General features: G+C 38.6%; 2 protein-coding genes across 3 annotated transcripts; both read right to left on the bottom strand.

The window, feature by feature from the left end:
* Window positions 1-3,032: 3,032 nt before the first annotated feature.
* ZDHHC20 (zinc finger DHHC-type containing 20) lies at window positions 3,033-46,556 on the bottom strand. 2 transcript variants are annotated; one of them, XM_017831645.1, is made up of 13 exons: window positions 46,395-46,556; window positions 30,744-30,770; window positions 25,771-25,865; window positions 21,727-21,847; window positions 20,295-20,364; window positions 19,082-19,114; window positions 18,140-18,260; window positions 11,829-11,961; window positions 10,115-10,241; window positions 8,769-8,858; window positions 7,791-7,906; window positions 7,257-7,334; window positions 3,033-5,125 (listed from the first exon to the last, which is right to left on the bottom strand). In XM_017831645.1, exons 1-12 carry the CDS (start codon window positions 46,510-46,512, stop codon window positions 7,297-7,299), a joined length of 1,089 nt encoding a protein of 362 aa, XP_017687134.1. In that variant the 5' UTR covers window positions 46,513-46,556; the 3' UTR covers window positions 3,033-5,125; window positions 7,257-7,296. The 2 variants fall into 2 exon arrangements, with proteins under 2 accessions (XP_017687134.1, XP_017687135.1); XM_017831646.1 differs by lacking the exon at window positions 7,257-7,334.
* A 4,723-nt stretch (window positions 46,557-51,279) lies between these two features.
* On the bottom strand, window positions 51,280-118,383 carry MICU2 (mitochondrial calcium uptake 2). Its single transcript, XM_017831647.1, has 11 exons — window positions 118,227-118,383; window positions 93,564-93,595; window positions 93,376-93,451; window positions 88,748-88,795; window positions 84,447-84,529; window positions 78,296-78,358; window positions 68,443-68,540; window positions 60,338-60,509; window positions 59,946-60,054; window positions 57,395-57,552; window positions 51,280-57,107 (listed from the first exon to the last, which is right to left on the bottom strand). The coding sequence occupies exons 1-11, from the start codon at window positions 118,348-118,350 to the stop codon at window positions 57,003-57,005; spliced, it is 1,068 nt and encodes a 355-aa protein (XP_017687136.1). The 5' UTR covers window positions 118,351-118,383; the 3' UTR covers window positions 51,280-57,002.
* Window positions 118,384-136,737: the final 18,354 nt, after the last annotated feature.

Here is a 136,737-nt window from a genome sequence, read left to right as displayed (position 1 = left end):
CTTCTACACATCACCCCAAACTTAAATACAACTCATTACAAGTTTAGGCAGCACAATTAAAAATAACCATGTGGAAGCAGAACAGCTGGAACGTTGTGCTTAGTGCAAATGTTGATGACCCTTGCTGGCAAATACAAAAGCAATAGCGGAGATAACCCAGGGATGTTTCATTCATCTTAAGTTCAAAAGGGGGCAGACTTAACAGCAGGAATGCTGCCTCTTTCTGGGATAGCTTTATGATTGTAAATTGTCATTCAGAAAGATTTAGGTTTCCCAAGACAAAGCTGATAACAACGGGCTCAGGGACAGGAGAAATCAGAGGATTACACTAAGCGTGTAGTGGTCAGCTAAGCAATGTAAACGTAAGGGACTCTGCATGTCACCATAACTGCTTTGGTAACAATAAGTGTGATCCAAATACTTCATCCCTGACACATCTGCTTGACTGCTCAGCATGAGCTCTCTGTTTCTTGGGGCAGGGGCTGGGAATAAAGATGGGGAAGCCCCCCCAAACCAAAGAAAGCCATCCTGTAAACATTATCAGACTTCACTACCTAATGGAAACAAGATTCAAGTAATTGCTGCAGAAAACAAACAGCCAAACACCAGTTTTAATCAGCATTAAAACAAACTACAACTTCATAATGTTTTATGACAGTTACGTAATTAAGAAAAATGTGTATAAAAAGCTATATATACAAAATAAATTGATAGAAATGAGTGTAGTAAATGTGTTCAGTATTAAATCACTTCATGTGCAGCTGCTCTCTTTGGTGCCATTTAGGGATAGAAGAGCCTCTAGCATTGCTTACCTTGCTATTTTTTAGGTACTGGGAAAGACACATCCTTGATGTGCTCTGCATTCAAGTAGTTGCTGTTTGCAGCCTCTCTAAATGCAGATCCAAATCCCCCTGCTAGATTCCATTTTAGAGGGTGTCCTCAGAGAACATACATTACGAAGCTCAAAGCTGTCATTGTTTTGTATTATTTCTTTTATTTTTATATTTTTAATAAACCTGGTCAGTCAGTGCTCCAGATCCAGGCAGCTCTGGTCAATCCACATCAGAGTCAATACATCTCTTGGTAAATCTGCCAGACACAAACGCTGCTTGCAAACGCTGCTGTTTCCCTCCTCTTGGGGCTCTGGTTAGCTACAACTGGACCACACTTCAGAGGGATCATGAAGGCCTTTGCGTGCATACCGAATGGTACTGAAATTAATCAAAACCTCCCAACCCAAAAGATGATTTATAATTAATACTGAAGAGTCACACAAAGGAAAAAAAACAGTACCTGAAAACTGACTGGTTTATAAGAATAGCACACCAAAAGTAGCTTGGTACCTGCAAATTCCACTCTCAAAGGGCAGCTTTAACAAAAACGTTACTGTAATTTCTATTCAAATCACTAAAAAGAGTAGTGCCCAAACTCCCTCTAAATAACCATCTGAATATTTAAAATGGAGGTTTTTAATCAAAGCTTGTCACACATCTGAGTTATGTCACTGCAGTCTGAGAATAACACTGAAGGAAGTCAGGTATGACACATGCTGACTCCTTTCCCTGCCCTCCTCCCATAAATACGGCTTTGGTAGGTGCAGCAATGATTTGTATGTTGTAGATGCTGTGAATAAATAAGAGTAAGAAAAAAACCAGTATTAGTTGTGCAGTTTTAAGTCATTTCTATTTATGGATTTCCCCTCATCTTCACAGGGACAAGTTTATTTCAAGACATTTCAGAATTCTGGAGGGGAAATCACACTGAAATCTTGCCCTACATTAGACTTTTGTCCTCACACTGAGGATTTAATGCCATTTTTTGGCTCTTTGAGTGTGTGGATTTTCTTAAAAGAGAAAGCAGTAAGAAATACAAAAGCAGTTTCTAATTGCAGGTAATATCAACTATCCTACAGTAACTACTATGTATGGCTTGCAATAGTAAATATTTTGATGGATCTAAAAGCTTAAGGGCTGCTGTTTTTAGTGACAATCTAGGTATTTTCAAGACTCCATGATACAGAGTAGGTTAAAGCACAAAACAGCATATGCCACATGGCCCAACACCCTGAACAATTGTTTTCTAAGGATCCATCTCCCTTCCAATCTCCTGAACATGTAAAGTTGTCCTCACTGCACTCACTGGAAGCTCTTCAGTGCACAGGCCAAAAGTACCTACTTGCTGTTGCTGCAGTGCCCTGGCTGCTTGCAACCCCACAGCCAAACAGCCATCCTGCTCCCTCATTCTGCCTGTCTGGCACAGCACAAGCTAGGGAGCTGTCAGGACACAACTCTAAGACAGAAGATGTCATCCTGCTGCTTCGGACAGGATATCTCCTCCAAAGCCCATGCCTGCCAGGAAAACCTAACCTCCCCTCCTACTCACTGGCACGCCCTTAGAGTTCATCAATACAATTACCTTAGAGAACTTAAATCCTTTATATCAGCCTGGGGTTTCTTAGTCACCAGTTCCCCAAGGGGAAAAGAAGGGGGGGGCTTGGGGATGGTGAATTTGAAAGAATCATATTTGAATTATTTTGCTGTGTTTCATATTTGTCAAAGTGACTTTTAGTAATGCCTACTTTTACACCAACAGTAACTCCAGCCTCAGGAGTATCCTAAAGCCCACTGCTCTCCTCCTTTTCTCACCTCAAATATGAAAAAAATCTAGGACAAAATATTCCTGTGATCTGCATAAAGATGTCAGAAGCATCAGTTCTTCATGAAAAGCCACAAAAATGTCCCTCAGATATACAAAAAACTGGTTTCACAAGACCAGTGTTTGCTAGAGAACGCACATAGAATTAAGCTCACTCTGTTTACTTACAGTTTTTCCTGTAGATTCATGGTCCTGACTTAAGAAATCAACCAAGTTATACTGATATTAGCCTACAGTATATATGCATTCATACGGGGGTATATCAAGGTCTTTGGGGAGTGGCTGGGGGAGCAGAGACCATATTGCTGAATCAGTGATACTTAAGAGACACACATTTTGCTTATAGTCCTGCTAGATGATGTCTGTGCATGGATGTGTTATTTCACCTATAATACACTGATGCAGTAAAAGCCAGATGATATCCCAGGCCCTCCATTACAGTTCCACCAGTTTTTGGGGCTGCAAATTTTGGTATTCAGAATAAGCCATTTGAAATTGCAGTCTTCTCTCTCTGTTATCTATCCCATGAAATTTTGCTGATGCAGTATTGCTGAGAGCTTATATTCAGATGAGCACATCTCACTTGACATTTTGAGAAGAAAAAAGGTAAACCTTTCAGTTTAATGTGTAGTAAATGTTTTGTAAGTTCTGAAATAAGCAAATGCAAAATTTCTTGTACAAATTTGAAGAAACATTATGCAACTTTTATAAAACATGCAAGTTTGGACCATTACTTCTGTCTCAAGAACATCCAACAGTGACCAAATCATGTTCATAGATTCTCAAAGAGTTCTTGTTCCAGAAGATGAATATTTAAGAAAAGTTTATTATTTCCAAAGACAAAAAATACTTATTTTAAACCTCAGAGTATACTCCATACCTTAGTATTTCCATCATAAACATATTTAATGGAAGTAGCAATCAGTCTGGGAGACAAAAAAAACAGGTTATTTTGGACTAGATCATCAACTCGACTACTATCTGCAGTCTGTATCAAAAGGGCTCATGTATATTTGTAATCAGCATCAGCTGAACATCAGAAAAGTTACAGACAGAAAAATAGTATTTGTCACTTTTTCCAGGTGCAAAATTCCAATACCACTCAAAGATGAGTTAGCAGTTTTCTCTACAGAGGAGTGAGGAAATAAAAAACCCCATGTTGTTTGCTGTAGGTCTTGAGCTATGGATGGACTTGATTCCATACAGAGGAAATACATTTTGCCTTTTGTGAACATGTACATCACTGCACAAAACACTCAGTCTTCAGCAATTCCAGTATCACTTAAACTGGACTTGAAAGTGGGACACTACAGTATGCAATTTTTCAGTGTGCTAACACAGACATATGATTCGAGACTGATTTTCTTGTAAGTACCTGATATTTGTTTAAATGGTACTTTAGAACCAATAAAACCTTGTGCCTTTATTAAAAAGATAAAACAAAAGTATAAAACAGTATTTATAAACCATCAAGAAACCCATGGAAAAAGCAGCACTCTTCTGGTTCCATTTTCTAACATCACACAACTGCAATAAGGTTTTTCTCAGGGGTACTTTACCATTTTGTTGCTGCCTCACAGGAAACACTGCAAACAGTAACACCAAATGTAACAATTAATTCCTTTTTGGATTGGCTTCTCTTTGTATGCTGACAGACAGACGTTTGAAAGTAATAATCGATGTTTTTTTCAACTAAACCCCAAGTTTTCTTCTTTGAGCTCTGTTCTTGACATGGTTAAATAAATCAAGTTAAAATGATGAGGAGGCTCAATGCTATAGCAAAAAAGCAACACCCAAGTTAAAAGGCTTTTACACTGTTGGCATTGCCTTACTCCAAAGCACAGCTAGTAGAAGGAACTCTCAGTCCTGAAAGACTTGGAGAGCTATGATCATGGGGTAGACTGGTTAACAAGAGGAGGGAAGAAGACATCATCCAGTCCCTTCCCCATCACCTGGCATCTGAACGATGTATACTCGCACTTCAGATTCACCAGCTAATGCTTTATGCTAATTCTTCTTCTCTTGTTTTGTTTTGGTTTTTTTTTCCTTCCTTCTCCTTTTATGTTTCCTTCTGTACTCTGGAGACCTGCTATGGAAGTGACTTCTGCAGTGCCTAAGGTATGAAGTTTGCCCGTGAGGAGGTAGGAGTCTCTGCAATCTACCCCCACCACTGCAGCATAATAAAAATGCATAGTTCCCACTCTGGACCTTGTGCATCCAAGCAGGGCACTTCAGGATCTGGCCCTTTGGTAGCAGTATATAATTCAGTGTTGCATAAATGCACATTTAGAATCTTAAGGCATCTGTCTTAACTTCCCTGCTCTGCAATAGTGCTTACAAGAATCCATTGTACTGTGCAGAAACTTGAATTTCTTGTCTCTTCCTAAAATGTTCATGTTCCATTTTTTCCAGCTCAACTTCTTCAAAACAAAATTAAGTAATATTCAAGTTCAAAATGTGTTGCAGAAACCTAGTGAAACAAAAAAGGTAATAAATAGAATTATTCCATTAGTTTTGAAAAAAACTAGATCATAGCGTATTACATGAATGTAGCTGGGTAATGTGATTTACAGACTTCTGTTTGAGTACAGCAGTTAAAGTAATCAGCATTCTGAGAGGTGTGGGTTTGTTTTGTTTCTGTTTTAAACCTCTTATGTTTTAGAAGATTATCTGTGCTAAGAACATCAATCCATCACCACTGACCTGTGGCTAAAGTCCCTCGGAACCCTGATCAACAATTTAATTTTTGAATTAAATTGACAGATATGAGGACACAAATGGTATTTGCCTAGGCAAGACTGGGAAATTGGCCTTCTGCAAATCAAGCTCTTTTCACTAGAATAGTCTGGGCATTTTACTTGTCAGCCATGACTTTGCTTCTGCTGCATGTTATAGGCCTAAAATTGAAAAATACAACTCTTAGTTTGTTACAGGGTATACAAAAGTGCACTGAACAGATGTTGGATCTCGCAGCTACTGCACAGTTGCCTACAACAGCAGGGACTGGAATTAACCACCTCAGCCTACAGAAACTGTGCTCAAATCCAACTGAATTCTGAACATTGTGCTACTGAGTTAGTTTGAGGTAAGATATACCCAAAATGCTTTGCATTGGGTGCAGTTATGCACTATTTATTTCTACAACTTTTAAAACTACTGCAGTTTAGGCAAGTGTGACACAACGTACAAATTCTTCCTTCATTAAATCTGGAAGGAAGAGAGGGAGGATAGAAAGGAAATTCATCTCAAACTATTACCAGTTAATTGTCTAGCTTAAGCCAGTCATTTATGCTCCCTCTCTAGGTCAGTGGAAAGAAAGATTAAGACTTCTCTATAATACCCTATATCAAAGGCTACTGGGATGAGCTGCTCTCAGAAGACATCCATTCCTTTCTATGAAGAACAGAAAAGCCTTAGTAACCTATTTAGATCAGATTAAGTTTTATATAGCTAGAGGCTGAAAGGAATCCCTTGCTTGGGACATTTGCAGATTTATATAGTATTAAGAAAAGGTGCAAAGGGGAAACTTACCACTAGTGAGTTCTCATGGTTGAATAGATTTTCAGAAGTACCACTAACTAGTCTGATTTTGGTTTTGTATGAGTTTACACTGAGCAGTCTGACCAATATTGGTGCAAATATCACACCATCACCCATAAAGACTTTCAGAGAGATTTTTTTCCTTGAAAACAAACCAAACCTCTCCCAAAAATAATTCTAGGTCAGAAGGCTCACTAAAAAATAAAAAAAGGAAAGGAAAAAAAGTGATCCTAAAATTACTGAGCTCACCAAACTTAAATTTTTTTCCAATGAAAATGGAAATTACTTGCAAGAATATCCCCCAACCTCCCTCCAAAAATAATTTAAAAAAAAAGGCAGGGAGTAAGGACTCAGCTCTCAGCATCGACAGTTGTTAGTTGACCAAATATGATTTCTCTTCCAGAGAGCAAAAATTAATTGGAGCTTATAAGCTCACCACAGTACAAAGTCAACATAAAACAAGTCTAATTTAGTCACTGGAAATACACCAAGGGAAGTTTCCACATGCACCAGCACTCACTGTATTTCCTAAATGCAAAGTGGGCGCACTTTATTGTAAAAACAGAAGATCACTGTCAATTCCAAACGTGATGAAGCAGTCTCTATGCAGATACCTGTATTCACTTGTTCCTTCCCTGCGCACATACAACTTCCTAAAGTGTAAGAGCAGAGCGTGGCCCACCAATATATGATTAAGAAAAAAAAGACAGTTAAGGAGCTGTTCCCTAAGAATAGCTCTTCCTCAAGTAGCACTTCATCTTGAAATTGCATTAACATCGGATTCTTTTCCCTGGTCAGGTAACAAATCCAGCACTACACAATCTAAATTAAAGGATTAGTCTGACTCATCCCAGACCTAGCCAGCCCATGTTTCCTGCACTATAGCATTACTCCCATTCTTGTCTTCTGGACAGCCATTCTGAGTTTTATTTAGACTTTTCTATTACTCATCCAACATCAGAGGACTCCTCTGCATTCCATGACTAGCTGATTTTGGACTTCAAGATGTCTGTTGTTATTTATATGTATACAGAAACAGCAATCAATTATGTTAGTCTTACCTGTTTCTCATTGAGATGGTTGGTTAGTAATAAGCTGAGATCAGCTTTCCAATGAAACTATAATATGCTTTTTTGCACCTAGAATGTGAGAGAATCTCAATTATGTGTTTTCGCAGATTTGCATAACAAATAGCAAAGATTTCAAACCAGAAAGCACATTAACCATGTTGTGCCTATTTTACAAAAATATTTTCCTCCCCCTAATTAAACATAAAAGATCTCAAATCTCAGAACTGAAGTGCAAAAGTGAGAATTATCTATCTGTCTATCTGTCTATCTGTCTATCTATCTATCTATCTATCTATCTACTTAATGTAATAACTAAGTTTGGAGTAGAGTATGGGATGCAAGTTAGTAATAAGTTCTAAACATGCTGACTTTATTCTATGGAACAACTTTTCTTCTAAATGATTCCAGCTAATTCCTAAGGACTATCTACACCTTAAAAAAAAAAAAAAAAAAAGGAAAACCCCCACCACAAACAAAACCATAGAAGAATAGAAAAATCATCATAATGTTTACAGTTCAGGCTACCTGATTTCACGTTTTCCTCTTCAGGGCCACTTTCCACCCACTGACAATCACCGGCTAGCAATCGGTTTTGTGATTCACTGAGTGGTCGAGTAGGAAAGGACTGATTGGATCCAGAGCTGAAAAGTAAGCAAAGTCAACAGGAATTCTGTAATACCAGTAGCTGCTTATTTCAGACATTTCTAGAGTAGTGAAGTTACTTAACAGCAAAGCAAACAAATAAAAAAACCCCCTACAGTGCCAACTGAAAACAGCCTCCTTTCCCCAACCCTAATTCCCCAATAGCCTTGTTCCGGTCATCAGTTGAAACCCCTACCTCACATAAGCCCCTCAAAATTCTAATGGAAAAAAAGCAGAGTTTGATACACAAGAAATGGCACACTGAGAACAGTCCCACTGCCACACAGTTAAAAAGAAAACCTAACCAGTACCATTTGTAAGAACAGCCAAATGCCATCTTATCCAACATAAATGCCCAGGCCTTCTTCTGAACAATCTTCTGAGTGCAAAAGGATAATGTGCTATTTGCACAAGGGTCCTGTTCTTGTGTAAATCCCACAGGTTATATTGTACTGGAAGCAATTTCTCAGCATTACATTTGAATCCTCTAATGTCTGGTTAGTCAGGTGACTGCTGTTGACAACAATCTTCAGCTACCAATTCACCAAACTATACAGAGACTTCCAAAATGGCAAATGTAAACACCCCCACAAATTGCACATACTCCTGTCTCTCTGAATCTAAAGCAGGCTTCCTGAAAATACACTGAAAATACTATTAGTGTTTCCATAAAGCCATATCCTCTATTATAGCAAAGCCAAGAAACTGTCAATTTTTTAGTATTAATCCATTCTGTCCTTCTGTGAAGTACCTTACTCTGAAGATGACAAGAAATGTAAAGAATTAAAAAACTTGGAAACCATTTTTTTCTCCAGATGAAGTACAAAACTACAAAATCAGCACCTTAAATGCTATAGTTACCTTTTGGCAGATTCATTTTGGCTTGAGACAGTAAGTTGCTCTGGATCCATAATCACCAAACGAGTTGGAAAATTGCACCCATCACCCAAACTAAATGAGAAACAAAGGCTCAAATCACTGTTTGCAGTTGACTTTAATGAACTGAACAAGGACCCATGCAAAAGGCTACAGGCTTGAATCAATTACCTGAGTGCAGTATTGAACTCCAGACTTAAACAAGACAGTTCTACCACTAAATCAGAGGATCAGTTAATTAAATCTTGGAGCTCAATTGATTCCCACCCTATCACACAGTATGGCTTGCTGAGCACAGGATAAGTCTATGTATTTCAGAAACATGAATGTACTTCTGTGGACTGTAGCCCCAGTCTTCCCCCAAACCATCGTGCACACATAGTGAGACTTGCTGGTATTTACAATCCCAGAAGCTGTATCATAAATAACATTTTGGTGGCCATACTTTCCCCTCCACTCGTAATTCTGAAGTTAGCTAAGCCTTCTGTTAAAGCAAGTTTATCAGGATAAAATGTGGTAGCAAAACAGACTGACTCATCTACAGCATTGCTTCTGTCTTTAATCACATGGTAGCTGAGCAAACAGCTGCGGCAACTTAAGATCTTGTCATTACCTCTGCTGTTTGCTACCAGACCTCAGCTTCACAAATAGGTTCACCAACACTTTAAACTGACATACAGCCCCACAAAAGTAGTGTTGGAACACACCTCCTACTTTGTTCTGCTGAATTCCGGTAGTGGTGGGAGTGGTGAGCAGGTCAGTCTTTCTTCATCAAGCTTGTCTGTGACTCCCCAACACTGGCTCAGCTGAGTTTTAAAGCCAGCATTTTGCATCATATCAGATTTTTTCTTTTGCTCTGCACTTTTTTAGACAGCTTTTGATACCGAAAGTGTTGCAAGGAAACGGAAAGCTGACAGCAAAAGGAAAGCTGCCAAGTGTTTTCAGGGGCAAGTGGGGGTGTTTTCAAATTGTTGTTGTTTTGGTGCAGCTGAAGTTCAAGCATTTCTCTCTCCTCTGAGTTGCAGATTTCTGCTCTATAATCAGATACTAATACTACCACCAAAAGGTGTACAATTTTTGCAATACAATTCTCAAAGCTTTCCAAACTTCTGTATTTAAAAGGCCCTTGTCAACAAGCTGCTTGTCTTGGACTGAAAACCCTGTGCAGTTTGACAGTTTTCTCCTGCACATTTTCCCTACAGTAGTATTCATCTGTACAGGACTTACAAGTTGGCTTTTCAGTTGTACTTTATTTTTTAGGAGAAGAGGAAGCAAGGTGAAAGTTGTGAAATCAATTTATTCCCCTATTCATTCCTATTCAAACTGAATACCTGGTAAAGATAGGGAGTAGCCAATACTTCTTTTCATCTCCAAAAACTTCCCTCAGATTTTTGCTGCATCCAAGAGAGAACCCATTTTTATCAGGGCCATTTCGAAATGTGGGTGCACGGAATGTTTCTGTAAAAGAAAAACACGGAATCTCTCTAAACTGGTAAGGAGTAAGAGAACATGAATACACATACTCAAACTTCTCTACTGTGAAAACATTGTTGGACAAGCTGAGACGATCTTGATGTGTATTATGGGGGGAGGGGAAAAAGAAAAAAGTAATCTCAAGTAATGAGAGAAAAAAAACACAGGTTAGTGATAAAAATAGAAACGAAAGGTAAGAAAATCAAGTAAGCAGAACAGACACCTTGTCAACTTTCTCTCTCTACATTTAACATAAGGTCTGAAACAAAGCTAAGTCCCATCTGCATGCCAAAGACAGCACATCCCTTATTCCTTGGTGACTAGCTCTCTCTTTGGCCTGTGAAACCTTCTTTGAGCAGAAGACTTTCTCTTTGAGAATTTACCATAAGCACTGCTGGACCTAAGCCCAAACAGAAAAGGTTTTTCCACTTCTGCCACGATCTGAAGTTGAATTAAGAGCATCCTGTGCTAACAGAGAAAGATGAAAACTATTTTATTAGAAACAGACACACCATGAACTATAGCAAACCACCACTACTCTTCTACTCAGTCCACTCCTTGGCCAAGAAGTGAGAGCACTCATTGCTCTCCCCATACCAATAGCCTGTCGTTTTACAATCACGATCCAAAAAGTAAAGTCCTGTGTTGCCAATTATGACCACTGACTTTCGGGTAAGGTATATGCTAAAGTTTTCTTCAAAGCTAAAAAAGAAACTGTGAATATTCCTTATCTGTAGATATATTGAAAAAGAATTCAAGTTTCCTGTCAAGCAATCAAAATATTCCTTTTTTTGCCCACCAGAAAATTCTAGCAAGCAGAAAATTATTTCACTTTTAATCAACCCACTTATTTTTGAAATTAGAAATTTAAACTCCATCGAAACATATAAGATTTTGACTTATTCAGTTGCGGAAATATCCATCAGTCCCTGTCCCACCACACCCTTCCAAGTGTTTCCTAGCAAGAACTTCAGATATTTTAACTAATGCACACAACTTGGTTATGTCAATCAATGCCATTTAAAACATTTAGGCATAGAAATTTGGGAAATGTGCATCAGTGCACATCAGTGAACATTTTTATCACACTGCTTTTACAAGCTACTTCCTAATAATGAGGTCCATATTCTTTCACAGGATTTAAGAATACTCTTTTGGAACTAGTTCAAAATGTTGTATATATCCATACTAGAGCCTTTGACTTGGCTGGGGCCACCCAGCTACTCAAAATATTAGAACAAGAGAGTGGCAAGTAGCAACTGGGTTACATACTTCACACGATATAAAAACCCAACAAAAATGCACCCAACAGTGCCGCAGAGGTCTCAAAAATACAAACAAAAGAAATGAACAGTCATCATGAATCTGAATGCTTGGCTCCAGCAGAGGAACCCTACACAGGCTTTATTTCCCTGTATCTTTCACCTTTAATTACTTCCACCAAATCTGCTTCTTATTGCCCAGTATTTAAAATTTGAGTTTATATTTGATGGCACATCATGTAGGCATCATATTCTCATCGAATCGTCTGTTTTCTGGACAAGGAAAAGTTCCATATTCCCATTAACTGACCTATGGTTGATCTGTTTTTGCCAACTAGCCAGCAGTGGTAGCTGAAGAGTGACAGTATGCTGATGAAGAACATGGCTGCCACAAAGAAAAGGAATAGTACGTGGAACTTTGCATGGGTATCTGGCAATTCATTCTGTGGAGAAAGAGAGAAAGAGGTTAATATGTTAACATTTCCCAGCAAGTACCACAGTATTGTTGCTGAACACTTTCTGCCACACCCACTCTGCTATAGGTCTTTCACCTCGCTTTTCAAATAGAAAAAAAAAAAAAGCAAACCAAGCCCAGCTTTCCTTTCATGTCATGTTAAACTGGTGTACAACAGCCTTTCAATCTCATGAGTACTCCTTCCCCTCGAGTTCAGTAGCACAAGTGCATATATATGTTCATCTGTGGTTTTTAAATGCGCAGTACGGGGCAAGGCAAAACATTTCCTATACTAAACAATGTTAACTGCAGTAACAGCCACAGAGACATGGGAAAAATATTTCCAAAATAATTTTCTTTGAAGGAAAAAAAAAAAAGGCAAAAAACCCATCCAAACCTTTTCCTGGCAAGGTAATAATACTGAATCTAATTCTGAACTGGTGTAATGAATGTAAAAAGGAAATGGTTGTCATATTATGTTTCTAAGACTGAACAAGTCCTAGACAAGATATGGAATAGATCTTCAATTTTTGATGACCTCTACAGTTTAAGCAACAACGAGCATGCACGCAGTGAAACAAATCTGCCATGTCTGATCAGGTAGAAGTGATTCACCAGAAATCTATGTAAAAAACAAGAATTTCAGTACAATCACTATAGAAAAAAACACCCATATCAGATAGTTGATTCCACTCCCAACTATTTTTAGGCTTCTGCTTTCAAAAGGCCATTGGGATTTGCAACAATACTATTCCAGTTCTATAGCCTCAAAATCACAATACTTGTAAGCAGTTGACCTTTAACAGCACTATGAAAGCAGAGAGGCTATTTTTATTCAGTTGTTTAGTTAGCATTACTGCCATTACTTTTTCCATTAGCGCATTCAGTATACCCATTTATCTAAGGCTGACTTTCTTTTTAGACTAAAATACATTTCAATCAAGATCAAGTGCACATAGGTATATCCATATCCCTGTACGCTGCCTGTAATCACAGGCAACAGATTACAAGTCTCCTTCCTTCTATGATGGTGTAAATAGCTACCATTAATGACTGGACTAGAAAAATTACAGTAGGAACAGCATTTAAATAATTACAGCAATATTGGATTTTACCTTTGGACAATTCTCTGCAGCTTTCCTGCGGCAAAGCTTTGCGCAAACAAAGACAATTTATTAAACACTAGTATTATGTTAAGATGAAGCGTTTGAAAACAGCACAGGCTTTGATAAGAACAAAATGGCTGGTGTGCAAATGCGCTCTCGGACATGCCGAGTTCCAACGCCCATCAGCAGTTTTAGCCCCTGTTCTCCAAAAGAATGGAGGAAACAGTAGGTAAGAGCACACTACTAACTTCAAAGGCATAAAATTTTCTACTGAAGCATGGAAGTACTGCTATTCAGATTGTAACTGGATCACTACTTTCATGTGGTTCCTCAGCTTGAACAGCACAACTACAACAAGTGCCTTCTTTGCTAGTTGTTTCCATCACAAATAAGATTTATGTGAATATTCTGTAGGATAAAACCATTCATAAAAGTCTGAAAAGCTCAGAATACTCCTGAGGTATAAAGTAATGGTCTATTAATTACAAATTTTTTCTGACTTCAGAACATATCTATTACCATTAGATGTAACTTCAGCCAAAACTATAAAAAATAAATTGCCGTTCTTTGCACATATTTCTTTGTTTAAAAAAAAACCATAACACATCAGTACAGTTTTAATGCCTCCCAACTTCCTTCAATACAGAGATGTTTTTAGGATGTATCTTTAGCGTAACATCTGAAATTGAACCAGTACTTAAAAAAATAAAGGAAGAAACAGGAAAAGTTAGTTTAAATTCATTTTTAAATTCCAAACTTTACACCTAAAGAGTGGTAGCCATCCTAGCTAAGATGCTAGCACTTAGTGAATCTGTTATAGGCAAGATGTATGGCTTTTAAGCTACATTAATCTGTGTAGAAAGCCTAGGGAGAGCCCAGGGATTGACCTTGGAGTCTGGCAGATGTACAGTGTTTTCAAAAATGCTGGCTACAGCCAGATCATGCTACATAAGCAAATGATAAGCAGAGTCCAGCTCTCTAAACTGCCATCTAAATTCAGTCTCCTTATTTACTGCCTGTTGTATTACTCATTTACTTACAATTTTTGTCTTCCCCCTGCAGTAGGGACATGTTGCATTATGTGATCCCCTGAAATGCAGGCTAGCAAAATACTCCAATTACTGCTTATTCCTAAACTTCATCTGGAAGTGATAATGATTTTTCCTACCTCAGAGCACACTGTGGTATTCCTCAATTTCCTAACTGATTTTTGCGACCTGTATTTCTATGACTCTTTTGGAATTGCATATTTAACCAAAATAGTTTTCTACAAAGAATTCTCAGGTCAGTTGATTTTGAAGCTCGAAGAGCAGCAGCAGCAGCTTAGTCTTTGTGTTTTCTGTGGGCCAGAAAATCTATTTCAGTTGTATCTTCCTAATTCAGTAGCTCTATAAACCTGGAGAAGGGTTTTTTGCGTCATGCATGATTGATCTGCATGATCCTCAAGGAGCATTTACCTCTTCTGACTACCCCGCTTCAGCCACTGGTTGTAAGTTCTTGAATGACAGTTGCAGAACTGAAGCATCTTTGAAAAAAGGCCAGTTTTTCCTGGAGAGAAGCCTGCAGTCTTTGAGTATGTATAACAGGCTTATTCACAGTGGTGTTCTAGTAGCGGTCCACATGCCCCAGCATGTGAAAAGAGAGTGAAACTTCACACATGGGTTATTTAAAGTCATTATGCTCAGCAGCAGCACAGAACACAGACTTGCAGGTGAGAGAGCTGTAGAGCTTACAAAAGGAAGCAATTTTCACAATAAAATTTGAATTACTTAGCACACATAATAGACTGAAGCCAGTCCCTATTGTAAAGAGTCCCCTACAAACCCCTTCACAAGAACAGAGTCATTTGAGCATGTGTCAGGTCACAAAACCCCCCAAACAAAAAAGTGCTGTCTGAGCTTGATTAAACCCTTCGATGTGGTCTATGTCCTTAGTGTATGTGCAAGAGGAATGAGGGGGTTTTTTTGTGCTGCTCTTAATACAATGGAAGTTTTGCAGAAGCATGTGCCATCCACCCGGAACACATATCATATCCTTGAATTAGCTAAACTTAGGATTGCAAATTAATTTGGAGGACAATGAAAGACACTGAAAACAACTGGAAAATAGAACAGTTTCAAGGAGGAGGGAGTGCAGAAAGAATAAGAGTAGATACAAATATAAGCTGGGAAGCACCACCATGCACTATGTAAACAAGGGATCAAGGACTGGGCGTTCAGCCAGTGCTGGTGTTTGTGTCAAATCCATTTGGTTAAACTGATGTGTTATCTGCTTATCTTTAACAATTTCCTAGGTAGAAATAAAAGTTACATGAGTATAGGAAAAGTACTTATGAGTATAAATAAAGAAATCAGTCATGTTTCCTTGATCTACAAAACAGATCTTAACAGCAGCATTAGGGTGCAAGCTGTGGTAAACGTTTCTGGCCAGTGTGGTTGCTGCACCACTGTATGAACAGCATCAGGACCTTTTTTCAGCAATTCTGCATAGAACATGAAAGGTGCTATGTAAAAGTCTTGCATGTGCCCATTGGGAAACACATCGACTTTCTTCAACAGAAGAGTTCAGTAGGTGTGCACGTCTCACAATATTTCCAAGTATCTGCGTATGCACATCATGTCTCTACGCAAATATTATCCACAGTGCAAAACAATGGATTGCTAAATTTGTGTAGTTAGCACATACACCTCCACAACCTCATTACAAGTTCTGAAGTGACCAAGGCTACACTCTCCAAGAAGCAGTCCATATTCCTTCCCAGCACTAAATATATCCAGCAGTTTGTTGCACGGTCTCTGTAAAGCATCTATGAGGAAGCAAAAAACCTTCTGAAGTTATACCATTTCTGATACTCAAGTTTAGGGGGAAAAGCAACATCTAGAGAGACTCAACAGCAAAAGTCGAAACAGCAATCTGTCTGATGCTGTAGCAGACAAAGCTGAGCACTAGCAATATACTGAAGCAGTCTACAGATAGCATACGTCAGCAGCATTCTGCTTTGGTTTGGATACAGACGTAGAGAGAAGCTTCCAGAACTCTATTCTGCAGATAACAGCACTTGCCTAAAAGCTTACATACAAGACACATACAACATTTTGCAAGCCTACACGATTATGGTGCTGCTGTCTCTTTTTGGAAATATACTTTTATCAGGCGGTTCTAAGATCAGAGGAATATTGGCTTTGTGGACTGAGTGACTTAATATGAGTAAAGTGAGTCAGAGATCTACTCTAATGGTAAGATCAGGGCATCACCAGATTCCATACTGGAAATATCCAGAACTGAAAGCAAGAAGTGCAAGCACACAACTACATTGTCTATTGTTAAATTTCAGAAGTAGCCCATTCTTGCAGGAAGCATTTGTAACAACTAAATCAATAATAAAAAAATAATCCCTCTTAAGTTTACTTCCTCTGCTCAAGAGTCCACTTCACTGTCGTGTCCGATGGGCTTTGGAAGAGTCTTGCTGCAAATGCTGGTATTAAATGTTCTTTGTACTCAGTTGTCCTGTGGACTTTAGTTGCACTAACACTTATGAAGTAAGATGAGAAGGCACGGACTGGTAAATATGTAAGAGCGCATCTACAGTTTCACTAGAAATTGCATACAAAGCACTGGAAAGCAGCCAGGCAGATGTTTGGGAATAGCACATTCACAAATTAAAAATTTAACTATTTATAGTCAAGCAAGACTGAACAGCAGAATCTGTCAAGCCACAGCATAGACTGACAAACACATTTATGGCTTTCATCTCACAGTACTGACAGCTCAATGCCCACATACTTCCTTGCTCTCCAGTGACAGGCCTCTGTAAAGAACTGACAGACTAATAAAAACACAGTACTTTGGCAGATCAGACCCACAGGCTTAGATGAACACAAACAAACATACTTTTTTACACCATTTATCTTACCTAATGCCAACTGTCTCAAAGTACAGCTATCCTGAATACATGATCAAGCTTCTCTTACCCTGACACAACAGCAACATTTTGCTCCAATCAAGATTACTTCTACTGCTGCAGACAATGACTGCTTTTCCGAGTTACTCTGACAGCAACTAGCATCTAAGAAATATGTGCTGTTATTTACTGAGAAAGATGTGATGGAGACCCTTCCACTAAGAGTAATTTTTCATATGCTAGTTAATGGAAACAGATTAAGGGAATTCCTACACCAGCACTTCAGCCTAGAGATAGGAAGGTACAGTACAAGTTTTTGTAGATGAAAGGGAACAAGTACAGAAGACACTCTGTTCAGCCTGGAATGTGACTGGAACAAAACTGATAGGAGGAAAATAAGACTGACATACAAGGATGGTTGCCCTTGACATAAATGTTATTAAATCCACTAAGATGCACATATGTGTATCAATCATTTGACAACTGATAATAGCTGTGAGGAAGATGTACAGCATTCACACTGTATATATCTTAGCATTCTACCCATATCAGATCAACAAAAGCTACTAAAATGAAGTTTAGACATGCCTATGAAGGGACTCCAAAACACAGCTTAGTCAGTTCCCAAGAAATTATTCTGCCTTATCTGGAAGCAGATTGTCCATAGACAAGTCTAGGAAGATATAAAATTGTTACTTATATTTCACATTTGTCAGTATTGTTATATATAGATGTATATATATCTACACCCAAATCTTCGTTCGCGAAGCCCAGCCATGTGATTCACACACACACACACACACACACACACATATACATGTAATTGTTTGATATGGCCAGTTCTTTCTTTATCTACATATCTATATTCCATAGTCTCAAAAAACCCAAGCTGTGCCACTCAATTTTGACAGAGCAGGGAAATTGCACAGTGTCCTCATCCAAACTTTCTCCCCCAGTTAACTCATCCTGGGCAGTGTAATACATTTAATTCATTAATATTCAGAAGGTTCTTCTGCTTCAGTCACTTTGATTGATGTTGTTAATGATAATGAACCACAGAACAGAGTAAATGGTGAGTGACAACATGCTGATGCAGCCTCCAATAACACATGCAGGATTATACAAATGAACAACAAACAAAAAAAAGCCTTAGAACTTACTGTCCAAAACTTTATGAAGTACTGCAAGACTGTAGCAGCAACAAACAGACAGTACAGTAAGGAATACATTAAAAACAGGAGGAAGAATTTGTAGTTAGAAAATCCCACACAATTATTCACCCTAGAAGGAGGGGAAAGAGAAAGAGGTTACTAGGATATACAAAAAATAGAACAAACAAAAACCCCACAATACATTCAGCTTCTGCAGAGCATAATGTGTATGATGGCAAGTGGTATGTCCGAAACATTTTGGCACTAGTGTTTCAGAAGCATTTTAAGCCACTAGTGTTGAAGGAAATCTCTTTCCTCCAGCAAACTGATCTGGGCCCTTCACATAGATTTTGCCCCCATGATTCTACAGGACAGGACACGAGCTGGTAAAGTGTTATGATTCATACAGTCTGTACAGGAAGTATCTCACGCTATGAACTAACTGCAGTCATCATGGAAGGCAAAATAAACCTCTCCATCAATTTCAATGGATGTTGCTTTGGTTACAAACCCACCTCTAAGTCAACTACTGATAGCAGTATTTTTCGTAGTGATAGCAGATAATATTTTTAGTGTCAACCAGTGAATACAAACTGCAGAAGAGTAACTGTCCGAGTGGGTCATTTGTAACATCTATAATCAAGAACTGATTTTCACACTGTAGAAGGTATCTCCTCTCCTGGTAACAATACCAGAGCAAACAAAATAAATAAATGCTTTTTCTCATAGGTCTCTTAAAGCCAAAGTTTCTCCTACATAAGAAGAAACTGCATGATTTGGACTAGTGGGCTTACAACTCTACACTGCAACACACATTAGGAACAAGGTTTATTTTCACATATTAAAGAAATTCTATGAAAATCAAGTTTTACTTCAAAGTTGCATTTTTGAAGCAGTATCTAATTCATTATTATTATTATACTGAGTTGTTTTTTTTTTAAATAAACTTACCATGGACAGTGGTGGTCCATTTTTAGTACACATCTGAAAGAGATAATTTCCAGCAAGTTAAAGCAAAAACCACATTTTGTTTCTAAGACACATAATTTTAGCTTCTACAGGCTTGGGGATTGGCTTTTATTTATTTATTTTTTGAAGTATTTTGCCCCACTGTATCTTTTAAGTACTTCTCAGTAATGCCAATTCTCTATATTAGAGCAGCCACTTTTTCACCCAAAAAGACCAACTGAGATTCAGAAAAATTATGAAGAGAGTTTCTTAAATTAGCATGGGGAGCATTACTGAGCAACACCACATACCAGTTCATTAAGCCACACTAATTTTATGTGCACACTGAGAGGAAACAAATCCAAAGGACCTTTCGGTGCTGTGTGGATAAGTATGTTAGTCTGGCATTCACTTCAACTAAGTCAACCTTAGGGCTGTATCTGCTACCGTTTGGGGTTTTTTTTTTGCTGCTTGGTAGGTTTTTTTTTAAAGCTAATTGAGGAAAAGAGCAGTGCAGTGGATAATTTGAACAGTCCACATGCCATTTTAATCACGTTTTAGTGTAAGGACAGATACTAGACATTTCAGACAGAGACATTCATTGTATTTGCTAATAAACTTGATTTTAGCCAAAAGATGTGTATTAAGTTCCTCAGTTAACTAGATTTCCTCAAGTTCAGCCTACTGAAGTCTCATGCATAGCCTCAGTTTTCAGTGCTTGTACAGATTTCTCTGATGATTCAGAATGAAAGCAGGGAATAGCAGTGATGTCTTTGGAATGGTTAAGGCATGTGATTCCACTGTCAATCTTTGAGATAAAGATTTTTAGTGTTATTAGTAGCACACATCTGTTTCAAGGCTGCAGAAGCAAGATAAAAAGTTGGATAATATGCATTTGCTGGGGCTGGTATCTCAAGCCTTTAGTTTCAGTCTATGATTTTTTACTTTTTAGTTTCTTTATTTTTTAATATAAGCTCTGTTTCAAAAAGCTACAAGCAGGTTTCTTAAAAAGTTCTGCCATTTTAGACAATGATGCTGTACCATAATATTGCGCCAACAGAAGGAACTTTGCTCTTTCATGAAATCCAAGTGTTGAGGGTTTGAGAAAGAACAAATCGTAACTGTTATGCAAGGGCTGACACAGTGAAGACATGAACACACTAAAGTGATGACTGCAGGAGAGAGAAACTCCATAATTTCAGATTCAGTAACTTACACGTCACATGCAGAACAGTGGTGGCAGCGGTCAGGTTTGATTAGCTGGCATCGATCGCAGTATCTGATTGCTGCATTCAAGTGTAAGGGTCAAGTCATTAGAACTGATTCAATCTAATAAAAGTTTTCCCCCTTAACATGAACTGAATCTTCAAGAGCTTCCTGCCCTTCCCCGCCACACCTGTTCTCAAAGACTGTCATGTACCTACTCTCATACAATATGTAGTTTTGATTTTTTTTAAAGAAATATAAGATATAAAAGCATTTAAAACAAACTATGACTACACAGTACTGACTCCATTTTCATTTACTCTTTGGCTCCCAAGTCTTCCCATCCTTCATCTTCTGGCACTGATCCCCTTTTACTTCTGCACAGGGTACTCAGGCATCCCATTGTGAAACAACATTCTTTCAGCAAGCCAACCTTCCAAATGGCTTTCTCTATCGTTTTTACTAAACAGCAGTCTAGTAGACTGTTCAGTAAATCAGTTCTTCTTCATCTTTCCTGGATATTTTTAAACAAGCCTTCAGGCTTTTCTTAATGGAAATAAGACACCAGCAGAGGCAGTTTGAAAGGAGGAGGAAAGCCAACACCTACAGCTGAACAGTATTGATAAGAGCTGGCAACAGCTTCCCAGACCACTCCAGGAACTTAAGACTGGGATTCCCTTAAAGGGAAGCTTGTATTCGAAAGAGCCAGGTGTCCTTAGATTTTGTTTGGAAAAGTCACAGTAAATTTCACTAACAGTTATTCCAAATAGTTCATGCTTTTGAAAATTCTACAGGGTTGCTAGAAAAAAAAATATATATAGATATAGATATGAAAAAGCTATAGGTTTTCAAAGAATATACATATGTATAAGACAGCACTTTCACAGATATTCATATATAAGTTGAAATAAAAATGCCTATATGTATTAAAGGCAAATACAGAAATAGCCCATAACTAACTCTGCACTGAATTACAGATGGGAATGAAATAACATTTATTTGTTTGTAAATTGTAAAAGTACGTTAAGATCTTCAGTACATTTCTCCTCCTGCTGAACCAAAACAATTCAGAAAGAGAAGTTTAAAGTGGGGATAAAAGTGATTATAAAATTGAGCAATAAGTTTAATTTTCCCTGGCTGTGTTAGCTATATTTCTTTGCTGCATTTATTTTTAATAGCAACAACTAGAGATAAATGTCGTCATCAGCTTGCTAGAAGGTGATTTTTTTTTAAAATTCCAAATAGTGGCTTTATGTTGAGATCCCCAGAAAAAGGACTGCAGTTTCTCTTGGGGGAATTAAACATTGGCCCAAACAAATAACAAAACAAGGTCACAGTGTTTGCAATATGTGCTTAATAGACTGTTCATTCAGTGACATAAATGAATTTCACTGAATTAAAACTAGTAACTTCAGGAGCATAGAATGATCTTTATATCTCACCTCTCGATGCTGTTGTCGTATAGATAGGCAAGTCTTTGGCAGCTCTTCTCAAAATCTCCTGCTGGGATTCTGGTCTCTCTTCTTTTTCATATTGTTCTTTATCAGCTTTTGACAAGCTGAACTAGAAGGGATGGAGAAAATAGAATGGAGGGAAGAGATTAATTATTACCTTGTGTTCCAAGGAAAAGATCTTTCAGATCCCCTTACCCACTGACCAAAAAGTGCCACATAAAGAAAAAAAGACTGCTACAAGAATTACAGGAGATCCTTAAAAGTCCATGATGTTCCTGGATGTATTTTAAAGAAAATAATCTTTATCTCTGTTCCATTATCTATAGCATTTTCTCCTCAACACAAGGGAAGGTAAAGACTCAGAGCGAGTTTTAAGGTGGGAACTTTCCTTTAGTTCCCGATAAGCATGAATTAAGTGATCTGTGAACAAGAGGAAGGCACAACAGTCCCTTGCTGCTACAAGGCATTAAAGTTCCCTTATCCCACTTCCTCTCTAATGTAGACAGGAGTACAAACCAGATGGGGGGAAAAAAAGGCAGGTAGAGGGGTTGTGGTGGGCTTCATCGCTTCAGCATAGAAGCTAAAAGAGTTTAACTGAAATTTTTACTTAGGAGTAGTATTCTTGCTGAAACCTCACTGAAATGTAGGCCTTTACCAGAAGAACTTGGAGACTATTTACTCATTTGTGAAACACTTAGTTTGGTATCTGCTGAAATACTATTTACCAGTAAGACCTACAAAACCCAGTGTGCTGACAAGGCCCCTTGCGGTGGGGGCTGAACTCACTATTTCTTTTGGTATTTTTCTGTTTCAAAGAACTTCTAAAGTCTTAGCTTCCTGCACGGACTACAAGAGCCCTTTTTATGAGCAAACATAGACAAAGTATTCATGGTAATGAGTGGAAAATGCTATGTGTGCAGCTGGAACAAAAACTGGCTCAGTGTGATTTAATATGACCGTATTGTCCTACCAAAAACATGTGCATGATTAGTTCACATGGATTTTTCCCTCATGTTGTAGTTTTTCCTCTTTTGGATTACAGTCAGTTGGCAAGCAACAATGAAGACTCCCCTGACAGAAAAGGGAGCAGTAAGACAGTGTTGCAATTTCTCTGTGCTGTTTCCCAACCCAGAATGCAAACAAGCTGCCTCATAGCTCACAGAATCTAGTTAAGCCTCCTGTCACATATAGCACCACCTCAGTTATTGAACCTACCCACCCTTCAAGGGTGAAACATGAAACATGTTTAAATAATGCCCTTTTTAATAATTGGACACTAGAATTAATCTATGCAAAGGGTGAAATTAAAGTTTAACATTTCAGTCATCACCAAGAGCTTGACCTCATTATTCAATCTTAATCACTCAGATATTTATTCAAGTATGAAAACTGGAGATGGTCACATCAAAAGTTTAAGACAGATGTAAAGCATCATTCCAGCAAACAGTGCTGTGATATGCCTTCATACCTACTACCCATTTTAGTCTGACAGCTGACCCAATGCCTGTCTCTATGGCCTGCAACCAAGTAGAGTTTGCAAGAAATATGAGTACTACTTCTAGATGACATTTCCATGGCAAACCGTTAATGCACAAAAAAGGAACCAAATCACAAGATTTAAAACTTTTTTAAAATTTGTGCAAGTAACATTGTAATATTACTCTAAAAATCCTGGATAGGATTTTAATTTTCCCAAAAGCTACATTTCTGTTTTAATTTCAGAAATTAATAGGGCCATGAGACCACAGTCTCTTTGGACAATGGTAGGACACCTTCAAAGACATCAAAAGTTGTCTGTTACCACACAGCAAACAGAATTTCCAATGAGGTTCCAGCAGTTCTTATTGAAAACAGAAAGAATCCCTTTGTTTCCTTCCTCTTTCTTTGTATAATGTTGATTGTTCTTTCTTATGACAAATGTACAGGGATTACACCAAGACAACAGCAGCTGCACAATCTTTTTTTAGTTCAATAGTAAGATCACAGGATGCTATTTGTTTTGCAAGAATGGCTAATTTGAATGACTAAAAATATATACGTTGACACACTCACACAATGGAGAGATTCTGAAGTCTGGCTTTGTTTTTAAGTATAACCAGCATAAATTACTCATTGGTACATGAACAGAAGGGATTTGCCCAGACACAGAAAAAGTGGTGCTAGGTTTTTAATTTGGTTGGGTTTTGTGCTTTTTAAAAAAAAAAAATTTTGTGTGTGCTTTTTTTTTTTTGTAGTTATGGTGGGATGGGTTTTTTTTTCTCTTTTTTTCTGTTTAAAGTCAGCTGTAGAAGAAAATTGTATTAAATCTGATTTCCCCCCAAAGTTGATACACAAAGAAGTCATCACATGCCATATGCCCAAACCATCCCTTTCACTTGCTGAATATGAAAAGCTTGCTACAACATTACTGTAAGTACAGGGTAAGTACTGTCAGAAGAAGTTTTCTATTAATGAAGAATTCAAGCAGACATTAAAAGTTATTAAGCATTAGCTTTATGAGAAGCTCTAGTTCATATACAGCTTTATAAAAAGTAGAATAACACACTTCCAACCACATTTTAATTAGCTAACATACTAATTACTTTGTAATTTTCTTGCAGAACCATTCCAGATAAAGCAAAACCAATCACCTTGAAGACAAGTCCCTTTGAATTTTTCGGTTTAGCAATTAATGGAATCATTTAGGTTGGAAAAGACCTCTAAGATCATCGAGTCCAGCCATTAACCCAGTACTGCCAAGTCCACCACTAAACCATGTCCCCAGGTGCCTCATCTGCTCATCTTTTAAAGACCTCCAGAGATGGGGACTCAACCACTTCTCTGGGCAGCATGTTCCAATGCTTCACAACAAGCCTTTCAGTGAAGAAATTCTTCCTAATATCCAATCTAAGCCTCACCTGACACTACTTGAGGCCATTTCCTCTTGACTTGTCACTTGTTACCTGGGAGAAGAGACTGACCCCCATCCCACTACAACCTCATTTCAGGTAATTGTAGAGAGTGATAAGGTCCTCCTTGTGCCTCCTTTTCTCCAGGCTAAACACCTCCAGATCCCTCAGATGCTCCCCAATGGACTGTGCTCCAGATCCTTCAACAGCTTTGTTTACTTTTAGTGCTTAGCTTAACAGCAGAATAGTGTTTAGCTTTTTTACACTTTATATTCTGTAGCTTTAGCACACAGAAGACCTTAAAGCCATAATTAAACACTGCAGAGCAGTGTTTGCTTTTCCTTTGAAGCATGGGTTTAACTCTTCTCAAAAATGTTTCAGGTTGACATTAGCACTAAACATCAGTCTTGCCAAAAACAGATTAAAAATTCAACACCCACAGAGCAACCAAAGCCTCAAACAGTTTAGCCAGTTTAAAAAACTTTCTAAAAACAAGGAAGAGAATGGAAGTATTTTAAATTTGGTGCCAGTATTTAATCCTTACAAACACACACATTAAAGAAAACAGAAAACAAGGTAATCCATTTTAGGCTTATTGCAATTAATACAGTTCTTTTTCAAAACAGAACTTCTTACAGTCATCATGCATTCTTCTGCTATTATATAAACCTTCTTTATGTAGTCACTTCTCAATTTTCCCTAAGTTTTAACCCTTGACTTACTAATATAAGGGTTCAGTCCTCCAGGTCATGAGTATACACTGCATTACAACTCTTTCTTACCCAAACAATGGTCAAAACTGCCTATAGAGGAAATATAAAAACATTGTCACTGGATTTATCAGTTTTAAAAATTCCAGGTTTTGAGCAAGCTATTTCATAGCAGCTATTTCATTTCACTTTACATGACTGCCAAACCTGTGATGATTTAAACCCACATTTCATATCAGGAAATGTCATGACACAAAGTACATGGTATTTTAAGAGTAACTTCATCATTTTCATTCATGATGCACTGTCATGCTGTTCTATTTTAGATAATGAGAAGGGAAAGGTGAATCATGCGGTACTGCCAACGAGTTTCATCACTGAATACAGTTCAGCTATTTATAAAAAAGGCATTGACATTTTTCTAACATATTTACCTCGTTAGAGGGGGTTGCAGGAGATGTGAAAATTGTCTTCCCATAGGACCATATAAACATGACAAATGACAGATGAAAAACCACAAGGTAGACAACTGCAATAAAACACAAGTAAGAATTTGGTGAATATAGCTGAAAGGAACAAGCAATTAACCCCCAATCTTTGAGGAGGACTAAACTACTACACTACAAATCACCTGATACAATTAGGTTAATCACTTTTCCCTGGGTAGATTTAGCAATCTAGGACTGCTCACTTAAAAAAAAAAAACCAAAAACACAACAAAACCTCCCATCAAATGTGATGGTTGCTATTCCTCAAGAAAATAATATGTTTTTATCACAGAATGACCTTTAACAGTTCCAGGGATGGGGCACCCACAACTTCTACAGACAACTTGTGGCAGTGCCTCACCACCCTCACAATGGAGAATTTCTTCCTAGTATCTAATCTAAACCTCCCCTCTTTCAGTTTGAAGCCATTCCTCCTTGTCCTGTCACTACCTGCCCTTGTAAATAGTCCCTCCCCAAGTCTCTTGTAGATGCCCTTTAGGTACTGGAAGGTGCTATAAGGTCTCCCTGGAGCCTTCTGTTTTCCAGGCTGAACAACTCCAGCTTTCTCAGGCTGTCTTCATAGCAGAGAGGCTCCAGATCTCTGATCATCTTCGTGGCCTTCTCTGGACTTGCTCCAACAGGTCGATGTCCTTCCTGTGCTTGGGATCCCAGAGCTGGATGCAGCACTCCAGATGGGGTCTCACCAGAGTGGAGAAGAGGGGCAGAATCACCTCCCTCAGCCTGCTGGCCATGCTGCTTTTGACGCAGCCCAGGATACAGCTGGACTTCTGAGCTGCAAGTGCATGTTGCTGAGCCACGCTGAGCTTCTCATCAACCAACACCCCCATGTCTTTCCCCTCAGGGCTGCTCTCAATCCATTCTCTGCCCAGCCTGTACCTTTGCATGGGATTATCTCTACTCCTGTGCAGGCCTTTGGACCTGGCCTTGCTGAACTTTCCCAAAGAGATTTTGAAGGGAAAAAACCAAATCAACAACAACAAAAAAAATCCCCCAAAACTCCCCCCAGAACTGAACACAGCTTCACCTGTGGCATATAAGTGACTAACCTTTTTGGATAAAGATGATGATGCTGTAACTCTGTTCTAGATTATAAATTTGATTACTGGCCTACATAATTCAATTTAATTTCTACTTCTAATAGAAACAGCACAATATTGTGCCATTACAGAAGGCACTGGTTATCAATGACAGTAAAAATTCCCAAACAAGGGTTTGGAGAGGACTGCACTCTAGTCATGCTAGCTGGGAGTTAAAAATTGTGTTATTATATTCCTTCAAATCACCTGAGGAATACAATACAATCTGGAAAAGTCCTATTATAGTCACAGTGGCAACGAAACATGGGTGGCTATAACAGGGAACTCAAACAATTTACTAATGGATGTGTGTGATATGGTTGCCTTAAAGACCAGACTTTATGACCCAGGAAGCCTCTTCTAATCTTGTTTCCTCTAGCAGTTTCTTTTACCACTTGTCAAGAGGAAACAGATCAATTGTGCCAGAAGAGCAACTCTTAGAAAAGTCATATTAAATATTTACATTATTTTCACTTATATTATCTTCTGTTGCAAGACAAAGGAAACTTGGCCTACTTTTCTAGGCAGATGAAGAGTCCTTTAAGAAGGTGTATGATGTACTTTATGGATGGCAGAATTTGGGTCTCCCAAACTTTATTCCAAGCTTTGGGAACCTCCTTGTACACAGCTCAGAAAATCCTTGTACTCAGCCACAGATGATGTCATCTTAATTTATTACCTTTCAGGATTTTCATGGGGCTTATTACAATGAAAATAAACAAACTGCATTTGAGCTTTCTTCAGAGAATTATGCTTTTTACCTTTGCCTATGACTCCTCCAACCTTACAGACAGATTTGGCAAATTTTCAGCTGTGGAAAATTCAAGAAGCAAAACCTTTTTCTAAAGCCATCCTAAAACTGTCATCCTGATAGGAAAGAACTTGTGTATTACTGTACTAGGTACTGCAAAATTAGAAATTGTCTTTTATTAAAAACAATCTACATTCAAACACAATGTGGTTAAGCAATTAAAGCATGAGAAAATGGTTTGGAAGAGAGGAGAAAAGGAGCATAAAACTGGAGTGGAATCAGTGGCACAGATCAGGACTTTGGTGTAGAAAAGGGAGAGAGGAACTGAATAGAAGGAAAGAGGAAATGAGATACAGGGCAGAGCAGGGCACAGCAACACTAACTTCCACAGTTCTATTCTGTCCATAAAAATCACCCCCAGAATTCAGATTCTTTTGAAGGATTATTTTTAGTGCACACACAATACCTCCAACAGCAGAACCTCAGTCTTGTCACAGACTGTAAATGCCCCAGCACAAAGAACAACAGGCACCATGTCTAGTTGCAGCAATGGTACAGATCTGTGCCAGTGATACCAGTATTTACTAGAAAGAGGCAGCTGTTGAAGTGCACTTGCACTCTTCATGTAACTGAGATCTTGCAATCTGTCACCATCATTAAAAGCCAAGGGCCTGACTTCAGTAGCCAGTGACAGGCACCACCCAGGGAAAGCCCCTGCAATTGGTAGTCCATACTGTCCCCACTCTGAATAAATTCTTGCTTCTTTTCCCACTCCCATGCTGCCATTCCTACTGTGATTACAGGTCACAATCAGTGCTCCCCAAGAAATGAGAGGGAGGGAAGAGACTATTTTTGACAGCTTTACTTTAGCAGTCCATCTAACCTCCACTTTGGGTAGCAGTATCTCCTCTGCAGGCTCCTCCCCGAAGCATCTTGTATCTGTTTCCAGTACAAATAAAAACCAGGCTCATTCCTAGTGAGCTCATTTTCTTGTATTTACAAGCTAGATGGAAAATACAACAAAAACTTCAAACCCCAATATCTGCCAGTTTAGCCAGACTCAGAGTCATGAGGAAGTCCTGGCTAAGCTAAGGCAAACCAGGATTCTTGGTGCCGTGCTGTGACCGAGTGAAGTCAATTCTCTTTAAAGGCACTGATGCATACTAGACCGTAATTTACGGCCTCAGGAAGACAATGTCTTAAGACATGTTCGCAGAATCCTCCTAAAATATGCTAAGCCCCTCCTAAGATTTGCCCTTAACATCCTTTTCTGAATCATTCTTAACATTACTTCCAAGACAAAGTCACATTACAGAGAAGTAATAATGTAACAGCAGTATATTATATTGTTAAGAGAGATTCAGAGTTGCCTTTATTCCCCTATCCTAATGGATATAAATCCAGACAAGAATATAAAATTATGAAGAAAAAATTAGCCTTAATGGGGTGAAGAAATCACCGCTAATTTAATCAAAGGTTGCAATTACGCACGGGGGTAAAAGGATCTGAACGTAGTACACTGAAATATGGAGCAAAATACACTTGTTAAGATTGCACATTATTGATTTACACAGCAATGTTGCTGGCACTTTGGCCTTTTGGCTCTTCTGATGTTGATTCCTGGCTGTTGGGAGTTAGCTTATAAGAACTTTATAAAACTTATGCTAGCTTTCTTTTCAAATGAAAAGAGACTTCACATCTCATTTTAAAATCAACCTTCATAGTTGAGAAATTCAAGCATACAGGATGCCTATGACATGATTCAGAATTGAAGGTGCAAGAAGTGTGCAGGTGACAGCTATTAAAAGCCTAACAGTCAGGTTCCAATGACACTGTCACTCTCTCTAATTAATCTAGCATTTTTCTTTTGTGGTAGATTTAGAAGCACCTGGTTCAGTGAGACAGGTGCTGCATTTGTAATAAACCCAGAGATCTGACTATGTAACAACAACATCATTGCTCTGCCAGGCTTCCTTAACCGAGACATGGATCTTGCTTTTCCACAAGAAACTAGCAAGTAAAACTTATTCATATATAGGTCAACAGTAAGCACAGCAGCAACTTGCTGAATTTTGTGAGCAACTTGCTGAATTTTGTGAAGTGAAATAGGATGTAAAAACCCAGGGTAAGACAAGCTCACATCTTGAATGGCTTACAGTTCATACTTTTGAAGGTTTTCCCACTCTTTGAGCTCTTCATTAGAAGATGAAAGAGGACAAATTCTGCCAAGGTTCCCTCATTTTACAGTGTTCTTGTACATGTTCCCCACCAGGAAGAAAACTGCTAGATTAGCTTCCAATTCTGTGCTGTTTTGCAAAATATTTAAGAGGTGAGAACCTCTTACCAGTCTGAAACAGCCCTCTGTGGATAGTCAAAGTGCAAATCTATGCTTAATCTACAACTCATGTTCCTTTATAAGCTGAAATGAACTCCCAAGCAAACACCCCATCAATAATACGCTAGAATTTTTTTTAGTCAGTTTATATCTCTGTAAGTACAATTCACCGTGACACATATCTGCCAAAGCCAATATGAAGATTAAAGTAACATTTGTCAAAACAAGGCCCTAACCATTTGACTTGGACATTTAAAACTATAATGTGTAGCCACTTTTGAAATGGTTGTGTTTTGCACATTTCTAACTAGTCCTAAAGAATGGGGTTCTGAGGAATTTGGTAAGCTGTTTGGAAAATAGCAAGCAGTACAACAACAATTCATCTTCCAGAAGTCTTTCAGGTCACTCAACTAAACAGAAAATGGACTTGTGGATCTGCTGCAGTTCCTTCTCTCCTCTCCTTTTTCTGTTCTTACAAGGCACCCATTTAAAAATACTTGCAAACCTAAATCATAGCTGCCTTACTTGCATTAGTCACAGGTCTTGTCATCATCCCAAGTTTGTGATATTAGAAGCTAAACAGACTCAACTGTACAATATTTGCCTTGTTTCTTAGCACTAATCTACTCACTATACAGAGCTTACACATCAAGGAGCACATTTAAATTCTATGTCCCTTAGGACTTGTGTGCAAAGCAGCTATTCACATCTTCAAAAAAAATTTTTAAAAAATTACCTTTTTCTGCAGTTGAAGAAATAGTAACTGGAAGAGAGAGAAAAAAAAAAGTGTTAAGTAAATCTGTATTAAATCAAGTGTTTGGTTAAAAGCAAGATATATGAGGTAGTTGATTTGTTCCAGACCATACTTTAGGTGTTAGTAGAGCCTCCCTACCCAACACTGGGGTAAAACAGGAGTTAGGATTCCTCCTGCCAGCCCTTGATGCTTGGTGAGTTAGTGGAAGAGCTGAAGGGATGCAGTTCCCTGCACTAATGAAGCAAGCGCATTCCACAGACAATCATTAGACTAACTTTATGCACATCCCCCTTCAGATATGTATCTAGCTCATTTTTCTGAGTCAACAGCTAGGCCAACAGGTGTACCACTGGAAAAGAGAAAATTAAAAAGTTCTTACAGAAATCCTTCTGAAACTGTTATGTTACCTACTTCCTTCTCTTAGTTTTTCCCATCACTTCTCTCTTACTGTCACATACTATTTTTGACCTTTTTTTCCCCGACCTGAATTCTCCAGGCATAGTTAAAACCTCTCCACTTCCCTATCTCCTACAGCCTCATCTCCTTTCATGCCAACAGCAAATTCTATTGTTCAAATCTACCTTGTATACTGCCTGACTACTACATTCTCCTGCCCCCAGGCTTCTCCAAAACCTTCACACTTAGTTCATCAGTTTATGTACAACACTGAACAGAGAGCTGCTGTACTTACTGATTTACTTAGATATCACTTCTCTTGCTGGATCTCTTCCTTGCACACTGAATTACTGAAATTTTAGGAGGAAAGGATCTTTTCCTGACTCTTCATCTTACACAGTAAATATAAGCTTCTGGTCAACAGCATGGCTAAAAGGTTAACAGAGCACACCCTGGCTACTGCAGTGTACCTCACTCCACACTGTCTCCCCTCTCTCGGTTCTGACATTTTGACTGTTATTAGCCTGAGTGCCCCAGTTCGAAAGAGCTTTTACTTGATGCACACTAGAGTCTTAAATCTGCAGGGCTTCAGTATGTATTGCAGACTTCCTTCTGAAGGGTTACTTTGGTTACAGAGGTGGCATGTGTCTCACTTACCTGTAGATATCTACAGTTAAATGGTCTGCAACTATATTATGCAACTGCGCCTCAAGAGACATAATGAGGTGCTATCTCAATTTATAGATGACCTCTTTTTGTTCAGATATGTTTTGGGGTTCTTTTCTTCTCTCTCCCCCCCCCACCTCCCTTTTCTCCCCCTTTTATTTAATATCCACACTCTCTCTGTCTATGGAAGTCTCTACGAAGTTAATGGAAAAGGTTCTGGTTCTTTCCACCTAAGGAAGGAAGAAATTATCATTTAGAATAGAACACGCTTGGCTTCAAACTCAAGGAAGTCAATCCTAAAGAACAGCTTAATTTCACATTAGTTATGGACACTTGCACGGCCTCCTCCAATGTTTCTGTCAAACTCCACCACATGCTACAGAAGTCTAATTATTTTTAAAGCAAATCCTGTGTTTTCGCTTGAAATTTTACTGATGTATTATTTCTCCAGTTAACACTTTTTCAACAATGCAAGGAGAAGATAAAAATCATTAAAAAGGTGAAAATTAAAATAAACTCACCAAGTATGGTTGTTTGCTCAACTTAAGAAAAATACTAAAAGTACTTTAGATTAAGCATTGTCTTTGACTCCTCATATCTAAAGTAAACACCTTTGCACACAGCTGGATAAACATGCATTTCCTCAGACAAGAAATATAAAAAAGTTCTTTATTATCCTCTAATGGGATGGGAGAAGATCAATATATTTTTTTAAAGTAATTCTGGTTAAAGCACTCCTTAGTCTGTAGCCTCATTTCTGCTCTCAGCACAAAACAAAACTGTGAGCCAAATTCGATGTTTAAAGACTCAAAATAATGAACAGGCTTTAAAAGTAAAACCAATACATAACGAAAGCTTAATATGGTATCACCTGTGATACTTAATCAAAATAGTCCCTAAAAAACCTTCATAAAAATTAATTAAAGCTTCACAGCACCAGGAAGATAATTTCTCTTTCATACTTAGGTCCCTCAGGTCAGAATGCAGTTACTAGACTCTGTAGAACAATTTTCATTTAACAAACTCCTGCAGTTTGAAGTAAAAGCCAACACTGAAACACTTGTGATTTTCATCCTGCCTTATCATCCTCAAATGAAATAAAAGATGTCCAGTTCTCTTCTGTCTCAGAAGAAGTTTCTTTCTGTTTCTATTCTTTTCACTGTTGTTATGCCCATTATCAGGTAGATTAAACGAACAGCAACCCTACTATACTTGTCCAAATGCACTCAACAAATGGCACATGAACAGTTTCACAAGCTTTTTATACTACAATGCAAAGCCTTCCTTCACATAAGTTAATATTTAATCTTTATGCAAAAAAACCCCCTTTAAATATTAGCTAGGTTGGCCATCTAATAAGCAGCTTTACATCATCAAGAAATCAATTCTAGCTTTTGAACTCTGGTTCAGGGGAAAAAAAAACACATAAGACATTGTCGTTGTGGTTCCTCATCCCTGGCCTGTAGCTTAGCTCTCTATCACTTTTCTCCCTTATAGTTTTCTTCTAACCATTAAGATACTGCTGCCAGCTTCCACTAATTTAGTACCATCTTCAAGCATTTCTAAAACATGGTTTCTTGTCTGGGGCATGGGATGGGGGAAAAATCAGCACTGCCTTTTTGCTTATTGATATTTTTTTGAACAAAATAAACACTGCATATGATTTAGATGTTAACCTCAGGATGCAACAGCACTTTGCACGATATACCTGCATCAGCACAAGTTACTGCCTTCAGTACTGCAGTCAACACAAACCTGTCTGTATTTCAGAAATGTAAGTATTGCAAAACAGCTGATCTTTGATGATTTTAAAATATATTGCCATATCAGTCTACTGCTCAGCTAAAAAAGGAAAAATATTCTTTGGATTGGTTTCTTAATATTAAGTTGTTGGGTTTTTTTGCAAGAAGACTTATGAAGTTCTACAAATGTATGCAAGGGAAGGATAAAACATGACTAGACAGTGAAAGCTGCAGTTTACTTCAATGCAAAGAGCTCAGAAGCATGCCCTCGGGGGCTGAGGCACACAAAGTTTTCGCTATGGCCTCATATTTCAAAGGGTTTAACATCTCAGAGTTACAGCAAGTCAAAGTCAAACAAAGTGAACAGGCCCTGTCGGTCTGACTGCAGTGAGAGCTTTACCTTGGCTACCTCAGGGTTTCCAAAATCAGCCTAAGGAAGGGGCTCAGCAAAGCCTGTCTCTCTTTACACGAGGTAAACAGGCCTACATTGAATGAACTTCATGCTGCTGCAGCTTGTCTAGGGATGTACAACACACTGTCAGTTGGTCCTGTACCACTAAGCAGCTCACACAATGGGGACTCCCAGTGCTTTGGGGTCACTGAAACATGAAGTACACAATACAAAGTATGTGAGTTCACATTCTACAGCACACTACCTCCAAAATACACCATTACAGCCTTTTATCAGGCTGGATTCAAATGTACTTTATAACTCAGTTTGCTTAAGAGGATAAGCAGAAATTGCAGTTCTGACTTTAACAGACGAAACAGTTGCCTTAGTTTTGATTTAGAGACCTAGCATCACCCCTGACAGCAAAACCACTTTTTCCTTCATGACCTCAGTCGTTGGTTACACCTTTCTAGATGCTCTTCCTTACACTGTTGCCCGTTATCTCTCAACTCACCTATGTCACAAGAATGAAAGAGGTGGAAGCCTACAGATTATCAGAGGAAACAATCTTGCAGACATAGGGCCATCATTAGATGAATAACAAATAAAAGTAGAGGAAAATGTCATTTGCTGGAAGCATTCTTCTTGGAGTACAAACTAATAAAGGTGTCAACTTCAGAAAACTTTGGAGAATTTTTTAAGCTGCTTCAAGGAAACCTCGCACAACATCTTGAAGAAACAAGTATCTTTAAGGATCTGGTTTGCTTTCAGTTTCAGGCTTATTTTCAGGATTGCTAGGAAGTGTTCAAGCACCTTCCAAATCACTGCATAATAGGAGAAAGCGAAACCTCTCTATTCAGAGGCAAAAAGGTGCAATGATCTGCCAAGACCTTTCAAGAGGCATGTTAAAAGATGAGACATTTCACTTCAACCTTGAAGGAAAAAAAACCCCACATTACATCTTCCTACTCCCCTAAAAGCCCTGCTCCAACCAAAGCCAGATATTCTTTCTGCAGAGCAAAAAATTCAACTGCAACTAACATAGAAGTATAGAAAAGGACAAGAACCGATCTTGTTACTGAAGTGCTATGCTTAGTTCCCCATCCCCTCCCACGATGGCTCCCAGCAGGAGTCACACTTTGGTTATTATAGCCTTTCCACGAATTTCAAGAGTAACATTCACATTCTGGCTGACATTCCTCATGGGTGGGAAGAAGGAGTGATAAATGCGCAATTGCATCCCTTCACCAGATGTACAGCCTTAACTTTTCTCAGCTTTTAAGGAAAAGGGTTAAAAATATTAACAAAAATAATATATATCCATCTGTGTATATATATATATATACACACACACACACACACACACACACACATGACATATATTTCCAGAAGTTACCAGTACTGAAGTCAACGGCAACTCCCCACAGGCACTGTCCTGTCTGCAAAGGCAAGCCCCACTGACATCATCTCAAGTTTTTCATTTGTTCAGAAAAACAGAAAATGGCATTTTATTGGAAGTATAACTTAGATTTATGGATACATAATTCCCATTTGCAAATGCAGACTTTAATCACCCACAAGAAGATGGTAGAAACAGTACTTACTGACACAAGTGGGACAGACAATGAGTGAATTTCCTTGAGAAAATACTCATTTGGCTTCTGTTACAGGGCAGTGTCAGAGCATGAAGACCTTACCACTTCTCCACTGTTCTCTAAAAGCCTTAATTCTGTGACCTTTCCACACTGAGCTATTTCTTATTTCCCAACTGGCAGGCACCCACAAGGTGCTTTCCTCCCTAAGCAGCAGGGAGTTGTTTTTAGACAAATGACTCAAGATGACTGAGTTGACAGCATCATGTAGCCAAAAGCCAACGCAGGAAGAAGATGCTGCCAGGTCCCTGCTGAAGGGCTATGGGGGCCCAGGAACTGTACACGCAACCGCCACCAGCCGGAATGAATGTCTTCTGCGGAAATTTGAGCCGTACAAGCCTAGAATTCTTTTATCTTCATGTGGTGCTAGACTGATAAGTTTTTTTTATACTCCAGAAATCCAGGAATAGGACACAGGTATCCCCCCTCCCAGTGCACTGCCAGGTGATTCAGAAAGCAACATTTTATAGAACGGCAATGCAGGAGATGGGGCTCCACAGGCCTTCTTATTGTGCTGGCATGAGGAGTCAAGCACTGCCGCACCGTGTGCCTCAGCACTGCCTGGGGCTGATCTGCAGCAAAGGGGCACCATTCCCCAGGTCTAACACAATGCTTGTCTCAGAGGCATGACCTGTGGTGGACAACTCTTGCTGCAGGGATGTATGCAGTTACCCGTCTCAACCACCTACCCGCTCTCCTGTGTCAGACAAACATAACAAAAGTGAGCACTTCCCAGACGCTTCAGGACAGGACTGAACTGCCAATGAAGGCAAGTTTGCATGACCACAAACAGCACGGAACTGCAGTGAAAAAGGGTTAATGGCAGTGAATGGCCTCTCGCTGTCCTGGGTCATGTACAGTCAGTCATGAGAGGGAAAAGAAGCCCTGTCAGGGCTGTTGATGCCCTAAAGCAGTGCAGCTGCTTCCACAAGCACATGAGCTGAAGCCTAAACTCCTCGCACACACTGTGCACAGCAAGAGCACTCGAGTGAGCTACCTTGAGACTTCAAGTGATCACAAGATGATGCCTTCAAAGGCACTGCAGGTAATGTGTGTGTGTGTGTGACATGTGGGGAGAAGCAGGAAGAAAATGCAGCCGGGAAAGAGACACCTTGGTGCAAAGGGGGATGCTCTGTGTTTTATGACCACCAAATTTTCCATGTCCACGATGGCCATACCCATTTCTACAGGATTCAGAGAAGCATTATCACAGGGACAGGTAAAATGAATTCATATTTCAAATAAGGCAGTTCAAGCTGCGCTGCAGAACTTTTCTGTTATTTGTTACCAGCCATCATTATAATTTGTTGCATGGTTAAAACAATATTAACACAATTCTTTCACTATAACAAGTAATTTAGAGCAGCCAGAGGCTTGCTGCCCAGAAAACATTCTCTTACCACAATAATAAAGGGGCTTTTGATTTAGCCAAGGTCTTTTCAGTCTTAATGCAAAGAGTATGTGCATAAATACAAACAGGCTACAGCAGAAATTAGCATAATCAAGGCAAGATACTCCTTGGGTACTGAGTTACATTTAGCAATGAATTTAGCTATGACAACTGAAAAAATTTCTGCCATATATTCTGGGAACAGTAAATTCTATGTTACCACTTCCACAGTTCAAAAACACAGCTACAAAGGCAGCTAACTTCTGGAACTCACAAAATCCTACAGATGGCTCCTTATCTCTGCATCTTCAAAATATTCTTGGAAGTTATACCAAAAGTCTCCCAATGGTCTTCTCAGAAGAGAGCCTGCACGTCTTAAATGACTTCAAAATCAAAAGTCACAGTTGGTTAACACACAGGAGGAAGTGTTGCCAGGTCTTAACCTCACAGTCTCACACTTGTGTCCGCACCAACTATAATGTGCTAAGAGATCTATCAGCCCAAACAACTAAAGGCTTTTTCCGCAAGTGAAGTTAGCATTTATCTTCAGCAACGTACCAGGTTTGTCCCTGAAAACACTATTCCCCGGGAAGCACTATTCACTTTCAATTTACCATAATTGCTCAAAAAACCTCTAATGTAACTTGATTTTCTTCATCTATTTAATCACTATTGCCACTGCTCATTCTATTTGCATTTTGATGGATTTTAAACCCTAGTGTTACTTCTACACACTTTTCCTCAGCTGCTTACTCCAATTACTGAACTTTCTTCATTCAATTCTTTACCAAAAATTCTGCTTTATTGTAACAGTAACAGCTTTATTGCTCAGTAGCTTGGAAGTGCTGTGCATAAATTGCTTCCAATATTGCCTTTAAGCTATCAGACACAGCCACAAGAAAGCCTGGTTTCTTCTCAAAAGACAAAGAGAGCTCTTACTTGCACCAGTCAGTGAGTTGTGCTCTCTCTGACACATTGGGGAACAGGAAAAAACAGAATCGGCAGAAAGGCATGGAAGCTCAGAAGCATGTGAGTGGAGCTAGCTTATGTCCACACCACTAATTAATTACATTTTAAGGAGGCGTATTTATACTCAGGCCGGCCAGATCAAGCTCATAGTAACACTACACTCAAGTATCTGCACATGTGAAAGTGCTTTCTGTGTTAGGAATAACTCCAGTGGTTCTGTAGTTGATACTACTAGGACACTTGCGAGAGACAGGAGTGACAAACAGGATAATCAGCTGGTGTTGACAGACTGCTACTCATCATTATGTTGGGCAGAGTTGTTGTACACACCCTGCACAGGATTTGATGTTCTGCAGGTGATATTAGAAACTGTCAGTATATTTAAAGTAAAAAACCAAACCAAACAACCCCCCCCACACACCAGACACAGCTGCTGTGACCTGCAGAGGTGGAGCCTCATCCCATGATAGGGACCCGCTTTGTTCACCAGGCATCCTTCTTCATGTTTGGCTTCAGACTTTTCCAAAATCATTTGCCTCCTTACTTACTTACTGGTCTGGTTTGCAACAAGTGTTTCCTCAAATACCGGAATAAAATCTCGCAAAACTCTGTGGATGAAAATCTCCTTGTAAATCTCCTTACAAAATATTAGGCACTCTGTTTTCTCAGAGAAGGATTTTAGTGTCACCAAGTTCATTGAGTAATGGAAGAAACCAAACTGCCCAGCAAGCTCTCATGCATTAGGTCACTGGATTCCCCAAATTAAGTTTTAATTTAGTAACACTGGTCAGGTTTGATTGGTATTTGTCACTTGAGATTAAATATGGAACATACCTATGATAAGAGCTAATTTTCAGCCAGCAACACATTAACAACAGAGCAGCCAGTAATGTAATTTACACGAACTCCCATCATGATATTAATAAGTCAAGATGTTGAACACAGCCCTTTAAGGAAGTTGTTTCGAAAAAACATGTCATTTATAAACATGTATATTAGTTGTGGGAAAGTTGAGTGATGGGGACCTCCTGCCTTCAAGGTACTGGACATGTAAATCCTAATAAATATTGCTTTAAAAAAAATACAATTATTTAACCCCCCTCTCCAACACGAAACTTAAGGAGCAGCAGATTAAACAGATAAAAATATACATACACACAACATTCCCACAAAAATCCTATTCATAACTTGCAACCTTTTTCAGATACTGTAAAAAACTAACTTGAATGTTAGTTACATAGGGCTAAGAGAAACCAAATTTTGCTACAAGTTTTGGGCTCCTCTGCAACCTTTGGGTAAATCTGCATGTCAAAAACCAAAGAGGTGAAAACCTAGGTACAATCATACACTTCACTTCTCTGTTTTTTTTTTAATCCAAACTTGACAAAGCTAAAAGCAATGACTAGTTGTCAACAGAAACAGTACAATAACAGGTTCTCTTCTTCACTCTATGACAAGGCAGTAGCTGAGGCACTTAAGTTTTAAGTCCACCACAGACAACTGCAAACCAGCTTATACAATAACTATCTGTTTAGGTCTATTCAAACACAAAGACTGTTCCTCTCAAGATTAGATTTAATCTATATTTTATTTCATTCTCTCTGCAGTGGCAGCTTGCCTAATTCCAGACGAATTATTACTTCCACCTCTAAATTTTTTTTCATTGCAAAAGGCTTAAAAAAAGAAAAAAAAACACAACAAAACAAGTCAGCTTTCCATGCTTAGCGCTTCACAACAGACACATAAAAATCACCCACTCTGCAGACAAACACACATCAAGATGCACAAGTGAAATACCACAAACAAAAAACCCTTGCTGCAATAAAACCCTCACTTGATCTCTCTGCAAATCATATGATTAAAATGCTTCTGTGCTTCGCATTTGAGACAATGCCGCACCATATATAGCGTCAGAGAGACTGCTGCAGAAACTGCAGAGGCAAAGCTGCTGCTCTTGTGATCCAGTTCTCTTCGCCAATCTTGTAAGACAATTTTAATAGCCAAAAGGGAATGTGAATAAGGAATGGATGAGGCATTTGGTCTTTTGGAAAAAAAAGGAAAAGCAGAAGCCTGAAATGCTGCAGGAGGAACTTGATTTTTAGCACAGATAAGACAGTCAAAGGTTAGGTAGGAGGCACTCCACTGAGGATTGGGGTGAGGGGGGGGGAGCAGAAGAGGGTGAAAAATCTGTGACCCAGAATAGGCGAAGAAAACAATTTAGTGACAGCAGAAGGAGGTAATATTGGGGAAGTGGCTAAAAGAACAAACATATTTGTTATATTCTGATTATCCCTTTTAGACATGATTCACACCTTGGTGAAGATTCAGCTTACATCAAAAAAGTGGTCTGTGCTTACTTCTCAAATGTTTCTATTAAATTTCAAACATACTAATGAGAGAAAAACGGATACTCATCCTGTTACAGGAAGATTATGCACCAGCTGAGAAGGAGTTAACAACTGAATTGAAAACTCCATAAAAGCTGTTTCAGGAACCTATAGTTTATAACACTTGTAAGCAAAGTACATGTTAAACCAGCACAGACTCTTACAGTTGTAGGAAACTGTCGAACAAACACTGATCTATTGAATGGATGAAAAATGAATGACATGAACCCCCAGCATTTACAGGCACAATTTTAGACAGACAGTTAGAATCTATCCTACTCCCATTTTCCATCATAGGCAGTCTCGAGTTCCAAAAGTAGGTACAGTGCCATCCAAGTGTTTCATCTGTCGCAGGTGTACAGGAACTCAGCTCAGATATCCATCTTTTAACACTGAAAATTATTCTGTTATGAAAAGCATGTCTACATTAACTCATAAAAATATGAGTCACTAGAGAACAAAATTTTAATTATTGAAATTTTGACAGACAGAGCCTAAAGTTCAGAGTATGCAGAGGGTCAATGACCTCAAAGTAATGTCTACTGAAAGCATACACTTGAAATTCTGGTCCTTTTATCCACAGCATCTGGTAGGAAAACAGAGACTCAGAAGTGACCAAGTAACGTAAAGCCCCTGATTAAAAATGAAAGTGACTTTTAGATCACTGCTGTAACTCAAGGTATACACAAACCTCCTACTGTTGTTACCAGAGAAAAATTTGAGAGAACCTATTTTCCATAATCTTAAATACTCATGCTATCTGAGCCCTTTGAAAGCAAGAAGAAAAGCTTTATAATCCACACCTAAAAGGCAATCAGAAAGCACTGCAGCAATGAGTGATCACAGCTACAAGAAAGTAAAACCACATGAAGCCTTCCTGTTTCCGCTCAGACACTTACTCAACTCCTTGCTTTTCCTAAGTCCCTTCTCTCCCCTAGTCCAAAGTCATCCTGCCCATGGACCAGTTTCAGACAAGTGTTGAGGCTCAGTGGAGGTCTCACACTAAGTATATGCCAGTAAGTTTCATCAAAGCTGTTGGATGGGTAGAAGAGACAAGCTCACACTCCCTGTTAGCAAACAGCTGCTCTGAGCTCAGATGGCTCATTCTCTGCCTCGTCCCCTGGGCAAGCCAAGCAACACCAAACTGGCCACTGCATCACACTTCTTTTTAACCAAATGGTAACTAGGGATCAAGAAAAGATGCCAACTACTGCAGAGCTGTCAAGAACGGTTTAGCAGATGCAGGGAAAACTGACAACAGAGGGCTGGGGCGGGCACCGCAGACAGAAGGCTGAGAGGAAAAAAAGGGATGGAGTCCTGATGGCAGAAGAAAGAGCTGACACAAGACAACTCCTCAAGAAACAAGGCTGACTAGTTCTGTTGCACTTGGAACAATTTTTTCATTAGAGGACTGGCAAGAGAGCAGGTTTCATGCCATACAAAAGGCACGTGCCCACCTGTTCCTATAAACTAGAATGATCAATACAGTGCAAAGCACCATATAAGGAAATAATCTTTCTACTCAAGCTGAGCGCTTAGTTTTTCCAATAATTTTTATCTAGTCTGAGCACCTCAACAGGAATTCTACTTATACATAGTTAGAGAAAAGGATCTCATTTAAGATGATAATATGCATGCTTACATTGAGACATTACAACACAACTAACTGTACTCAGAGTGGTTCAATGTCTGTATTTTTAAATTCCTGAGAGGCACATAAACATAGTTAAATGTAACTAATGATCTAACCTGTTTAATCTGCTTTCCTTTTCTTGCAAAGGTAACCCTCTTTTCCTACGGGAATGCTTTTTACATGCTTAACATGCAAATGTTGTCCTTCAGTGCTGATACTTCAGCGTTTTCTGTACTTTGAAATCAGAAGTTACTGACACTGCTGTTAGTATCACCTTGCCATTGCTTGGGAGATACTGCATTAGCATCCTCAGTAAAGATTTCTTCTGGAGGAGGCAGATGGAGTTACCTTCTCTCTGTTTATGCAACAGACTCCTCAGATGGAAGCATTACAACAGATCACCATGTGCTTCTCATATGGATTGTGCTTTGGGGAAATCAGAGCTATCTCCCTACTGACAAGAGCTATTGCAGTCTCCTGGAACAGCAAGGAGTGTAATTTGAACTATTAACATGAAATTATGCATTCTAAATTACAAACTGCTTTGTTTGTCAGGATTTTAGACGCACTAGACATTACCTTTTATTAAGAAAAAAAAGCAAACCCTTCTGCAACTAGATGCTATGAAAAGAATACACAACTAGTTACTCCCATAGCTTTGAAAATCCCATTTTTCCATACTTGGCAGAGTATGATGCATGAAAACAGTCATACACTCAAGCCTAGCAAATAGGTAAACCAAGTCAGTGTCCTTAAAACTCTTGCCTCAGGAGAAGAGTCAGGACTGTGTTTTTCAGTAAAAACCTAACCTGAACAAGATATTTAGTTATTAACTTTTTTTTTTAAATAAAACCAGCCAATACACTTTAGTTAAGATCTGCATACAATTCAGGCAAAGTTAACTTTTCTTTTTCTCAGTGCAGAATGCACTACCAAAGTCTGCTAGTGTTTTAGCAAAAGGGTAAGAAACTGGCTGGCTTCACCCACCAACTCTGACTACGTGTGACAAAACAGTGTCTTCTGACCACCCTCCAGCCAGCCCGTATTAGAGCCCATCACCTACAAAAACAAAATACAAGTCAGCCATAAGTGAAAATGCACCACAAGAGCAGCGCTCCACTCTCTCTGGGCATCTGAGAGATGTGGTAAGCAGACACAATCAGTCCAATTCAACAACAGCATAGTATAGCCATTGTTCACAAAAGCGATGTTACAAGCAAAACATGTTTTGATGACAAGAAAGAACACATGAAATAGTTTTAAACTAACAAAAAGCTATTTTACGACATCCTTTATGTATTGCTAGGTGTGCTTTCTTGCAAACAGAGCTCTGGGCAAGTTATGCATGAAAAGAAGAAATAATCTAATACGAAAGTGTTCATGTTTTTCTACTTCAAAGCACCTAAACCTCTGAATGACATGTTGCCTTGAGTCTTTTGCAATTCCTTCAGTTACACATGTTCACAGAACTTTTATACTCTGCTGACATTCACACATTTGCTTACACACATTTGGCTGTTTTCACCTTTCCAATTAGCTTAATAGCTAATTTACCTGATGGATCACAACTACACAGCAACAGTGGTCTAAATAAGCCAGTGTTCAACAGCTTCAGAGAGAGATAAGGACGCTGGCAGTTTCCAAGGGAGGTAAACAAAAGACGAGCTCATGAGTCTCCTTTCATCTTATCCATACCAATTCTCCTCAGTGTTCACTGGTCTGTAAGTAACATAATTTAGGGTTATAGAAGAGACCTAACGAAGTAAATACGTATTGGCAGTGAATTACAGAGTAAGACTGAGTCCATCAGACACCAAAAGCAAGACATTGAGCAATATGTCTTGCTCCAGCAGAGGAGGATGGGGCAAGCAGCACAGAGAAGCAAAACTGAAAGGGAAAGGGTGATGTGATGAAAGCAACAGGCCCAACTTTACCATTTTCTACTTTATTAGTAATATTTTATGATACTACAGTAAGCTTGGCTTCCCACTTGATTTACTAACTGACTATATATGCTTAACCTTTAATAAATGAGCAAGGACTACAAGGAGGAAAAAAAAAAGCAGGAAGAAGAAACAGTTGAGGAAATAAAGGCTTTCTCTCTTCCCATTTCCTTGTTAGCTTTGCATCTTAACATTTATCTGATCTTTAAGTAAAGTACTGGTGTCTGTGGGGTTCCAATTTTTCTTTTACTCTTAGTATTTACTTGAAACTTTCTATTGTGTCTTCTCTTTTCTAAAGCTTTTCTTCCTCCATCTCTTTTTCCTTCGCCAGGCACACATCAGCCTTTTACCAAAGCCACAAGCCCTGCTTTTGCACCCGCCCTATGTGACCATCTGCAGAGACCAGTATCACTTCATTCATCAGCTATGTGCTGAAGGCACATCCTTGCTCTTCTTCATAGTATGTAGTGCAGTAGTTCTCAGAACAAATAGAACATAAGGAGCACTGGGAGATAGTAAACATACCTGCCAAGAGAAACAGAAAATCCTGTATTCTACTATAAATCCTCTTTATGCTACTTTGAACTCAAATGCAGTGGAAAAGCACACAAAGGAAAAAAACCCATCACATCAAAAAGACCTCACAAAAACACAAACCAACTGTAAAATTCAGTGACGGTAACAGAAGCCATTAAGTCATTTTCTTATTAAATGACATCTTTTCTTAATAGTCTGTATGTGCAGACGTTAATAAAGCTGATTCGTGAGCAAAAAGCACCAGATTTATAGATGCAAAAGTTCTTCCATGAACAGGAGTCAACCCTTTCAATAATTTTCACACAAGTGACATTCTAACGAACTCAGAAGGGCTCTTTGCAGCTTCTCTCTGCTTGCGAAGGAGAAATCATTCACCGGCACTCAGTCCTGACCCACTCTGTGATCGAAACACAAAGCTGGGACTTCAAGAGCTTGAGATTCTGCTCCCAGTTCAGCCAGAGACCACCTGTGCAACCCTAGGCAAGTCTCTTAATATCTTGGTTTTTGTTCTTTGCTTAAGAGAAGAAATGAATAGCCCTAATCTGCCTTTTGTCATGCTGATCAGACTGTAACGGGTACAGAAAACCTGTAAAATGTGAGCCCCTTTCAGGACTACTGTGATAACAACCCATACCTCCAGTACTGAAGATTGTCTTAAACTTTGTTCCAAGTGTTTATAGTTTCAAGCACGATTTTTGAATATACAGACGTATTAACAACTCTCTCATGTCAACATTTCACAGAGTATCTCAACAAGCATTATTTTACAACTATATCTCTACTATTTAAAGTCCAAGTAACTTTTTGCCTGTGGTTCATGTTCCAGTCCACATCTCTAAACACAAAAGGCTGTGAAATAACATCAGCATTCAGAAAAGTTATTAAAAACACTCCTTGCAGAAAAAGAAAAGTAACTGATTACTTCTAACTGATGTCCCTATAAGTTTACCCAGAAATAAAGTATATGCAAATCTTTTATTTCTAGCCAGGGATAACAAAGCACATAGTCTACACAAATAGCAAGTACAAGGACGTACAGATACTAGGCATACCTATATGTAGCTTAAAATAGTTCTTATTTTGAGGTTTGGTTTTTTTCATTTCAGCTTCCTTACTTAAACATGCCAAATGCTCAATAACGCGTTCCTTAGTTTTCCTATGCTGCTTCCAAGTTTTACCAAGTCTGATGAATACTGCACATCGCAGTTCCACTCCATTTACGCTGCCCAGAGAAAGCCAACATCCTCCCGAACTGAAGTTTCCTCCCGAAGGCAGTAAAGGGTAAATATCACCCTGACCGACACGGGCTGCAAGTCAGATTTATATAAGGACAAGCCCTCGTCCAGAAAGCCTGGACACGGCCTGACAAAACCCCATAAGCCCTAAATCCTCTCCCCAGCCCGCTTAAGTTGAATGTTTCCAGCTTCATTATGCTTCAATGACACTGGGCATCTTAATTAAAGGGGGGAAGAGGAGGGAGGGAAGACTCCTATACACCCATAAGGAGTTATTTGATGTATCAGCAAGAGGGATGAACAACAGAAAAACAGAGAGGGGAAACCCCTCCCGGGGAGACACGAAGGGCTGAAGCCTTCGAGAGGTCCCTGTCCCCAGAGGAAGCGCCCCGGACTCCCCGCCTGGGCCTCCTTCTCTCCCCCAGACCCGTTCCTCGCTCCTCCACAGGGGACTCCGGGCCGGGACCCCGCCGCCATGAGGCGCCTGAGGGCGGGAGGACAACAGGTAAACCCGGCCCCGGAGGGAGGGAACGCTCGAGGCAGGGGTCTCCTCCCGCCCGCCTGGAGGAGAGCCCGGGGCGGGCGCAGGAAGAAGCCACCCCGCCACGGCGCAGCGGAGGAGGCGGGCGCCGGGAGCTGCCGCCCGGGCGGGCAGGACCCTCCGCCGCCCGCCACCCTCCCGGTGCACTCACACACACACAGCTCCACCACGTAGGCGTAGTAGGACCAGGCCACGACCAGGGCGATGAAGGCCACGGGCACCCAAGCCAGCACCTTCTGGCAGCACTTGAGGACGTGGGACGGCGCCATCTTCCCTGCCGGGCACCGCGGCAGCGCCGGCGCTGCGACGGGCGGGCGGCGGCTGCAGCTCCGGCCGCCGCTGCGGAGCCGGCCCCGGGCGGGCCCTGGGCGGGCCGCAGTGGGCGGGAGAGGGGCGGCCCCAGCGCCCGCTACCGCCTCTTTCCCGGGGCCGCCGGAACGTCTCACAGGAGCACATAGTCGTTAGGGTTGGAAGGGGCCTGTGGAGATCATCCAGTCGAATCCCACTGCCAAGGCAGGGTCAGCTGGAGCAGGTGACACAGGAGTGGATCCCGGTGGGTTTTGAATGTCTTCAGAGAGGGAGACTCCACGCCCTCCCTAAGCAGCCTGTTCCAGTGCTCTACCACTCTTAATGTAAAGAAGTTCTTGCTCATGTTGAGGTGAAACTTTTTGTATTTTAGTTTATGGCCATTGCTCTTCGTTCTGGGCACCACCAAGAAAAGTCTGGCGTCATCCTCTTGGCACTTGCCTTTGAGATATTGATCTGCATTAATGAGATCCCCTCTAAGTCTTTTCTCTAGACTAAACAGGCCCAGCTCCCGGTAGTCTCTTCTGATAAGACAGATGCTCCAGTCCCTTAATCATCCGTGTGGTCCTCCGCTGGTTCCTCTCCAGTAGCCACTTGTCTTGTACTGAGGAGCCCAGAACTGGACACAGCACTCCAGACGTGGCCTCACTCGGGCTGAGTAGAGGGACAGGATCACCTTCTTCGACCTGCTCGCCACATTTCCCTGCTCGCCACACTTCGGGCTCCCGCCACCTCCCGCCCCCCCTTCTCACAGGAGGGGTGTTCGCACCGGCCCGGCCGCTTCGGGGCGGGATCCTCCCCAGCCATAAAAGCTGGTCTTAAAGCTCACTTTTGCTCTTTTCCGCGGTCCTGGTCGGGCTCGAAGGCGAGGACGAGTCCGCGCAGTCGTGCCTGGGCGCTGCCGGGCTGCTGCCTCTCCCCGCTCACCGAGCACGTACAGAGCTCAGACAGCTTGTCGTGTGCCTCAAAATGATATTTATTTATAAATAACTTACTGCTATTTGTTTTATTGCCTGTTTTCTGAACGGCGTTGAGCGCCTGACAGCCGCGGGCACGCCGCGACCTCGGCGGGCACCGCCACCACCAGCGCTGCCTTGCGGGGCTCAGCTTCTCGAGCGCGGGCGTTTCCAACGCCTGAAATCTTCAGCCTCACTCTGGCATTGCTATCGGTGGGATCCCGGGGTCGGAACGGCTCGTGCCATGACCAAAATCCCCACTTCCCTCCCGGACCGGGGGGTGCACGTGCCGAGACCGCCGCTCCCGCGGCGCTCTGGCGCCATCTGGCGGCTGCAGGAGGGGCCGAGCCGGGGCTGCCCTGCCCCGGGGGGAACAGACCCATCCACAGGGCTACAGACCCAGCCGTAGGACTACAGACAGCATCCATAGGGCTACAAACAGCATCCATAGGGCTACAGACCCATCCATACAGTGCAGACCCCATCCAGAGGGCTGCAGACAGCATCCATAAGGGGTGAGGTTGGAACAGACCAGAAGTGTGCCCTGAAAGGAGAAAGCTTGGACAGAACAGGACGGGGAGGCTGGTGTGGGTGGGCAGGACCCAGGTGGTGTGGCCCGTGGTCCCTGTGAGTACGGGGAGGTGGTGTGCGGAGAGTGTGATGGGATTGCCTTGGCAGGGGCAGGGAGAGGGGCAGTTGTTTCAGCCTTACTTGTTCACAGAATCGAAGACTCATCAAGGTTGGGAGAGACCTCAAGATCATCAAGTCCAACAGTCAACCCAGCACCACCATAATCACTCCTAAGCACTCCTAAGCACTCCATAACCACACATATCCCCAAGTGCCACATCAACTTGAACACTTTCAGAGATGGTGAATCCCCCACCTTCCTGGGCAACTTATTCCAGTGGCTGACCACTCTTTCAGTGAAAAAAATATTCGTTCTAATATCTAATCTGAACCTTCCCATGTGCAATTTAAGGCCATTTTCTCTCATCCTCACCTGTTGATGAGTTGGTAGGACAAATACTAAGAGGAGTGATCAGGAATTCAGAAGCCTGTGAGCCTTTTTCAGCTCCATCCCTGGAGGTGTTCAAGGCCAGGTTGGATGGGGCCCTGAGCAGCCTGGTCTAATGAATGGTATTCCTGCCCATGGCATGGAGGTTTGGAACTGGATGATCTTTAAGGTCACTTCCAACTCAAACCATTCTGTGATCCTCTGATCCTGTGAACAGCTAACAGGGAGGAGACACCCCAGCCAAATGGCCAAGCAGAAGCTTCTATATGTGCGTGGGTATCAGAGCAGAGGAATGAAGTGGTGACCTCTGACCCTGACGTACAGAATTACTATGGAGCCGGGAGATGTGCCCAGGGACCATGGAAAGATGGAGATCAGTCTGGGATCAACTCTCAGTGTATGGGCATGCTTGAACATGGGAGCAGGATCGGGACAGTATGGAAAGGGATTGCAAAATTGTATGTAGGAGCTGTTAAAGAAAGGGACTGCAGGAGAGGGAGGGAGCTGATGGAACAACTTGAGTTGTTCTGGTAGAACAGCTCATTCCCAATGGAGAGTTGTAAGGTGAGGGAAGAGCAACTGGTTACACAGACAGCATCTTGGTTACGGGGCCTAGTCACTCTCAGGAAGTACTGACAAGGATAGAGGAGTTTGGATTTAATGCGAACTACGACAGCCTTGGTCTGATGTGCTGGTTAGCACATCACGGATATTGTTAAAGTATTCCAGTTCCTCTAATCTTTATTAACTGTAGCACTTGGGGACATGGTTTAGTGGTGAAGATGGCAGTGCCGGGGTTATGATTGCACTTGATGAATTTAGAGGTCTTTTCCAATGTTAATGATTCCATGATTCTGTTTCTTAAAGGTGTCAAAACATGCCACAGCTGCTGGCATGCGTTTTACCTCAAGATCTCCTGGGACTTCTAACATTTAGCCTCAAGACAATGGGAAGAGATTTAAATGCTTGGTGTCCAAATAATGAGTACTTGTTAATAGTCCTTTTAGAAGTAACTGATTTTACCTTAGTTTGATATTTGTGGATACTTGTGCATTTAATCATTTAATCGCTGTGTTAGTTTCTTTGTAGTGTATTTGGTGATTAAACATTGTACTCCCAACCCTGCAATCTAATGGGAAAGGAGCTCGACCTGGGAAGTAAGGTTACAAAGAGCTTTTACCAACTGCATGCTGTGTGTGGGTGGCTGTTACTGTGCACAGACCCTCCTCTTGGTCGTGCTCCCACTAGCTATTATCCAGTAACATTTCTGTGCAGTGTTTCCATAATGACAGAAACTGAAGTGAAACTGAATTAAACAAGGACAACATCAAGGTTGTGAGGTGATAGAGAGGATTATTTATCCCCAGACAGTGCCTTCCCCCCCCGCCCCCCCCTCCCACGTTGAGGAGTTATGCTGCACAAGGAGCCCCTTGGCACAGCTGTCAGGAACTAATATCTTCCACTTCTGAAAGCCACCTGGGACATCTCTACAAGGACCTCTTGAGAAGAAAACAGCTCCTGGGATAGAAGCCAAGCAGGATGAAGGAAACTCTGCTAGAAATCACCAAGGGCCTGTCTGGCTTCAAATGGCTGCAGTGCAGCTTGTGCAAACCCTGCTGCCTCAGATGTGGGGAGGGACAAATGATGACATTTGGAGCAAATTTTGGGAAGCTGAACAGCAACTGAGAATGCCATATGGGAATGGCTGCTCACCACAATCACATTGGATCCCATGACTATCAAATAGCGAAAAAAAATGTCCCCTGTCTATTTTCGCATCACACCTCCATTTCTGGCTGCCCACCTGCTTTAGCCACAGGAAAAAAATCTGTAAGAGAAGTGAAATATTTCCCTTTGCAGCTTCAGCACCAATTAGGGTCTATTGCACAGTCTTCCAGATGTTTATTGGTCCTAGAGCAAGACACTGCAAACACTCCAGTTGTTCAGAATTTCTCTCTTTACTATTTAGACCTTATATTCTACAACAATTTCATCTCCGTTTTGCTTTTGTATTTTTTTCCTCTCAAAGTAGCTCATCTTGAATTCCAAAATCATGCAATCCCCAGGCAGAAGCATTGCAAGAGCCTCTTAGATGGACACTGATGCAAAATGATCATTTGTCTCATTTGGAATTCTATTTCTTGTAATATGAGACAAGTCAATTTTTTAGAGGCTTCATGTTTCTGATGTAGACATAAAACCAACTGAGACTGTGTAAGTATTTGCTCTTCACATTCCAGTAAAGCTCATGAAATCTTGTACACACCAACTGCAAGTCACTAATTGCCCTTGTTTGTGTTATGTCAAATTTATAAATCGTGAAGATGCATTTTTGGTCAAACAGCATTTTGAAAAATTTTATTTCAGCCATATTGATTTATTCCTTGCTTTCCTAGTTTACTTTTGTTCAGTGATATTCATGTTTCCTAAATTTTTCCTTCAGTCTAATAGCATTTTGTTTCTTCTACTAGCTTTGTTTCTTTTAAGTTTAAGACCTATCATTTAATTAGTCTCCTTTTCTAAAGATTAGTGGCAACACGTCACATTTTGTTATCCTTTCTTTTCAATAGCAAATGTAATCATCTACCCTGTGACTCATGTGCTGTTGCTCTAGGAATTGCCTTCTGTGCATTATTTAACAGATGTACCCAATGTTTTCAGTAATATTTGCTCATTCCAGTAGTATCAGTTTCAAAGTAGATTAAAACACAGTTAGATGCCACATAATTAAAAAAAATCTGTATCCGGAAAAAAGAGAATTTTAAAACACTTTATTGGCAAGTGTTAAATTAAAACAATTGGTTTTCTTGGGGGTGATTTAGAGCTACCAGTTGTTCCATAGGGTAATATTAAAACTGACAAATTTCCTCTAAAGCAGTGGACCTGAGACATACAGTGTTGTGGTGCAACACCTCTGTAGTACATCCTTTCTCCAGGAAATTGCTCATTGGATGGTTCTGATTTCAGAATCTACTTCCTTTAGGTCCAAATTCACAACAGTTTTAAAACAGCTCCTCTCTAAGAGTTTTCACTCTTCACATAAAATAGCACATCAATTTAACAAAAAGTGGCCAAATGCAAGTACTTGTATCTGGGGGCCATTAAAAACGATGAAGAAAAGTGGCATTCACAAAGTACAGGTTTAGTCCAGTGAGGTTCATCTTCTGTGTGCCCTTTGCAGTCATGGAGAACAGCCAGGCCCTCCAGAGGATGTTTCAGAGCAGAGCAGCTAGTTTGTGTTTGAAATCACATGAGAAGAACCCCCATGGAATATCCCTCGTCCCAGCGTTACAAACCTGTGTGTCTGAAATGTGGCCAACATAATGCCCATCATAAACAGCATTCTGCAAGGTGCCATGTCCATCCTCCCACAGCCCATTGCCTTCCACGTTACTTTCACCCTGATCAGCAGGGAAAGGCAGGTCACTCTTCGAGGCAGGAGAGAATCCTAGAATTGTTTAGGTTGGAAAAGACCTCTAAGATCATCAAGTCCAACCCAGCACCACAATATCCAGCACTAAACCATGTCCCTAAGGTGCCACTGAAAAGACATCTACATGTCTTTTCACTACCTCCAGGGATGGGGACTCAATCACTTCCAGGTTCCCCAGGCAAACTGTTTCAGAGTTTGACAACCCTTTATGTGAAGCAATTTTCCCTAATATCCAACCTAAATTCACATTGGGTACATGGGTGGGGAAAAACATGGCTTTCTGCTTTTCAGGGCATGAGGTGTTCTAAAAGCATGCAGGTGGGCGCACTGTTGAGCAGGCTCCAGGGGAATGCTGGCATGCAGGAGCAGCAGCTTGGCTCCCAAGGACAGTGAGCAGAGCTCTGTGCTAGGGTACTCCAGTTAATGAACTGAAAACATTGTTAACTAAGCCAATACCACCAGCCTAATGGAAAATCTGCCTTCGCATATGTTGCGCAAGTTTTTTAATTATTGAACCAACTAGGAATTGTTTAATCAACAAAGCCAACAGGAAACCTTCAAAAAGCAGGAGAGTGAAGAGACACGCGCATGTTTGCTGATTAGTTTTGTGCATGGTCAAGCCTCTCAGGTTTCCTGTCCTGCAAACGGCCTTCTACTTCTTCTTGGGTGGCATCTTCAGTTTCTGTAGGAGTTTCTGGTGGCCTAATAGTGTGTGTCTACATCCACCACATTTATCTTCATGCTTCCATTGTGACCAGGTCCACTATAGGAGCTGTTGTTTTGTCATCTTGGATTTCACAAATATTGACCACAGCATCATTTGGACATGTGTTTTCTGTTTAGAATGACTTAAGATTTTTTTCTGCATTGGAGAAGTTTCCTGACCCAGTTGTGACTGTTTTATACAAAACATTAAAACTGAAGGTATGAGACATGCTTGCACCCTCCTGTGCGAACTCTTGCATGAGAAGAAAACCGTATTTTTAAATTTTGATGTACATTTATTAATCCATTTCTATGTTTTAGTCAAAGTATGGTCAATATACCTGAAATTTATAATACTTCCTCTAAGTAACAGAGTTGTTACCATTCTAGTCCTTTATTGGACAATGATCCTTTTTCATTATACACACTGGACATGAAACCACAATCCATGGTCTAGCTTTGTTTATCTCACTGTCTTGTCTCTGCCTTGTAGGTAACTGAAGCGTAATCTGTAAACTTTTCAGAGCCAAGACATGGTCTGGTATCTACACCCAAAACTCCATGAGCTCTGAGACACCTGGAAGTCCAGACGCAGAATATTTATAATCCCTAAAATGATAAAGACCTTACATATTCTCCACCAAAAGCTTGAAATTAGGAATGAACATATTGTTCGTCCTTTGGATAACATTTGGGTAACTGACAAGCTATCAGATCCTGATAATACCTGAGTTCAGATCAGGGTGTTTCCAGGCGTGATCAGTGGCGACCCATCTGAACTCTGCAACACGACAATACACCAAAGGAGATGGAGTAATTGAGAGATTTGCTTTTGATGTATAACACTGTGATAAAGCTTTTCTTTTTCAGTTCTTCTGTGCAGAATATGTACTCCTAATTGTTGCATATTTTGTTAAAACCTGCCAACTTGGTTTGAATCCAGAGGGAATTTTGCTTTTAGAAAGAGGCTTGTACACATGAAGTCACCAGAATTAATTTCTAGAAACAACCAATAAGTTTCTGTTAGTTCTAGTATATCACACTGCATTTTTGCCTTTGCTTCCTTTGGAAATGAAGAATAAATGGTTCTTAAACAAGTATCTTTAAACAAACTAAAACGTATAAACCATTGTTATGCGGATACAACAACTAAAATTCTATAAATGAGTTATATGCTGTGAATGACTGCAGTCGCCCTTGTGTCTCCTTTTGAAATACATTAAACCAATTTTTGAGACTTCTGCAATGTGCAATGTATTCATTTTTATTCCACATGTGGTAATTTTTTTAGAAAAATCCATTTTATTTAGTTTTTCTATATATTTCTGTTCAGAGGATGAGTTTCTAATTTTAAAAGAGTCAGAGTTGATATATTTAGTAGATTGGCAGCTGGCATAAACTTTTAACAAAATTGTGTTGAGTAATGCTGACACTCAGGTTGCAAATACCATACAGTGACTAAAAGGAACTAAAACACTGAACACTAAAACTATGATGCATTCTTCAAAAGACAATGTTTATCTAAACACTTACACAAACAGCTCTTTCAATTAAAGATATTAAAAATGAGAAATTCCTTTAAGACTGTTTTATAAAGCATTTTAGTTAAAGACAAATAACAATAAACTATAAATTAAACACAGGCTTCTTCAAGCCTGATGGACAAGTCCTCCCTGGCCTTCAAAGAAGTTCCTTCCTGGATGCACTTTCTGGGTAACTTCTGAAAATTATTAATAACTTTATTTTAATTCCTAATCAATCTTTTAATTTCTTTTTTTTTTACTACAGACATTAAATTAATTTAAAAAAGAAGCATATCTCTTTTCTTTTTCCTCTGAACTTTACACCAAAGCTTTTGCTAAAAAATAAAACTTGAAATCCCATTTTTAGTAACTGCTGAAAGCAGATACTGCTCATTGCACAAACCTAGATACAAACGAGCACCGAGGAATTAAACTTCTAGATACACTAAAGCTAAATGAGTTGATTTTTCCAAAAGAAAACCAAACAGCTTGTAAGCAGCAAGTAATTAGTAAACGAAGGAAACCACAAAAGCAATAACAAACATTGTAAACCTATTAACTTCACACAGACTAAAATATTAAAGAATAATCTCCATTCCAAAGTAATAACGATTTGCCAAAATATTAACAGCAACAAATAAAAGGTGGCCTTGCATTAAAGTCAGAGCTGGCACAAAGCACACTTTGGGTGAACACACACACACACTGCTGTGAAGTTCTTTCTCAATTATGTCATATTTTTGATTATTTGGTGATGCACAGCTGGCTGTGGTGCCATGGTGCCAGTGCCCCTGCCCCACCTTTGCTCCCATTAGCTACCTCTTAGTCTTAGCTCCCATCACCAGCAGCAACAAGCAACTTCCAAACACACAAGGTAAACCAGCCATCTGATATCTTGCTGCCCACAGAGCACTGCATGAGTTCAGTTTGAGGGGAGGAGGCTGACGCGTAGTAGTAGCGTTTGGATTGTTTCCAAATTGTTTACTTCATTTGGATTGTTTCCTGGGGGAAAAGGGATCCTAGGTCGTTACTGGTGCCTGATCGTCTAGCCAGTCTCAGTATTCCCCCACAGGTGTGCTCTTGTTCTGGGTCCATGTCCAAAGATGACAGGAATACAAGCATTTTCCCTTTAACACTATTTAAATTAAAGCTCCAAGCTGAGCCCATGGACGGAAGAGGTGCTTTGCTGGCTTCTTGTTCTGTTCCTTAGGAACCACCATACCAAGGCTCAGGCAGTAGGGCTTCTCCTCAGCACAAAGCTGCCTGACAGCTACCAACACACCAAACACATTATCTGTAATCTCAGTACACCTTAGCTGGGACCTTTATGGCTTCCCAGTGCATCCTCTCCTGTCCCTCCTCTGAGTGAAAGCTGCTCTGATGTCTTATCTATCATGGAAATTTCCCCTCTTTTCAAGACTCACTGCACCAAAACCCAAAGAAATGACAACAAACCACCTCCTGTTGAGCTTATTTACAACTTTAAGAACAACATATGCAAAAAAGGAATGGATACTTCCTCACTGACTGGTGAGATTTCTTGGTTGTTTTTCTTGAGACATTTCCCTAGTCTACTTTTTGAGTCTATTATCTCTGTTATCACAAACCTGTCTTGAAGGGTTAAGCTCTCATCCCAGCCAAGACAAGTTAGACAACTGAGAGGGGGAAAGAGGAAGAACCTTTGTAGATAAGTCTATCTCCTATACAGAGTAGCCAACCAGGAAGAGTGATTTGGACCTGGGACTATCGGCCCCTGAGATTGTAGAAAAAACAAAACACGTAACACGCACACCTGTGCACATTACATTATAGCTAAAAAATGTTCATCTGTAATTGCTAAATGTTAGTTTTGATTTGTTCCTTGTTTTACTGTTTAAGATCTTAGGTCTAACTTTGCATTTGGAGTAATAAACACTTGTATTTACTTTTTCATTGGACTCATTATCCCCCCAACACTTGTTTATTATAACCTTGAATTCCCGAGATACTGCAGCATTCCCTGTCACAACCCTTAGTAAGATAAAGCAACTATTTGTTACACATTCTTCTTCCACAATATAATTAGAGCAAAACAGTTATGAGTCAAATTGTAGCTACCACTGTTTATGACAGAATGAGGATTTTTGCTTGTCATTTATAGTATTTGTTGAAGAGGTCTGAGAGAGTCGATGCACATTCATTGATCAACATGCAACTTTTAAAGCCTGCATCAACAGTCTTGTATTTCCAGTTTAATCATCATGATTAATCATCATGAAGGTAGACAAACCAGACATCCACACAGGATCTGGTGGAATCAGGCACCAGGAACCTGCACATGAGCAGATCAACAATAATGAGAGAATGAACCATGTGAAGTTTGCTTTTTGATACAGGATAACTTGAATTCAAATGTATTGTGCTAGTGATTTTGCCTTTTGGACCTCTGCCCTTGCCAGAGAAGGAGAACTGCTGTGCTAGTGGCTAACTGAGATGATGTCCACTCCTTCAACAGGAGATGATACTGCTGGGGGCCTGGGGCCACTATTAAATCCTGTGTCTTCTGTGCTCTACAGTGCAGGGTCAGACTCCACAGAACAGTAAATGACATTATTCCCTAGAACAAGAGTGCTTCTGTATGGAGGTCAAAAGTGATAATATTTCTGTAAACCAAACTGATTGCACTGCAACTGGATGATAAAATTATTGCTTTAGAGTCTGGGTTAATTAAACTTTAACTATGGTTAAAAAAGAGTATTTTTGATTCAGTTATTAAGTAAACAGGACAGACAAACTCCCCTAAATAACAACACTTATAACAAAAAAACAATGGACTGCTTTAAAAAGGACTTTTCCCAGTTTGCTTCCACACCTCTTTGGCGCCTTTAATGCTTTCTCTTTTCACACACTTCCAGTAACCTTGAATGCCTTGCTGCTGCGGTACCTGTTAATAAAGTTAAAGTGTGTTTAGCATTTACACAAAAAAGACTCCCATTCCCAGATTATGTAAATACAATATGTAATGCTGTGCTGCTCCTTTCGTAGTTCATATGTGTAATAACAAGTTCTTGGTGGCAGCACTCCTCCTAGACTCATATGCAGTAAGGAATATCCAGTTTAAAATATATTTTTTTTCCTATTCATTAACTCTACTTCTGTTTCTACAAGCATTTACAAGATAGTTGTAGTAATTGTCTGTGGTATTTAAAAACAAATATGTCAGCTTGTTACCCTCAAACCTCGATGAATTCGGTTCCTCAGGACTCCAAGAAACTCGCTGTGGCTGAGGCAGTCATCTCCATCTAGATCAAAAATCTTGAAAATGGTATCCAGAACATTATCTGAGAGTTCCTGTCCCGTTGCCACCTTCACTGCTCTCTTGAACTCAGCTAGTAAAGACATAATATTACATCATAGGTGACTGTGAACTTGTAAAGAAAATGGAAAGCACATAAATAGCAGGATTCTGTACAATTTACAATGTCTCATGGGTATCCTAAGTGGACAATGTGGGATGTGTGAACTACTAAACTATTAGGAGGTCTCAGTTCATGCGTTCTTGAGCTTGCTTCATCTTTTGTAATACTACCTTTATTAATCTTATGACAAATTTTTTAAATGGACTACTTCTCAAATGACAGTAAGAGCGATAATTTTTTCTAGAGATAGCTGCATGCTAAAAACTTACATACTTTTGGCTGCTACCTGCACATTGGGATGATAACTGTTTGCCTCGCTATGCTCTCATTAAAAACCCTACCATTTTATCTCAAACCAGTTTCATGCCAATTCATTCTGCAAGAAAACTCTTCTCCTCAGAGAACAGTATTTTATGGTGTGCTCCACGTCAACCAAAAATCTCCTCAGCAACTCTGTAGAAACACAGACCACCACGTCTTACGTGGTTCTTACAGCACATGGCTTTATGTACCTGCAGCTCTGTTTTTTAAAGAAGTAGGTTACCTTCTCTTAAATGACAGTTGAAGAGTTTATCGGGATTTGTGGCAGAAAAAGCCGTCACACCTCTCTGAAGATCTACTTTTGTCTTCAGCTTTCTTGCCTTCTCTCTACACTGCCATGTGCCCTACAGATATAACCTACTATCCCCACTTTTGGTGTACAGAATTTGGAGTTTTGACTCAAGGAAGATGAGGAAATGTGGGGTTGCTGTAAAACAGCAGATTGTAAGACTGAAATGATTGTTGTTTATTATAGTAAGCACGATCCCAACATATGAATTGTCTGCATTTTTGAAGGCATCATGGAAGTGTGAATTTCAAGAAGGGACTGGAGGTTATTAAAGTATAGCAGTATTGTAGATTATTACAGCAAGTTGTCCCATGAAGTCATAAATATAGTATTAACGTGGTTCTGCTTTCAGAAACAAGTGCTTTTTATAGATAGTACTAAAAATATCTTTAGTTCTGAAGCTTACTAAAGGAAGTAGCATTCCTGACTTAGCTCTAATCTTTGTCTCTTTCAGCAATTCCTAATGTAATAAATGTAGAATTTACAGTTGGTTTAAATAAAATTTAATTGAAAATCCTTTTGCAAGAGGATATACCACAATTTGAAAAGGACATGACATATTGGATGATTATAGCAGTTTTAATTTTGTCTTTCAAAAGATGTTAACTGTTTCATTTCTTGATGCTAAATTTAAATCCAGACATAGCAATGTACTTTTTTTGAATATAACAAAAAATGAAAAAAGGAGAAAGATCTCCTACAACAGTGGAGCATAATAATCTTCAAACCAAGAAGGGCCACCTTAACAGGGAGAAAAGATGAGTTGTGAACTCAGAAGGAAAAGAAGTCTAGAGTAAAAAAGAAGGACTAAAAGACTGTCTTATTTTTAGATCAATATTAATATGTGTGCGAATACACACAAGTACACATATGCAAACAGCAAGACAAAGAAGTTAGTGAGTTTCAGGAAAGGATTAGATATGTAGACATGGAACATCTGTGAGTTACCTCAGCAGCTGACTGCTTTTGATCACAGTGTGGTTCAGTGCATAAACAGAGTCACAACTGTGTATTGGTTAGGAATGAGTTTTTACAGGGAAAAATTACCAGAGTTAACACCAGCTGATGGCCTCATTATCCTTTGGCACTTAAAAACGGGATACTTAACAGAGAAGTGAGTTAAACTCTTGCATCTCACTGATGACTATTATTTCACCATTAATTCATGCTCTTTCCACTCTTCATATGCCTTGTGCAAATAAAATCTGTCTCCCCCCACAGAAGAAAAATGTTGTTAAACCAGGAGGGCCATGAATTCAGCTGGGAACAGAAGCACATGATGGGAGAAGCTGAGGGAGCTGGGAAGACCAGAAGTGTAAGGGGGGAATCTCGCTCCAGCCTTCAACTGCCTAAAATGGGTTATAGAGTAGATAGTGCCCCATTTTCTCAAAGGTGTGCAGAGGTAAGACACAATCATTGTAAGTTGCAACAAGGGTTTGACACAGAAGAGGAAAATCTCCACGATGAGATTGGTTAAGCACTAGAACAGCCACCCAGACAGGTTGCAGAAACGAAACTCTTCCTGAAGGCTGGACTAACTAGTGATGAAAGTCAGAAGTTGTAAATCCCCCTGTTTTGGCCTTTTTTGGTTTGAATTCCATCCAAACACCTCTCTCTCAAGAATATGTAATTCTCTTGCTGCCCTCTCATATCTCTCTCACATTTTTCACATAAGCCCACCAACTATTAATTCCATAACAAAACCACATTTTTTCTTTAAAAAAAACCCAAACCAAAGGTGTACAGCACTTACCCCGTTTCACAGGACGATTGGCTACAGTAAACATCTGCATGGCAATGGAAAAGTCTTCCAGGTTATTTGTAAACTTGCAGAAAGTCTTGAATTCTTCCAAGCTGATATTCTAGAGTATCACAGAATTCAGGTGATATATAATGAATAATACCTTCAAATCCCAATAATTCTATTTCATTAAATCAGGTGGGAGTTAGTGTTTAGGTGCAATTGCCTACTCATTGTCAGTACTTGCATTTCTCAGCTGGCAAATTATCAGTTCCTATTTGCATAAAATTCAAGGGCTGCAATAACTCTTTTGGTAACTAGTTACCTTATTAGATACTCACATTCAAATGTAAACATGTACATACAAACAAGGAAGCAAAGCAAAGCAAGCTTTGGGTACCAACCTCTCCTGCCTCGATTCTGTCTTTCACATTCTGCCAGTAAATTTCATTGTTTTCCTCATCAGTGAAGTACAGCAACCATGCTGCAAAGTCTTCTTTTCTCATGACACTCAAACCCTTTGAAAACTTTATGAATTCCATTTCCTGGACTTCTGTTTGCAGATTTTCCATGAACCTAAGTGTAAACAGATATTATCCAGCAGTTGATATCCACATCACTGTATCACTACTACTACCTCGGCTACTAAATGCAGTAGACAGTAACTCTGAACTAGAGACGCACCAATATCGTTGTTTTAAACATCACCACTTTGATTTTACCGGCGCGTGTGGATTAATTCCCAGGGCTGCATTTCCACAGCGGCACCAGCAGGGCACGCTCTCGGCCCGCACAGGTGGCAGCTGCCAGGGGAACCTGCCGATATAACACTGGCCATCTAGTTTTTACTAATGTTTAAAAACGCATTGATAAGGAGATAAAATAATTGGTAAGGCAGCAGCATAATGAATGGATGAAAAGAGACATGGTAACTAAAGGCCTGACACATAATTTATGAGATGTCATATTAATAGGAGAGGAATGACAAGGTTGGAAGGTGCCTAGAAAGATGAGGCCCTAGTAACCACAAAGGTGAAAGAAAAGAGGAAACTTGAAATCATCACTGCAGGAGAAGATGACTGAAAGCCTCAAAGATTATAACTGCATACAGAGGTTTGGCAAATTAATTTTGCGCTCACTAGAGGATGGATTAGAGAGGAATATAATTCACATGTACAGAGTTCAGAAGAGCACAGAAGATGATGTTGCAGGAAGGTAAGAAGAGAACTGGCTGAAAAAGGAAAGGGTGAACATCAAGGTTTTTAGGAGACACTCATTCATTTAGGAAGAAAGTAACAAGAAGCAAGTAACAACCTGCAGGTACAGAACTGGAACTGTAAGGAGAGTTGGAGCTTTGAGTTTCCCCAGTTTGGTCTACATGGCCATTAATTATTCTCATTAATTCCCATTAATTTATTCTGGCTAATATTAATTTTGAAAAAGTAAAAGACAATACTGTGTGATCCATTTGATAACTTCCACGTCAGAAATGGGGCAACCAAAAAACAAGCGATGGTTTTTAAATAAAGGCTAAAAATAGTGGTGCTTGCCAGAATACTTTTAGTATTTTGAAAGAACCCTGCTTTATTGAGTTGCAGAAATTATTGACAGGAGGTAATGAAATACTCCTACACTGGGACAAAGAAATTATTTGAAGAAGAGGACAGTTAAGCGTCTACGTAGCCAATATCAGCAGAGGCTCATTTGCTCATCAGTGTTTGCAGGGCCTCACTGGGTTTGAATTCTTTCCCTTGAAATTATGGCATTTTAGTTCACACAGCTATCTTTAGTTCTTTAATGAGATCACTTGGACAATTAGTAGCTCGAAGCTCTGTGAAGTCTATAAGGGCTTAGCCGAAGACTGCTGTTGTGGCATAAGCTCTCTCTTGTATTTTTTTCTTCTAATAGGTAGAGCTGCACATGCAAATGAAGGGCAAACAAATGCTTCACAGCTCAGGACACGCAGGTAAATGAAAGCCTTATAGTGGAGATGATTTTAAGTTTCAGGCTAGAGTTTAATTAGATTAATACTGAGGAGGGGTACAATATGCTCTCACATTTTATATGTGCATTTTTCAGGTCTAGTAAAGGGGATTACAAGGCTCTCACAGTATAGTCAAACACTAAGGTATACTCCTCCAGAGTCAACTTTAAGACCTGACACACTTTCAACTCCCCCAACTCTCCCTCTCACAAGGAGATGAAACACCAGAGGACCAGTTAGTGCCACTAGTGTGACCGGGCAGCCCCTTGTCTTGCAGACCAGCAAGAGCTGACTCGCACAGCTTGCACTCTTCCCTTTTCAAACCCAGCTGCTCTCTTTGTAACTCATGAGAACACTGTCTCTGGCCAGCACTGCAGTCAGCATGTGTCGGGGAGACCAGCCTGGCTGCATGGGTTGGCACAAGTGGCCCTGCTGCACCCACAGCTTGCAACAGTCCCCCCAGGTCCTGGGAAGGGAGGCTGAGGTGCAGGGGGAGAGAACAGCATGGACCTGGCACGTGGACCAGGCATGGAGTCAGTCCAGCAGACACTGACTAGGGCCACTTGGCCACATTTTGAGAGTGGCCATCACAGGTAAGGAATAGGTGGTATCTGGGATGTGTGGCTTGTACTTAGCTGGAAGTCACTGTGCTGAACAGTATCTTTGACTGAAGTTTCTAAGCCATGTAATGTCTGGTTTGGAGGAAGAGAACTGCTGAAAATGAGGTCACTTACAGAAATATGCCTAAAATTTGGATACAGGGAAACAAGACACTATGTTCTATTTTCTTGGCTTTTAATCTATGAAAGGTAGATATATTTTGCAACAGACTTAAGGTCTTGAGTCTCGAGCTATTTATCTTGGGGAGCTAACTCTCAGTCATTTGCTTTACTGGTCAGTAGCCATAGGTGATTACATAGAAACATATTCTTCCACCTTTTCTGAATATTGCATTTCCTTAAGTAGAAAAGCCTTGGCGACCTGCCCTCTAGCCAGATCCAATAAAGGCAGGAGAGCTGAAAGATCAATCACTTCTACAAGATAAGGAAGTAGCAGGTGGCCCACCAAGCTGCACACATTAGCCAGCTGAAAGGGGCAGCAAAGCCAGAGCAGAAAGTGAAGGTTTTGGCTGTGGCATTTTTGATGTGCTCTTGGTTCTTCACCCTCTTCTAACTGAAGTTAATTTCAACCTGTAGGCTTGCTCCTGGCAAGCCAGAGTGGGAAGATTTTCTGCTGTATCAAATGCTACTCAGAGTAGCAGCTGAAATGTGCAATTTTAAATTTATGTGATAGTTTCCCACATAAAAAAAAATTAAAATACTGTGAATCATTGCATCAGCATTCTAGGTCATTCTTATTCCCAGATGTGAGAGTTAAAAATCCTAATGAGGTTTTTTTCAAGTGAAAGTTATTATAAGTTATTAAAAATAACTTTCTGGTTAGGAAGTATAACTTGATACATAAATGTCAAGACACCACTAGGGATACTTGCTTTTGTTATCTTCTGGATCACAGTGCTGCTATGAGTTTCAGCTGGAAAATGCTCAAAAATTTATCCAGATATTAGGAAAAAAACCCATAGGAATGAAATTCCTGCTCTCCCAAAGTCAGTGGGAACTTGACTGGGAACTTTGAAGGGAGTCAGAATTCAACTACAGGAACAGGATTCTGATTGCAGATCTGCTCTACAATTAAAAAATAATTACACTGGGAATACTCTTATGTTGGTTGAAAATAAAAGCAAATCCTCAGTTTCCAAATAAAAAGGAAAGGCAAACCATAAATTTATAAGATGGGGAAAAGGTTGAGAACAGACAGTACTTTCTTTAAGATAACCCGTTTTATGCACACTCTCTCAAACACCCACATTGAAGGCCAATGGCCAAATTCCTTATCATGCTACAACAGCATCCAAAAACCTTATCAGGACTTATCCCTCATTTTGTAATGTGCTCTACTGTAGAAAGAGGGAGTCTTTCAAGACTTTTTGGCAACTCAGCTTTAATGGTGTTAAAGCACCACAAATAGAAATGAAAATGTAATAAAAGCAGGGAGACCTCAGGAATGCAGCTATTCCCCCCTCCAGCCAGAGAAGTGCTAGCATTGTATTCTTTACGGAACACAAAATAGTAGAATGACACATTAAAGGAAATGTTTCCACCTCTTGACTTGAACTGTCTATGCAGAGCTTTAACACTCTAGTACAGATCTGACCAGTTTTTGTTGCACTGATTTGTAGGAAGGAAACTTAACAACAAAGATAGTGGTGGATATACCACCCCAGCATTTATATTCTGCTTTGGCTCCTCTTTGGACACTGAAGTCCTTTTGAAGAATTGGTAACCCTCTCTGCACCAAAAGACTGTTGCAAACCAGCTGCGAGTTGCCTTTTTGCAATCTGACTTTCAAACCTCAATACGGAAAATATCATAAAGGCTTGACATTAACCTTTAGAGAACATTCAGATGTATGCTTGTAAATTCAGTTCTGCAAGTGTTAAGATAGTTAATCAGTCTCACAATTTTCAGAATTACAGACAAACCCCTCTTTGATTTACTATCCTAAGTATTTCTAAACCAAACCAAACCAAACCAAACCCCTCACTTTCATTTATAACCATTGCGTAGAAACTAATCAAGCTATTCTTTTGCTAAGTATATAGGAAAGGAAGAAATAGACTTCTCAATCTCTTTACTAAGTATTTGGGAAATATTCAGATTGAGTTATGATAGGAATATCACAAAGCCAGATTTTGTTGCTGTCTCCACCTCCTCACTGCCCGATCTTGGTTGCACTAGATGTAATCTTTAAGTGCATTAGGGGTCTGTCTGTATATGCACACACATAGATAGAAGTGTAGGTACAGAGACAAGTAAGGAAGCAATCATATTCTATTTCTGCAAAGCAATTCCAAATCCCCAGATGAAAAACACTGAAAATGTACAAGCTACAATCACAGCTAAAGCACTGCCAGCTGATGATGCTACCTGAAACAGATCCTGCATCTACGCATTGGCACACACACAGAACAAAATGTCAGCACTAGCAGTGGGGTTCAGCCTGGATCATTCTGCTTTCTCAAATGAAAGGTTTCAAATGAAATGTACCAAGGAATTCAAAATACTGAAGGAAAGAAACAGGGCAGGTAGGGAAAAGGCATGATTTGTGTGCATAGTTATACAATTTGTTACCTTCAAGCTAAAGCAGAAATAAAAAAGGGACCACGATTAAAGAATATTTCTGGTGCAAAATTCTACTAACCAATGAAAAGTTTGGAAGCAACAAATCAGGTAAGAAAATGCCATAAACTGGATTTGAAATGTTAATTTATATGATTAAAAGATGCCCATTATTTAACTACACCAGGAAGTACTTTTTTGTAAGACATCCCAGGAAAAAACACAACTATCAGAGAGTTTTTTGAATATCCTTTCCACACTTTCTGCACTATTTTTTACCTTCAAGAAGACTGTGAGAGATTTAAGCTTGCTTGGGGACAGATTACAGAAAAAAATCACAGCAGTTGTAAACTGTTTAGGGAGTGAAATAGTGTCTCCTCTTTTATTTGGGATTAAACATACTTAAATAAGATCAGTAAAGGACTTTTTTCAGGGGAAAAATAGTGTCTGTCAGGAAGAAATATTTGCTATATCTAGAATACTAAATAGTTTTCTACTCAGAATAAAAAACAGTACATACAATATAGCTGAAAATTAAAGCACAATTGAAAAATTTTTTTTTGTAAGGAAAAGACCAAAAATTATTTCTGTATCAAAAAACGGGGAGAAACCCATACAAAAGAATAAAAAGCCTGGAAATCTGGGGAACTTTGGCTTCATGTTTGAAATCTGACATTCTCTAAGACAGGTCCTGGTATTAGAAGATGACATTATTGTTGAGGTGTAAAACTGAGTGGTGGTAATCTGAAACAGAAACTTGTTCAGATCTTCTGAGAATAAAGTTTCACCTGATTAAAGCCTCTTGTATTAAATCTACCTTTCTCTGTTACATGATTTTAGGCTTGCTGCAAATTCCTCTATATTTTCTTAAACTGATACAGGAGAATAAAGATATAGGATAATGTACATCCTGGATTGCTTCCACTGCTTCTAAGCAGTTCCAACTGCAGAACAATATGGGTATCCCACCAATGCTGCTCAGCAGAGAATGAAGAGGAACATCTTTCGTTGCTGTTTTGACTATGTTCTGGAGAGTCACGAAAAAGAACTTTACTAGTGCCACAAAATAACTATAACAAGATTGTTTCTTTACTTCCATGCTCTCAGCAGCCCAAGAAAGGTTGAAAAGTGATCTGATATTCTATTTCATGGTCTGATTCTTTACACTTGGTATAAAAAACTCTTGTGTGTATCAAAAACATATGATTTCCCAAGAACCACACAGCAGCTGGAGATAGATGATTAAGCCATTTTCCCTCCCCACACTCAGTGTGACTCCTGTGCTCAGGGCAGTAGGAAGGGAGGCACAAGAGCTGGCTTATATCAGTCTCACCTTGCCTGAAGAGATGTAGACAGTTTCCATTTTCTTTGTGCCATTTGAATGCAAAGAAAGGAGAACAGGACAAATTAATTGCCTTGGTATATTGACTGTGGATGTCTAACAGTTTTTAAATGTTTGGACTGTGGGCTAAAAGGGTTGGACAACACTGGTGTACATGTAGATACAGATGGCTGCACACTTACAAAGGGATTTTTTAATGCCAGCCAAACTGAAAAGGAGGATGAGGAAAATATATGTAAGTAATGAGATGAGAACACTAGTCTCAGCTTTCAGAATTGCCATGTAAGTATGGTAAAATTTCACAATGAGAGCATTCCTGATTTTTTTTTTTTAAAGTTTCAAGGACTCTGCAGCACAGCAATATCTGTGTATTTACCTAATGTGACAAGTTTTAGTGTGTCCTAATCAAACCTAATCACCTCTACTTTCTACTAGGTACTACACTGATCAATGGAAAAGCTTTCTAGGCAAGAACTTGGAAAATGATAAAAGCATTTACCATCATTATTTTCTGCTTTTGACAATGATCTATGTCTGTACAGCTCATCAGTCATCTCTTGTAAAAACAGCGTGGCACTTTGATCAAACAGCCAACAATAGCTTCTCGCATAAGGTAAAGTGTTATGAGAGGCCATCAGATAGAAATCACATTTTCCCTGAACAATAGGAAGCCAGAAATGATGTGCTTGATTTACTTGCAAATAAAATAATGTGAAAGGTGATATCTTCACAGAGGTTAAAAAGACAGCGATCCTTTTATTCACCTTTCTTCGTGTTAAACAAACTTCACTGTCATGTTGCAACTGAGATGGAGTGTCTATGCAGTGATAAAGAGGCACATTCCAGCTCTACGAAACATAACTGCCACTGTTGAAAAATTACCTGCATTAAACCTTACACTTATCCCACAAATTTTAAGAGCAAGATGTGGGAGTTTGATTTTGATTACAGGCCTCTATCTGTGTGGCGGGCAAAGGTCTTTAACCTATGCGTTCTGAATGTACTAGGTACATAGTTTCATCAATGTCATGCCTCATTGGGTCAATGTAGGATTTTATCTAAAACCTGAGGCTTTTCAGTTTACACTGTATATGCAAACACAACCTTTTACTGGTGCTCTCTGCCTTTTGTTTCATTGAGAGGATCTATGGTATTTATAGGAAAGGGAGCTGGAGACATCTTAAACTTATTTTACTCACTTAGATTCCTATTGAGCTGAGGTCTTCAAAAGAGAAAGACTGTTTATTTGAAGACTGGTATGTACCAGAGCCACTGGAGCCGAACACTTTTTAGTCTACTGATTGCAACAATGTTCATTTTTAAGAGGGCTGACACACATTCTCAGTTTCTGAATATAAACTGAAGTAAAGCACATTATTCTACTTTATTTTTGCAGTCTGTAAAGGACTGATTATTTTTGTAGATTAAGGTAATACTGATGTAGATAATCTTCTCTTGATGTCATGCTAGGAGACGTGTGTCAAGATTCAAACAGGTATCTGCATGGTCCCATTGCAAAAGTAGTTCAAAGGGTGAAGGAAAAGGCACAGGTAAAGCTTCAACAGCAGCTGGAATTTGAAGCAAGTGGATAAATTGCCTACAGCTTACCATGATAGCTGTAATAGGGAAGAGGGTATCTCAGCTCAGAAAATATTTTTTATTCGATTAGAAGTCACTTTTTTGGTGATTTGGTCAAGAAAAATACTCATGAATCACATTGTTTTAAGGTATGTCACCATAGAACTGCCAAGAATGGGAGTCTCGACCCTCACAGCCTCCAGGCCCATTGCTGCTCTGGAGTTATGGTGCTCAACTCCTGTAGACAGCAGACTCTAGGAGCTAAATGGGAAATGCAATCATGCAAAATCATGAATAATCTCTACTTCGTTCCTTAATTTTCTGAATCAGCTCAGTGTAAGATCAGATTAATGCCAGTGTTGGTACAAAGCAGAGGGGATAGGAACAAGATTGGTTCCTGATAGGCTTGTCCAGCTGAAAAAATACCTGAAAAACTCAGAATAGCGAAGTTTTTGCTTTCCTTCCTTTCCAAAGAAGTGTACCAGCAGCATAGTACTAACACCACAGTCTTCCAGTTCTGTTTCCTATAAAAAAAACACACCAGTATGATTGTTATGCACTGCATGATTAATATATACTCACCACAAATTTAGAAATATTTATTTGAACCAGAATTTCACAAGAGATACTTGCAATTTATTTACTGTTCCCAAAGCTATCACACAAGATCTCAGAGCAGAACACCACTTCCACATCAACTGCTAACAGTGTATTATAAGTTCTGTTTCTAAATATTCTGTATGAAAGATAAGGACAAATTACAACCACTGTCAGTGTATTTTATTATTAAAATGGAGAAGGTTGCAAGTTAAATCTTTAAGAATCTTTATTCTTAGGTGAATAGAAGATTAATATTTGTTAAAAAATTTTAGTTATATATTTCTAATATGTTACAGCCATTTAAAAACATACACAGTAGTCTTATAAATGAATCTAGGAAAATACAAACATTGACAATGCTGTATTATAATATGGTCTTACAAGGCTTCTTCAAAATTTTCAATGTTAGAGATTTTTCTATGTATTTTTAAAACCCAAAGTAGAAATTTTTGCAGAGAAGGGGTGCACATTGTTTCAACTCAACAGCATCTTTAACAAGCCTAAACCCACACATAATTCTTCTTTCAGCACTAGCATACTGGCATTTCTTTGAACACAACAAAACACTAAGCAACACGAGAGATTTTTTTTTGTAAGTCCGTAGGGATTTCAGCAAACTATTCTTATGACATCTAAATAGCCTCTGTGTCTTTTATCTGCTTGAAGAGGTAAGATGAAAGACAAGAGTCTATTCATAAGATTTAATACTAATGGTTATTTAGCTTTCAGCGTCATCAATAACAAGTCCCATTAGTCCACTGCGTTTCATGCTTACTGCATATGTGACACAGTTATTTCATAGTTAAAGCATTCCTCATTTCTACTGCAAGCTACAATTCACCAAATGCCAGTGACATGAGTTATATATGACTGAACCTAGAAAAAAACCCTCATGCAAGCCACATGCAAACTTTTATAATTTAATTGCAGGCAAAGAATATTTAAATACCTGCAAGATCCATTCTTCTGAAGTTTAAACACTTCAGATTACTGTGAAGACTGATGCATAAACATTGGCATATGCTTTTTTGAAAGTCAAAAGTCAAACATTCATGTATGCTTATTTGAAATCCAAACCAAACTATTTATATCAAAATGCAGTTTTCTAAGAAGAAAGAGAGAAGAATGCACATATCCCTCAGTGCAGTCAGATTCTAATGTGCATTCTGCTTACATGTTTAAAGGAGACTTAAAAATGCAAGAAATAAATTTGCTGATGTAATTTTAAAAACTGAATGAATGATTATGCAATTTAATGCTTCCAATTTAATGAGTCCATATTACAATCAGTGCCATATTGAAAACAAACTGAAAAACTAGGTTTAAAATAAGCTTTTAAAAACTTAGTCTGCGACAGAAAGTTTTTTCTTTTATTTCTCTAGTTACAAGCTAGAAGAAGACATACAAACAATACCTACCTCATCTTACCTAAGATGACAAAGCCTATCCCTGAATTAATAACAAATATGCACTACTTGTTGGCTACCCTCTTTATCAGTTGAAATTCCATAGTGAAATTGGCAGATGTCCAAATACTATGTTAGTGAGAGTTAAATATATTTTAAAACTACAAAACAGTACATCTCTTTAAAGCATAAAATGCAGTAGGAGACCACAGAGACTACAGCTTAAGGGTAAAGTTTCAAAAAATTGCTTTTCCTAGCGTTAATGCTATTAAATTAAAGTACATGTTGGTACACAATTCCTTTTTTGTTCCCAGAATCATTGGGAGCTTTTGCTGCTGAACTGTATAAATTAGTACCAACATGACAAATCTTTGTTAGAAGATAATGAGAGTTCTATTAATATTTCCAACACCTCACCCTACTGAGCTTAGGTAAAAGAATAACTTACACTTGGAATGTCTCTGCAATGAGAATGAAATGGTAACCTAATCCTAGAGCTGCAAAGAAGACCAAACTTGTAGCTTTGAGTCACTATCTAAATTGAGTGAAAGTTTGTATTCTGGTGTATCTGGTACCTTCAGCTCCGGTAGGGTGCACCACAGAACCCTTTTGAACTGTGCATTTTAGCGAAAGCTGAGGCACAGAGTGGAGAAAGAATCGTGATGTTCTTAGTTTCGTCTTGATAAAAGCACAGAATGGGGCAGGGACATGTATCTCAACTGGGGAACTCAGACATGTTCCAGGGTCAGACAAAGAATCCCAAAGACCACACAATCTGATGCCACACAAGTCTGTGAACTAATGAACACATGTGTACATATTACAAACACAGGCTAATTTTCCTAGAGTAATGTTAACGCCTCCTACACTTTTCAAAAGCACCATGAACTGCTGAATTATGCAATTATTTCTTTTTAAGCAAGATCAGATAACACAACAGTTATTTCCTTATTACATTACACAGGCTGTTAACATAAGAGGCCTGATGCTGCAAACACTGAGTCATGGGCACAGATCTACCTAACCCTGTAGCTCCCCACTGAGCTTTTGACGTTTAGGACCTGATACTGCAGCAAGTACCAACAAGTGCCACTGAGAAGAAACTTATCGCACAGGGAGATGGGATTTTCAGAATAATGTACCTAACTGATTTTCAAAACTCATCTGAAATGCTAATAGACTTACTGTCTCTAGATTCTTACCACCTTTCCTTGCAGAATTTGCCTGAGGCATGACCGGAAAGCATTCATCACGATTAAAATCTGCAATTCGTTTCTTGTTCTTGTGCTTGCTTCCTGGGAGATGGTATTTGCTGTGCAATGTCTTGTTTCAATAGAAATTGTAAAAATACATATTTCGGATTGCATTTTTTTTTTTTAGTTAAAAGGAGAGTGAGTAGATGGAAGAACGGGCAGAAAAGTGAGGTCAGGCAAGGAGAACATTAACTTAGTTTCTGTCTGCTAGTGATGTCCCAAATCTTTCCAAAGGTAAGACTAAATCCTTGCAAATTTTTCTGAGTCTACTTCTCTGAAATGCTCTTTGTTTTTAAGCTGCTAGCTCAGTCAGTTTACCATACCAGACTTCTGTCCCAGCCTACCCTCATACACTGCTCAAGAGAATTCAAACTTTCTGTGATTTTGAGAGTCTCCAAGATGTTGGGATATATCCTACTACTCAGTTCTGGGAAGAAGGTTTAAAGATGTATCCATTATGAAATTAATCCTACCAGCTACAGCCAGTCAAAGGAACTGTAAACAGGCAAACTAGTGGGACCAGGAGAACCAGACCTCCAAAAGCAGTCCTCTTTGGTGAAGTCCAGTCAGTCTCAAGTGTGCCCCAGAATGACACAACATATTTTATGATGAATCAACTCTCATCATGATGTAAAACTATACTTAAGCTTTTTAATGTTTTGCAACACACTTGCTTATTAGGTAGGATTCAAGGTCTGATGCAGAAGGGCTAAAATGTGCACAACTGTTTCTACAGAGGATATAACAGACAACATCTGAGAAATCTCATGGAACAGTTTCTAAACAATAAACAGCTTATATCCAGCATTCAACAACATCCATAATTCCCATTATTGGTGGGATGAGTTGTTTTTCAATGACAACTAATGCCATGGAATCTCTCTGCTGTACCCTTAGTGCCTTTAGTAATGAAGAATGTGCAACTTCATGGACATCCTTAGGTTTCAGTATGTCACCCACAGTTCTCCATTTGTGAAGAGGTGCAGAATAAAAATGGTTTCCAGCCAAAGGGGCTAAAGCTAATTTGGGAGTAGATACTGTAAGAGATACTTTATGCCACAAATAGAAACAGGTTGAAACTAGTCTTGTTGTGAGCGGGTTGACTGTGTCAAGGAGTCAGAGAATGCCACTATTGCACTGCAAAGCCTGAGGCTGCCCCAGGGGTGCACTGCTGGCAGCCTGTGAAAGCAGTTCCTACGCACAGCTGGGGACAACTCTCACAAGAATTCAGGCCCTGCCCCTCTGTCATGGCATACTTTCCCCCCGAAGTAGAGATTCCATAATAAGGACCCCCCTCAGCAGGTGTGCTCTGAAGCACAATATTTCAATCAATGTGGACTTGGCCTTGAAGACCAAGCACATCCATCCTCAGCATGTGCAAATCTCCTTGCTCTCGGTGCTGAAACTGACTCAGGTGGACTGTGACCAACTCCCCCAGCCTGGTATCCAAACACATCCCCAGGTAGTCCACGTTCATGCTGCCATCACAGGTTTCAGTTACCCCAAAATGCCAACTGAGCATGTTTAAGTGCATCATTTCTAATTTATTCCAACTAATTTTACAAGCAAATGCATTAGGTAGCCTTCAGAGATGATAACCAGATTCTTACTGTTTTGAATCAAAGACAAATTAGTGCAAGGCCAAATCACGTGTCTTCCTTGGGCTATCGGGAGCCCACACTGCTATCTGGCTTGTCTGTATAATTTAAAGTGCTTCAGAGTAGGTTAAACAGCAGAGACTAAAAGGGTGGTCTTGCCTTACACATTTGTGCAATAGAAAGCAACGCTACTGTGACCATGACAGACTTCCAGATGAATTTCTTGTGGGATAGGCTTTTATTGTTTAAGTCAAATTTAATGTACTTGTAGAATAGGTACCTAGAAAGATGTTAGAAAGCATGTTTCTTTTTCTCTCTTGAGGTTATAATGTCATCAGCTCATATGGAAAAATAACATAATTTCCTTGTCCATGAGGCAAAAAACGACCCTGCAGTTTTTTAGTATCCTAATACTTTGGTGTCAGATGTCTTGGTTCTTTAGGGAGTTTACCTGTCTGGAGGGCTTTCTTTAAAGCATGCAGGACCATCACAGAGCTCCTTCATTTAAACTATCTAAAAGCTTTTCAACAGAATTCAATGTTAAACTGCTGATAGAAAACATGCATATTTATGTTGGAGAAGATAGATCAAGAAAAAATGTGCATTCCAGCTGAACTGAGAGTTTACAAGATTAATGACAGACTCTTTTGGGAAGGGATATTAATTTTAGTCTTGGACTAGAGACTTGCAAAATTTGATGTGTTGCACCCCTGTTACAGAGTACTACAGAGTACAGGCAGTCTTTAGTTACACTGGGCCCAGGGTTATGCAGAGTTTGAAGGTCTGGGCAGAAAACTTTAACTAGAGATTCTAGGGAGCAGATGGGCAAGTTATGATGACCTGCACAGTCCCTGTGGCTGAGGAGATGCATCAAAATGCTGCAATGTCTGAAGGTCCAAGTGTAAGACCTTGTCCTTACCAGGTAAGCAGTGATAAATGTGTGAATGACTAATCTCATCTACCTCTTCTAGAACCACAAGAAAAAAAAAAAAAAGAGAAGTAGACAGGTTAAAACAACTGATACACATATAATAGGATATTATTCATATATGGGTCTAAAAGTATACCATGTATAGTCACACTCAATTTTAGTTCAAAGGTTTTCTGTTTAAAAGAGATTAATAGCTGTGTCCCCAGTTACTAATTAAATGTTAAAAAACTCCCCAACCACACTTTTCACACTTTGTATGAAAATGTGTTCATTATGAAATCCAGAAGCATATGTTTAATCACTTGGAAATGAGACAGCATATGTATTTCCCAACATTAATTTCATTTCAAGAACAAATATAAAACATTCTGTATTGTCATTCCTTTTCTAACAATAGCTAAAATTAGCTTATAAGTTTACCCATTACATAAAGCATATTAAATGGGAGGTATTGAAAGTACTTGATAACTCATTAATCTAAATTGAAGGGCCTGAGAGCAAAGTCCATGATCTAGAATATTCCCTGCCTATAAAGGAGATATCTGCAGCCATTAGCACTGTTTTCACTACCAGAACACTAAAGCACCATACACTGTTAGAGCAGCCTTTTAAGGAACTCAGGGCAGTAACACAAAAGCAACGGGTGCTGGTCACTGGGCAACACCTTTTCAAAATACACCAAAATCTTCTAGTTCATGCACTTTCCTGCTATATTCTAAACCACTTCCAGGCAGGCAGTTTGGTTCTCCTCTTCCATGAACCACAGTGACATGTTCAGATGGATGTTTCATACGAAGAACAGTTCTGCTAGGAAGCCAGATGGAACATTTCCTTTGGCCTGTGGGGAAGGTGGGTGAGGTCACTGCCTCTGTTGACTTCTTTGCCATTTTCTCCAATCTAATTAGAAAGAACCAGGTTCCAGTTTTGTAAGCCTGCCTGCACCTGTAAGCCTCCTTCACTGTGTGAGCACCCCTGCTATGAGTTTTGCTCTGCAAAACTCAGCATAGAACTTCCCAAAAGATGGGGTCAGTTAAGGCTGGGCAGACCTTTTGGCTTTTCTTCCAGCATCAATTATAATATTGGAAAAAGAAAAACCCTCCATTGAAATGGAGGATGTATCTGGATAGCCAAGGCCGCTGCAATCCCATTCAAGGGCCATTACTGGTGAAAATTTGAATTTTAGGCGTGCAAGTCAAAGTTTCAGTAAAAAAGGCAGAGATACAAGCACCCTGGGAGCACAGAAAACTGCTTTCTCTTTTCCTAATACAGTAACTCAATGAGTATTAAATGGTATCTCCATATAGTTAATAAATGACTGGGACTTTTGTTTACACTGTAAGAGGAACACACCCAGATAAACTCACCCGGATAAATAAAATTGCAGACTACCATTTATTTTCCTAAATTGGTGACTTTTTCCATCTGGTATCAGAGACTGGATTTACTCTGAAAAACCAACAGACTCATATGCAAATCGTGAAAGTGTTGTGCAAATAAAGAACTATCCCAAATACCAACATTCCATTGCAGTATCTCAGCTTTCAAAAGTCAACTTAAACCCCATATTTTTATGCTTCATCTGCTTTGCTTAAAAGGAATACTATGACTGCCATAACTATTAAAAAGAAAGGGTAAAAACATATCCACTGACTACATTGTATAGTCATATTCACTGCTTACAAATATAATCAACTTCTTTCATGGGAGACTGAGATAGGAAAGAAAATAAAAATTAGAAGAAATGCGATAATCTGGATTTTGCCAAGTATAATTATAGAGATCAGAAGAATTTCAAGTTAGCTGTAGTCTCCATAGCTATTTAATTCTTCTTTTGTACTATAATTCCATTGATAATCTTTTAAGAAACTGTATTAAATAATATTTTCTGCTTGCAATAACTTCAGATTTTTCTGAATGGCGAATTCTGAAGACAAAATTTGAAGCAAGACAAAAACAAAAGAGAGACGTTCCGGCTCAGGTATTCGATTAGCTTACAATAACCTTATGTGTTCATAACTAATCTGTCCAACTGTATCAAAGTTTTCTGGAAATTTTATACTATAGCTGTGCATTCATGCAGAATAAAGATCCTTTTTCTTTCACTGTCATGGCAGTTAAGTCTCAATTGAAATCAGTTTTGAGGAGCGGACAACCCTATTAATCCTAGCTATTTTAATCTGGTGACTGATGAAAAGATTCAAGAAAAGCGATGGTTGTTAGTCAGTCAAACAATTTTTAACTGAACTTCGAATATACATTAAGGGAGGAAAATTTTTGTGCACCAGAAGCCACTTTATGCCTAATAGGTATTAAAGGTGTTGGCAATACTGACACTTTCGCTTTTTCCCCAGGCAGGTGAAAAAGTAAACATGAGCAACTCTTTGAAGAAACTGCTGAAGTATGATAGGTTTACAAAGCAGAGCCCTGTATAAATTCCTTATTGAATGCTTTCAACGTGAGCAGTTGCCGCCTCATGCCTAATGTAAACTGAAAGTTTACAACTGAAGGCAAGTTTGTGGTGAGAAAAATATCCTTCAGCTACACCATCCAATTTAAGCATGCAAGAAAAGTAGTGCTGCTGATGTAAGCAGCATCTTATAGTAATAGATGGAGATAATCCATCTGTACTCTCCCCCTCCTTAGAATCATGGAATAATTTAGATTGGAAAAAACCTCTAAGGTCATCAAGTCCAACCTTTAGCCCAGCACTGCCAAGTCCACCACTAAATTATGACTCTAAGCATCACAGCCACACAATTTTTGAACACTTCCAGGGACAGCGATTCCACTGCTTCCCTGGACAGCCTGTTCCAATGCTTGATCACCCTTTCAGTGAAAATTTTTTTCCTAATAGCCAATCTAAACCTCCCCCGATGCAACTTGAGGCACTGCCCCTTGTGCTATTGCATGTAATGTGGTTCATCAGCCTCTTCAGAGGTGTTTTCAGTATACTCAGGACTTAACGTCTGTTTTCAGTCTCACTCAGTCTCACCTAGGCTACAGAATATCTTGTCTCTCTGCTGAGTAGAGAATGAAGTAGAGATGGCAGCTGGCAAAGACTCTCCCTGGGAAGAAGGGAGGTTGCAGGTGGCTGGCTTCAGGGGAAAACAGACAGAAGTGAGCAGGAATTTTCCCGTCCCTTTCATTGAAGAGATGTATTTACCATTTGCTAAAGGTCTGCAAAACAATGTAACTTCTTTCCCAGTTGAAAGATCATACTCTAAGATTGTTTCTTCTGGTCTGCATCTACGCCATCTTGTCAGTGTAGAATCGTGACGGCCGATAAAGATACAAGGAGTCAATTATGTGCAGAAAAGATGTCTGTCTTTATTTTCTCATCTGCTTTTTTATACCCCTTGCTAGCAGCAAGCAGTACCCTTATTTTAGGTAAGCAAGCAACAGCATTTTCATTGGCTAGGTTCTATGGACATTTGGCAAAGCTCAAGGCCTTATTGCAGTTCCCACATCCTAGGCCTACCAACTTTACAGTCTGCCTTTGTTTTCTCCATTAGGGCTGTGTAGTGACTTCCTTATTGTCAAGGATACACTTGAAAGTTTGCCCAGTTGATATCTTCATCCTGGGAGCTAACAGACCCGCTATTAACCCCATCAATTCCCCCTTTCTGTAATTGTGAGAGAAATATTCCCTGCGTCATCTTTTGCAGGGCCCTTCGCAAACATGACACAATACATGGTAACATTACTAGCACAACCACAACTATTATCAAAACTAAGACTCCCATCTTGAGTAAGGACAGTAACCAACCCGAAATGTCCCAACTAGACAACCAGCCTTCCAGGCCAAAAAACCCAGTTTCCCGTGTGATCTTCTTTGTTTGTTCCCGAAGTGTGGCAATTTGTCTGTAGATGAATTCAGAGTGATCTGAGATATTTAAACAACACATGCCTTCAAATTCCTGACAACCATGTCCAAGTGCTAACAGCAAAAAATCAATAGCAGCACGATTCTGCAGTGTAGCATGCCGTGCACTATCTCCATCAGTGGCAAGCTTTCTGGAAGTAGACTTAACTAAAGTAATTCTTACTTTTGTCATCTCAGTGACACCTCAGTAATCACATTTCAAAACAACTCAGAATAAGCTGATATTCCTGCAACAGCAGCATTTGGGTAAGTTTAAGCTATCAGTTTTTATTTGAAAAGCCTTCTATTCTCATACAGCAATACAGAGGTTTTTCTTAGTTTTTCATAAATAGAAGAGAGTTACTTTGAAACAGAGGCTCATGGAAACTAAATAACCAAGTGACTACACAGTCATGAAATACACTGACTGAAAACATTTCCTCAGATAGTTCAGAAATGACAAACATTTTTCTTCCCAGTTAGAAAGCAGTTGAAAAATCATTCCCTTTCATTTAATTAAAGCACTAATACTGGCGCTTATATACTTATATAAAACTCTGAAAAAATAACAAAGTTCACAGGAAACATGAAAATGTTTTTGTAAAGAAAACTTTATCTCTATTTCATACCCGAAGTACTGTTTCATCTCCAGCTGCTTTCAAATCATCTTCCTTCCCAATGATTCTCTGTAGCTGTATTTGTTGAAAAAAGAACAAGAAAATTACAAATGTGATCTTACAAGAGTCTTCTTTTTCAGAAACATGTTTTAATTGCACCTTTTCTTAATTATACACTTCTGCAAGGTTCTCTAGTCATGACAAAATATTTGCAAATCCTTAAGGATATCTTGCTATTCAGACACACTTTTCCCCAGGAATCTTATCTACAGTGGTTACTATAGCCAAGCAGAACATGAATCTATCTCTTGCAATCCAGTGCTTACTCTATTTTTAGAGGAGATTTTCTTGCACTAGAAGCTTAGCATTCACTTCATAAGATTTTGAAACTCAGGGGTATAACGTCAAGGATCATTTGGGAAATAAAAATTATCCTGATTTTCACGCTGTCCTCTAGATAGCTTTACACAGTTCTGCTACAGACACGATCTTCTATACAGGAAAAACATGCATGTCCAAACAAAGTACTATACAACCAACAACAAAGAATAATTTCATTAAATAAGAAAACATTTTTTTTTCAGAACTGGCAGTAGGCAGAGTGTGGTTTGAGTTTCCCCTCCACCCCAGAAATAAATTAATCTTGAATGTATTAGCAAAGAAGATTTTCAGAATTACTGAAATGACTCACATCTAAAAACATAACTTGTTGCAAATAGAGCTTTAAGGTAATATAGAAAGTGCATTAATTTGCAGTACCTCCAGTATATCTGAGCTGCAAGGTTTCTTTGAATGTATTTCAGCTTGGAAGGTCAACATTGCCACAAGAATGAGTGATTTATTACAGTAAGAAGTATACCTACCTTTCAGACACTTGAATGAATCCTCAAAAGGACAGCAAAAATGAAAGAACAAGGGACTTAATAAATTTCAGGTATAGATATGGACTTACACCGATCACTCTGGATTTGGAGACTTTAGGAAAGATGAGTTTAAAGCTCAGGGTTTTCAAAGCTAGTGGTTTGCTTCTCAAACATATCTGAGTGATTCCTCAACCTGCCCACTAAAACTGGGAAAAAAATCCATTACCAAATCTGCACAGCCATATAGCCATTATTTTGAACTGTTTTCAAATCTCTCCTTAGGGCTTTTTTTCATTTGTTTGTTTGCTTGGTTTTGTGGGCTTTTTTCTGTTTGTTTTGGTTTTGTTTTGTGGTGTTGTTTTTCAGAGAAGCAATACAGACTTGTGAATACTGAGTAAGAAAAAACCCACTAACTGTTCATGTTGCCAAAGGTCTTCCCTTGACCCTCAGGGTGAATTTGTCAAATTCACTCATTCTGAGTTGGTGGGGTTTTTGTGTTGGTTTGGTTTTTGTTCCTTTGGTTTGTTTTTGTTTTTTTTAATAACCTCAGGTTTTTAGTTTCCCAGGATAGTTACTAAGTTTTGAATGCCATGTCTTGATAGTATCTATCAAAAGAAATACTGTAAATAAGGCAATTAAACAGTAGTCGTTCTTCCAAGTTTCTCCAAATTATTTTTATTTTTGATCATTTACAAAACAGTTAACTAGTACAGTTAAAATATTATTAATTTCTTCATAGCAAAATAGCATTATAGAGTCCTGGATAAAAATACAACTGCTTGTTAATATTCTCATTGAAAGATCACATTTTCTCTTACCTGAAAAATTGATCTTTTGCTCACACATAAGAAAACTGCAAATACTTTCCAAACCAGAGAAAATATGATTTTTTTTCTTTTGGATTTTATTTTTAAAGGACTCTTAAAAATATTTGCAGAGACTACTTAAGAGCACAGATAGCCAGTGTAATTTTTTTCACAAGCATTCTAAAAGATTTAGTTTATCATTTTCTTACACTGTATGTAAGTCCTTTTAGTGCTTGAAACTATTTCCAGAAGTTTTTTTCCAGCCCAATACAGCAACTACTCACAGAGGGAGAAGAATTCTGCCTCAAGAAATGGACTCCTCCATGTAATATTTATTGTATTTAATATTTATATCTGTTCATCACTCAAGACACTAATGGCTAATTTAAAGATAATGAGACCTATTATGCATAACTGAAGCCTCTTTGCTAAAGACATACTAAGAAGTAATCTGTTCTGAACAAGACAACATCTGGCAGAAAGGCTATGTCAGTCTTATAAAAAGAGGTGATTTTGCATCTTCCAGTTGTTTGAGAGAGATCAGTGCTTGTGGATGCTCCAGGACTATAGAAGTGCTCTGTACCAAACCACCACAATGAGTGTCGAGTGCTGGTTCATTCAGCCCTAGATGGAGCTCTATAAGTTTTTTTGTGGTATCTGTGCTCCAGGACAAGTGTGTAAGACAGTCTATTTAGAAAGTTTAAATCACATAGTCTTGCATGTGCCATCAGAACCACTCTATCTCCATTCCTGACAGTTTTGAACTGTCATTAATTTTACTTAGACATCTTTAATCAGGACAGAGTTAGGGAAATTCCTTACTTGCTGGGGATTTTGGGAACTTTGGTAGCCTTATTCTTGGTGGGAGGTCTCAGATTAATGTGCATGGGTTATTATGTGTCTGGAAATCCCCCTCACTGAATCTCAAGAGAATGTCTTGAAGTGCAGAGTTCACAGAAGTACCTTACTGTCCTCACAGAGATGCAGATAATATGGCTCTGAGAAATGATTCTGCATTCTGGCAAGGGCTGATGAAAGGATGGCAACTAGCATCTGTGAACATGCCACTTCTACCTTCTAACTTCACCCTGGAGTTGCATGGCAAAGCACCAAAACGTTCTGGGCCCTAATACTGAAATGTCTCTTGTGACTGTGTACCACTGTAACATGAATGAAGCAGAAATACACTGGCTTGAATACAAAGGAATAGGAAGGAGAGAGAATAAGTGTCTCTGTGAAGGGAGAGACTTTTACTGGAAATGAGGAGAATGTGCACAGAAATGGAAAGGCTATGGAGGACAAGATAAACTCTCTTATTGAAAACATGGGATTGCATTCAAGATCTCCTTTCCTGAACATCCATTTATGCTAGCAAAGAGCACTGGGAAATTCTGCATCTCACACTCCTTTAGTGTCTGATCCACACAGGTTTGAACAGTCTATATCCATCATGTACTGCAGGCACTAAGGACTTGGGTTGTAGTTTCTGCTTGTCACCCTTCTCGACTTTCCTGAATGATCCACTTGACACATGCTGTGCCTGTCCATCCAGTTACATGTGAGAATTGAGACATACACAATTCAAAGAAAGAAGGACATTTTGCAAGCAAAAAGGCATGTTCTTACCTTTAGAGTTTAAAGTCTAGATCAACAGATAACACAGACATACACAGATACCTAATTAGTAGATAACGGATGGGAAGTAGGGAGAAGAAGAGGTCACAAAGCATAAGAATGAAGCAGCACCGAAATTTCTTTTCCCATTGTATCCTGTTTACAGACACTGACTCCTAATTACCGCTTCTTCACTGTGCTTTTCGACTACCCTTTCCTTACACGTGTTTCTTGACATTATTGTCAAATATAGTGTGGAAATAACTATAGAATAGTTCAGATGTATTTTCCTAAGATGCCAACTGGTACAAGACAAATAACAGATTAGCTACATAATTTACTAAATTATTAGCTACCCAGAAACTTTCTGTGATGCATGTAGAACTAGAGTATATAGGTTAACACACAGATATTTTTCCAGATTCTTACATTCCAGGAATTTTATTTTTAAACCTAATTTATAAAAATAAAATTTTGCTTGAAAGTAGTCACCTCTATAAATGCTAAGTAAACGTCACGAGAGAAAACTCGTCTTCTGACCAACTCGCATCCTGTGGGACTTCTTTGAATTTAATGATACTTGCGAGTTGACAGAGTAATTTATATGGGTTGTTTTTTACCACTCTATATTAATTTATCAATCTAGCTCATAAAGGAAATGCAAAGTAACAATCTATCTAACCAGAATAATTTTCATTTAACTTGATTGCTGCTACAGAAATCAAATCATTTTCAATGATTTGTATGATGTTTTCACCTCTACATTTGATCACTTTCTATTGTTCATACTGGCTGATTCAATTAGAATTACCTGAAATGGATAATGGATATTAAATATATGACATACTGCACATCTCCCTAAAAGAGCTGTGCAGTGTTTCCGTAAGAATCTCCTCATTTGTTTAACTGACACGGTACCTATTTAAAGGTAGCACTGCTAACATGGCATTTTGGTGTAGAGGCACTACATGCTGAATATGTTCACAGCGTTACTTTGGCCTGTAACATATTGTTTTGTAGATGAATAATACAGTCATAACATACATGTTTTGATGATCAGGGCACTGCTAGTCTAATAACAATTCACTAGGATTGCACCAGGTTTAGTAGGTTAAAAATATAAGTTTTTCTAGAATTTTATTTTTTTTTTAATCAGCAGAATAATTAACATTTTAACAGAGCCAATTCTTCAAAATTAAAAGATTTTGTGTAGCAACAAACGAGTGTAGGGTTGTGCTGGTTTTGCCTGGGGTAGGGCTAATTTTCTTCACCATGGCTGGTGTGGGACTGTTTTGGATTTGTTCTGGACACAGGCTTGATAATATAGAGAAGTTTTTGTTATGGCTGAGCAGGGCTTACACAGAGCCAGGGCCTTTTCTGTTTTTCATACTGCCGTGCTGGTGTAGAAGTTGGGGGTACATGGGAGGCTGGGGGGAGACACAGCTGCGACAGGTGACCCAAACTGACCAAAGGGATATTCCAGACCATATGACATCATCCTCAGTATATAAAGTGGGGAGAGGAAGGAGGAAGGAGGGGACATTTGGAATGATGGCATTTGTCTTCCTAAGTCACCATTATGTGTGATGGGGCCCTGCTCTCCTGGAGATGGCTGAATATCTGCCTGCCCATGGGAAGCAGTGAATTAATTCCTTGTTTTGCTTTGCTTGTGTGTGTGGCTTTTGCTTTCTCTATTAAAATGTCTTTATCTCAATGCATGAGTTTTCTAACTTTTGCCTTTCTGATTCTCTCCCCAATCCTGCTGGTAGGGGAGTGAAGGAGAGGCTCTGTGGCCCTTGGTTGCTGGCTGGGGTCAAACCATGACAAGGGTATCTGCAGGTTCAGTTAGGGGCTTCTGGGAACGCTGCCTTGGAAAATGATCTAATTTCAAGCATTATTTTCTAACAGTACTACTAAGCCTAAAAGTATTTTTACAATATTTTATAATATCTTTAAAGTATGACTCATCAATCAATCTTGCTAAGAGGCAATTCACTGAAAAAACGGTGATCAGCGCAAAACACATGCCAGCAGCTATTGTATCATTAATTCAGAGTTTAAGGCTATGAAAGTACACTTACATAAGTTTTTGCCAATTTCTCTATCAACAGGTGCATCTTTTTAAGTTTTAGATTCTATGGTTCTCTAGAGTTGTGCATTAATGGTCACCTTTAACTTTATCCTAGTGATAGAAAATAATTTGAATTGTAGTAGCCACGTCAGCTTCTTATAAAACCGTCTGTCCAGTTACCTCCAATATTAATGAAGGATCTGAATTAAGCTGAGGGAGTCTATTAAAAATTGTTTGTTAATTCTGCATTCAACTTTTGACAAGAAGTATTTAGTTAACAGTCTTCTGTTAAATATTTAAAAGTTGAATAAGTTATGTAATTAAGCCTATTCTTCTTTAAAAGAACAGAGTAAAGTTTTCTTCATTTTTTAAGCATCTGCCTTTCTCCCTCATAGTTTATATAAAACATGGGAAAAACGCTGCTCTTCTGCAGCACCAAACAAAATTAATAAAAACCAGGGGAGGATGGTGTATTAAAGAAATTATTTAACATATTTAGAAAATAAAACATTCTTCCAGATTATTATTTAAATTAGTTTATGGGATTAAGGGATGTACACCAACCTTCCTAGTAGCAGATTTTTAGATACAACTCAAAGGCAACATTTATAAAAGTGGATTCAAATTCAAGTACTTCTACAGCAATACTTTGGTATGTGCTTCTTTCATATAAAATATTTTAATAAGTATGTGAACATAGATTGGACTGAAAAATAGGCTTGATGATTTTAATGAATCTTCATTTACCAAATATAACCCACAGATCTATTTAAATGCTTTAAAATTAATATGCAAATAAATACACCTACCTTAAAGAATTCTTTTTTTTCAACTCGCTCATTGCCATCTGTATCCAACATTTTAAAGGCAATCTGAAGTCCAGTCTGGGGTTCTGCAACAAATTGCAAAATAACTTTATTGAAAATATACACACAGATGCTTACACTAGCACTTAAATAATGATTACAAAATTAATAACGACTGCAAAATGAATATTGCCTATGGTTCAGTTCTCCATTGTTACATACACACATGGTACTTCCAGTGAACCACATATAGCTCTTCCAATATAAGCAAACTTTTTAAACACCTTTTTACTATAATTTCAAGGGATAATTAATGTAATGGGAAAGTAAGAAATGCCAGCAGTGCCCAAGTACAGCCATGAGTGTCCATCTGATCTCCACAACAATATCGTATCTCTCACTGTCCTAGTCTTAAGATACTCTCTATGGATGCCTCCATGATCCCATGTCACTTCTGCAGTCTAGCTCTGTCTTGTTTATTAGAGCTCCTTTTCAGGTTAGATGAGTGGAAATTGCCTTCAGAAACCAATAATTATTTCCAAACTGGGTAAAAGAGCTAGTGTACTCCTCAGGTACTCCCTGCACAGGTGACTGTATGTCAGTATTAGAAGTCCTCCCCAGCAGACAGACCGATGCTGTAACAGTGGCCAGCTCTCAGCTCCTGCTCCTGCTGTGTTAGCCCTAGGCCTTTTTTAACTTCCCTTCTCCTTCTTTCCTAAACAATGTACTCGAATATTACTAAGACGTAACAAACTACTCTTTCCGGTCTTTTTTGACAAAAGCATGTTTTGTATGACTCCCATCAAGCTGATTTTTCTCAGGAATTTTACACAATTTTACACTGCATTTCCTTCACTGAGTGGATGTTTCTTTTCAACACAAAAATGTAATGAGCTCTGAATCTTGCTATAAAAACATAGTGTGTTTTGAGCTCGTTCCCATGATTTCCTGGTCTTACTTTGCTTACAGGAGGTGGCCTCGCTCATTAGCGAGCCCACACAGGAGCAGCATGCTGCTGAAAATGTAGTTACAGTTCATTGCAGTAGCAAGCCCTTTTCCCAGTAATTTCTGGAGCACATGAATTAATTCCACAATCCATTTAAGTCAGGCATTAATATGAAAGCCATGGACTTACCGTCTCTGGAATATATTCATGTTTCCAAGAACAATGTTGGACCTATGAGGGCAGTGAAGCAGTACCTAAAAAACTCTAATGCCTTCAGAGTTTTCCTTTTGGAAATATGTTCTTCTAGTTCCATTCTGAAAAGTTTTAAGTCTTGCATTTTCTTTTTTAAAAGAATATTTCTGTCAAGGGAACAAGCTGAAGGAATATCCCATTCCTTTAAAGTCATAACAAGACCATTGAAGAAAGTACTATTTTTACATTTTAGAAATAACTACATCTTCAGCAGTCAATTAAGATTCTATGTGAAGCAATCTTGTGATGCACGGATATTTTATAAATACCATTGCAATCTGCACAGCAGAACCCTTCCCCAGCAACTGGGTTGTAATAATCAAAACTGGCTTCCTTTCCATGGAAATGGCAGATGCTAAATTTGTGTTACTAGTACAAAAGCAAGAAAAGGCTATCCTATAACATATTTAGAGAACAAAAGTAATTGATGTATTTAATAGTAATTCATACCATCTGTGTTCCAATTTTCAGATAAGAGAGCTGTTACTGAAAATACAGGACCTAAAGCTGCTTATACAGAGATGACATACTTATCTGATATGATGTAACCCCAAAGGTATGTGTTCGTAAAATAAGCACAGTTCAAAGACTACCACAGATATATTTGTATTTAATTAGAATCAGGCAAAAATCCAAAATCTGAACAGAAGAGCTTCATCTTGGCTGTGAGTGCAGGTTAGACCTAGGTGCTTCCTATCCAACTATTCCTATGTTGACCAAGCTGTCAATTTGTGTGACTGGCTAATTGAAACGAAGCTTGAGTAAAGGTGACAACTTCAATTCCTGGACTTCTTCACCAGCCAGGGCACCATTAACCTATTGCTAGAAATGAAATTCAATACAGCACTGGAAGAAAAAAAGATAGTGATGATACAAGGCACACAGAAAAGAGAAAAGAAGGTCACAGGGGCAAAAAAATATAGCCTTTGCCTAACACAAAATTACATTTTTAAGTTCAGTGTTGTTACAGACACTGCTTTTGTATGACAGGCAGCATGGTCTGGTCAGCAGTGTCCTGGAATCAGGAGTCTAGTGACTCTTTTTCTGTTTCCCAGTTGTTCTGTTGGTGACTTTGTAGAAGTCATTTAAATATTAATGCCTGCTTTAAGAAATCTCATATTAATTCTCAGTAGTGAGAGAGACAGGTTTTGTAACTTGGGGCTGACTGACATGGGATACTTGTTAGGCAAAGATAGAGGTACTAACACTTGTTGACATTTGCTTTCAAAGTGATCGATATGATAACCCTCTGTGTAACCAAAGCAGCAACATTAGCACTGCATTTTTATCCTGCATCAAAAGGTGCCTTTGTTTCTGCAGTTCAATACATTCTTAAAGAAATTCTGTGAAAAATAATGTTACTTGATTGTTTGGAGAAGTGGAACAACTTGCTCTGATACTGCTTCAATTTTCTAATTGTTTCAGCCAATAATTCAGCATGAACTCATTTTCAGCTGCTATAAATTTTTAAAGAAGTAGAACCTTTGGCACCTATAACTGCAACTTTAAGGTATTCTTCTGAAGTTATAATTTGGCTGAGGAAATCTAGAAAATCCGAGATCACTTCCATGCACAACAGTTTTCCTTTTTTAACATAAATGCATCATTTTTGAGTTGCAACAAATATATTAAAATCAGTATTCTAACTGGGCTAAACTCTTATTTCTGATTTTAAAACCACTTGAACACATGGTATAACTCAGGTTCAAGCAGCGTGTAGCACAGGACAGTCACCACTGCTGAAGCAGTATATTTGTCTATTACATAGGTTATCTTAATGCATATATATATTATTTATTACTGTGTACTAGCTGAAGTTCCCTAAGAGATTACTCACCCTTCATGCCATGTAGTAAGAGCTAATATAGTTCTGCTAGAAATGAGGTAAGCTGCAAAAGGGCTACCTAAACTGTGCAAGAGGTGTATACTGATGGCCATTATCAGGAAGGCTGGACATACTCTCTCCACTCTCTGGAGACCAACAATTATTTGTTCATACTACACCATGAGAAGGTGGATTTCCAGTGCAAGGAAAATTTGTCAATTTGTTTAAGCCTCGGCCATGGAAGTGATGAGGGTCAAGCATCTACAGTCCATCAGGCAAAAGTGACTACTTTCTTCTCTCCTTTCCCCATCCACTGACACCATAAATCTAGTATGCCTGGTTTTGTCCCTTGCTGAAAATGTCAGACCTGTGTAAGTCATGCAAACAAGACTGCACATGTGGGCTATTCCGTGGACATGCACATGAACTACTGCACTACTAGTGTATGGGTCTCACTGTGTGATGTTCATTGCACACATCTCAAATCTTGGTATTTTTCAGCATCGCCTACACTTCATCAGAATAAAATGGAGGGGTGGCAAGCATGGCACACAGTAAGTACGGGTGAGGAAATCTAGAAGATCCAAGATCACTTCCATGCACAACAAAACATGCCTGTTTGCAGATAAAGTAAGTACCAAAAGGTCTGTTAGACAAAAAGGAAGGAAGCAAAGGAGGGAGAGCAGAAATACATGTAAAATACTTGGAGAAAATAAAGTCAAAAGGAACAGAGTATAAAAAAAAAGGATTAAAAAAGCCAAACAAAAAGACACTGCAGAATTCTTCTGTTTTTATATTGCATCCATTGCATATCTGAACACAAGAATAATAGGGAACAACCTTTGAGATGCCACAACAGCTTTTTAATCCACTGCATGAGCTACAGTGTTAATGTCTCATTTCCAAAATGACTAAAACTACTATCCAGAAGACAAATTATTTATCTTTCCTCCCTATTCTTCCTCCCCTTATAATGTGGTTCTGTAACCAATGTCTGCCCTCTCTCAAAGTCTTTTGAAAAGCTTTTCTGATCCCATGGTGCAGGGATTACCATGATTTTTGAAGTATTGCTAAGGACCAATGATACCTCTATGGAAGTAAGTTCCAATTAATTAAAGTTATATCCATTTATATTAATGCATTATCACTCTCTATATAGTGTTTTTTTACATTTTACAATAATGCAGAAAGTTAGAAGCTAAAAATTTCAGGAAAAAGTTCCTGGAAAGGTGTTAGTAGCTGAGTATTTATGCCAATGTATTTTAAATATACAATACTTACTTGTAAGGATTGTCAGCAAAAACAGGTACTCTGCATAAGATATCAACCCTGAAATGAAAGAGTTAAAAAATTATTTGCAAAAAACCCCCCAAAAACTCATAGTAAGACTTGAAACATCAAATCCTATAAATATAAAAACTGTAGTTTGACATAGTATTAAATAAATTTATTAAAGTAAGCCACTTTATTATTTAATAAAGTTTTTACTTCTGTTTTTAGTGCTCTGAAGGTAAAATTCCCTAACCAGAGACTCATCAATGCTCATGTCTAATCCAGAAAGTAAGGTTTATTTGGTATTAATAAAAGTCCTGCACTAAATCTTTGGATTCTCACTGAAAACATTCAATGTTTATATAAAAGGCAAATAAATTAAATGTGCTTTGTCACATTTAGTACCTGGGAGGAGAACTACTCTAACATTACCCTGAAGGATCAAAGTCCTCCATCCTTTGGCAGGCTCGCAAAGGCGGAGAATAGCTTCCCTCTAATTCTCAAGGGGAACATGGCAACACGCAAAGCTGCCAAGCTGCTAGATTGTGCTGATAGTACTGCTGGGCCGAGCGCCAAGAGGAGGCTTCTTTTTTTTTTTTTTAAATAGGAACGTGTCCTTTCTACAAGGTGAAAGTATTTTCCCCCCTTTTGAAGGAAAATTCCAGTGTTTTCTTTTCAAATACCACCTTAAGTGAAAAGCCTGAACAAACACAAAGATGTGATAGCGTCAAAATGGAGTGTACAAGCTATAGATAGAGAGCGCATAATGAGGGTGGTTAAACAACAGAATTTGAACCATCTGCCCCGCAATAATGTTTGGAGAAAAAATGTAAAGGGCTTTTTTATAAATCACTTTTCAAAATAACTGAGCTACTTTTAACTTGTGAGTTAAAAGCTGAAGCTGCTTAAAATAATGAAGTTCAAACATGCCTATCTGTGCAAAGATAAACTAGTTTTATAATTTATATTCAGTTAATTGATAGATAAAGAATACACTTAAGCTTCAGTGATAAGCAATTAACTTCTGATAAATTACTGTGCACAGACAGCAGCATTTATATTTGACCTCAGATAGTGACTTAACACTTTTAAGTACCAGTTCAGAAATATTAAATTGGTAAACGCAGGAGTCTGAAAATTGGAGAACAAATCTTAGCTAAAGGGAGGTCTAATGCTGACCCTGTTGCCAACTCAATCTGGTTCCATATCTCAGCTTCCCTCTCCATCAAAATAGAGCTATTCACTCTATTATCCAACATGCATCATGTGTAAATCAGCATAGTACTACAATCATAAAACCACTATGGAAATAAAAAACACTTTCACCTCAAAAACTTAATTTTGCTTACAAGTTTTAGCATTTCTGCCATTGTAAGAATACAAATTATTATTTGCATTGCTGTAAAACTTGGAGTTGTGTTCCTAGATAAAACATGTAGGTTTTCTACAAATTCAAAATCAAATAGACAGAGAAAGAACTTCTACTCCAAATTTTTAGCTTATATGCCTAAGTATAAGACAAGATAAAAAAAAAGATAGAAACAAAGAGGGACTGATAAGAAATGAAGCCATTAGTGTGATGGGCAGTGATCAAGATTCCTAATTTTGTTTTGTGTGTGACACAGCCAAAGAATGTTTAAGGAAAGAATTCATAAAGGAATTCAATAAAGGAAGTCAATGAGGCAACTTAGCAGGTCAGTATAGAAAACACCTCCCAGTCATGGACTGCCATGGTGTCAGCACAGAGATCCCTGACTGAAAATTTAACCACCAAGCAATGAAGGAGAGCATCACTGGCCAAGAAGAAGTGGGAGTCTGCCTCTCGGCTGTCTTGAGGTGCGCTGCACAGGGGTAGTCTAGGGAAGACCCGGAAACTGAAGACAAACAGCTTATGCTAGATAAAACAACAGTGAGAGCCCAGTGTTGGGATACAAAATAAGAGACCATACACTCAAAGGAGTTGTGAAAGAAAAACATACTTATCAAAGCATTTGAAAGGATATTAACATGGCAGATTATGTTTGCTAAAGTCATAGGAAAAAAATGTTGTGCTAATTGAGATACAAAATACTGAGCCCCTGGAGAGTTTTAGCTATATAGCTAGACATGGATCATTATACATTATAAAATTTTGCAGAAAGAATCTGCAAAATTTTTACAGAGATGGTAGGATGTGAAGAAAAGATCAACCTAAAGACAACTCCCTGCTCAGTGGCTCAAGGGAAAAGCATTTGAATTGCAGAGGTCTGGAAAGAGGACACTTGAAAAGTCACTACAGTCAAATTGATAAAAAGGTAAATATAACAAATATATATAAAATATTCTTTAAAACCTGACTCAGTGCTTTAAAGCAAATCCACAGTCTGTCTGATATTTTCTGGAAGACTGATTTTACTAAAATAATTTGTAATACAATTTTTTTAACTTGTAGACTAATTTCTATTAAAAATCTTATTTTAATTTTATTGTCCTTTTACTACTTGTAGTGAATAGCCAATTTATCTCATCCATCAAGTAAATTAAATGTTTTGGTAATTTTCTCTTTAATTCTACAGTAATCATTACAAAGTTACTCAAATTAAAATATATAATGTGGCAAATTTAAAAAAAAAACCAAAAAACAGCCCACTGAAAATTATACTTCTATCCAAGTAAAATTTAAAAGATAAAAGCCTCACATACTGTAGAATGACTCAGCATACTTGCAGCCAAGTATTGCAGTTAGCATTGGCAAGATACTGTCATTTTCTATTGCTTAAGGAACTCTCTCTATCCCTCCCTAGAAATACGTATCCTCAAACTTTATAGCAAACGCTGACAGTACAATATTCTTAGTGCTGAATAAATCACAAACCCTACAAAATATGACACGAATTTTAAAATTGCCCACTAGAAGGCAGAATTCCCTAGCATTATGTTTTACAAACTAGACTGAATACAGTTTTCCCTCTCCTTGACATTTAAATAACAATTTGAAGGTAGTTAAAATAACCTCAGCTAACAGTGGGACAGGGTAGATTCATTATTCTGGTATTTGAAAAAGCATAAATGTTTTAATTTTTAAACTGTGATAATAATGCATCTCAAAGCAAAAGCATCAAAGTCACTAAACAGACAGCATGATCAAAACCTGTAAAAACTCTATGTTTTGTGGGGACATATGGATGACTGCACTGAATGTTCCTGCATCGTCTCAAACTCCTATGTGACCTTTGAAGGACAGAATATACGGACACACAGTGCTAAGGACGGGGAGATCTTGGCCAGAACGCAAAAGACACCAGGCTGAGCACATCACTGAGCCCACTTTGTGCCAAGCACTCAGCTGAGAGAGGTGCAACAAAAGGAGGCTGTGCTGATTTGCTATGTTTGCAATTTCTCTTGGTGGATTCCCAGTTTTCACAGGTGGTGTGCTCTGGGGATTTGCAGTGTCCATCACGAGAAACAGAAAGGCTCTAAAAAAGAAGGTATATAGAGAAAATATCCCCGAATTAAAGACTGGGAATACTTTAAACCTAATTCTGGGAAAGCATGTGATGATTAGTAATTTGAAAAGGCAGGGAATCAACTCAATGCAAAATCCAGCCTTCCCTAGGACAGGAAAAAAACGTTCAGCTTGTTTGGAGATGGTTCAGGGTTGCTAGGGTATGCTGGGGTTTTCAGGAGAGGACTGACAAGCAAGGCATCCAGCTGGAGCCCCCTCCACATCTGCACAAGGATGCAAGGAATGAAGCGCAGGCAGAAGGGGCCACGAGGCCGCAGGGTAGGTGAAATGCTGCAGACCGAGATTGAGGGCTGCTCTCTTGGCACAAGCTGCCAGCCCTCTCTGGGGATCTGCTGTGCATGGAGAGAGCGTGGCTCATGCCTGCCAAGGAACTGCAGCAGTGCAACGGCAGCTTCCAGAAATGTCCATGAGATAAGGGATTCAGGCTGAACTGTAGGATACAGAAAGTCTGTGAATAGGCACTGTCAGTCTTTCTCATTAGTTTGGGGATTTTGGTCTTTGTTACTGGTGAAATGGTTAATTACTCATCTATTTGGTTTCCTTGATCCTCTTGTTTGTTTTCTCCCTTCAATTAATTTATGCTAATGACATGTTTATTTGCTGTTCTTTAATTCCTTGTTCTTACACAAACAATATCCCAGCTCTCAGAGTTTTCCAGTATAAGGTGGAAATGTCGGGTGAAAAAAAAATTAAAGCACATCAGTGCTGCAAAAGGTCACAGAGCTCCTGAAGAGGAAGAAATAAGTTCAACTGCTCTTGGAATCAGGGATGCTGCTTTACATAATTAGATACAAATTTTATTTTTATTCTTAGTTTCCATGCATTTGAGATATATAGTGAAACAGTAGCTTATTGACAAGTCTTAGAAGTCCATTTTGTGCTGAAGTTATCCTTTTCAGTCCCTTTCTCTTCTCCAAGTAGGCTTTTCAGTTTCTTTCATGTCTCCTGCACCTCAGAAAGCTTTCAATTCCCAGCCCTGCCTCTTTACTCTCTTGCATAACTGAGACATTTGCCAAGGAGGCAGCTACTGGCTAGATGCGGATGAAATCAAATCCATGAAATACATTCAACTCTTACCATATAATGAGATAAAAAGCAACATGTATTTTTCAGTATCAAAAGTGCTCATTACCTTTATCACCAAGGTCTCTAAAAAAGGTTGGCCCTGGTTTAGCTTTGGCAACATACAGCAGTGCAGCATCTACCTCCTTCAAAGACACAAACAAGAAAATATAAAGCCAGTTTTGAAAGAGACTTAATCACTTCAGTAACAGAAAGAATGCAAGTTCTTTTGAAGAAGGAAAGGAACATTTTGCTTACCTTTTTTGTCAGTTTCTTGGCTGAGGCTTTGCCTATAATAAAAAGAAAAATCATCATAATTCAATAACAAACTGACTTTAAACTTTGATCAGGTCCTGTGGCATTTCTTCAGATTTTTATGGGAAAATGCTAAGTAATATGAAACAGAATATTTTGCAACAGGCAGTTTGTTTCTAATTCCCATAATGATCGTGAAAGGACAAGATTCAAAAGCAATACGAGCAGTCTGTTCAAATGTTCTCTCAACCTAGATGAAACCACAGCCCACTTCAGTGTCTACAACTGCCTTATTAGTGTAACTTTGCATACTGTGAGCCACAAATGTTGCACAGATTTCAAAGCAAGACTATACAGTAAGAAACAACTGTAGTATTTGGGGATTTGCATGCACACATAATAATCCTTGAAGTGCAGGTTGTGCATGTGAAAGCTAAGAAATACTAAAAAAAAAGAAAAAAGTATGAAAATGTTGATGTTTCTATTAAGGAGAAGTAAACTGAACAACTCTGCCTTCTGAAAGAACATCAGATGAAAATCATGCAAACTCCTAAGGGTTTCCTAGTAGGTCAAGTATATACACTCAAATAGGGGAGACACTGGCAGCAGTATAGGTTGTGTTCCTGTGTAAATCAACCATTTGAAGAGCTGGATGTATCATCAATGGAACATTCCAGCTGGTTAGGCAGGGATCACAGAAACCCTGTGGTCACGGACCAGCAGGAGTTGTGCTCCATCCTTTCTCTGTCTATCTGCCCTGTCACACTGATCTGCCTCCTCAGCATTTCTCCTTATACAGTTCTCAAAACCCCGTTGTCCTTCACTCAACACTCAGCCCATCACTCTCTTCCTACATCACCAGTTCCTCTGGATTCCAGCCAACCATTCTCTCCTATTTATTCACACTGTGTAAGCACAAGCTGAGCTGCTTGGATTTGCTCTGTGGACTGGTGCCTCTATGTGCATCAGGCTGGCATGCTCCACGCTCAGACTCCAAGGCTACTCTGTGGCTTCACGGGCACCTTGCATCCAAAGGGTCACCAGCACAGCACTGCTATTTGGAAATGGACATGATGGAGGCAGCCTGCTGGGCAGCTGTCAGCAAAGATTTACCGAGTGTTTTCACAGGCCCATAATTTAGCCAGGCAGAGGTGCATTCTTAGTAAAACAGCAAATTTCCATGTTGCTGGCAAATGGCATGCCCAGCTGCAGGGGGTCTCCACCGGCAACTTTCTGCTTTGGACAAGGGAAGCTGCTGGAACATCTCAACCAGCAATAGCTCATTTTTCAGCACAGGCAAACCACTGTGCCCTGGCCTCTGCTCTTTGAACTGGCAGTAACAGTTTTGCTAAAAAATTCCTCTCCCCACACCCCCTCCCCCAAATCAGCCTAAGGCAGACACCTGGCACATAACATTTCAACACAAATGTTTAACTTTGACAAAAGTTATAAGCAACTAAAATTAGGGGTTTAATACTGGAGTGTTGAGTGACCCCAGCAACAGGTGTTGCCAGTACCACCTGTCACTGTGGATGACTACATTTTCGTGCACTGCTTGTACATATATTTACACCCATATACACACACATATATAAAGCTACATAGGTAGATACCCTCTAACTCAAACAATGTACGAAGTCCTCTACTTAGCCTCATTTGAGACAAAAGAAGTCAGATCAATAACAGAGTCTGAGAACAAGCAACAATCACTATATCCAGTAAGGCTGAGTCCTGAGCAGTGTGATGTAACACCACAGTTACATCTAACACCGTTTACTGCTGCAGAGCATTTTAAAGAATGGTTATTTAGCAAATTAAGTTATTTAGATCTCAGCTTTGAAATGTTGCCCCATTTCAATGTGGAACTAAACTACAGCAGTTCCTTTGGCTCTGGGAGACCCAGATAGTGAGTGACCAGCCTTACAGGAGGGAATGAATCAGGCTGTAGGTCTGCAAAAAACAGTATCTGAAAGAAAAAAAGGAAAAGCCACCTTGCAATGTTTTTCACTGTACATGCTCTTTGTACTTGCTGTCTGTACTGAAGCCAGCCATACACCCTTATTTGGTTAAGAGCAGCTCCACTCATTTCATTCTCCTGGTGACCCCAAGAACATCACATCTGGGATGGCACCTGCTACCACAGCAGTGTACTGGGGAGTAGCCTTTTCCCAGCATCCAGGAGGATGACAAAGGAAGATAAGCTGAACTCTGCGAGCTGGAACAGCAGAGGCATGGATAATTGATGCAAGGTAAGGAGAAAGAACTGGGAGCTACAGATGAGACACTACTTGGCCAAGTTTGTGAGGCTCTACATTTGGTAAGTTTGTGCTTCTCTTCTTTGTGTTGCATTCAGCACAATAACTCTGAAACTCTTCAGCTACCCGGTTACTGGGGAAGAACATATTCTCAATGAGAATTACTGTATCTTGATAAAAATTAAGCAATGGAAGGAAAATCTGTTGTAGACATATGGACTCTCTTTTCACCAGCCAGCAGTCACAAATGCAACCGCCTGGAGCTCACACAAATGGCTGTGGCAGCCATCAACATCTGTCCTCTTACATCCAGCCAGTCACCTCCAGAGGATGTTTCAGATACTGACATGTCGACTGACCTCTTTCAGAAGTGAAAAGACAGTAACAACAATACAGAGGTGCTTGCACTACTGGTGCATGGGTGAAAGAAATAGTGGAGGAAAGGAAGCCTTTGCTCAGTGGCAGAAGAGGGAGAGGACAGTCATATCATCCCAGGACGTGGTGAGAGGTAGAACCAGGGTCAGTTGGCCCCTGCCACGACTGACTGGACAAGGGGCAGCTGCTACAATAAGAGAGGAAAAAAGGCAGGATGGAAAGGGACAGATTGAGAGATGAACAAAGACATTTCTACTTTTCAAAGCAGTAAATACATCAGAGTAATAAATGTGGAGTCTTTTAATGTTGCTCTTCTCACATGGGCTTCAAAATCAAAATATTTAATAACCTAGTCAAATGAAAATGGCATACAGATGTCAGCATGAATGTGAACTGCTAGGATAGGAATTTTTTGGAAAAAACACCCTGACACTTGGGACAGTAGTATTATTTTTCACACTGCCATTTGTCTAAAGTATTAGAATACAATCCCATAATAGTGCAATAATTTAAACTGTAGAATAAGTTTCCAGCAATAATTATTTGAATATTTTCTAAGAATTGAATCCAGTTACATTTTATTGGTACTGTCACCAAATAAAATCATCTGTGAAGACTCAAAATCTCAATTTTCATTTGAAAACATCAGCTAATTTTATTGTAGCACTCATTATATTCCTTGAATACTAATTTAGCTCTTAGTGATTATTCTCTCCATTTATTTACTTCCTAACAGTGAGATCTCTTTAAACACCAACACAGAAAGCTCTATTAATATCAAATGTGCAGCCCTCTGAGGAATCAGGTCTCTTAAGGCATTGTCTACAATAATTAGGAGAAGGTTAACTCCTCTTTGCAGAAGATGCACTGCAAAGGCATTAACAGTTTTCTTAGCCAGTCTGTACACTGAACAACAAAAGTGCCTCTTCCTTTTTATGAATTAAATCTTGGTGTTGTCATTCCTTACACGACTACAAATACATCAGGATCTAAGTGTCTCTCTGAGGAATACAGATAACAGACATAATTATTAGGAACTATTTAATCTATTAAGTAAAAGATCTGCATGATGCAATTTTCTATAGTTTTATTCTTTGACATTAATAGATCCTTACTAATAGGTAAATTAATGACATATTAGAAAACTTGTTTATAGCAGTAACAGTCTCATCTTGGTATCAAAAAAAGAAACCTGGAATTCTTTTGTTTTGAATTTGAGTGAATGAGAAGAAAAACAACCTTCCCCCCCTGAACTGCCATGATGATGGAATTCTGGTTTAAAGGACATTGAGTATTTTCAAGGGTCTCTACATATTTTACAGATGCCATCATCTAATTTTCACCATTTATAGCGTACCTATGAAACAATGAGGTACAGACACACCTTTCATGAACAAAAAGGCATTTTAGCTTTTTAAGGTGAATGAAAACCAAGTCTACTTAAAAGCACACAAATTCTGTGCTGTTAGCCAAGAAAGTTAGTTGACAACTGTAATTAAGAAAACACCACCAAGAGCATATCCGTCAGCCTTAATTTGCCCTTGGCAAACCTGGATATTTTGTCACATGCGTTTCTTACAATAGAAGCGTTTCCCTCATCTATCTTTTTTTACACTAAGATGTAGAATGGACCTGACATCAATGTTAGGATTAATGTTAGGAAATAGCTGAATTAAACAAGTACCCACTTGCACTCAGTAACACCTATTTACACCTGTACAGCTAAGGAAAGGCTTAGATCTGACAAAAGACATTTAGATTCAAAGAATGAACAAAATCACTAAGATCAACGATTATAACAAAAATAATCAAGTGTCAAAGCAAAAGTAGTTACTACCACCTGCAAGAAAACATACTTTTACGTGTCTGCAAGATTCCTTTATTTTTGTGATATAGAAATTAAAATTTGAATCAATCTTTCTCCATAGCCTTAACTTCAAATGAGAACAGTATAAAATAGGTATGCTTTCCTAGGAGGACAACAAACTCCTATCCCTTTTATCAGCAGTCACTGAGATGGTTTGATAAGGATCTCCTTTCAACTTCATTTCAAACAGACACAATGACAAACAGACAAAAACTAAAACCAAAAAGACTTCCCAGCTTTTTAATTTTAGATAGCAATTGTTGCTACCTTTACTGAAGTTTGGCAAGTTCAAGGTCATACTGGGGTAGTATAAAACCATTTGTTTTTTCATGAAAAATTATGATGAGAATAGCATTAAGTATATGCACAATTCAAACAAACTCTCATTCTGCAAAATGATGAGTGAAACGAACCTTTTAAGCTGGATGGGATTTCAGCACAGTTGTAATCTGAGGATCAGGGCATTTTAAAAACCAACCCCACTGTGTGCAGCTCATGCTGTGGCCTTCACAGCAGAGCCCACCCTGCAGCCTTGCCTGCCATGGGAACAAGAATTTTTATTTCTTCGTTTTAACTGGCTGCCAGCCTTCATGCAAGCTGAACTCTAAGAATCCTGCACCACTGAGCTGGGTGAGATAAGAATTGCGTATGCTGATTTCCTTGGGGAGATGCCATTAAAATTTTTGCTCAAATTAGCCTGAAATACAAGATCATTGAAATTCAATAGCTTGTATTTCATTCTCAGCTCTCTCTCAGATAATTTTAATGATACTGGACAAGTACCTTATACTAACAAGGTGTCCTTTTTTTACCCACCTTATTCTCATTCTCATTCTTTAAAGCTCTTCTATGCATTTATAAAGTACTTAGTGCTAATGAAACCAATAAAAGGCAAAAGTTCAAGCTAGTAATTAATTCTTTAAGGCCTCCTTTTGAAATATTGGTGATATCAGAGATAAATCAAGGATAACAAAAAAAATTAAGGCTTTTTGAAAGCATGACAAACGAAGTGGTCAGATTGCTATGATAGCTCCTGGCAAACCAGTATATGAATAATAAATGAGCATGCAATTTAAATGAATTAAGAATCCACTTCAGCTAGAAAGCTTTTACTGAACTAGTGCATTGCTCCATTGAAAGATAATTGATAAAAGTCATTTCAATCACATGAATTAGTGAATTGAACCACCTGAATTATAGTTCAAGTATGCCCAGTGGAAAAGGCAATTTGCAGTAATAGAAGCTTCTGATATGCTTTACAAAACAAGCTTTGCATCTGTCCTTCTTTATTTAAAGCAATCATTCCTCTGAGGAAACAAGAAATACACAGTGCTGGGCCAAGGCCAGCGCTGGCAAATCTCCATTTCAGAAGAGCAGTTGCATCAGAGCAAGTCAATATCAGGAGGTTTCTCAGTGAGTCAGGCAGCCCCGGGTAAAAAGGGTGGGATGCTGATGCAGGGAAAAAACATCAAAGGATGACACAGTCTTTTAGGAAACTGAAACAGACTAAAAAATTAAGATTAGCAAGTTTTCAAAACCTGTTAAAGAGACCGTGGCACCGAGTCACCAGCGGTGCAAGGAGTTCCCAAAATAAGCAAAGGCACCAGGGTAAAAGCAGATGCTGTGGTGCCCACTACAAAGTTTTTGAGCAGCTTAGTCCTCATTGGAACTATGGCAGGAGTCTGTGGGGATGGCAGGGAAAGCAGGGCAACAATTTCATCTTAGGTATTATCGAGAGAAAGTGACATAACCCTAGATCTGCTCTCTTTCTCATAACATATCCAAACTGCAGATAAGGAAAAGCTGAGAATGTGTTCAAGCTTCCAATCTTACCACAAGACTTGTCCTGCAGTGATATACAGCATACAGAAAGTTACTTCTTCCAAATGACTGGAAAAGTCTAACAGGCGTGTAATGGCAGCCTTTGGCTGCACAAGGAGCATGTGATGCGAGTTAAGACTTCATGTGTAACACACAAGCAGCAAGAAGCCAAGCACAGAGCACAATCGCAGATGAGCATTTTCCCAGCAGGAGAGCTGGGAAAATGCTCCAGAGCCTGTCCTCTGGGCTGGTGCACAGCTCATGACTGCAGGAAGCACCCTGAGGAAGAATGTGTCATGTGAAATCATGTCCTCAAGCTCCCAAATAAGCACCTCATGCTTGATTCCTCTGGCTTCATTTAGATGTCTAAAAAGTAGATGCCTAAATCCGAGTTAGTGATCTCTATGGTGCTTTGCTGTAACTATGATGTTGTAAGGACATACGCAGAAAAGGGTTTATAATTAACTTTGAAATCTGCTGCTCCTATTTCAGAGGAGGAAAGCTCATATGCCCAAAAGCTTGTCTAATTTTTCCAGCTTAGAGCAACTGGTCTAATAAAAGATCTCTGTCTACAAACCTCACTCTGACTAATGACCCCAGGCTCCCTTTATACTCAAGGGAGAGAAACTGACAGAGCAGGACAATTTATTCCAGGTTGAGACAGGTGTCCAATCCAGGCCTGAGACTTACCTGTTTCATTATCTTTAAAGAAATAATACAATCACCTGCTCTGACCTGACATTCAACTTTTATGTATCTAAATTGAGCAAGTGAGTTCTTTTGCATGCAACCAGATAACTCATACTGCTTTCTGTATTAGTTCTTTCTGTAATCTGTTTTTTCTAACCTCCTATCTATCAGCCCAATGCTAAGGCATGTATTCTGTTTTAGTAAGAACTTAATCAGACACAAGAGCAAAGTTTACTACAGTTTAAGAGGGAGAGTGAGTGGCTGCATAATTGGAGCAATAAAGTCTTATAAAGGACAATTAAGATTATCTGGAAGTAGCTGTATTCATAATACATGCTTCTGAGACCAGAAGGGTGGAGAACAATTCCTGCCAATTTACAAAGAACATTATGCAGTTCAAACTTTCGGGATAGATGGCATTTCCTGAATCTGCATAGCAGGCAGGCAGAGCCTCAACTCAAGAAAGAATTCCTATTATTAGGTTTGAGTCAGTCTCATCTAGCCTATGCCTTCAAGAAGACTCCTACTCTAAAATAAAGAAGCTATGATAACTGTAGCATCCCTCTGCTTTAAGTCATCATCTCCTGTTGCTAACAAAGACTAGTTTTTTAAACACTACAGTGTAGCAGCACATGCTAGGTTAAAGTACTAACAGATGAAGGTAAACTATTATGATAGCCTCATAGCACTAGAGGTTTAATTCAGTTTCTTTACCAGGCAGTGTTAGAAGTCAGGATCCCTGGCCTAAGGGTTCTATAATCTACTTTATGGTTAGGGAAGATAAGTACAGAAGAACAAATAAAGTAGGATAAGAACACCAACAATGAAATGACACAGGTAAAAATCTGACTGCATACACAACTTGAGAAAACTGTATCTTAATTGTAAGCAGAGATTAATTTGGATTCAGAATGAAATTGTGTGCAAATCAATCATCCCACAATCAAAACGAAGAAAGAAAAGGTCAACATCTTAAAAGAATCAGAAATTCTTATCTCACTGTGTAAAACCTGATTTAAGTTTATGTGCTCAATATAAAACCACCATTGCCACTGTAGCAACTATCCCTATTGTCTCATTCAGCTAATTCCTTTATAATTTGAATTCTGAAGATCTTGCCTGTTATGACAAACTGTTACTTTTCACATGCATCTTACAAAATGTAAAAAAATTCCCCCAAACCTGTTAAGGACTAAGCACAAGAATATTAAACATTGCTTATTGCAAATTGGACTCTTGTTGGCAAACATAATTGAGGTGCCAGGTGAGGAATTCATCCTCTGTGTGGGAATTTATCATTAGCATAAAGCTACCTTACTGACCCTGGAATAAGGAAAAAGAGGGCATGTGCCAGAGAGGACCACCTTTTTCACACTTTTGCTTTGATGCAATTTATCCCCTAAGCAGGAACTACAAATAATTTCAGACTATGTCAAAATAAATGAAGCAACTGTATGGTTTATTGTTCTTTGATATGTAATGAATGCTCCAACATGCAAGAATTACGGATAACAATGCCAGAAATAATCACGTGAGTCAACTACTTTGTCCTATTGCTCCCAACAGACTTTTGCTCATGCATTACCTCATCAGTTTATGTGCACACAAATACATGTTCACACATTCAACAGATAGTGTTAATACTAAACTGTAGTTTGGAAAATGGCCTTAAGTTACACCAGGGGAGGTTTAGATTGCATATTAGGAAAAATTTCTTCACTGAAAGGGTTGTCAGGCATTGGAACAGGCTGCCCGGGGAAGTGCTGGAGTCACCATCCCTGTAGGTATTTAAAAGACATGTAGATGTGTTGCTTAGGAACATGGTTTAGTGGTGAACTTGGCAGTATTATGTTAATGGTTGGACTTCATGATTTTAAAAATATTTTCTAACCTAAACGATTCTAAGATTCCATAATTTGGGTTCAAAAGACAATAGAATCACTAAGGCTGGAAAAGACCTCTAAGATTGTCAAGTCCAACCGTTAACACAGCACTGCCAAGCTGTGTTAACTAAACTATATCCCCAAGTGCCACATCCATGTGCCTTTTGAACAATTGCAGGGGTGGTGATTTCACCACTTCCCCGAGTAGCTTGTTCCAATGCCACTCTTTTAGTGAAGAATTTTTTCCCAATATCCAATCTAGACCTCCCCAGGTGCAACTTGAGGCCATTTCCTTTTGTCCTGTCACTTGTAACCTGGGAGAAAAGACCAACCTCCACCTCACTACAACCCTCTTTTGGTAGCTGTACAGAGTGATAAGTTCCCCCCAAGCCTCCTTTCCTCCAGGCTAAACAACTCCAGTTCCCTCAGCCGCTCCGAATAAGACTTATGCTCCAAACCCTTTCCCAGCTTTGTTGCCCTTCTCTGGTCACACTCCAGCACCTCAGTGTCTTCCTTGAAGTGAGGGGCCCAAAACTGAACACAGTACTTGAGGTGTGGCCTCACCAGTGCCGAGTACAGGAGGACAATCACTGCCATGGCCACACTGCTGGCCACACTACTGCTGATATAGGCCAGGATGCCATTGGCCTTCTTGGCCACATGGGCACACGGCTGGATCACGTTCAGCCACTGTCGACCAGCACACCAGATCGTTTTCCACTGGGCAGCTTTTGAGCCACTCTTCCCTGAGCCTGTAGCACTGCACGGGGTTGTTGTGACCCAAGTGTGGGACCCAGCACTATTGGACCTCATACAACTGGCCTTAGCCCATGGATCCAGCCTGTCCAGATCCCTCTGTAGAGCCTTCCTGTCTTCCAAAAGATCAACATTCCCGCCCAACTTGATGTCATCTGCAAACTGACGGAGGGTGCACTCAATCCCGTTGTCCAGATCATCAATAAAGATACTAATCAGGACTGTCCCAAATACTGAGCCCTGGGGAACACCACTAGTGACTGGCTGCCAGCTGGATGTAACTCCATTCACCACCACTCTCAAGGCCATACAGACATTTTTACTCGGTGAACAGTGCACCCATCCAAGCTATGAGCAGCCAGTTTCTCCAGGAGAATGCTGAGGGAAGTGGTGTAAAAAAGATTTACTAAAGTCCAGGTAGACAACATCCACAGCCTTTCATCCACTAGGCAGATCACCTAAGTGATATTATTTCAACTGTTTTGTTTATGAAATAGTTTGCTGCTTCTTAAACTTTCTCATCCAAGTACAGACTTCAGGATACTGTTGATACTGCTTATTCCTAGTGGATCAGAAAAAAAACCCCAATATCTAATATTTTGATACATTTAAAAAATTAAAACTGGAAATATTTTGTGAAAAAATTGAATTTATTAGTGGTATTAGCAAGAAAAATGAAGCGCCATTACTGTAATTCTTTTCAGATATAGGACATTTATAGTAGTTGTGTCCAAGCAGTAAATAGCTGACATATTAGTGCATCTAGGCAATTTAAATTACTGCAGTGGGTAAGTAACCAGGAGCACTGACATTTCACATAAATTGAGTCGGTTCTCAAGAGTGCTGTAAATATAAATAGCTACTTAGATGTGGTTTATATAGTAGCTCGCTTTTTGTCCTGTTTCACCCTGTCACATATCAAAATTATTTACACCATCATTAATGCTTTCTTTTTTGTTATGTTTTGTATTTTTTTAAAAAGATTAATTTACTTCCACTACAGCAACATATAGTAAAAAGTCTTAGAAAGATGGCAAAAAGGGTTCAAGGAGGTGATAGCTGACTGGAAAAGTACAATGGAATTGTGCGAGAAACACTAGTTTTGGAAACTTTCATTCATCATATGCCAGCAATGCCTAGTCTGACCTTTGGAAGAAAAAAAGATGAGAGAGAGAGAGAGAGGTGGCTGAAGTCCTTCTGTACTGCTGTTGAGAAATCTGGAAATCTCAACAGCAGGATGCCTGATTTCTATTGCTGCACTATTCTAATGATGTTTCATTCTCCTTCCATCAAACATCTAGAATTTGCGTCAGATGTAATTCTGACGCAAATTCAGAGTAAACACATGCTTTCCAACATCTTACTGCTCTTATTTGTTTCCCAGCGGTAACATTCTAGTGAATACAGCACAAACAGCACCTTTTTGGTGACTGTGAAAGATGGTCTAAGGAGTTTCAGAGAAGCTTGTGGGAAGACCCATGAAGTGGGGCTCCCCCAAGGTTAAGGGAAATTACCTCATTCACAGATTAGTGGAAAGTTGGAATGGAGCTCTGGAGGTTATTGCGGTGATTAGAATGTCCTTATCTTCTCATGATGACAACATGAAAAAGCTCAAAGCAAGGCTAGTCAGGGTAGCTTGCCCAAGACCATGTTCCTTTGGATTTGCAGACGTTTGTTTTTGAAGGGTTATAAATAAAAGACATTTCTCTAATTTAATACAGTCACCTGACCAATCTTTCCAATGAGAAAATATCAGTTTATGTGCTTTTGTAACATACATTAACATCAAATACATGCAATAGTTGGTAGGTTTTGTATGGAGTTTTAGGATTTCCCTCCCTCGCTTATATCAAAGGCAACAACATTCTTAAGCAGTTGAAGGCTTTACCCTGGCTTCAATTCTCACTGACAACCTATGAAAGATAAGACAGCATTTTTGCCTTATTTGTCTAGATATGAGATCACTAAGTACTGGACTTAACAGTGAATTGGGGCATTTTACTGAAAGGAAAAAATTCTATGTTGGTAATTTAATTAATGGGAGTTGTGTGTTTAAGCTCAAGGTCTGGGGCATTTTGTCTTGCTGTCCAGAGCACAATTAACACCAAAACCTTACTATGCTTCTCTTCTACAACGTAAGACCCATTAGACATGCAATTTACAGTGACTAGTTGTCTGAGGGCATTGGTTTTGAGTTTACAGAACAATTATTTTGTAAATTATAACCAATATAACTTCTGCTTAGGAATTAAAGGATTAAGTGAATACCCACTAGATGGTGTTCAGTTACTGCATGGGGTGACTGGGCTAGTTACAACACTAGCTCCTATTCACCTCCGCTGTCAGCAGATAACAAATACATTTGCATTAGAGGACAAAAAGAGGATGAAATCATTCTCCTAACTAGAAATTTGGAAATGCTTTAGTAAATTATTTACCATGGATTGAATGTGGGTAAGTGGAACTTCTAAAACATATGACAAACATAAAAAAAAGAAAGTACACAAGGTTGTTTTGGACCCACTTGCTATTAGTCTATAGTTTTACTCCAAAATCTTGTATTTTTGCAATTGATGAAATTATCCATCTGTTCTTCACCTTCCCAAACTCTGCTGGCATCGTCCATTGAAAGAAAAGGGTTAATAAACACTCACCAAAGGAAAAATATCCATTTTGCAATTAGTTTTATTAAAAGGATGAACTGAATTATCAGATGTCTAGTCCAGCAGAACCTAATGCATCACTTTCTTTTTCAGCAGAATATTAATAATTGCAACTAATTCCCATTAGTGATAGTGAATCAGTGTAAGAAAGTAAAGAAAAAAGAAGAAAATAATAAAGGTGCTATTTTAAAGGAAGAGACTTTTGGCATAGATGCAGTATTGTAGCACTTCAGATATTTTTGATTCCTGGAGATTACAAGAATGAAGTGATAAAGAGAATTGCTATTCAGAGTTGAATTAAACTAATACTGTCATGTCAGAATTTCCAGAAGGAACCTTCTCCCTTTATAAGGCTCTGAAATTCAACCTTACATGAAAATTTTAGGAAGGCCATTTTAATGCAGATGACACCCCAGTGATGACATTACTCTTTCCAATTGCCATCGTGAGAAGATATGGACATTCCAAAAACCATGTTTGGGAATTTTCCTACAGAAGACTCTGTCTACTGCTTTGGGCATTTACTGATCCTGCACAGTCGTACTTAATTTTCTGTAACTCTCCAGATTCAAGCATTATCCCAAATTCTAGTTTTTGATTCCTTCTTCCTTCCCTTTTATTCAGAGTGCCTTTCAGTGGCTGACTTGCTTTCCTTCAGTTGATGGTCCACGTCATTCTCACTTTTATCTTTATATGAGCCAGGAGTTTCTTTCCACTTCTAAGATTAGCTCATTCTGTTATTAGCACGTACAGAAGCTCTGAACAAACCAGTAACAGCCCCTGCTGAGTCTGACTTGTTTATACATCATTAACATCTGCCACCTAGCAATTAACAGATGTTTGGGAAGTTTTCCTACAGCAGGGGCTCCAAGGGTACGTAAATGATAACATGATGCTCCTGTTTTTTTAAGCTAAGAAAGGTTTAACCTATTTTTGCCACATAAAAAGCTTAATGAAGAGATCTAGTTTTGGTTAATTTCTCAGACCATCAGAATGAAGACTGTTACATGAAACTAATTTGAGACACTGTCTTTATTCATCAGATAAGGTGGTAAAGGGGAGAGGAGCAGGGTCTTAAGACTGGCAAGAACTAAAGTAAAGAGAAATCACAGAAGAGCTTAAAAACAGATGTTAATCATACCTTATTGCAGTGGCCAAAAGAGTTTGGTTAATTTGTAACTTAGAGAAAAAAAATGCTGCTAATACTAAATTTAAAAATAAATTACACATATGATATCCATCAGCCCTTCCACAGCAGTAGAAAAGAAAGCCTTGTGCGCCAGCTAGAACACCTCCTTTACTCTAAGGAGTGAGCTCTGGAGACTGAGTAAGAGAAGAAAAGATAAGCCATCACTTGACCCTTTGACTTCAAACTCCTCACATAATGAAGAAAAAAATCTTTCAGAAAGAAAAAAAAAATCTAGACAAAGAAGATCAAGAGTTTCTTTAAAAAAAAGTAAGTTATTATTTTCTAGAATTGTCTTATTTCCTTAGAAAAAAAACCTTTCTCCCCTGAATTCAAATAATCTGATGAAGCAAACCTAAGAAAGACATTTGGCTTTACCCTGGCTTTTATTTTACATTCTAATTTTCTGAAGAATTCTGATCTTTTTAAGCACTAGAGGAAACACTGTAATAGGTCAAGACAGAAATAGAACGGAAATATTTATTCAGTAAATGTAATGGAGAAGGCAAATCCAAATGCATAAATACACTTCACATCAAAATTCCCACTAACGTTTTATTTAACTTGTAGCAGCCTTCAGTTATACTGTGCTTCTGTGTCCACTGCCTCCAACTGTTCTTGTGCTATCTACTTTCTGCCATCCTCAGCTTCTCTGACAAAACTGCTCCTCGAAGAGCAATTTTGTGGACTGAAAAAATGAAGAATTTTTCCTGTATCCCTGCAAAGGTGTACATTACCTGGGGGCATCAGGCCCTTGGCTGTACATAACCTTCTAAAAGGCCATTCTTTGCCAGATCTCTTTTTCTCTTTTAATCACAATACCATGGTTATGTAAAAAATGTCCTCACCTAAGAAAATAATCTGCTCCACCACAGTACCTTCAGCCTGGCAGACACATGGAGGTACAAATGAAGACCAAAGCACCTGTAGTGCCAGAAGCTGTTCTGCATGTAGTCACTGCGAGTGGAGCATAGGAGAAACGCATTTCAGCATTTTGCTCTAGTGAGCATTGCTTTGTACCATTTTTCTCCTTGACTGAAGCTGTAGTTTGACATTCAGATGTTTCAGCAACAGTATTAATTTAAGAAGTTCCTGACTTCAATCCTTGTTCCACCCCTTAGCCACAGGGATTGCTAGTGGACTGTGCTGTGAGCCAGGGAATGATGCTGGCTTTACAAAGAGAAATCAGACTCAGAAAAGCATGGAAGCATGGAATAAAGATACCTAAATGCAGCAGTGGAATGGATGGTCTCACCCAGTCAGAGGAGGTAAAAATAAACTCAGGTTTGCTTAACTTAACAAGTCCAGTGCTGAGTGGGAAATTAATTACCTATAATGTATCACAGGACTAAGGTTCCAAAGGAAAAAAAAAACCACTATTTTAGGTAATGGGAAATGTTAGCATGAGAGCAAGAGGGTTTAAACAGATAGTGACTGATTTTAGGTTTGATGTCAGAAGAGTTTTTAAGTAACAGCAGAGATGTTGTGTCACTGTTTTCCAATATAAGCAGTGGTTAAAAATGATTTTAAATTGAGTATGAAAAAAATGTGTAAGAGGTCTATATTTTAAGTTTGTAAACTGCTAAAATAGGAGCTGATTTTTAGAATATATATGATAAATTTTGACACACTGTGAAATGCTAAAGACAAGTCCTAAGCTGTGAAGTATCCCCCTAGCAGAGGATATAAATCCATAAAAATATATTACAAAATATTACATGTTAACTTAGGTGAGCTGTGGCAATAAATAAAAGTGTTCTTACAGTGGTACGACCAATCAGATATCCTTTTTCCTTTTTACAGCAATACTGGACATAAGTAATAGCAATTGTCCTCTTGAAATGAGCATTTATTTTAGCTGCAGAGGAAAGAGATTGAAATGAAACGTGAATCAAATTTTAAGTAGGCTTTTTACAGTTCTCAGAGTTGGTGCAATGAAAAGCAAACAATAGACAGCTTTCTTCTAGTGAAAGTGTAGAGTCATTTATGTTGCCCACTGTACTTTTAAAATGACCATACTGGTTTAAAAGCCCCTCTTACTTTTTCAGCAGCAGAGACTGCCTTTACCACCATACATATCACAAAAAATGTTTCTCTTTAGCCAACTTGAAGAAAGCCAGAGAAGCAGATGAAATTTTTGAGCATTAGGTCTTGTATTTTCTCCCGAGACATTGACAGTGAAACAGAAGTAAGCTCTCACATTCTCAACACCAACAAATCCACAGAGAAGAAATAATTGCTATCGTCAGGGTGTGGGTGACACACACAAATATGCGCACTCCTTCCCCAGGAGAAACAAAAATGAAAGAAAAAAACATTTGGAAAGGAACAAAAAAAGAGAAAAGTCCTCTCTTTTCTGGAACTGGTAGTTTCTCCGGTGCGATACATAGCTTACTAAGCACTTGCCAATACCAATGCAGCAGAAAGATTTTACTGTCTCAGTCATTCCAGTAGTATTGGAGGTATTGGCACAAAGGACACACATTCAAGACTTGAAAAGAGGGCTGACGCCTGAGAAAAAGAGCTGTATCATTTTGAAGACTTCAAACATTAGCTCTTCTGAAAAACAACTGAAACAAACTAAACAACAGCAAAAGGTAGCTGCCTTGGCAATGTGTTCTATTTAAATTCCATGCAAGAAGCCCATTTTTAAATTTTTATTAAGCCAGGTAAGGTCGCAGCTCTTGGTGAACAAAGTCCCTGGACACTGGCATTTTATGTATACTGATCAGCTGAAAAAAGCAGCTAGAAAAAACAAGAATGGCCAAGTAGGATGCATTTGGATCTAGTAGAAAAGTTGAACTGCTTTTTGTCTGGTAAGAACCAAGGCAGGATTTGTTGGAATATGCTGCATCTTCTGTTAGCTATGTCTGAAAAATCCTTACACTTTCAGCCTTTTCCAGGTCTGAGAGGAAAGATATTTAACAAAAGACATAACCAGCAGAATGACCAGGTGCTTGCCAGCATTATGAATGGTGGTGTGAGGACTCAAGCTCTCTGATGGACCAGACAACACTGGAAGATTGATTTGATTACTAACAGTTGGTTCTCATCTGTATTCTCCTCTGCAATAACGAAGCTGGTAAGCCCAAGGGAGGGCACTGCCATATAAGCAGGTGGCTCTACAAGAGGAATCCGTGTGTTTAACACATGGAAAAAAGTCTTTGAACTCTGTATTTGCTTTTGTTTCACAGCAAATGAGAAAGGCTACTGAGCACGATCTGTGCTATAACCCACTGCAGGTGCAAGGCTGTGGAGTGAAAAACAGAGCATAACCTGGCTAGTTTCTCCCTTAGGGAATCGATGCCAGTGTTTTCCAAACAGGGAGAAATGGAACTTCTCAAAGGTGCCCCTGGAGACCCCAGCTGTTTGGCAAGTAAGGACAGCTCCTCTCACCTACCAAAGCAGGCTGCACACCTTGCCTGTTGCTACTCCCTAGAAGGAAAGTGATTGATACTCCATGGTTCTACCTTAGACATTTGTAACATTTCTTATGAGAACAAGCAGGGGAAAAAATAGCCTATATCAAGATTACCCAAAAAACGATAAATCATATGACTAATATAATAAAAATTCAGCATTGGCCTAAGGAAAAGCACAGAACCATTGCTACCAAAAGAGTTACAAACAACTGGAAATGTGAGGCTAGAACTCATGCTACATTTTGGCAGGAACCTGACCTGCACTCCTGGCACCTGCTATCCTCCACCACGGCTCTGCCAGATCCTCATCAGTTCTTAAATATCTGAATGCAAACCAAGGAATTTTAAAAACAGATTGTACTTAGGTACAAACCAATAGCTGCCTGTGTTAAGAATATATGTTGCAAGAAATTAAAATATATTTAAGAGTGAAAAAAATGCACTGAGTCTGATTTTCACGCTACATCTGTTAAGACTTAATTGTTAGCTAAGCAGGATGTTTCAGAACTGATTAAGTTCCACTGAATTTATTAAAAAAAAAAAAGCTGAAGTAATCAGTCAAAAAGTATTTAGAACCCATGGCAGAACAAATCCCAGAGATATTTTCTGTGATATGTTGACAGTATGTTATAAAAGTAGTTGAAATGGTGTGTGGAGTTCTACAAAAATAAAAACATCTTTACAAATAGGAAAAATATTCAGATACCAAGAATGATTTTATGAGCTCTTGAAATTTGCCCATATGTATTAAAAAAGTCACTTCTCTGCTAGGTATTTTAAATATTATAGTTGTATGTCACAAAACTGAAATACTTCACTAAGGCAGAAACTGTTGCAAGACTTCTGAAATTCTAAGGCAGATGATGTTTATACAACAAGCAGACTCCTGTTATTAATAACCAGATCTTTCCATTACTTGCACTACAAGTATTCTGTATGTGCACAACACATTTTCATTTGTTTCAAGAAACCTGTTTTCCATTCAGATGCCATTAAATAACCAATAACTTTCACACTTTAAATAACTAAATCCTTCAAGATGTGCAGTGAGACTGCTTGCCTCTTGCTCTCAACTCTGCTGAAGCCTGATCAGTTTTACTATCAGTATTATTTTTGGGGTGAGTTTTTAAAAATGTCTTTCATTCACTGAGAAGCTGTAATATATCTTCTCATTGACAACTGTTTTTCAGAAAGCAAAATAGCTAGTAATGTTCAAAACAGAACATTTTGCCAAATTTTTACCTAATCAGTACACACTGCAGTCAATCGAGATAAGAACTCTGATTCTGCATCACTCTTCAGCCAGTCAGCAATGCCACAAAGGGAAAAATAGGAATCAGTCACAACAAAGCAACAAGCTTATTGTAACCTAACTGTGGTTGCACACAGACATAACCACAAAAATACGAATGCAATTAATACAATGTCAGTATAATTTTAAGGATCAAAAATGTATTCTCCTATTTGACTGTACAAGGAATGTATCTCAGGTACCTTCAGCACTGTCTCAAAACATCATTGAAGGCATAGAAATGGAACTGGAGAAAGAAAAAGGACATCTTTCCCCTGTGCAATGATATGCTAAAACATGCTTCTTCTTAAATGATTTTTCTCCTTTCCACTGAACACACCACTGCTCAATCCTTTCTCCTGCTCTCCCACCAGACCATGCATGGCTCCTTGCTGGTGCAGCTGCAGGGGCTATCACGCTGGAAGGCAGCTCTCGCCTAACGCCTCTGCTCTCAGGGCAGCTCCTCTTGCAGCTATTTATCGTCTGCTATTTTTCTCAACCTAATAAATTTTTCTGAGAAACGAGAGCAAACAAATAAGTTGGTGAGTGGCCAGTGGTTAATACACCAAAACATCAGCCTGGCTTGAATGCTGTGGTGAGCAAGACTCCATTTCCCCTCAAGAATCCCATCTCTGATACTGTTACATAGTACCTTGTGATGCAATCACTATAAAAATGCATTAGTGCTTATTTTGATTTCGCAACAAAGCTTATGTCCAGACATAAATGCACATTATCAAGATTACAGGAATTTCGGACATATTTCTAGATAAAAAACTATTTACTGCCAAATTTATTTTTAGATAAACCAATCCCATGAAGATCATCAGTGTTGCATCACAAAGCCTGTGTAACTAAGTTATCAGTGTTAACGTGTTATTCCTGAGGACAAAAGGAGAAACGAAAAAACTCTTATTCAGCTTATCTATTTACCAACAATTGTCTGAGGTACATTTTATCCAGAACATCAATTTTATTGTTGTATTTGGACACTTAAGGGAAAGTGAAAGCTCATATGTATACAATAATTTGAAGACTTTCATAGGGTTGTGATAGGAATGCTATTTGGGTGATGAAGGATAGTTGAAGATGAAAAATTCACAGTATGGAATGGTTACAAGCAGAAATTTTCAGCTATCAATGTTTATCGTTGCTTGTGTCTGCAAATCCCTTAACAGAAACATTATTTTTCTTCCCTCATAATACCACTTTAAGAAATGAATAAACAACAATGACTAAGAAGCTTTGGCTGGAAATGGCTTATTTTTAAAAATTTTCTAAAATTCAGAAGAGATTCATATAATGACCTTAAACCATCATGTTGCCTCTTTGGTTTAGCTTCACTTTACCTTCCATCTAGCACTAGGCAAAGGGGCATTTCTGTCCTGCATACCCCAGCTTGTAGAGTTCTCTAATGTATTTGGAGGATTTGTGCAACAACATATCTGCAGTGAAAAAACACTAAATGCAGAAAGAGAAAGAAAACAATTTCTTTGTTAGCACATTAGCAATTCAAGAGGATTGAATTCAGTTCCCAGCAGTATCAATGGCTCCCTGTATAACATGTCAATCCTCACTTCCCATATGGAGCTTCACCACTTAGACAAGCTTAAATCTTATTCTTTGACTCTGAATCCTAAATTGTAGATCTGACACTGATGCACAGCTCATATCAGTCTGATTAGTTATTACATAAAAAATTCAGGTCAAAATGAAGACATTGAAATATAGGCATCTGAACTCCCACTAGAAGCAAAAAATTCAAGATCCAGAAATAAAAATACTGACTCAGTTTGTTCTGAAATGCTAATCTACTGATTGGTCCCTCTTGGCTCTCCAAACACCACCAACTGCACCAGCATTGTCCTCAACTAAGGACAATGGAGAACTCAATTTTCTAGCCACTGTAGCCTTGCACTATATCCTTTCCTCAGATTCACTCACAGTCATGACCATGCTGATGCTGTGACAAGATGAAGCCACACATCATATCAGGCCTGCAAACATACCACAACTTTGCACCAACCATGTTTTTGCAAAAAGCTTAATCAACTAGAACAAATTCTCCCAGCAGACTTACAACACACTGATACCCACTGACAGTTAGGACTCTGCCATGGAAATACTGCCTCTGGCACCCTGGTGCTGTAGAACATAGGAAAATCTGTTTTACTGCAGCTGAATGAGTGAAGATGCTGTGATACATTAAATCTGGACTGAGTTTATACAGACAGATCAAGATCTTTATTTACGAGGTATCAATTGTTATCAGATGAGCTAATCTGAAGGTTTGTCTTCTACTTGGAAAAAGAATAATCTTCTCCAGAAAAAAATGAACATAAACACCATTCGGATCCAATGTACTGCAAAATCTTCATTTTCTAAAGGACTCTTGAACTTGTAGTCCTTTTCAAAAATTAACACAGATTTTCTTATATATTCTACAACAACAACACATCAGAGATGGTATTTCCATGGAGAAGTTCTAACACTAGCTGTCTAATCTGGAATATGAACCTAAGTATGCACAGCTGCTTAAGACACAAGTTTTACATGAATGGTCTCTCAAAAGTACTCCTGCATTGCAATGAAAATTCAGTGTAAGTCAGCTGAGTCTTATCCTTCCCATACCTGTTACCTTAAAAATGCTAGAATTTCTGATGCAACACAAATTCATAGTATTCTTATTAGATATTACTACACTTTGTGAAATATTTTTACATCACAATAAGAAGAGTAACAGAGAACACTTTTACATTAAACTATCATTGCATCAGGTATGACGGTTTACAGGAACATCCCACAGATTACCCAGAAGAACTTGGCTGATTTTGCAGTGTTACCACACATCCCTGTGGTAACATTGTTTTAACACAAGATTACATGGCACATAGCCACGAATCCAAAAATCCTGATGGTGCATTTAGTATGGACTGCACCAACTAGTACAAAATGCTGTTGTAGGTGTTTGGTACTGGCACAAATGCTGTGCCACGCTACCACATCTCATTTACTGTTTGCCACAGTTTATAAAGAGGTGGCTGCTTCCTTCCATGAAATAACTAACAGCAGTAGAATTAGGCAAATATTCAGAAAGTAACTCAGTGTAAAACGCTGCCTCTAAATGCAAGCAAGTTTTTTTTGGACAGTGTCTTTACTCCTTTATAGAGCTCTTTGCTTTGTCAATATGCAGAACAAAATAAGTCTGTCAGGAAATTGCACTTGTTATCAGCTCATTCTCCTTAGATGGCAGTACTGTAAATATTTTTCTTCATTATCACTCTGTCAGTAAATAACTTTGAAGGTGTGATTTAATCAAGAGGAATGCCAATATTTCACAACTTTTGGCCTACCCTAAAGGAAATAAGTAACAGAGAAACCCATGCACCAGGAAAAAAATGAGCAGAGGTAGTGGACCAAGGTCTATCAAATAGGGTTCAAGACCACTTTGGTTGAATGACAGTTGATATATTTGCAGTACAGTTCATCTGTTTTCTTATCTGGTAAAGCGTTCTATAATAAATAAAAATTTATTGCATGTTTTGCAACCTTGTCAAAAGGCACGCCTAAGATTTTTGCTTCAGAAATAAATTCCACCCAACTGTGTACAAGAATTCACTTGACAATTTAGACATAGTTAAAATATTTTTGTATTTTCTAATGCCAACACTTTTCATCTAGCACCAACTCATCTGTTTTGCACAATACCACATTTACTTTCTACTAAATTCAATTATGTTTAAAAACTATCAGGAGATTTCAAAGTAATTCTCCAATGACAACTACTCATGAGGAAAAAACAACAAGGCTTTTGGTCAAGAACCCCTATTCTCAAACCCATAACTGCTTCTCATCCCCCTTTTCGCTTGCCTTTTTCCCTTTTGGGAGTGTTTATCTCTGAACAGAAAAAAGCAACAGAATGTCATGATCAACCTCAGTAATATTTTTTTGGTGTACACAACTAAATTGCTTGTGAGGCTGGTCATATGTTTCTTCTGCATATTGTCTGTAAAAAAAGACAGCAGAAACAAAACTTTAGAACAGTCCCAAGCTCTTCACATTACTATAAACAGCACTGGCAAACTCCAAGTAAGTATTAATGAAACCAAATGTTTACTGCCAAAGTGCTTCAAATTCTTCTGGGAGTTTTTTTTTTTTTACTTATTAGCAATTAATCAAAAATAGGTAGAGAATAACCAAATCATTACAGCTTGAAGTTCAGCGTTATAAGACTCACCAATTGTATGCAGGATCACATGGTAAAATTGCACCTAAGTATGCAGTAAGTGAAGGGCTTTCTAGGATACGTGGTGGCATGCCTGTTTTCCTTTCTACAGGCACTGTTCAGGGTGAAAGAAAAATATTTTTATCCTATAAGCAGAAAGTTTCCAAAAATAATGGCTGCTTCACTATGAAGTTCACTATCTTGGTCTACTCTGAATACACCAGGACAGACACCTGACATAGGTCTGTTTATTATCCTCACATGAAACTCTTCCAAACACAAAGAACAAACCACTGCCTTTAAAATACTGCAAATGCCATTTTCCCCTGCTATCAAATTCTATGTCTGTTTGCAGTTACATGAAAACCTGAAATCCCAAGCAATATGACTTCAAGAGAACTGCTTACCATTGTGTTTATGCTGCTGGCCAAAGAATCCACACCAATGATGTTTAAAAAAATGTTTAGGAGCATTAGATACAAGCATTAACACTTTTCTATTGATCATCTATGATGCTATTGCTATAAGCCTGACCTCAATTTGAAATGCTAAATATGCATTACTGTAAAGACTTTTCTTCTTGTCATTATTTATTAATTTCTGTTTAATGCTGTTTCCTACTCATATTAGCAAAGCAACTGAAATTAACTTGGCTGCATTACAAATAAATATTACAACATACCACTTCATTAAAAACCTGCATGTGTGCTATTATAGTTGGAGTAACTAGTTAATATGTATAAACTGCTAAGACTGGAAAACACTTATTTGTCCAACCTTGTTTTCAGAGATAACTTTCTGAAATCTACACCTTCAAAACTAAAAATTTCTCTGTTCACTGTCTTTCATATTGGAAAACTCAAAATAAAATCCCTTCTAGGTTTTTAACTTCATGATTTAAGTTTTGAAGGGGAAAGAACTCTAACACCCATACATTAAAAAATAGGGTATTCTGAAAATCTTCATAACTTTCAAGGTCATAAAGTCCTTCTAAGGATTTATATGCAGCTTCGTGTAATATTAGAAGCTGTATGTCAGCAGTGAATCCATGTATCCTTATCACCTATAGATTTTTGGCAGACACAGGAAAACTTTTTTTATTACAGATACTTGTGTCTTATTCTTTGACCACTTGAAGCTCAGTGAACTTTGTTCTGTCCTAGGTTTTTCATATGCTTGACTCAAAGTGCACTCAGGTCTCCTTCTTTCTTCCTGTCTCTCAAGCCTTTCCACAGTACCTTGAATTCCCTTCTGCATTTCCTGTTCAATACCCCCAAGTCACTATGACATTTGCTGGTAGGTGGGCAGAGCATCCCAGAGTATGAATGGCTTTTGCTAAACAACCTGCTCTCTGGTTGGTATGTGCAGATTGCAGCAAACAATTACTAAAGCTGAGATTTCTCCCTCTTTCCCTCAGCAAATTTACTAATAGAATATTTGTCCTCTAAGTGACAATCCTCTCTAGAACTTGGACAACTTAAACCTTTCTAAACAAACAAACAAACAAAATCTTAGAAAAACTGTAAACCCCAAAATTTCTGAGGAGAAAAAACCCCCCATATATAATTTAAAAAAGATTATTATGGAAATAAGAGAAAATGATAGAAAGACAAAAGAAGCTTAAGGAATGGGGCACTCTTAATGAGGACAGAAAACCAGGAAAAAAGGAGGATAATAACATGTGCACTTTTTAGTTGTGTGCTGTTCCTATCTTTTCAGAAAGCATGCTTTTAAGAGTACTTTTTTAAAAATACGCATGCAATTTTGGTTTGTTCTTAACTAGGTTTTGTATAAACCAAAGGAGATTTGAAACCAAAAACCTAGAACTGAACTCCGTGCTTCATTACTCTCATTCAACTCACTCCCATCACTGTTTCTTCTACGAAAAAAGGTCACAGAGTGGCCTTTTCACAGTACTGGTGAAGTGGATAGACAGATAACATTCTATTTTCTGTGGCATGTAAGTAACTGAGGAACTACATACTGATCAGACACGTAAATTATGTAGAAATGTCACCATCAAGTCACCAGATTTCTAAATCATCAGCCTTACTTTGCTTGTGAAAAGGGTAGTGGTGTCTGTGAGAATTCATATGGGCAACATTTATAAATTGGCTTCTGCTGATTTATGTAAGACAGAGGACTTTATCCCAGTGATTTGCAAATTACATCTCTAAGGGAACCTGCAAGTTTCTTTTCCTTCACAAATACAATGACGACAAAACAACTTACGTTCAACTTGATCAAACATTACTGAGAACAAGAAATCTCTTGGTGTCATGTAATATTCTCCTTCATATTCCAATGATGCAAAATGCATGAAGCGGTGCTTTCGAAGAGACAGCCTTTCATCCATTTCTGCATGAATGACATCTTCCTTCTGAAAAAGAAAAAAAATCCATGCAGAAAGATTGTTGCATTTGTAGACCAAAGCTGTAAATAGGAAGAATCCTATACCCAATCTTGATTAAACTCAATATTTTGTGGGTAGCCACAACAAGAGGCTACCAGGAATTAAAGCTTTTATGACACAGTCTTAATGAATGGTATGCTTATACAACATACAAAGTATTTTTTGGCTTCATTGAGAGCATGCTTTAACAACACAGCTGAGCCAAATTAATGGCTTGCTGTCACCAAAGAGTCCCCCTGCTTCCCACTTCCCTGCTCTTGGCTATATGGTCCTGTTCCTCCTTGTTTGCCAGCTCTGCTACTTGGACTCTCGCTGAGACAAATTCAGCTCACTAACTCAACTAAAAAACTAAACCCACCAAAGAGCAAATAGTATTTTTTCAGGTTAGTGACTAGCTCAGCAAAGGCTGAAATGAGCTCTGTTTTTGTGCAAATGATCCACTCCTGAAGTTAATTATCAAGTTGTGGAGCAACTCCTAAAATGGGAGAATAATGATGTTCTAGTTTAAATATGGGCCTATCTTTGAGAGAAGTCAGAAAAATGGGAAAAGCAATGAAAATACCAACAAAAGAGCCAAAGATCATATCACTAAACCCAAAGATTCAACTAGTCAAGCAAACAGAAACCTTCCAACTCCACCCTTAAATATTGAGAGACTCAGGATCAAAATCATTCAAGTTGACAGCTCTACAAGTAGTAACAGCACTTACTGGCAGCAAGAGGACACAGACACAGTGAAACAGAGATGTTTACATTTTAGGATTTCAGAGACAGTAACTGACAACAGGAAACAGGAAAACAAGAAACTCTAAAAGTCAGAACACACACTGTGTGTATTTGAACATTAATTGTGGAACAACAACTATCATAATATATTATACTTAATTATAATTCTATGAAGGCTTCAACTTGCCATTTAATCCCATGCCTGGCACCCCTGTGTTAGCATTAAGGACTTGTCAAAATACTTCACTGCATGATAGGATACAAGCGCCTTGTGATAGTCAATTTTAGTTTCCCCTTGTCGCATGTTTATTTCCCTCAAACCTTGGGTTTCAGTGAAGGGGGAGAGAGAACCAACAATAAGAAAAACCCCAAATACTCACAATTAAGATTTAAAACAGTCATATTCTGATACACCAGAAAAATGAGGGCTACTTCTAAGTATATGAAGCCAAGATTTCCTTTGGTTTAGATAGAACCATTTCGTACCACAGTCACTGTCTTAAGCTTCTTACACAGTATGGAGCTTCATCATGGCCTAGAACACAAGTGCACTGCTGCTGTTCAGACCTGTGTGTTCTGGAAAACACTGCTGAAAAATAAGTCTAATATAGCAGGAACTTTAGATTTATTCTTTTTAAAACTTTGAGGGACAAGTGACTCTGTAATTGCTTAGTTAACAAGACTTAACAAACGCTGCAAATATCAAATGAATAGTTCATAGCTGCTGGGTATTAACATGCAGCATTCTTATTAAAATCATCTCCTTCTCAGAGTAACATGAGCAATTTTTGCCTGATGGCAAATTTAAAAAGAAAATGGAAAATTGCTTCACAGTTGTCCTTTAACTAAAATTATGGAATGAAAGGCAATCTTTCTGCACAAATACAAAATAAAAAAGTTCAGACAAGAAGTAAAAAGTTAATCCTACAACATCTTCAAACCAACTGGGTTTTCAAGTTTTTTAAGTCTTGCAGTATTTTCTGAATACTGTCTAGAGCTAAACTTGATTTTAACTGATATCAAAGCACTGAATTTCAGCAATCCACGATTTTAACTGAAATTGATTGGTACAAATTCACATATTAACTCTGAAGAGTGCCTTGTATTTGAAAAAGAATGTACTCCCATCAGAATTACAATCATGTGTGACTGTGGATTCATCAAACCTTTTCTTTTTGTGAAACTAGAATCCCTGATTTGCAAAACAGCCTTGGGTAACTTCTTATGAAAGTCAGCTTCAAATACTAGCACAAATAAGAAAAGAAAACCTTACAGGATGAAATGTGGCAGCTGTGCCATCTCCTACTTCATTTTAAAAGCTCTTGCAAAATTCCTGACATCCTGCCACTGTGTGAGAAACTCGGCATCTGCAAAGAGCACTCTGACCCCTCTGGACATGAGCACAAGCTCAGCTAGAACAGCTACAAACTCTTTTAAAAGCTGCATCCCTCCCTCTCCTTCACTGTTGTTTTCTTCACCGATACAAATGTCTCCAAGGCTTCAGCAAAGCAGGGATGCCAGACCCACCAACGACAATTGGTAAACGATGGAAATACATGGGCAGAAGTAGAGAGCTCTAAAGTTTTGAAAAAAGATTAGAAGCAAAACTCCCATTTGTTCCCAGAAGAGATAAATGAGTGAATAACTATTCTATTCACTATTCGAAATGCCTAAACAAAGATTAAATAAAAATTGCGTTTTGAAGAAAAGGCTGATTCAATCACATAAGATTGATCTTCTTTTGAAGTACCAATCTAAAGTGTGTATAGAAGAGCAAGCTCTCTCAACAATTCAGTATCCTTCCCACTTCAATTAAATCCTGACTAATTTCCAAGTACTTTTTCCTGAGTCATCCAAAGAGGTCGTCAGATAAAAAATATTTGACATTCCTGACATTTCTAAAAACACTGTCAAAGCTCATTTTGCTCATAAAAATGCATGTATTGGGCAAAAAGCAGAGTTTTGCTCTCTAATTGTATTCCACAAAATGACTTTCGAGTAAAGACAAGTATACTGCAGGAAACAATTATGTATTTAAGGCTGAACTTCACATATTAAGGTATCTGTAATCTAACATCTCAGCGGTTTCCAAGAGTGGAAATTCAAAGCAAGCTGGATACAAAAAGTCAAATTTTGGAGAGGCAATGGATGAGAAGAATCTATTACTATTGCTCCCACAAGATTCTTGTAAGCATAATTTAAAATAACCCTGAGATTGACTTGGGCTTATTTCTGTCTTTAACAGCGCCATACAAGAAGAAATCAAACCACAAAGGGCTATCTATGTGGCATGAACGGTAACGCTTGGGCTGAAATTCCATTCTTAACTTGTTATCCTGTGTGTGGGTCCAACCAGGTCTCCAAATGCTGCGTGCTCCCACATGCTCCACAGCATCCCCACAACCATGTGAACTGAGAATGAAGTTTCAGCTTTAACGTGGAATTTAGTTGCCTTTATGGTTTTATGTGAAGCCTCCAACGCCAATTTCACAATGTCCATGGTAAAGCTATAATAGTTGATGGTAAATTAGAATTGAATGACATCAAAAGGGCTCTAAAAGGATTCAAGTGTTTTGCTCTGCAGTTGACATGGCATGGGATCAGTGGCTGACCAGACACTGGCGTCTACAAGCATTACCAAAGACTCTGTTTTCCTTCTTGGCTTCCTGCAATGCCTAAGGGTAACAACATTACTTCACAGAATTAATTTTCGGGTTGATATAATGAATCTATTTATCGGTCTCTTAATTTAAGATGTTGTTAAAGAATTCATTCAAATATTTGGCTTTGATTTTTTTGGCACAAAAAACAGCAAACTTAAGTCAAATAAAACTCTTACATCTATTGTATCTTTGAACTTCTTTAAAAAATACATTAAATAAAAATGAAGAGTGACATAAATAAAACCTCAATAATCCTTACCTGTGGTTTTAGTAACACTGCTGATCAATGTGATGTGATTTTTGGTAACACTAATTCTTCACCCATTAAAAATCTAAGTCCTTGTGTACAAACTCAAATATTTACTGCTGATTATTAGTCTGAAATGACTTAAAATAGCACATACATTTACCTCTCCCTTCAATTTCAAATTCTGTCTTCCCCTTTCATTCATTTGACTTTTTCTCCCTTTGCACAGAATTTGGTATTTTGATGTGCTTGTGGCTTTCATGTTTTCCATCTTATTTTTTATGCTTTTAAAATAGAATGCACTTTCCAGTTAATATTTCCAATATAATTTTTCTTTCTTCACTCTATTCCTTTTCATATAATCTACTTACTTTGCCTCTTTGTATCCTTTCTTCCATCATCTACAGACCTTCTTTCACTTTCCCTTTCCCTCAGGAAAAATTAAAATTAAGCTATTTTAAAATTTCTTTTTCCTTGTCTGAAAAGAGGCTCAATGTTTTTTTTTTTCTTCCTTTCTTTAATCTGGAAGAATTAACTCGTACCACTCATTTTACCTGCTACAAGAATAACTAAACCAATGTGTGGGATGTAATTAAAATCCAGTTGGTGCCAGCAGGCTCCCTGGGAGCCTTAGGTTTGGATCCATTAATTCACACTAGATCTACAGAAGAATTTAGAAACTCTATATCAAATTCTGTAAGAGGGATGAAAACTTTACAGTTAACTAGTGTCATTATTGTATCTCAGTTTCAACTCAATCCAATTCAAAATGATCAAAATAACAGAAAACGCAACTTGACCTCAAACCCCGCTGCACATGTTAATGTACCCAGTATGCATGCTGAACATGCAGAGGATAATGCTCAGAACTCAAGGTTTGAAAGTTTCATACGATGCAAAAATTGATAGGTAAAAAGACTTTTGACAAGAAATGCATTTGATAGAAATATGTGACTTAGAGAAAGCTAACATTTAAGATTGTAATATTTAAGAAAGCTTGTGTATGTGCAAAAGTAGTTTGTGCTTTCACAATAAAAAAGCGAGCCTTGTATTATGCCCAGTCTTGATCAAATGCGCCAGACAAAACAAACATCACATTAAAGACATAAAATTAGAACCAAAATGTTCTCATGAAGTAAATTGATCTGTATTATATTTTTCAATGTCATATTTTCTGACCTTGCAGACCAAACTGCCAGCCTAGACATAAAGTAAGCCAGGGGAAAAAAAGCACTGAACTTATACAAACTTATTTCTCTGGAAATAAGTTCTAAGTATTTGAATGACTGTTTAGCAATGTGAAACTAAATAAACAACATTACTAAATATTCCAACAGTCTTGAAATGCCTAAATATGAAAAGGGTAAAAGCTTAAATATCTTCTCAGGAGCTACTTTTGAGACACAGAAGAGACTGCCAAAATAAGGAAAAGCGCAGAATGAAAAAGCCTTATATCTGGCTGCTCTTAATGCTGCTGATGTAAATACTCAAAAATCAGATGAAGCCCTTTCTATGCACTAACAGCTGCCACTCCCCTTCTTTCTTTCAAATAGCTGCTCAGTCAGTTCTGCTGTGCTGATACTAATTAGTAAGGGTTATGTTTGAAACAGCAGCTGAACAGTTTACTTGTACATAAACCTCTGATGTTTTTGGTTTTAATTTTTCTCTCCCACTCTTTGTATTTCACTGAGTTCTGACTAAACTGTGCATACAGAGCAGATCTTCTACTGTTATGAGAACCCATACAGATAGAGAATTAACTCAAATATGAGAATAATACAGAAAACGGTCTCAGTTTATAAGTGTTTTTAATTTCAGCACTTAGTTCTAGAAATTTCAGCCTTGGCACAGCTTGTTTTTAAACATAAGCTTAAAACGAAGTAGAAAGCTACCACATTTCTCCTAACAGAACATAACGAAGGCAGATAAGGTGCCCAAGCTCTAATAAGCCAGGGAATCAGTTCATTTAACAAACCATACATTTTCACATCTACTTGCAAGTTATCACACCGCCCTACTTACACATTCCCCTACTGAGGCTGACATAGCACTTGAACACACTGGTGCAGAAGTACTAAATACATACAGAGTGGCAGGGGGACCACACTGATGCCTCAAAGGCACATACCCATAAATGTGTTCGAATGGCTTTCTGGGAAAGCTCATCACACTGCTATTGTATTTAACTGTCAGTGGACTCAAGTGAAAAATGTGTTATACCTACTTCTCACTGACCTTTTTCAGTCAATCACTGCACATTAAAGTGCAGTTAAAATGTGAAGACACAAATACATTTATGTCTAGAAGTAAGACAAGCTAGATATTTTTGAAAGATACTATGTGCAAATGAGTAAACAATACATGGTGCTTAACTATTTGCCTCTAAAATCATAGAATCATAGAATTATATAGAATGGATTGGGTTGGAAGGGATGTTAAACACCACCTAGTTTCAAACCCCCTGCCAACGAGATCAGGTTGCTCAAATGCCCATCCAACCGGGTCTTGAACACCTCCAGAGATGGGGCACCCACAACTTATATGCAACAGGTGCCAGTGCCTCACCACCCTCACAGTAAAGAACTTGTTCCTAATATGCAATCTAAACCTGCCCTCTTTCACTTTGAAACCATTACCCCTTGTCACATGCCCCTTTAAAAAAATCCTCTCCAGCTTTTGTGTAGCCCCCCTTTAGGTACTGGAAGGCTGCTTCATCGCAGAGTTGCTCCTGCCCACTGATCATCTTTGTGGCCTTCCACCAGAGTCACTCCTGCAGGTCCATGTACATTGGAGGCCCCAGAGCTGGGTGCAGTACTCCAGGAGGGGTCTCACGAGAGAGGAACAGAGGGGCAGAAAGCACTCCCCTGAACATGTTGGTAAAGCTTGTTTTGAATTGCCATATCTTTATTTTATCTCCCCATTCTCAATTCAAATGATGTATGGAGTGTCTCTCAGCACACCTTCTCAGGAGGAGCTGGGAAAGGCTCTAATCCATCTGATTTTGTTTACCCTGAGCTTGCAGATCTTTAGGATTTTCAAGTTAATAGGAGTTTACCCCTTAAGCGTGCTTGTGCTGTAGAAAGAAACCATATGCCCTTTCAAATAACTTCTTGCTTTGTTTGAGTAACTCAGATAGTAGCTCTACTTCATCTGTTCTGAACTGCCTCAAGAGATAACCCATTTATTACATGGGGTTCAGCTTTAACTGCACGCCTTTCAAAATGGGACTGTATTTGCCTGAGTTTGAGAAGTGCAGCTTCAAACCGTGGGAATTTTTTCAGTCTGACTGATGCCAACTGCATGGTGCCACGTATTTACCTGATACTTTATAGCTTTAAAAGGTTTTTACTGTTGTAGTGCTTGGCCCTGTAACAACTGTACAGACAGGGAAAAAGTTAACAGCTTTAATAGCAAGTGATTGAATGCTAGATCAGCTTTTGTTCTGAACAAGAAGACAAATTAATTCTGGATTCACTGTTTCCATGAAAGAATTTAAAGGAAAAAATAAACTGTTTAATGGTAGATGCAGTAGACTGACCTAAGCAGAAGAACATAAAGGAATGCATGTTCAAAACTGAGATTAGGAGAAGATGACAAAAAGGGGAAGTGACTTTCCAATAGGCAAGGTAAGTAGAACAGGCTCAAAAGAAATTTAAAGTGATGAAACACCGAGGATAAGGGAGCTAGACTTGATGCAGCAGTATGAAAGACAGTCAAGGTACATAATAAACTCCGAAGTGGTTAAGTTTTCAAGATTTCATTTTCTTTTGTAATTAAACAGATGTATCCTGTTGGCATTTAATGGTTGTGTATATTTAAGTATATCCACGTCCATGTATGAATAAGAGAGACTAGAAAGAAGATGGCTCACCTAATCTACTTAAGGGCTGAGAAAGAAGTGGTAAATACAATGGTATGGGAATTAAGATAGTAGGGAGTTTAGTGATAATTGGAGGAAAAAAGCAAAACAAACAAACAAACAAAAATATACCAGAATTTGTCTCACAACTTTTTTAAAACAGCTTCTAAGTGCCTCTGTCAATGATTACATACAATTTCAATAGTTCTGTACCCCCTATGTTTGCAGCAATGTGCCAAAAGCATTCCTGAAAAGCCATTACGCCAGCATGGTATCTTACAGACAGTGCATCATATGCTTCAAGGGAAACACTGGGAAAGAAACTGCCTCTCTGTCATCAGAGAAGATTGTCACTGGCATGATTCCGAAACAACGTTTCAGAATACCAATCTTGTTTAAGCAGTATTCTTAACGTGTTTGCACATCCAAAAATGTTTTAAACAGTGGCTGAAGGAACGGTGCCATCCATAAGAGGAGATGTAGAAGAGCCTTAGATTGTTTTATTGCTCCCTGAAACACACTGCGTGCCTAGTAAATTAAAATGCAAGTTCTGTTAATTTTTTACCAAGGTACTTTGGACTTGCCTTGCCAGGGAAGTTTCACCACAACACTGGGACAGCATTACAAGAAACACACGCAGTGCTGCAGTTGCCAACCAGGCGAACACAGCACTGATCAAAACCAACTGCGCAGCCGCAGAACCTATGGACTTACAACTACTTCCCTACCACAGACAAGCATAGACAAAGCAGAAATATCCTGGGACTTCATCATCCTGGACTAAGAACTATGTTTCCGTATGGAAGAGTAAATACAACTCAAACCAGACGCCTCCATAAGGCTTACAAATGACACTATCAGAGAATTAAAAAAAAAAAAAAATCAGAATCTTAAATATGCAAGAATCATGTGTGCTAATTGACACCAGTTTCTGTAAATGAGTGCTTCTAGTTAGTCAGTCTGCAAATACTTTAAAAGAAACTTGTAGTTGTTATTAATTTATCCAAATGTCAGTGTTTCCCTTTTGGAAGGCTTTGACATACAGAAAACTCAGTACAAAAATACAATGACTGCTGGAAAAAAGTTCTGTTGACCATTGCTCAACTGAGACAGGAGCCCTTAATTTATTTTTTATGAAAAGCAAGATCTTCAAGGTGGTGCTTTAAGGCTTTTGTTTTAATTCACACTTGTATTTAGTAGTATTACAGGTCACTGTACATTATAACAGTGAACATACCAGTTGCAGTATTAGGATGGCTTTATAGAGCAAAGTGGCATAAAAACATTTATTGCTAAAGGAATTAGGAATTTTATAGTTTGTGGTTTGTTGGGGTTTTTCCAAAATAAAAAAACAAACAAACAAAAATACCCAAACCCACAACAAAAATTAAATGAAAACACCACAAAATAGAAGAGGTCATTCAACTACATAAGGATTTGTTACAAATATTCTGAAAATAAAAACAAACAAAAAAATCACTGTTCAAAATAAAGAAGTGCCCAAACAGTAGGCAATACTCAAAACATACTATTCCCTTAAGGAAAAAAAAAATAAAATCTAAGAATCCTAGATGTGGCAGATTGCTGGAAAGACAGGAAAACCATGTTCAGAAAGTGGCAAAATTCCTTTCTGTGATAATGTGACCATTACAGAGCTAATCACATTACTGTTCCCTCAGAAGCTTGAAAACTTCCTGGAAGTGTGTGTGTGTATGTGTATGGAAATTATAACAAAATTTTCTAAGATAAAGACACATACAAACTGAAAAAAAAAAAAAAAAGAGAGAAAAAGACAGATATACTCCAGGTTCCAACCAAGTTGAAAACAAAAGAAACTTAACTGAATGTCAGGGTATACTTTTTACTCAACGAAAAGTCTATCAGACTTTAATCCCCATTATATTATTAGCTATGATACACCAAGATATCTTCTCAGTTCTCAGAGAGCCTGGTACTTAAAAAGGTGCCATAAGTGATGGGGAGTTAACTGATTAGGTTGCCATAGAAAAGACTACCACCACCAACCCTCCCAAAGCATTCAACAGCATCTGGGAAGTGTGAAATTCTTCACTTTATTTCAGTGAAGTAACACCATTAGTTAAAACTTTCACAATGGCAAATTAATCAGAGAGTAACAACACATAGAGGAAAGAAAATAAATTGCTTTAAAGCTTCCCTTTCTGTCTTTTTTTTCTTTTCTCTTTATTTATTAAATGGTTTGTCACACAGATGAAAAATGGCTTACAAGTTAAGCTCTTTAGAAAAGTGGTCAGAGCTATGCTCAGAGGATTTAGCAGGTCCCAGGAGGTACTGAAACAAATATCCATATGTCCTGTAAGATTAATACAACAATAACAACAAAGTCACTGCAAGCACAAGAAATGTTTATACTGTAATTAAGTTGTAAAATTATATTTATTTCTCCATAAAGCTGCTGACTTCCCTTCTAAACAAATGATTTGTTTTCTGTAGGAGTCACTGATCTTGTGACAATGTCATGTGTAAAACCTGAATGTCCTAAAACACACTATATTTTCCAATGACCAGGCATATTTTTCATAGACTTGCTTATTTTTTTAAACTTTCTACCTATGCAGAATTTTTCTTCTAAAGCATTTCCATTTGACGCAGAAATTACACACGGAAAGACTGGATGAAAAGAAACAGCTAAAACAGTCCTGGTGTGCAACTTGTTCAGAAAAGTAGAAACCACAGTGAAAGTTTTATCTAAATTCTGATATTCCCATTTACTAATTAAACATTTTCATCAACATTAATTTCTAAAAAAATCACAATTCAAAATATTTGAAGCAAGAATTCAGAAATCTAGAATTTCCTTTATTCAAATGTCTTACTACCTCTAAATGGGACAGAAGGAGATGACTGTTCAGAATGTTAGATTTACATCAGAGAAATTCAAAAGATCCCTTTTCCATTCAGTCTGTTCAATAAGAGTTATTCTAAAAGTTGAATTCAGTATGAAACTCAGTGAATAAAGTAACACTGACAAATATTTATTTTAATTGAAGCTATTAGAGAGTGTAAAACCAGTGTATTCCTGATTACAGCAGAGTTGCAATGACCCTTCATTTTTTACCAGTGTTTATAAATTCCATTCTCTAATTTTGAACTTTTCTTCTATAATGAAAGTTCAAGTATGTTTTCTCAATCCTCCCTTCAAAGCCCATCACTGCTGCACCTTCAGTGAGACTGCAAGGTCACAACACAGCACTACAATTTTCTTCTCTGCAGCATCTGAATCTAGGAAAACCCTGTACCTGGTAGGTCATTCACTTCTCTGTGCTACATTCCTCTGTACCAGAGATAAAGTTGTTTTCAGCCATCCTGGCTGCACCTTAAACAGCTTTTGCAGAGGTTGTAGTACCATTTAAGCAGGTCATCAAGTATCTGCTGATTTTCTTCTTCAAGACCTTGGTGGTTATCAGTGTTGCTTCATTTATCAAATCTGTCATATTCTTGGAAGCAGATTGTGCTATTAGCACAAACCATAACATTTCTTTGGGAGGTTTAAAACTCCATCTCTTCTCCTCCTCTTCAAAGTTTTTAAGACTATTTCAGACTTCTTTTGTGAAATAGTTTGACTATGGCATTTAATTCAAGAAGGATGAAATTGTGTAAAACCCAGACTGAGTCAAATGAATGCTTTGCCCAACCCTTTTCTCTCAATAAATGAACAACTTCAGACATCTTAAGACTTCAGGCACATGTACATCTTTCAAAGACAGACTGCCAATTTGTAAAAGTTTACAGTAGTAACTAAAAATAATGCAAGTTAGTTTTCCCCTGCCCTGCTGGAGAAGATTCACTAGCCACCACTATAACGGTTTGAAAGCACAAACTGATGACTTCATTTCTAGCTAGTACTAATCATCAACCACAAAAAACCAGATTCATTCTGGATTTGTAGCACTGAAGTCAGTGGAGAGATAGGTAGAAACTAGTTGCAGGGTTGTTCTCACTGTGCTTAGGAAACACCTTGTTCGTTTTGAAAGTCAATGAAAGAGAAATGCACACACTACTGCATCTAGGACATGGGCTCCATAAAGCTCAAATTCTCCTTGCCTTCATGTGCATTTAGGCAGGCAGCCTTTGGGGAACATCTGCAGCGAAAAATGGGGTCCCAGGGCACCCCTTACTGCAAAGAGACATATTCATTTAAAGTAGTTACACAGATACCCTGCTTCTAACTGCAGAAAAGGTGTCCTAGTACCCTTTTGTCAAAGGCTCTGTAGTGCTCCATAGCTTTGACTTGCCAGCAGATTTCAAAAGCATTTCCATTCAGAAAAACAAATAAATGCACACATACACTGTAATACTTAAGCTCATGCTCAGAGCTGAACTCATGCATGTGTCTAGTCCTGTCTTGAAAGTATTTAGAAAACATTTAAATATCTTCCTAAATTAGGTCAGAGGTGGTCTCAGAAGAATGGAGGAATGACTGTGCTGGGTCAGACCAAAGGTCCACCTCATCCAACACTCTTTCTCTTTCCTTTTGGTCTGTGGCTGCAAGGTTAGAGCAGCTGAACATGTCAGACGTACTTAAAATCTAATAGCAGTGCGTCTGCATCAATTCAAGTACTGGTCATAAGCAAATGCTTAGGAAGGAATAAAAATATTCTCTCAGTATTAATCTATTTTGAGTTTGGGGACATCCTGAGCTGGATGTGATTTCTATGTATTTAACAACCCTTGGTTATATCACTTTCTGGCACTTATCCAGCACCTCCTTGAGTCCATGAAAACTTCTAGCTACTCTAATGACTTTTGGCATGGAGTTTCACACATCTATTGCCTATTCTGAAGAATTGCACAATGGATATTAGACCCTGGGAATGTCAAGGTCATGTCAAATTATATGCTAGTTTTGTGACTGAGGCAAACTTAAATATAATTGATTATTTCTCTCTCCAGCATAGATGTTTAACACACATCAGTCTCACAGTAGATGTGAAAAAAGTTCTTAAGTGCAGTTTCCATATCAGTTCATAAACTGCACTAAATAATAAGATGACATCACCACAATCTTTTTCATTAATGACTTATCCAGGGACATAAAACTTTACTTCTAGGAGAAAATGCTATTTCTTTATTCCACTAACCAGTCCTTTAAAAATTCTTTTACAGGCCACTTCTTAAGTAGTTTCTTATCCGTTTTAATAAACATTACTTAATAGCTCTGCACACTGCCAAAATCCATTATCTTAAGCTGTAAATCGATATCTGGAAAAAATGCTTTAACTTCAACCTGAATATAAGCATTGTGCTTGTTATACACTTTGTTTTCTGCAAAAATGCAGCTGCACATTTCAAATTAAACTGTACATAGTTTTACTCACGACTGATAAAGTTTCTCACACTTCATTGATCTCATTGATCCATCTAGAGCAGTTTTAGGATTGCCAAACTGTTTTTAAGGTAATATCTGAAGCTCTTCAGACGGGAGTCTAATGATTATGTATGCCACTCTTCTCTAGCTCCTGGAAACAATCTGAAGTTATGGTATCAAAAGTGGGTCAAAAGCAATATGGCTGAAAATCAGGTTTTATTTTATTCAGGTTTTATTATTAAAGATTAACATTTTAAAATGCATCTTTGGGATAGAATTTTTCCCCAGAATTCAAACATTAATTGTGAGGGGTGTTAATAACAGAATATATTTCTGGTATCTAAACTGCAGGGCTCAGCAGGAGACTACTTCTTCCCACTGATTCCAGCATGACCTAAAGAAAGGTTCCTCAGTTAGGTATGTAAAGACATGTAAATGTAGATGAGTAAAGTTGCATGAATCTCACACAGTACCACTTTATGGCAAACTTCTGTAAGGTTTTGACTACCCTGCGGACTATCAGGACACACTCACCAGGGTAACTCTAAAGGAATAGTTCTAACTCAGTACTGAGCCTGCAACAGCGTGAATAGAATAGTATGTTCCCAGAAGGGTTCAAATCTTTGTGTAGGCCAAAGATGTTTCTAATTGTGGTCAGAGCAGTGCCAAATGGTCTGGGTATGGCATTTTGGATAGACTTTCCTTGAGACTGAGCAGGAAAGAAGCAAAACTTGCTGTCTTTCAGTCATCAAGTTTGCTGAAAGCAAGGACCCATTTGCAAGGACTCAGAAGGCAAAGGAGACCTGTGTATAAATATCTTTGTTTTGCCTCCCCTAGATGCTTGAATTCTTTTTGTTTAAATTTACAGCTTTTAATCAAATAAAGTTGGTTTGCTCTTTTTGTGGAGCCTCCTACAGATGTTGCAGACAGTTCCCTCTCAGACTATGCTCGACTTGCTTTCTCATCATTACATACCTTTAAAAATACTAAGTAATTAAAAAAGGTATCACTGGCTTGACTTTGTTTCTGGCAATTCACAGTGTTTTTAATGACCTGCTTTAAAGTGATTCTCCCTATATTTAGAAATCCATACAGTAAAAGCTGTTAGTTTAAAAAATAAGGGAAAAAACATAAGAGGAATTTTGTTTATATTAACTGTATTATAGATTCTAAAATCAAATGTGTATATATACAAAGCTACTGTAAATATGATCTGGTTGTCGAGACTGTCTTAAACATGCAGTACCAAGTTTTTCCCATCAACAAACTATTTTACTGACAGTTCAGTAAAATAGTTGAATGTTCCAGTTCAGCTGACTAAAAGCAGATTTCTGACATGGCAGAGGAACATCTCTGGGAAGCACATTGCTCAGCCTATGGCAAAGTCACAACCAGCTTTTTACAGCAAAAGTGACACCTTGCTTATGATACCAGTGACAACATCACAGAGAACCTTCTTCATGACATATACAGTCATGAAGACAGTCTGTGTCTGTGGCAGCATTAAATACAGAAAGGCTGTATCTTTGAGGACTGAACTGGTAGTTTAGGGGCCATCACATAAATGCCCTAAACTCTGTTCTAACCAACATTTTTATTAGCGACTTGGATGATGGAAACAGAAATGGAAGTAAAACTGAAAGTGTTGGGTGTGTCTAGAAGCCATGACCTATAAGGAAAAACTAAGAGAAGACCTTTATACCAAAGATATCAGGGTTGCTATTTAATTTTGAAGTCCTTCACATTCTGCTTTTGCATGCTGTCAGGAGCCACCTAAATCTGCCTTGCCATAAGCAAACCAGTGTCTGTTCTATGTCATTTCACCCCAGCTGAGTGAAGAGGCACTGTCACATCCTGGTCAGATTATTGCTGACACACAAACCCTCCCAAGATTTCTTTTACCATGCACACCCATGCTGTTACCTATTAGATTCTGGTGGTCTGGAAGTCACTGGGAGCTGACAAGAAAGAGTCATCTGCCCTTCACACAAATACAATACCATCAAGCACTCAGTGACAGGCTTTAACGAAAAGCTACCTTCCAACTTGCACTAAATTGCCATTCAGAGGTAACAGCAGAAGCAGCACTACCATTCACACTGTTTTCATTCTGCTGTCTACAAAGCTCCCAGGCTTCATAACTCTCCTTCTGAGCTCCTCCACTCTGTTGGTAATGTATATCTAATGTATATGGAATCTGGGCACCTCCCTGGGAGGTATTCTATTCCAGGCTCATGAGTATCTACCTAAAAAGTAGAATCACACCACCAAATACTGAGTTCTGGGCTCTGTTGCATACCTCCACAGAAGTCTTGAGAAAGAAATGGCCCCAGCACATCAAAGACTACAGCAGAAGACTCACCACCTCAACTGTGTGACAATAGAGAAGAAGCAGTTGGGACCAAGTAGCTCCAGAATTTTTAAAGTAGGGTATTAAAATAGAAAAGGTTTCCCCAAGAAGTGAACAAATTACCCCAGGTTTGACAACTTGCTTTCTCAAACTTCAGTCCAGTGACCCACTGCATTTGCTTAGATCCAAAGATGCAGATAGCTAAATTCAAATCTGTGGAGCAATTTTCTCTACAGGACTGAAGTCCATGGAGTTATCGCTCATATATTCACATGCTGTCTTACTGCTCCTGCAACAGCTAGCTAGGCATTAAGAGCTAAGCATCCCACCCAGCCAAGTGCTGAACCCTGAAAAAATGGGAGTTTTATCACTCAAAATAGTTTAACTGCTTTAGCATATTTTTCATGTTAACTATAATTTTACCACTTACATAAACCCTAAATGCCATATTTTTTAATACGCTAGGTTTTCTCTCCCCAATTCTTTTAATGGAATAACCAGCATTGGTAAAACAGCAAATGCTCTAAAGCATTTCCAAACCTGTGGCAAACTGTTCAAGTGCATCATTATCCTGAAATGGCATTACAGAAGCACTAATGGGGCAGCCCTAACTTCTAGTTGCAGAACTCTGAAATACAGAAAAGCACTGGCAGAATGAACACAGTATTCCTAAAACACAGCATGAAGAATTTGAGTGCTCCCCAATGTACTTACAACCAGTCTTAGTAGACAAAGAAGCATAATTTATAGATAAAAACTATGTGCCCCTGCTTTGCCTCCCTAGTTACAAGCCATAAGTCTAAAACTATGATTATGCAAGTTGCAAACCTTTAAGAGGAGAGGGAAGTAAGACAGCTTAACCTGCCTGCCTTCAAATTTAAAAACCTCAGTCACAGATTTATCTCTGTTTATCATTCCCTTTAATTCTCTTCATGAAGTCTATAGAATTTATGTATATTTTGTATTCCAACAGACTTTCTGAAATAATAATTTATTTCAGATTCTTATCACTTTCAATATGCAGTTCTAAGTTGTCCATTTCTATTCCCCATTTTTAAGATTACTCCCAATTTTTAATCTTGCACAGAGAAAAGGACATATGTATCTATTTTACTAGATGATCTTCCCTAATCTTTTACACATAAAATATTCATCTTTGTTACTGCTTTTGCACTCTTTCCCAGACAATATATTTCTTGTGTGGCATGGTGACCAATACTATATACAGTATTCCAGATGGAGCCTAACACTCCTGTAACTGTATCACCTCTTATTTTGTATTTTATCCCTCTGATACAACCTAGTAACTTACTTTCTTGCAGCTGTGCATAAGCCTCACGGTTTCAATGATTTTTCCACAATAACCTTCAAATCCTTTTCCTAGTCAGTGTGCTGAATGATTGTTCCATTGCAGCACACACTGCGTTTCCTTTAGTTTCTTGCTCCCAGACTAATTATTTTACATTTTTCCACAGTGAACCGCATTTGCCAGCTGCTGGCCCAGTCACCCAAACAGTTCTAAATCCTTTTATATCTGATCGTATTGTTCCTAATTCACTGTTCAGAATTTTACTACAAAAACGGTGGTGGGGAGGATAAATCTCTGTGCACAAATATACATGACTTATATGGGGGCCATATGCATGTGATCAGTATAATTAATCATATGGTTTTGCAATCTATCAGGCAGCTTTGCCCACCTCACTTGCATTTTTCCAATAATCCATCTCTGCTGGGACTACTTCGATCACTCCACACTTCTGAGCAGCTTCATACAGCTGCCATGAAAAAAAACTGCCACAAAACCCCCTTTTACTTTCCCAATGTAATCCTGCCACTTCAAATCACACTTACCTGAAGTTCAATATTCAGTCTTAATAGCCAGAAACATCATGTCTGGGATCTGGGACGGGTTCATGGCTTCTTTCTCTGAATCCTTGAGGATGGAGGTGGGAACTAGGTTCACCAAGCATTCACAAACAGCAAACAGCAAACAGCTGTTTCCAGATTCTATATGCAAGAAAACTATCAGTACTTCAAATAATACCACTGTGTGTCGCAAGACAATTTTTAGTAATATTTCAAATATTTTAATTTTCCTTCCTAATTATACTACTGATGTAATGTTAAAGGAGTCTCTGCTCATCTCATGCCAACAGCAACTCAGGACACTGATGACTCAGTGTGCATATGAGAAGAGGGCAGATAAACCATAAATCGCTACCACTCACACAGTCTGGTCTTTCTGTACATTTTCTCCTTCTTTAAAAGAAGTCCTAAATCACCACTTCCTCATGAATTTTTAAACTCTGGAAGCTTGATGTAGAATTTTGCATTGTATTAGTGCAACAAATATTTCCATTTCAAAGCTTGTGGAGTTACAATTCAATTTAAAAGATACCTTACCACCTTCTACCTCAATGGGCAAATTACTGAACTCACCTAGTTGCTGAAAGCCTCCAGCATCACTTACTAAACATGCTTTCCTTTCAGTGTGAAAGAACAAAGTAGAAGCATTTCCTACTCTTCAGACTATTGAGTCGGAGAGCATTTTAGCAGTTCTACAGCATCTGCTACTCTCCGTGCTAAGCTCAGGTAAGGCTTTAACAGATCTTGCAGGATTCCATGATTTCTTCCATCCAATCCTCATTCTCTGCCTTTAATTCCTCTTTCATAAAACAATATCACTGCTGAGACTATCGAAGACATGTTTTAAAGAACCATAAATTGTATGTCTGCAATGACATGAATGTGGCATTAAAAGAAAATTATTTTAAAAGAATAAATACTAGTTAAATCTAAAACCTGATATAAACTGCATGCAGTGGAGCATCAGCATTTGTCAACATGTTAGTTCTACCTACACTACAGAAATGATGCAGAATAATCATCAACTCCCAAACTAAATGTGCTCTGCTTTTTATTTCTAAAAATTTGAAATGGCAGCCCATGCTTAAACAGACTGAAATAAAATGACTTTAATGTTTTTAGTTTAATTATTACTTGTAGATTCTGCCAGAAATTCATTAAGGCTACAAAATCTGACTATAACTCTTGTCAATTGTCTGATATTTATGAAGCAGTATTCTCCTGCATTTTTATTAATTTCAAGTAGGTTTTGGTTAGTTGGTTTTTAGG

This window comes from Lepidothrix coronata, unplaced genomic scaffold, assembly GCF_001604755.1.
Source record: "Lepidothrix coronata isolate B3197 unplaced genomic scaffold, Lepidothrix_coronata-1.0 Scaffold194, whole genome shotgun sequence".
Classification (NCBI taxonomy): Eukaryota; Metazoa; Chordata; class Aves; order Passeriformes; family Pipridae; genus Lepidothrix; species Lepidothrix coronata.
The sequence above is the reverse complement of the archived record's forward strand: the minus strand, read 5'-3'. Positions and strand labels throughout refer to the sequence as shown.

What these genes read in the sequence shown, in the direction of transcription:
- ZDHHC20 (XM_017831645.1), bottom strand. Translation starts at nt 46,512, where the DNA reads ATGGCGCCGTCCCACGTCCTCAAGTGCTGCCAGAAGGTGCTGGCTTGG. An exon ending in CAAAAACAGATCAACCATAG is followed by an intron (nt 10,242 to 11,828) that starts GTCAGTTAATGG and finishes TTTCTTTTACAG; the next exon opens with AAACATTCCGTGCACCCACA. An exon ending in AGAGGAAAACGTGAAATCAG is followed by an intron (nt 7,335 to 7,790) that starts GTAGCCTGAACT and finishes CTCACATTCTAG; the next exon opens with GTGCAAAAAAGCATATTATA.
- MICU2 (XM_017831647.1), bottom strand. Translation starts at nt 118,350, where the DNA reads ATGGATGAAAGGCTGTCTCTTCGAAAGCACCGCTTCATGCATTTTGCA. An exon ending in GAGATGAAACAGTACTTCGG is followed by an intron (nt 68,541 to 78,295) that starts GTATGAAATAGA and finishes TTTTTTTTATAG; the next exon opens with GAAACAGAACTGGAAGACTG. An exon ending in CAATCGTCCTGTGAAACGGG is followed by an intron (nt 57,553 to 59,945) that starts GTAAGTGCTGTA and finishes TGTCTTTACTAG; the next exon opens with CTGAGTTCAAGAGAGCAGTG.